General features: G+C 37.3%; 4 protein-coding genes across 31 annotated transcripts; 1 reads left to right on the top strand and 3 right to left on the bottom strand.

Moving 5' to 3' along the window:
* Nucleotides 1-44,298: 44,298 nt before the first annotated feature.
* Nucleotides 44,299-50,592, bottom strand: asb3 (ankyrin repeat and SOCS box containing 3). Its single transcript, XM_043253135.1, has 9 exons — nt 49,976-50,592; nt 49,123-49,281; nt 48,918-49,030; nt 48,429-48,561; nt 46,832-47,009; nt 46,242-46,448; nt 45,882-46,151; nt 45,589-45,722; nt 44,299-44,555 (listed from the first exon to the last, which is right to left on the bottom strand). Exons 1-9 carry the CDS (start codon nt 50,172-50,174, stop codon nt 44,398-44,400), a joined length of 1,551 nt encoding a protein of 516 aa, XP_043109070.1. The 5' UTR covers nt 50,175-50,592; the 3' UTR covers nt 44,299-44,397.
* A 690-nt stretch (nt 50,593-51,282) lies between these two features.
* Nucleotides 51,283-54,137, top strand: chac2 (ChaC, cation transport regulator homolog 2 (E. coli)). Its single transcript, XM_043253136.1, has 3 exons — nt 51,283-51,798; nt 51,921-51,956; nt 52,796-54,137. The coding sequence occupies exons 1-3, from the start codon at nt 51,541-51,543 to the stop codon at nt 53,171-53,173; spliced, it is 672 nt and encodes a 223-aa protein (XP_043109071.1). The 5' UTR covers nt 51,283-51,540; the 3' UTR covers nt 53,174-54,137.
* Nucleotides 54,138-55,634: 1,497 nt separating this feature from the next.
* Nucleotides 55,635-79,703, bottom strand: psme4b (proteasome activator subunit 4b). 2 transcript variants are annotated; one of them, XM_043253132.1, is made up of 46 exons: nt 79,192-79,703; nt 75,652-75,792; nt 75,251-75,367; nt 74,632-74,685; nt 71,963-72,007; nt 71,476-71,625; nt 71,286-71,349; nt 71,114-71,188; nt 70,535-70,657; nt 70,354-70,446; nt 68,882-69,147; nt 68,296-68,482; nt 68,075-68,164; nt 67,915-67,979; nt 67,683-67,833; nt 66,970-67,068; nt 66,813-66,882; nt 66,666-66,733; nt 65,984-66,199; nt 65,716-65,873; nt 65,515-65,610; nt 65,287-65,342; nt 65,091-65,147; nt 64,934-64,989; nt 64,714-64,812; nt 64,569-64,631; nt 64,139-64,234; nt 63,919-64,050; nt 63,622-63,831; nt 62,870-63,006; nt 62,662-62,715; nt 62,433-62,562; nt 61,735-61,816; nt 61,437-61,590; nt 61,278-61,344; nt 61,072-61,197; nt 59,674-59,826; nt 59,472-59,576; nt 58,617-58,708; nt 58,381-58,512; nt 57,986-58,280; nt 57,736-57,864; nt 56,718-56,873; nt 56,461-56,617; nt 56,068-56,201; nt 55,635-55,949 (listed from the first exon to the last, which is right to left on the bottom strand). In XM_043253132.1, exons 1-46 carry the CDS (start codon nt 79,386-79,388, stop codon nt 55,815-55,817), a joined length of 5,532 nt encoding a protein of 1,843 aa, XP_043109067.1. In that variant the 5' UTR covers nt 79,389-79,703; the 3' UTR covers nt 55,635-55,814. The 2 variants fall into 2 exon arrangements, with proteins under 2 accessions (XP_043109067.1, XP_043109068.1); XM_043253133.1 differs by lacking the exon at nt 74,632-74,685 and having other exon boundaries at nt 79,192-79,702.
* A 2,536-nt stretch (nt 79,704-82,239) lies between these two features.
* On the bottom strand, nt 82,240-141,642 carry svila (supervillin a). Of its 27 annotated transcripts, none has more exons than XM_043253442.1 (44): nt 141,483-141,642; nt 118,771-118,831; nt 118,173-118,258; nt 115,344-115,404; nt 114,613-114,761; nt 113,735-114,398; nt 112,954-113,037; nt 108,917-109,696; nt 108,264-108,431; nt 107,692-107,726; nt 106,771-106,835; nt 106,236-106,372; nt 105,191-105,286; nt 103,931-104,216; nt 103,065-103,160; nt 101,315-101,699; nt 99,299-99,524; nt 98,056-98,188; nt 96,673-96,720; nt 95,898-95,966; nt 94,992-95,042; nt 94,391-94,559; nt 94,197-94,292; nt 93,958-94,044; nt 93,699-93,876; nt 93,388-93,560; nt 92,389-92,544; nt 91,571-91,707; nt 89,993-90,140; nt 89,697-89,842; nt 89,286-89,461; nt 88,787-88,934; nt 88,515-88,708; nt 88,349-88,431; nt 87,856-88,004; nt 87,105-87,210; nt 86,794-87,001; nt 86,586-86,719; nt 85,824-85,979; nt 85,451-85,595; nt 85,015-85,135; nt 84,776-84,931; nt 84,112-84,132; nt 82,240-83,109 (listed from the first exon to the last, which is right to left on the bottom strand). In XM_043253442.1, exons 4-44 carry the CDS (start codon nt 115,349-115,351, stop codon nt 83,023-83,025), a joined length of 6,654 nt encoding a protein of 2,217 aa, XP_043109377.1. In that variant the 5' UTR covers nt 115,352-115,404; nt 118,173-118,258; nt 118,771-118,831; nt 141,483-141,642; the 3' UTR covers nt 82,240-83,022. The 27 variants fall into 27 exon arrangements, 25 of the variants coding, with proteins under 25 accessions (XP_043109377.1, XP_043109362.1, XP_043109378.1 ...); XM_043253427.1 differs by lacking the exon at nt 141,483-141,642 and adding an exon at nt 131,040-131,064; XM_043253443.1 differs by lacking the exon at nt 141,483-141,642 and adding an exon at nt 128,301-128,445.
* Nucleotides 141,643-144,179: the final 2,537 nt, after the last annotated feature.

The raw sequence follows: 144,179 nt of genomic DNA, 5'->3' as shown, positions 1-144,179 counted from the left end.
CTATTAGCTGTTTTTATTCATTCTGTAACAATTAGATTTTTTCTCTTAAAGTAGGAAAAGTGTTGCAGAGAATAAATAAATAAATAAATAAATAAACACGGCATCTGTCATTTAAAATTATATCCTAGGCTAAGCAAAATATAAACAAAACCGAGCTAAACGTCCTTCACTCACATCCTTTGCTCCATCGTTATTCTGCTCTGTCACTCATCGATAACATGTTCTGTCTGAAGGCCGTATATTTACCACTGGTATATCCTGCTCTGAGCATCGGTATGCAGGACACAGACCCCGCAAATAAAACTTTTAACCCAGAAAGGCTGTACCGGTGGTCAATGAGAATAAAGTGCAGATGTGCTGTTCTGAAAGGACATCGGGAACAGGATATTGTTAGATATGTGAGATCAAAAAAATGTTTTATCTCTGATGGTTTCAGACATTGGAACCCTTCAGAATAGTTGGGCTGAAATACAGTTAGAACTTAATGCTAAAGGCATTACTTTCAGTATTTCTAATTGTCAAAATCCTGACAGGTTTTCTGCTTCTAATCTGTCACATTAACTCTAAGGCATTATTTTCCTACAACTCATATGATATTGATGTTTCTGTTCGCATCTTATTCAGAGCTTGGAATCATTCCACATGAACCTGATGCTGTTACTCGTCTGTTTGTAGTAATGACAGGAATAGTCTGAATCTTGACATATGTGTCTACCTATCAACAGGCAAGGACGGTTTCTACACTTCACAGTCTCGACTACACAGTGAGTTTCATGATGGATTGAACTCAGCCTTCCAGCTGATTTCTCTCTGGATGTGACAAGACAAATAAAACAACTCCATGTGTTTTCTGAGAATCAGACACAACAAATGACAAAAAAGGATTCCAAAACAAAGCTCACTAACCAAAATTAAGTACTGTGCTGTGCCTTTAACAAAAAAAACATAACGGTGAAAAAGTCAAAGGAGCTCAATAGACTCAGCGAGGAATATGGAGAATTAACATTCAAAGCTAGTCTCTGACATTCAGTGAGCACTTTGGGAGCGAGTCTGGCTTTTTTTCTTTTTCCACGTGTGCAGGACGCAAAGTCTGAGCAAACAGGGCTATAAATAATATGTTGGGAAACTGCCACCCTACTTACCGGCTCCTACGGGCGCAGCTATGGCAGCTTTTAGCTCTTGCAGAAGTGGAATTTGATTCAGAAGGCCGAATCCTTTAAGCAGAAGAAGTAGTAAAGCTAAATCAAATCTTTTATTTATCAGGCCATTGAATGCAGCAGGACAGGAAGTCAAGAGGTCACAATATACAGTGTTTATTTGCAGCCATGTGTCAATTGGAGCCTGCGCTTCTTAGTGTAGAAGAAATATACGAGCCCGGGCACAAGCCGTGTACCGTAAAGCAATCGCAGGAAAGAGCCGCTCGACATTTTGAAAGGTGCTTTGCTGTGTGCGTGTGTGTGGTTGTGTCTGGTAAACGGGACCGACTGAAGCAAGCTGTGTCTTTATTTTTGCTATCCTTTACGAAGATGTGATTCATGCTGTCTGGAAACGAAAACCAACGTCGGGCTGCAGACCCTCATACCTAGAATCCAGATCCTTCCATTAGTACATCCATGTGCCTGTGTGTGTGTGTGCATGCTGAAAAGGGCAGATATGGTGGGTGACAGGACCTGTCTGGTTGGGAGGTACACCTGCCTTAGTGTGTGAGAGAGATCAAAGTTTCCTCCATCGCTCCTCATAAATCCCACTCACACGTGTCATCCTCTCATGCAGCAGATTTCAACATACAATGAAACCCTCATGAGCTCCATTGGAATATATTATCAGTGTAACAAGTTGAAGACAAAACTCTGATTTAGTAATTCTCCTAATTCCTTTTTAATGTAATTTGATCCCACTTTGTCTCTAACACCTGTGTACTTGCATAGTAACAAGATGGGTATGTAGTATGCAACCACAGTATAAATGAAAAACACTGATGCATTGTATCTACAGCTCTAATATTTGTCTAATTACACATACGTAATAACCCACTGAATGGTATGTGAAGAACAAATGTGTAACAGGACATTTGCATCAACATGTTTTGGTAATGGAAGTATAAAAGTGTAACAGGACAACACTTTTTGGTAAAGAAAGTCTTACAGTTATTTTGAAAATAGACTCATTTCCCAACTCCCCTAGAGTTAAACTGTTGAGTTTTACCCTTTTGGAATCCATTCAGCCGATCTCCGGGTCTGGCAGTAGTATTTTTAGCTTTAGCTTTGCAAAGATCATTGAATCTAGTGCTTTGATGCAACCTGTGTTGTTAAAAGCGCTATATAAATAAAAATGATTGATTGATTGATTGATTGATTGATTGATTGATTGATTGAATCTGATTAGGCCATTAGCATCACACTCAAAAATGTCCAAAGAGTTTCAATATTTTTCCTCTCTTCTGTAGTTACATTGTGTACTAAAACAGACGAAAAATGAAAGGTTGCGATTTTCTTGGCCAATATGGCTACGAACTATACACTCATTCCGGCGTAATAATCAAGGAACTTTGCTGCCATATCATGGGTACAGCAGGCGCAATGATATTATTCAGCACCTGAAAATACTCCCAAACAATAACATGCAACTGTTTTCAAAATTTGTGTGTTCCTTTAAGTAAACAATTCCAATAGATTTACCATATAATTACTCTGATGTTAGACAGCAGCGGCCAGTAATTTAGGCTTCACATAAATTGTGGTTGGTGTCCAGAATGTTACACTTTGTATTAAGTGTACAGTTCCTAGTGTACAGCATTGGTATTACAGTGGTGCATCGATTCAACTCCATCAATTCAGGATTCAACTCCTCCAACATATATCCCTAAACCTACCCATCTCCACCCCCTGGATAAAATGATTCCAAATAAGGACTTAAATAAAAATGGTGTTACCAATGTCCTGTTTCATATTTGTACTTACACATACCATTCTGAGGATTATTAGATGTGTGTAGCTGCAGAAAGATTAGAGCTGTATGTGCCAATTTTTACTTGCACTGTGGTTATACCACATACACATTTGGTTACTATGCATTAGGGCCACATAATAGAAAGTGGGACATATCAGATTACATATCATCTGAGAATATTTTTAAGACCATGTCATTTGACTGTACTTAGAAGAGACACTAAATGTCAACCCACAACTTCTAAATATCCCTTCAGGCTGTTCCTTATATTTTAAACTGTTACAATAATGTTTTTCTATTTTTCTGCTGTTGAAAAGTAATCATTTAAATCACTGAAAATAATAAAGAATCTGGTAAACATAATATCCAAAATAGTAGGTGCTACGTTTGAAAAGACTTTTCTACTTTATACTCTCATGTCCAAATGAATACACAAAAACACCTACTGAAACACAAAATAAGAAATATTGTATAATAATAATAATAATAGTTGCTGTTTTCTAAGTAATTACAGTTAATATGGCCACAAAAAGTACAATAAAAGAATCATAAGAAGTCAAAAGGACTTTCACCGTATTGCGTGAGGAACAGACTAAAATTTAGGTTCGCTGAACATTTTTTACTTCATCAAGCCATGAAATCAGTCCATGCTGAACCGGATCATTGCATTTGAATTTATGGGTTGAATTTAAGGACAAGATCAACCCAACTCAGAATTAATCACTCAGATAATCATTAACTTTTGTGAACTGAATCAACAAATTATGCCCCAAAAGAATAATTCAACACTGATTTTAACACTTCTTATAAACTACTTTTATGATACTTTCTTTTATGAGATTTTTCATTCACTGTCATCATACTGAAAATGAGAAAAAAAGTCATACAGATTTGGAAATTGCATGAAGTGAAATACAAGCACTAGCCTTCTTAATTCATATCACAGACAGCCCGACACTGTGGCAGGAGTGAATTAATAAAATATGAAAAATCCTTCAAGCAGTAGTGTTGTGGATCACACACAGGTCTGGGCCAGATGCCACACCCCCTGCCCCGCCCCATCGGAGCATGACCTCATTCCACCAGCAAGGCTGCCACCCTCTTATCGGGTCAGCGAAAGCCCGCCGACACGTTTTCACCTCATTCTGCTTCAGTAAATTGAATTTTAAAATACAATCTTCCCTCCGTTCGATATTGATGTGGTGTGATTTTTCCCTCCCCCTACTGGAGGAAGGGTTGAGTGTATTTCATATGGGATGGGAGGCTAGAAGAGAGGAGTGCATGGGGGGTTATGACACTGTGCATCTTACCTTCACACACATACACAACACATGGTATATGGCCTCACAGCGGATTCTACTTAACCTTTACTGTTCCTGAGGTCAGGCTTTAAATTCACCTTTAAAAGAGCACAATGGCAGCTCCGACAGGGCTCATGGGATTTCTGTCTACAGGGCAGGCCTGCGTTTATTTCATCCAGTGCAGGATGTCACCTCCTGCAGGCATTTTTTCCTGCAGAAATGCTGCTGGCCAGAGTTATTTGCGGCCGTGTGATTGACTCATGAATCTGTTAGATGGGAACAGGCCGAACAGGCTGCTCCACCTTGCACTCCATCAATCAGAGACAGTGCAGGATCCCTAAGCCGTGTGCGTTCGGTGGGCTTTCAGTCAAACTCAGACATTCGCACAGAGGAAATTCCCAACCACGCGGAGGGTTGGGAAATTAGATCTGGTTCCATTTGTTAAAAGCAAATACCGAATGAATGAATTTCTTTTAACGGTTCCTGAACATCCACTGATGTGAACAGATCACTGCGCTAAATACCCTGAAAATGCTTCATACCCTGCTGTGCTATTGTATCTACAGCACTACGACTGAGGATGGCTTAGCTAGAGATCCATAGGTCAACTGTCAATTGTAACATTTAGATAAAATAGAAATACAAAAACAATAAATGAAAAAAAAAAATCACAAAAAAAGGTAAATAAGAATGGATATCCATTTTAAGATTTACAAAAAAATTATGTACATATACTATTATAATCAGTATTACACGCTACTATTGAAATGTTTGGAATCTGGTCACACTTTATTTTAAGGTCCAATTTGTACTATAGCAAATCATTAACTGCAACATTTACCTCAATAAACTACTAATTTTGTTGCTTATTAATAATTAGTGAGGAAGTTATTAGAGATGTAGATTAAAAGAAGAAGAATATGTGTTTTGAAAGAAAGGTGGAAGGCAGTACATCTTTTTATTTTTATGGTGCCAAACAACAAACAAAGCGGCATTATTGTGATCAATTATTCTGTAAGTACAAGTTAATCAAAAACCAGAACCGAACCAGAATCTTTCGATTCCTTTCTACTCCCATCCCTAGACATCATCACATGACAACACTGAAAATACTTTCCTTGGGTTCTGCTCGCCCGGCCTAAGCTCATAAATATCAGCCTTATTTTGACAGCTTCATTACCATATAATTAGTTCACGGATGGCCCATAGCGGTATTAAGTAACACCACGCTGTGGAAAAGAAAGGCTGTGTTGTTCTGGTCCATGTCACTTTGCTGAGTCGCTACCTTTCCAGAAAGCCTGCCGTCTAGTCTTTGCGTCATGCCAGCTCCTTAAGTAGGGAATAAGTGCCCTGGTTATAGCTCTGCTTTACAGCAAGGCCTGTCTGTTGGGGAATAAATCATTTATTGTGATTGGATGAAAACAGCACTATAGACGTCTGCTTCAAGGGGCTTAACGGTCAGACCGCCTCACTCCGTAATCAGGCCAGAGTACCATTTCACCACTTACCGACATGGAGCGGGGCACTTGTCTGCAAGAGCCTTGGCTGCATGTCCAGTGCCAAATAAAGCCAGCAGGACATTTACAAACACAGTATTAAAAATAAGGAACAAAATGGCCACCAGAACTAGGAGTGTATCAGAAAAGCGAAAATGTATCACAGAAAGGTCTGAAATCTCTCGCACATAGCTCTGGTCCTAAAGCCGAGCTGTGTTTTTGTAGTTGAGCCACACCTGGACTTGAATGTCAATGTGTGCTGTGTGAGCAAGCCATGCGTCGAATGAGGGGCATACAGATGAGGCTGCTTCTTAACAACCACAGATAATGATGAAGAATGGTCTGCTTCACAGGGTCGTAAAAGCACAAGGAGCTTTAGAAGCGCCGATAGCAACCCCAGGCAACCATTCTTCCTCCTGCTGTCCATTTCGTTCCATACTTAGCATGCAGGAGATAATGAGTCAACACTTCTTTCTGAAAACAAAGAAACAACTGTGAGTATGATAACCAAGATCATCAGACTCTCAGAGGAGCGCGGCATCGCGGCTAGACGCGCAGTTTGTGCGAAATTATCCAAATGGCTTGTGTCAGAGAACAGATGATGACGGATGAGAGATGGATAACGCAGACAGAAATGTTGCGAAAATTATCTCTGTTTCGGATCTGACATGTTAAATGCGATCTCGAAGCAGGAGGATTGGCACGCATGCATTTCTCTATTCAGTCTGCATTCCTTTCTGCTGTGAAGTCCATTTAATGCATTCATTCGAAAAGCGTTTTCACCTGAAGAATGCAAGGCCAGAATATTTCTCACATGTATTTTATTCCTACACTCACCACAGCCCTGCTTTATGCCCGTTAGGCATTGTCACCAAGCTCACCGCTGAGCTCCACATCTTTGAATAAGGAGGCTAAACTAGGAGAAGACATACATAGCAACAGCAAGGTCACCATGGTTGAATCCTTCCTACATTATTAATATGAACAGCAAAAAAAAAAGGGAAAAGTGTAGAATATGCATTAAAATGAAATCATGAATGTCCTTAAGCTTCAAGCAACACAACCTTTACCTAACATTCTACTGGATGGAAAAAAGCCTGCCTTTTTTCTGCTCAGGTCCACTTTTCCGTCTGATGCAATAGCATATTCATCACCGAACTGATCTACCTCGCAGCCTTTTGATTGCATTAATTAAATACTCGCCACCAAGAGCCTTGATTTCTTTATTTATTTTTTATTTTTTGCAACAGGGTCATTTTTGTTCTTTTTCACAATGTCATCTCATTACTGGAAATTCTTGTGATGATTTGCATATAAATTATTACATCTGTAACTACCCCGCTTCCCTTGGTCAACTTCACACACTCACAGACGCATGCACAAAAGAGCTTCATTTTTCACTGATGAAGTGAATCTATTTAATTACATTTTAACCACACGAGTGGTGTTTAGTTATTTGGTTAGTTATTCTGTAAGTCAGTCACTCTGTTGAGGAGGAACACGTTAATCTGGCACAAAACTAAAATGTAACAGAGAAATCTCATTTGGTAACATTAGATAGGGAGCGATTCTTACTAACTAAATTATTAACACATTTATTAGTATTTACAACACACATGTTCTGCATATTCATGTTCTGCATCCCTAATCCTAATCAACACCTAAACTTAATGACTATGTGTTAATAAGCAGCAAATTAGGAGTTTACTGAGGCAAACACTGTAATTAATAGTTTGTTACTCCACCCAAAAATTTAATTTTTGACATTAATCACTTACCCCCATGTTGATCAAAACCCGTAAGAAGCTTAGTTTGTATTGATTTTTATTTTTTTTTAGATGAAAACTAAGGTTTTTGACTGTCCCATTGATTGGCAAGTAAATTACACTATCAAGGTCCAGAAATATATGAAAAACATAATCAGAATATATCAGAATAATGCAAACAAAATAAAAATAATGACTGTATTCAATGTCTCCACGTCACCGTAGCGGCATTTTGGAGAATATCGACAGGACTCAAACTACGTACGCTCTTCTGCCAGCCGCAATATGTTTTCTATGTGTATTTAAGCTTTGATTTGAACAAAAACATCCTTGTGGCACAGCTGACAGAGAAGTGTGTACTCTCCAAAAGAGGAGACAAATTATTGAATAAAGTTGTCAATATTAGGTTAGTTTCAAGTAAAAGCTCAAAATGCATTATTTGGGTAACACTTTACAACAGGGGTGTCAAACTCAATTCCCGGAGAGGGCCGGAGCCCTGCAGAGTTTAGATTCAACCCTGCTAAAACACATATACTATGTATGTCTGAAGTACTTGATTAGCTGGATCAGGTGTGTTTAATTAAGGTTGCATCTAAACTCTGCAGGGCTCCGGCCCTCCAGGAATTGAGTTTGACACCCCTGTGTCACCCCTTTACAATATTAGTAATATTAATATTACAATATTATCTATATAGTATAGTAGCTAGCTATTCCATACATAGCTGCCTTTCAAGCATGAAAAACACATTTTATTTAAATTCTGAAAATATTATTGTTTATTATTATGATATACATTATTTATTTACATTTTAAATACTTAAAAATTAAGAAGCAAAACTTGATAAAGATTAAATTTTTTACCCCATTGATAACTTTTTTCTGGTATTAAGTATAAATGTAGATACATTTAGTGAAGCTTATGCTTAAAACAAGAAAAATATACAAGCGAAAAATTTGCTTAACTCAATGTATATTCTGTTTAACACAATTTTAATTCAAGTACATCTTAGTTTTATTGATGTCTAGATATTTCAGAAAACCAGTTATGTCCAATGTCTCAGTTGCAGCTGCAACCCAAGCTACAAAAATATCAAAGACACGTGCAAAAAAAAAAATCTCCTGATGTTCACTGTCTTTGATATCTAGGAGGGAGGTAAGACCACAGAAGAGGAGAGGTCATACACAGGAGGGAAGCCTCCCACTTTTGATGTGTATATCAGTTCATTTGTATATCAGAGTGGGAAAGAGCCGAAAAGAGATGTTCTGTTGAAAAGAACCAAATGGACTTGAATGGGTCTTAATCCACATGCCCCAATACTTACGCACTGGGCTCTCACTGATCTCACTCTCACAAGTCTGTAGGTCAAAACACTAAGCACCCTAAATTGTTACTGTAACATAAAGTCTGTTCTGCGCAGCAGCTTGTTCTGGCCAAAAACCACCCACTTAAGGCAGCGGCAGGTGCTTCCACAATAATAGACTGGCACATTAAAAAAAACACATATACACACAGGAGAAATTAAAAATTAGCGCATAATGGCTAAGCAAATTATAACTATTTCTATTTGCCCAGAAGAACAAAAAGCAATGTGAAATTTAGTTATACAATAGTTCATTTTAAGCGCAGTTCATTCTTCCTTAAGCGTTCATAATATCAACCTGGTACCTATGAACAAGGATTTTGTTTCCCAAAAGACTGATAAAAACCTCATCGTTCCAAATCGGAAAAGTTAATATCACTGCAAGATGTGTCATTTTTAATAGAAAAGTTTGATGATCAAACTTTTAATCTTGGAATGACAAAGCATTTTCTGAAAATACAAACAAACAGATAGATAGATAGATAGATAGATAGATAGATAGATAGATAGATAGATAGATAGATAGATAGATAGATAGATAGATAGACAGACAGATCAATAAAAAGCATGAAAATATGTAATGATTAAAAATCGCAATTAAAATACAGTGGTTGCCTCTAATTTAATCATTAATTAATGAAAATAGCACAGACAAAGCATGTTTATGTGAAAACACTTCTCTTTTTTCATGTTATTTATGTTTTATTTGGGGTTTGTTTTCAAAAACTTTGTTAAGACACATTTTCATTTAGAATTTGTCTTACATCTCATTTTGTTCGAAAAAGCATCAAAATTACATCATCAAAGGTGTCATAAATCATATTGCATTGTGAGTTAAGTGAATCATTACATCCATAAAGATATCTATCTAGCTAAGTTGAGCCCAACATTTCCTGACCAATGAAATTGTTATTTTGATAGACACAGACTCCTGTGGGTAGGGCTACACAATTAATTGATTTTATAATCAACAATTAGGATTTTTGTCATAATCGTGCAGCCCTACCTGGGGGTAAACATAAGTGTAAATATTAATAGATCGACACTGAAAGCATGTGTTCTGCAGTACTGTCTTTTCTCCATCTCCAATGAAATATGTCTATGTCTAATGGGTTACAATTTAGAATAGGGCACTTATTAACTATTAACTATTAACTACGACTTCTCCCTCAATAAATTCTTGATTTGCTGCTTGTTAATAGTTAGTAAAGTTGTTGTTAAGTTTAGATATTGGGTAGGATTAGGATGTAGAAAAAGACTTAAAATGTGCTTTATAATTACTAACACATGGCTAATATTCTAGTAATATGCATGCCAATAAGCAGCTAGTTAAGGGACAGTAAAATAAATTGTAACCACTTCATGTTATAATTAAATATGTATTTACTAGTGCTCAATACATAAAAATGAATAATATATTCTACACAAAATAATATGTAGCCTTTCCGCTACTTTACATTTATGTTTCTAATTGAAGATATGCACATGAAACAGCTTCTGCTGGAGAAGATAAGAACTAGGACTAATTAAAGTGATATTTTGAAGAAGAAAAGCAGGAAGCAACGGCATATAGAGCAAAGGGTTCACAAAACGTCAGGCTGTGAGAGCTGCTGGCGGACGGACCGTGCCGCAGTGTTTCTGCGTCTGAGAGCGCAGGGCAGTGCGGTGACACAAGCCATCTTGTATATTCACAGGACGGTCCATAGGGAAAGACAGAAGAGACAGGAGACAGGGATTTGGTTCACTGGCAAAGTGGAATTCCAGAGCTTAATGGGCCCGTGTTAAAAAAAAAAAAAAAAAAAAAAAACAGGCTGCCATTCAACGGACAAGTGGAGCGTTGGAGAAAGGGAAGGGGGGAGGGATTTAGCAAAGGGATGAGGGAAGGGATGGGAGGGGCGGAAAAAACCTAGTACATAGTGCACCCCATGAGCAGAATACAAATTGAAGAAAGTGGGAGGAGAAGCATTAAATGGTCATTAATGTAGGAAACAACTCTAGCCGAACTTTTTATGGCACGGTTTATGTAGTCTACAGTCATAACCATTTATAAAGCTCGACATCAATTGCTAATGATTGTTCTCTGCAGATTAGGGACGATGCATGAAAACCACAGAGTGAAACTAACGGTGTCCCTGAACGCACGGCTAGACACCTGAAGTCACATGTCTTCTCTTGAAAGTAGCTGTTTTGTCAGGGATACGGTCAGGAAAGAGAGCGAGGCGGGGAAAGGTAATGTTCTTTACCTGTTCCCTCATGGATTGACACAAACCAACCCGGGAGACAAAGAGCATCGAGAGCTGACATTCTCCCTCTCTCTGTGTCCGAAGAAACGTATCTCCCTGCTCCACAGAATGCAAAAGGGGTTTGTCAAACGAGTAGGATATCCAAACACTCTGCATTCAAGACACAGTAGATGAACAATACCCGGATGATGAGCTGCATCTGCTGAGATTCTGGAGTGGGCGACCAGCAGACGCTTTGCTATCCCATAATGCCTCGGGAGCTGTTAACAGAATGGCTGTTTTCAAGTGCTATATGGCAAAAAAGCTGTTCCCCTCGGTCAAATTGTACTTGTTCATTGTTTCGTGGTTGTTGACAGCCCACATCTGTAGTCTGACTCACTGTGCGTTTCAAAGTGAAGTGCGGCTATGTATTCATTTACACGCGTGCGACGCACAATTTTGTTTTCAGCGTTTCATATGATCTTGGGTCTTTCATGAGGTGCATTTGACACAATATGCTCCAACAATCTTGACAAATTTGTTGTGTCAATCGGTTATAAATCAGTTTGCAAGAAACAAGCAGCAAAATATCTCCTGAAATGCCTCAAAAACTGAAAGCAAAAAAGATAATAATAAATAGCCATAAGCATATCTATAGCATTTTTACTATAAAAACGTATTCCTTCATCTTACTACTATTATTATTAAACACTGTTTTGATTTTACATTACAATAGTATTATTACTATAGTAGAATTCTTGGCTAATATAATTGTTACAACATAATAATAGTAGTAATAATAATATTATATATATATTTGACAAAAATATCAATAAAAAGAGGAATAGAGCAATAAACAAAAGAGCAATAAAATGCAAGTGATATGACAAGTCATTTAGCACTGCACAGTACACCTAGCAAGGTTTTTTTTCAGAATCTTCTTAAAATAACATGGTATTTTAGTTTCATGCAATTAATTATTTATGTATTTGTATTTATGTTCACAAAGTAAAAGAGTTCATTATGTAGCCTGTCATATTAACAACATTTTAAATGTAGTTTATTAAGCTTTAAAAACTTTTTTTTCCCAGTATGTTTCTAAACTCTGTTGTTTTGTTTTTGCATGTTTGTGACACATTAACATTACTGTCTCAAAAAATACCTGATAGATTAAATATTTCACTATTTCTAGGTGTAGATATGGACCCAAGGACCCTTGAAAATGGAACCAAGGACATTGTGGAGAATGTATATAATGTACACATAGTAATGAATTTTGTTGAACGTTTTTATAAGTAAATTATGAAAATCATAAATGAATGCTATCTTTAAAATTCCAAGTGCTGACATGCTAAAAATGTTATGAAACTTGGTGCATAATTGTCTCTTTCCCTGCCATTTAACAGTATCTGATTACTCATCATACAATAAAACAATATGGTGTCTGTAGAAACACTGTAACGGTAATTTAACACCACTAGTAAATGCTCTGACATTGCCAACCTTTCGGTCAGCAGTCTTTATAGAACAGCCATAACTTTATTAGTTCTTAGATGGAGGACACTAGATTTTCGGATAGGAAGTATGGCAGCAAATACAATCATAAGCTGAAGAAGAAGAGACAGAGGAGGAAACCCTGAGGGAACTGATAATGTCTCTGTTGTATGTCCATCTAATGATGTCATGCTTTCTACTTATTGGCACAGATTTATTAACCAAGGCCAAATTATATATGTCAACCATAAAAAAAAGAGAAACTGTTGAAGTTTTTACATATCCTACAAGGCAGACAATAAGGACAAAGATAATCCAACAGATATATTTATTCCAATAAGACAAAGAAACAGGACGACCACAATAACAACATTCAATATAAGACAAGGCAGAACTTAACCAAAGGTGCTTGGTCCTTGCATGGTGAAGGCAAAGGGAGAGACGGAGGGCGACTTAGGAGGAGGATAAAGGAGTGAATGTGGAATGCTGACAGGGGACAGCAAAGAGCTGGTAGATAACACAGGGGAAGGTTCAGACAGAGGACAGACTCCCAAAAGGAGGATGACTGAGTCCAGCCTGGAGAAGATAGAGGAAGAAGTCTTGGAGGAAACAGGAAGGACTTGGAGCAAGCGGAGGAGGAGCCAGGTGAGACCCAGGCCACAGCCATTATGGCAACCCACGGTGCAAAATATGGACAGAGGGGCTATAGTGGGCTCCAAGGGACCGACCAACAGTGGTGGAGCAGGTGGAAGAGAAGCCCGAGGTGGAGATGGAGAGCCAATGAGCCAAGGCGACACTGAGGATCCAGAGGGACTAATAGGCCAAGCGGAGAGGTGGGAGCTAGGAGCCGTAGTGGAGCTGACAAGTCGAAGGGCCGAGATAGAGACCAGGACTCAAAGGGCTGGAGGCAGAGATGAGGGACTTTCCAGTCACCACGCTGATTGAGAGTGGCAGACCCACAGCGAATCCAGCACACAGATGATGGGCTGAGGGAGAGCTGAGGGAGAGCTGAGGGGCTGACAAGAGCCAACGGTGAAGGAAGCAGGAACTGAGGTGATCCTCAGCTCTGTCACTCTTACTGGCAATGGTTCACTGGACAGATCGTGCTCTGGTTCTCTGTCAGTGGTGGGCTCTGGCTTTGGCCAGTCAGCACAGAGTAGCAGGATACCAGCAGCCACTCCATGAAGGTGGCTAGGCTCTCTCTGGGTCAACTGTACTCGGGTGGGGTGTTCAGTCCAGCCTGATAAAACAAACAGAGGCTGGGTAGTGTTTCAGGTTAGAGAGGAACTCAAAATGGGTGGCAGGATTGCTCTAATTTAAACTAAAAAAATAAATTAAAAAATACAGGGAAATGTGTCGCTTATTGTTTAGGCCTGGTATAATGTCAAAAAACAGATATGGGAAAACAGGAACTAAACTAAGGTAGGACAGAAATTGAATATAACACAACAGAAGAGTTCTGGGGCGTGACAGAATTAATTAATCAATTAATTTGTAGATTTCTATTATTTATTTTATCTCATTTTAAAATGAAGTGCAAATTGTTTTGATGCTCTTAACGTTTAACAAAAGAAAAAAAAAACAATAAAGTTTATGCCATAACTTCACAAAAATTGCTCAGGGAATTAGATGGCTGCCGGATGGTTTATGTGTATTACACAGTGAGAACCGGCTGTTCTTTCAGAATGCTTGACAAAGAAAAGCTTTTAAAAACATACTTTCTTGCCTGACAGACTCCCATTTTGGGCCATTTTCCATGATCACAAGTAGTTTGGATACATCTAAAGGGCTTTTGCCATTCTCTGATATTACAGGGATGCATTCACCCCTTTATCAATCCTATGCCAGCTACCAGTATCATAATTGCTGTAATGTGAACACTCAGAACTTTCTCTTTATGTTTTTTTTTTGTGGTGGGGGGGGTTTACAATAAATGCTATTGAAGTCCACTCAACACAGATTTGTGTTACATTTCACACATTTGTGAAGAGAGGATAATTAAATTTCTTTAGAATACCTGTAGCAATCACTGATATCCATGTCCTGCGCTATTTATAATAATCAAAGTATAATGCTAAATTATTCCCCCAATTTCATGACCTCAAGAGACATAAACCAAAATAAAACACTCAGATGTACATGTAATAAGTATCTATGGAATATTTTCATTTGACTATTATTATTTCTTTTAAATCTATTTTGTATTCCACCACTGGCTCTGATTAACATTTGTTTTTATAAAGACTATTATTGCTACAACAAAGAAAAAGGAAATCCAGAAAATACCCAAGCCATACCCATAATTAGGCCTCCCACATGCAACACATTGGAGCACATTCATTACCCACCAGGCCATTTCTCCAACAATGTTACAGTTTATGTTCTAATCTATGACCTTTTTAAATGGTAAAGCTCAAAATAAATTGCACACCTTGTGTGAATTTACTTCTGTGACATGTTTATCCAGCAGGTAACAAAGGAGCAAAACAAAAGATCAACACAGTGGCAAAGGGACAGGTCCCAAAACTCATACGTTTAACAAGAGAAACAGGATTTATCAGCTTTCCCAGCTGTGAGAGAAATAGTGTTAATCAGACTCTGCCAGTGAGAAAATCCCAACTTTAATTTTAGACAGCTGTTTTTAGCATATTTAAGAAGCACAGTCTTGCCGAGAGCAAGCCAAACAGACTTCACGTGAAAAGGGCTTGCTATTTTAGTCTTGTACTGTTCGGCAGTTATGGCTGTGCTTCTAAACCTCATTAGAGTTATTAAAGGAATTCTTAGTCTTAATCCATTCCTCTCCTTCTTAATTAAGTTTAATATTACCATGCATGTATGTACCATACGTTTAATTGTTTGAAGCTGGAGGAACATAGAGGGACTTAATTATCAATATATGATCACATTTTAAACTGAATGTAATTTAGCTTATTTATTATGGAGTAACTACATAAATTATATAACAGTTCTTGTTCGTTTCGACGGGAGCAGATGGAAATAAAAATTCTCAACAGGCATGCAACACCAAAATACCCATATAGTTAGCTTTACCAGCACGTACTACAATTTATGTACATGTCTTTAGAGGGACATTCAGCATACTATCAAACAGATATTGCAATCCGAAATCTTGTAATTTTCACCCAGGCACTCAACAGTGTCATATTTAAAATGTGTCTCAGGAAGAGCTTTAAGCAAGTGCCACTCAGGTATAAATGAACTTAGACTACTCTGCTCTTCTCAGATGACACGGTTTTTCAGGGAGCTTTTCCTCTTTGAAAGCTGGGTGACAAAAATACTGAGAGAAAGAGAGAGAGAGAGAGAGAGAGAGAGAGAGAGAGAGAGAGAGAGAGAGAGAGAGAGAGAGAGAGAGAGAGAGAGAGAGAGAAAATAGGCTCAGAAGAGAGTAGAAAACAAATCCAAGGTCATCAATTAACATCTCTTAAACTATCAATTGAGTGTTCGAGATTAACATGCTTTATAAATACTAATGAATAATCCGTATGCTACTGATTTTTCACATGTTCTACTAGTGAGTATTGTTACAGAGTATTCATATGAATTAGAAGTCGACCAATAATTGGCCCAGCCAAATATCGGTGGTGAAATTAAGCATTTTTATGGATATTGGTATCTCTCATTTTCAAAACTGATTTGTTGATAAAATAACTTACAGATTAAAAAAAATTAAGATATTTTTTTTTTTTTCGAGCCCTTGGTTGTGACATTAATTTTCATTTTTGAATCAAACATATATTGGCTTCAAATATCGGTTTATCCGTCTGCTTCATCTGTAATATTCTGCATTTGTATCAGCACTGAAAAACATCTATTATGTATACATACCATTCAACAAGATTTAGGGGTCAGTAAGTCTTTTATGCTCACAAGGCTAAAGGCTATTTGATTAAAAAATACAATAAATATATTTAGAATTTAAAATAACTTAATACTGGTTGCTTAATGTACTGTATACTTGACACTATTACATGAAAATATAACTTATTCATATAATGTATCATTATACACTTTCACTAATGTTAGCTTGCTGTATACTGTATATATTTACATAACAAATGGATCTTTTTATTTGCATCTTTCAGTTTCTAATGGAAGATTCCCTTAAACACTTGTACAGTTAATGGCTCCATCATCTCACACTCAGTTGTGGACACAAACAAACGAGTAAAATGATTTATAACGTTTAAATACGCCTGCAATGTAAAACAACTACACAATTTCTTTTTTTAAATTACTGCGAACTTTTCTTTCTTTTCTGTTTTAAGCAGAAACATTTTAAATAAATCAAGTGATTCTAAACTACTTTCTTGTATTTAGTAAAAGTTCACCCAAAAATGAAAATTCTGCCATAAATTATGACTGATGGCGCATGGACCTTGAACCTTTTTGGACCTTGAACATGGTAGCCGCAATGCTGTCTATACAAGGTCAGAAAGCTTTTGATAAAAATATCAAAATTTGTGTACCGAAGATGAACGAAGGTCTTATGGTTTCGGAAAGAAACGAGGGTGAGTAATTATTGAAAGATTTTTTTTTTATTTTTGGGTGAACTATCCCTTTAAGGACAACACATATTGTGCTGCTTTCAACTCAACCAGCTTGTTAACACATTCGGGTTAAAAGTAACACAAAATGCGTCATCCTTATTTAGATGCACATATGCTTTGAAAAAAAAAGTGTAGTGTTTTTAATGTGTTTAAAGAGTGGGTTTTGGTCAAATATGTTGGCAAATACTGCAGTTTAACATAGTGTGGAAAACATATTTAAAAAAATCACAGAACAAAAAAAATACTGAGATATGGACTGTCATCAAAACACGAATAAATCTGACATTTATTTTGAGGAAATTTTGCAAATCAGCCACAATCCACCGGTGAAGCGCATACACACATTAGTACCATTTATCTGGGATCTTAGCAAATCACGGCCATAAACACACAGAAGAACAATCAGACTATCCAGATTGAAAAGTAAAAGGGAAGAGGACGATGAAGAGGAGAGAGAATGATATGTGGAGCATTATAAGTAAAGGTTTGCGTTCTGTGTGATCAGTGATGCATTAGACAGAAGCAGGCAGGAGTGTTGAACAGATGTGTGACTTGGCCAGGCGTAACTGATTTTTTGCTGTAATTAATGAGCCCTAACACAACACTGTTCAAGAGACTTCTCTCTTCTCCTCAGATCTAAACCACAAGCATTAGATGTTACCATGGTGATAAAAGTAGACTCCGTTCAATGTCCATTCAAACGATCATTGCTGGCCACCACTGAATAACTGATTCAAGAAAGTGAACAAAAGACTGGCTTAGAATTGTTATACTGTTCCTTTCTCTATTTCAATGTAGCCTCTTCAAAAAAAAAAAAAAACCCAAAAAAAGTAGAGTTTTGTATTCATATTTTCTACCTCTCTTCACTGCACAAAATCTTTTAGGAGAATTTCATGCTCCCACGCCCTTGCTTTATGTAATCTCCTTTATTTAATTTCAGCTCTAATTTGTCGTCCCTGCTTCATTACTGCCTGCTCTGCTGGTCGGCCAGAATTGTTTTCCTTGCTTTGGTCGATGGAAAATGAGAATGACTTTTGGAGGCAGACTGACATTAGCATCATTCAATATTCACCAAAGGTCTCTCTCCACAGGAGGGGAGAGAACTGGCTGAGAACATTACTAACTCATTTCAGACATCAACCCCACAATTCCCCCTCCTCCACCAGTATATTTTTGCTTATGTCGCCCACCCTAAGATACTCATCACAATTTAGCGGATTTATCTCTTCTCTAGCTCATGCATATAATAAATATTCAGGGTTCAATACAAGAGTCAAGCCATTTACTGCAAAAATTATTCTGAAACATCCATTGTCCAAAAATATGATAATAATAATAAAAGGCAAAAATCAAGGTTACAACAAAGCACAGTGGAAGTAAATGGGGCCAATTTGGAAGAACTTGAATGCAGAAATGTGAAGCTTATAATTTTATGAAAGCATTTCCATTCATTTTTCTGTTAAAACGTGTATGTTATTTGAGCTGAAAAGCTGTTTAAACAATTTTAGTCATTTTAGTGTTGATTTGCCTTGTGGTGTCATAGCAACAAAGTTGGCTCTAAAATTGGCTATCACTTCAGACAGTAAAGGTTAGTAAGAGATTTGTTTGACTGCTAAAATACTGTATATATTTGTTATGTTTTGTGGCTGTACGTGTATTGAAAAACATGTTATTTTAACATCTTTAACACTGCGCCGCAAATACTAACCAGAACCTTTAGGAAACTATTACAAGTGGACGTTATAATATGACAATATGAAAATGTATGGTTGTCGTGTTTTAAAAAGCAAGCAAAAAGTAAGTAAATCCCTAAAACAGCCATTGATTCTGGTACAAATTCATACAAATGAGCCATCAACTTGCCACAGTAATATTTGCAAAGCTTTTTTTTGTGTTTCTTCCCTTAAAAACCAAGTCACACTTCTCTTGTCAACTCCAAAGTGTCTTGTAAGCTATTCTGTATTCCTTTAACTCTTTAACTCCCTATTCTTAAGATTGAAAAGATGCCTATCTTATCTGCCTATTCTGCTTAATCCATCTAGGTCTGACTGACATTGTGTGTGTATCATGTGTCCTTGAGAGGGTATATATACATTAAGTCAAAGGTTTACCAGAGCGTACGGCTTCGTGTCAAAAAGGCCTTCGTCCTCTGCTACATCACATGTCATTATCACAACGGAATGAAGGTTTAATGGCCTCGTAAATGATGTCAGTGACTAGCATTGTCATTTTTCCCCGGCTGTCGAGCTGGACAGAGTCCACACTGGCACACATGCTCTCAGCACACATCTGCTGTGTGCAACTGGCCCATTAGCGCAGCCCTCAGCTATAGAGGTCAAGCATCCCATTCTGGCCAAAAAAAGAATACGGCACAGACACATGGCCTATCATTCTGCGTTAAAGCTAATTAACACACTCTCTCTTCCTCTCTCACACTCACACACATACAAGCACAGACAACATGAGCGTGCCCAAAGAGCTCATGTTATAATACACAAATTATACCCTGTCAGTTTTGTTTGTCAGGTACATACATATGTTTATATACCTGCCGCAATTTATTTATCAGTCATGACATGATACCTCTAAATGAGTTATTCAATAGAAATCAGGAGTAACCAAATTTCTCCATCCATTCACCTTTTAATACATATCTTTAATAAATACAAATCTGGCCACCAAGGCTACATTTTAAATTATCAAAGCCATACCATGCCATTATTCCAGTCTTCACAGAATCTTTTCGAAATCATACTAATATGCTGAGTTTGGTGCTCAAAAATATGTTTCTTATTTTTACCAATGTTGAAAACAGTTGCACTGCATAATAAAACATAATAAAAGATATTTTTTAAAAACCTTTGAAAAGTACCATATTCAATAATTTATTTTATATACAATAAAATCATTCAATAACTGTACAAATTTACAGATGCATCTCAGTAAATTAGAATGTTGTGGAAAAGTTCATTTATTGCACACAGACTAAAGTAGTTTTTGGTTCTTTTAAGTGTGATGATTTTGGCTCACATTTAACAAAAACCCACCAATTTACGATCTCAAAAAATTAGAATATGTTGAAATGACAATCAGCTAATCAACTCAAAACAACTGCCAAGGTTTCCTGAGCCTTCAAAATGGTCTCTCAGTTTGGTTCACTAGGCTACACAATCATAGGGAAGACTGCTGACCTGACAGTTGTCCAGAAGACAATCACTGACACCCTTCACAAGAAGGGTAAGCCACAAACATCAAAAGATGCTGGCTGTTCACAAAGTGCTGTATCCAAGTATGTTAACAGTAAGTTGAGTGGAAGGAAAAAGTGTGAAAGAAAAAGATGCACAACCAACAAAGAGAATCGCAGCCTTATGAGGACTGTCAAGCAAAATTAATTCAAGAATTTGAATGAACTTCCAAAGTCTTATTTTCAGATGAGAGCAAGCTTTGTATTTAATTTGGAAATCAAGGTCCTAGAGTCTGAAGGAAGGGTGGGGAAGCTCATAGCCCAAGTTCCTTTAAGTTTGCACAGTTTACAATGATTTTGGGTGCAATGTCCACCAATATCTGCTGGTGTTGGTCCATTGTGTTTTTCAAAACGTCACTGCACCCATTTACCAAGAAATTTTGGAGCACTTCATGCTTCCTTCTGCTGACTAGCTTTTTAAACATGCTGATTTCATTTTCCAGCAGGATTTGGCACCAGCCCACACTGCCAAAAGCATCAAAAGTTGGTTAAATGACCATGGTGTTGGTGTGCTTGACTTGCCAGCAAACCAGACCTGAACCCCTATAGGGTATTGTCAAGAGGAAAATGAGAAGCAAGAGACCAAAAAATGCAGATGAGCTGAGGGCCACTGTCAAAGAAATCTCCTCCACCTCAGCACTGATCACCTCTATGCCACGCTGAATTGATACAGTAATTAAAAGGAGCCCCTACCAAGTATTGAGTACATCTACAGTAAATAAACATACTTTCCAGAAGGCCAAAAATTCACTAAAATGATTTAAATTTGTTAAGATAAATTGGTGGGTTTTTGTTTTAATGTGAGTCAAAATCATCACAATTAAAAGAACCAAAGACTTAAACTACTTCAGTCTGTGTGCACTGAATTTATTTCACAATTTCAGTTCAATTACTGAAATAAATGAACTTTTATTGAGATTCACCTGTAAAGCTTCCTTACCAGTGGAAAAATACTATCTATTGAAAGTAGGCTGACAAAAATGTCCTGTTTTAAATTCCTTGGATTTCTAATGTCAGAAGCCTGAAATATTTAAATGTGACTCTCTCATTTACATTTCAACAGCACCTATTTGGCTTTCAGAAACTTGGATTGCCCAGGTAATAATTTTAGTTCCAACAGAAGAACTAATAATAATACAAAAATGCAAAAAGTCATATATGTTTCTGACAATGTGTAGCACCTGCCACGCTACATATCTCCTAAATGATCACAGAGTTAGCAAAGAGTACCTGCAGCTTATTTCTAAGACGGTCCTTTAAAGGTACAGAAAAAAAGATCAGGATCATTATGCAAAAGGGCAACGAAACAAAATGATGTGATTACAAAAACTTCACCTGATATTATAAATGGATGTAAAAGACACAGGGGTCCAGTATTTGACAAGAAAATTTGATTGCATTGTTTAAAGAATGGTCTTCCTGGAAATACATACCACAAGAGCACATGACACAGCAAACATTGCATCTTAAAACATTAAAGCGTCTTTAAGCAACTCTAATAGATGGAGATCTTTTATAATGCTACAAATTCGGTGACCTATTGATGATTTGACAGTAGGTGTAAGAATTGCACTGATTTCCTGGTAAAGTATGTGACCAGAATTATTATTATCATTGAAGGATTATTGATATGTGGACAAAAGGAACACATCAAATGTAATTAACAAGAGAGAGTTGTAACTCTCTAGAGTATAGTTCAGATTAGAGCAGCTGCGTGTTTTGTAGATTTTGATCTACTGCTTCCTTTTAGTGGTTTTCTTTGAGGTGTGTAAATATACGCAAGTCTGAGAGCAACCTGAAACCGATCAAATCAAATAAGCAAATTTGTGATATCGAGCATCTTGACTTTTGCACAATCAGTTAAATGTCTGCAGTGAAAACCTGTATATTGAAAAGAACGCACATTTTCAATAATGCATTCTCACTGACAGTTTTCTTGCTACTACTGTACATATTCATATAATTCCAGTCCAGTGTTTACCCAAAAGAATATTTTTCTTTTCTTACAGTGTTTTTTAACCTAGTATGGACACTTTCAGAATTAACATAAATTTTCCTCTCAGCTGTACTCCTTCCTGAAGAATAATGTTCATGAAGAGCTTCAGTGAAGAGCTTCAGGATTTAGGTCTTGTCACAGCATGGAGACAGCACTTGTCAGAGTAACTTAATTACATTTGACGATGGATGTATCTCTGTGCTTCTATTACTAGACCTTACTGCTGCATTTGACACTACAGATCATAATATCTTTTTCAAAGGTTTGAGAACTACTGTATGTCAGCATTTGCTTGCCTGGTTTATACCTCACCTGTCAGATTGAAGCAGATGAATTTTCTTTTTTTTACATTAGCTGGCTGTAAAAAGGACATTACAGGCTGGATGACCTGCAATTTTCTTTTGCTCATCTTTAAGGAAACAGAATTAAGAGTCGCTAAATCTATATAATATCTGAATAAAATGTACCAAGTTCACAAGAGCAATTTCTGTATTGATGGTTTCATGTACTACAAGATGTGGTGTCATAGCTGACAGTAATCTAAAGGTGCAGTCAGAATTTTTCCCCTCATTAAAAAAGTTTTACAAAAAGAAAAATCTGGAGATGACAACTCTCAACTGAAGCTGTAATGAAAGCAGTTTTTGTGGATCACAGAACCAGCAGAAAAATATGATCATATAACAAACCAAAATTACTAAGTGCACCCTTAAAAGTTGAAATACAACTTAAACAATCAGCCTTATATATTTACGTATATATAGTTAACATTTATGTCTTAATTGCATATGAAATTTCATTCATTTAGACAATTTAAACTAATAAAGTGATGCACATTTGTCAATCATATATAAGTGAAACACATGAATAAAAAGAGTACTATTCACAAACGTGAACCCAAACACACAGGACTTAAATATACAACGTAATTTGACTAAATTAACAAGACACAGCTGAAGACGATAAAGAATTAACTAAAGTAGGTCACACAGAACACATGGCACACAACAGAAACAACAACAATAGACTCCAAAGACGTGACACAATTAATTTATTACACGTAGGTTGTACACATTTAACTAAATCTTCCTTGCTCCATGACTATATTAAATCCATGTTCATACTTAACTCATTACATTTATTTTTAAATATAAAAAAAGGAATTCGAATAAATACATTTTATTGGGAATTAAGATTTAGATGCAACAGATGCGAATAAATGCAAAGACAAATACTTACCAAAAATAAAAATAAATATATATATATATATATAAATAGTATAACAAAATAGGAATCATGCTACTGGGTTAATGGATTTAATACTGCATCTTCCTTTGGATTATATATGTATCCATAATCAAGTTTTAGCGGGTCTAAAACACAGCAGCCAGTATTCTTGGATCCATAGTTTTAGCACAGCAGGTCAATTTTTCCACTGTGCACTGGCTACCTGTTCAGCTTTTTATTGACTTTAAAATACTGCTATTGACATGTTCAGCTCTAAACAATCTAGCCTCCAGAACCTGAGAGATCTCCAAAGTCTTATAGCTTTTTGCACCCCCTACAGTAACAAAACGCAGGTGTTTTAACACTACCAATAATAAAGAAATACAGAGCAGAAGGAAGAGTCCTCACTTACGTGGCTCCTAAACTTTGGAACACCCTGAGAAGCCATACATCCATCCTTCCCTCATCTCTCAGGTGTGATGATCTGAACCTGAACGATGCTACTCCAGGAACTCAATGCATCCCTGCAGTGGAAGCTGGACTTTTCTGTGGGAGAGTCTAGCTTGTTCTTTATCATCTGGCTAGCATTACAACATAAATGGCTGTTTATGTTGGGTGGAATGCAATAAGAAAGTTTTCTAAGAATAACTATATAAAATAGTGACCCTATTACGGGTTATGAAAGGTTCATATTTTGGTTTTGGGAGTCCCCAACAACAGGCATGCGAGGTCAAAAACACATTGTCTTATAATACGCATTTATTTTTCCCTTATTTGCTCAATGATTTGTTGAACTATGAATTTTTCCAAACCTCTCCTTTGCATGACGCTAATCTGAGCTGATTGGTCACTTTCATTTCATCATGATTTATAAGCAGTGCAGCTTTGTGTACAGTGTTACCGAGGAAACCGCAATTTTTACAGCTCTAAAAGCAACACCTAGTGGCAATGAATGAATTTGCATTTTCAGTTCATTCAAATAAAACCAACAAGTGGGTGGGCAATATGCTAATGTTTCATGGGGAGGTCAACAAGAAACTGCTTGGAATTTGTTTAAACAATTTTAACTCTTTCTTTTGAGAGACATTATTTAAAACTTTGCAATATGTTTTCATTCACTTTGTCAGCCGTGTTACACACTGCATGAAAAATTATTTTCAAGACTTTATAATAGGGGCACTTTAAACTTAAAAAAAGAACATAAAAAAACATTAATTATTTCTCAAACTGGGTTTTAAGAGGAACAAAAGGGGTTCATGCATTGCTAATAAAGAAATATTAATAGGAATCCCTGCATTAAAGTATAATAATAGTGGTCCATATGTCTTGAGCTCTATAATTCTAGTTTTCTAAAGCCATAAGATAGCTTTTGTGACAAAGTGTTCATGTATTTTTCTTACTCTGATGTAAGCTTTTAAAGGATTTATTCTTAAGAAAACTTTTGTAATTTACTCACCCTCATGTGGTTGCAAACTAATACAAAGATATTTTTATATCTGTCTCTCCCCTGAAAGTCCATGTAACCAAAACCTAAAAAAAAATCAGCAAATGATGAAAGAATTTTTTTTTTTTTGGGTGAACTTTACATTTAACTTTTGTGACTGGATTGAATAAAAAAAATGAAGTTGAGAACTGGAGCATTCTGATTCATTCAGTTTTGTATAGTGGATCAACAGCTTATTTGAAAAGCTGGAGCAAATGTCAAGGTTTTAAGTCAAGAACAACTAATAATGTTGTGTGTTCATTTTTCTTCAAAGTGTTGGAAGTTAGCAAAGAGGCTAGAAACACTAACGACACCTTTAAGTGCTAGAGTGAATGTCCTTAAAAAAATAGGGTGTTTAACCAGTCCAGACAATAGAGTTGACATTTTTCAGTATTTGGGCAGGAAGCATTTACACATGACTTTCTGAAAAATACAAACTAGCCAAAAACATCTACCAAGCAACTGCCAAGAGAAACAATAACCCTGTAGAAATACATCACTGGGTTGAATAATTTGAACTGACACCAGTGACAAAATCTACACCACTTCCCAGAATAAAGGATCCTTGTGGTTAAAGCTTGAGATGGTGTCAGAATTTTCAGATACAAGATGGTACAATCTCAAGAGACCCTCATCTGAAGGACGAACATGCACTCGAAGATGCCAGAATCTAGCTAACATAACAACCCCCTTGAGCTTAAGACTCCATGACATGATTCCAAACCCAGTGAGCTGTCTAAGTAGGTAGCATTTTAAGGCATCATAGGACACAAAGGCTGTGCCAAAAGGCAAAGAGCATAATTACACTGCCTTGTCTGGGAGCATCACAAATTTCCTTCACAGAGAAGGCAATCTAACAAGGCAGCTCGCTAGATATTGGAACAGAGCCGACATCTCATCTTTTGGACAGCTTTTAGAGAGGGTCCGCCAACAGCTCGCCAACCAGACCTGCTTTTTAAGGTTTGGTCTGGCCATTTGTGGACCACCACACTTCTGTTCTTCATTCTCAGATATGCGATGAGCCGGTTTGAACATGATAAAAGTAAAAAAAAAAAATATGAACAAGCTTAGAGGACTGGTATAGTCATCTGTGTGTATTCAACCAAAGCTGTCCCACATGGGCAGCCATGGAGTACAACAGTGGGCAGGTGTTCTCCTTGTATCTGTTTTTTCTACAGTATCTCCAGCCTAGTGCAGATGTTCTTTTAGATGATCATCATTTGCACCAGCTTATGGCCACTTCAGGTTATTAAGCCCGTTATAGGAAATGATGGCCAATCAAACGCATTTTAACACTGTAGATGAAGTCTTGTGGTTTTAGCTTTGGAAATAGGTTTTAAGAATATTAATTTGAAATATAATGATTATTTAATTAAAGCATGTGTGATGTTTGAGATTTTTATACACATCTAAAAGTTTTTAAGAATTGTTTTCAATTCTGTTTTTTTTTAATAACCAAGTTTTTGTCAGAAAATTTGTTAAAAAAATACTGTAAAATATTATTAAAATTAAAGTAACTGTTTGCTTTAATATATTTTAAATGTAAATTGTTCCTTCAGCGGCCATTACTTCAGTCTTCAATGTCAAATGATACTTATGAAATCATTTAATAAGCTTATTTGCTGCTCAAGAAATATTTCTTAATTAAATTCAATTGTGGAGAAATGTGATATTTTCTTCAGGATTCTTTAATGAATACAAAGCTTAAAAACAGCATAAGTAACGTTATAAATGCCTTTACTTTTGATTAACTTAATGTGTCCTTGCACAATAAAAATATTAATTCCTTTAAAAATTCCTTTCTGACCTAAACGTTTCATCATTCTGTCCAAAAAAAAAAAAAAAAAAAACTATTAAAATAAATCACAGAATGGAATATGGAATGAAATGAAATATCATACTATCATTCTTGTTGTTATTTTTTTAAATGAAGAAAATCTACTGGTTAGAAAAATCGAAATGTTTAAATTCAGCATAATGCAGCCTTCACACCCTTCTGGCCCAACCTCAGCATCATTATCAACACAAAAGGTAGCGTTATAATGCCCGTACATCATTAAGCGCAACATATTTTCATTTCACAGCTAATTATTGGCAAGTATGGAAAGTTGATTTAATATCCTGGGGAATAAAATTGTAATTGGTAAAGTAGCGTGATTCAGTGTTTGAGGTGATATTTAAATGAGGAGGTTTTAATAAACCTGAAGCTTAAACTGTAGCGAGAGCAGCAGAGAATGTGTGTATATGCAAATCAACGTCTGAAATAAGGTAATTAAAACGAGATGGTGATCTGCTCTCTCTCTCTCTTCACTCTAAATCGGTCAAGGTTGTCCCCTGAGGTCGACATGGCACCTCTAACAGGCAGGAAGCACCGCGAGCGAGTGCGGACACCTCTGCCCTGCCAGAGGGCAGCTTTCTGTTCGCCTCTCGAGAGGTCAAGTGTTGAGTTTCATGTGACCACACAGGCCCGCTTTTCAGAGCGTGTCCGCGACAGGCTGTAAAGCCTAAGGGAAAGACCAACAGATCAGCCTTATACTTCTGTCAGACTGTAGAAATAGTACTTTGTCAAAAAGTACTCTTCCAGACATCCCCTCTCTGTTTGCCAGACTGTCAGATACTTCATATTGAGTGACCAGACAGCAACCCCATGCCTCGTGAGCTGGACTTGTTTTAGGGTGGATTACTTTAGTTATCTCTAAATCAGCGTGTCTCCACCACCCTCTGCTGTGCTGAGCCTCACACTGTGCAGGAGGATCTGGTGGGATTCTGTGAGTCACGGTGTGCGAGAATCTCACCACCTTCTTGGACTACACCGAGTGCAGGACAAAAAAGGCAGAGAAAATGAGGGATACATGAGTGGGAGTTTATGATTTTATTTGCAGAGGCAATTAAGGCTCACTAGTTTATAAATTCAGACGCTTGTTTGTGTATGACTGTTTCCCCCCATGTAGGATGCGTAATCGTGAACTCCTCTGTGGCCATCTTGATGGAGGCTGCTTAATGTTGGCTGGCTAAACACTGCTGCGACTATTTAAAGAAAGAAGTTGAAAAGTTCTGCATAACGTCACTGTGTGTAGAGCAACTTGTGATGACTAGAGAGAACATGCAACAGTGAAATGTAATGGTGTATAAATAAACGCAATTGTTTTTTGGTGAAACTTAAGAAAAGTTCAAACTTGTTCATCATTAACTGCAACTTCCTTTAGTAAATTCTTAATTTGCTGCTTATTAATAGTTAGTGTGGTAGTTGTTTAATCTAGGCATTGGGTGGTGATGTAGAATAATGTCATGTGGAATAAGGCATTAATATGCGCTTAATTAGTACTAATAAACATTCTAGTAATATGAATGCTAATAAGCAACTAATAGGTGTAAGCGTAAAATAAAGTGTTGCAGTTTTTTATTGCCAATTATACTATCAGCATGGCAGAGTGAATTACTTGAGGTTGAACTGAAAACATTTCTGAATATCTTTAGACTGCTTTAATAACAGCTGCACAATTCATATGAATGGTCGAGTAAAAGCTGACAATTGTGTTAAGGTTTAAGAACAACATTGAACTGGTAGAGTATTGCGCTTGCAACACCAAAATTGCATGCTTATCTACTATATCTATATCTAGGTCAAAAACTGTATGTGAAAAAGCAGTAATGCCAGTGCAGAGACGCAACTGATGCTGCTAGGTCACATGAAAATGACAAAATTTCTGGATAAAACATACATGCGATGCAGAACCTATTTTCTTTTTAATGTTGCTAAATAATTATTAAAAAGAATTAGACTAACCTTTATGCAATTTCAGACACAGCCCAAGAAAAAACAGATGTATGGGTGATGATCCACCATCATTTTAACATCATCATCATCATCATAAAATACTTTAGCTGTAAAATGAAAAATAGTATGTTATGATGCTTTATACTGCATAATGGCATTTAATTATTTATCCATCATTAACCCACAAAAAAAGTCTCAGATAATCTCATTCCATGTTACAAAATAAGGTGGACATAGATGCAAGTCCTTCGGCATAAACTGTCTACTAAATGCAAAAAATGTAAACTTACATAATTTGTGTTTATTTTAATTATTTTATATTTATTATAGTATTTCTAAATTTTTCATAAGAAATGATTTTATATTCTATTTTTATTCTATTTTTTATTACATTCAGACTCTCAGACTTTCATCTTCTAGACCCCACTTTAACTAGTACTTTTTACTATATAGCATAATATAAAAATATAACCATCTAAGATAAACAATAACCCACAACCTTGCTCTTGCCAGCACCCTGTTCTTCTGTTTCAGCTGACCAGGATGATGAAAGGGAGGAAAACATACAAGACCTAAATACCATACCAAATTTCAAATAATTGCTAGAATCAGATAACAAAAGACATATGGAGTAGAGCAGCTTAAAGGGATAGTTAACCCAAAAATGAAAATTTGATGTCTATCTGCTTACCCCCAGGGCAGTCAAAATGTAGGTGACTTTGTTTCTTCAGCAGAACAGAAACAAAGAGTTTGAACTCAAACCGTTGCAGTCTGTCGGTCATATATTGGAAGTTACTGGGCGCCACACGTTCCAAAGCTCTGAGAGTCAAAAAAACATACAAATAAACCAAATAAAACCCTACAGATTGTGATGGTACATTGAGGTTTTAAGACGTATACATAATTGTATGTACAATTTTTACCTCCGATACACCACAGTCTCCGACTTTTCTGAGCTCATTCATAACATCTGACGTGTGACGAGTCAACATGCTCTGGCACATAAATATATACACATAGATATATAAGTAGACCTTATGTATCACGGCGCATAGAAACAGTCACTAATGAGGCATCTATGTACAGATACCTATGTGCCAGAGCATGCTGATGGATGTTGCGAATGAGTTCAGGCTGAGATTGATTTGTATAAGAGGTAAAAAAGATTAAGTAAATACTTTTCAGTTTTTTGCACAGATCGATATTTCGTATCTCCAAGAGCTGCAGGGTTTCGTTTGTTTTCATCTGTGTGTTTTCTTTTTTTAATTTTGACAAAGTTTTAGAACATTTGGTGCCCATTGACGTCCATTGAAGTCCATTATATGAGTGACAGACTGCAACAGTTAGAGATAAAAATGTTTTATTTGTGTTCTACTGAAGAAAAAAAGTCACCTACATCTTGGATGCCCTGGAGGAAAGCAAATAAACATCAAATCTTCATTTCTGGGTGAACTATCCCTTTTATCTAAACAAGAAACAGGTCACACATTTCTTCATGTTGGTCTTAAGCCCTGAAGATGAATCATCCATATGCTAAAGCGTTTTTATAGTTTTACTGAGAAACCACGAGGGTTTTCGGCCCACGCTCGCTGGATCGAACAGGGCATTTGACCAAGTCGTTCAGAATAGCCAGTAGGTTGGGACAGGGATCGAAGCAAAGTGAAGCTATGAACAAAAGAAGGGTAATGACTGCAAAAAACACACTGACCCCAAAAATGAACACACAAACACACACGCATTTAAATTTCCTCTCACACGTCATCAACTAAAGCGCTAAATAAACACGCTAATAGATGTTTTAGTCATTGTGGAAGTGGAACTTCAGAGGACCTCCTCAGTAGTGCCTAGATGATGAACTCCATCAAATACACCTCCGGCACATCTATGACAGCAGAAACGGAGGAGAAGAGAGCACCTCTGCCTTCTACTCATATTCCGAGGTGCTGTTACCATGGCAACAGCCTCCTAATATCCTACGGCAAGGTTTCCACGGCAGGCTCTCTCTGCACCCATAATCAAAGGCACATATTTGCTCAGTCAAATCTAGATCTCGTCCAATCCAGCTGTTCTGTAAACATCAGTGATGACACACTCTGACTTGATGGGCCACAGCATTCACTTACACATTAGCATATTTTCAGGGGGGAGCAATGAAGACGTCAAATGTCAGATAAATGTCAAAATGCAATAAAATATTCAGCCTTTAAATCTTTCATTTGATGCAGAATGAGACACGTGCTGGCTTCACTCCTGCAGTGTAACCATATTATCTGTAATGCGTTCGAGATATTTAACAACTGAAGCGCAGGGCAGAATTTAGTGCGCGCAATTCCTGGAGAAACACTTAGATGATAATGGTAATTACAGAGGCGGAGGTTCATATTGTTGTCGCCCTATGTACTGTTCTGCAGGGATTGACGTATGTTCAGAAGTACTGCCTCTGCTAAACATTAAGGAGAGCAAATCAATGCCATTCACAGTGCTTATAAAGGAATGGGTCGATCTGTCGTCAATTTTACGTCAATTTTTACTCAATTTTGAATTTCTTTCAAGGAGATCTTTTGAAGAATGCTGACACTGCTCTTTTCCCCACAAAAAAAGTGAATGAAGACCAGAATTAGGACACCATAAAAGAAGGGCTGCGACGAAAATCATAATCACAGTTCGAACCCTTGCAATTGTAATTGTGATTATTAATTACCATTATCACAATTTACACTGAATGATGATTATACTATTGTTTGAAGCAAATGCATGCCGTATTTTTACAAGAACATAAGCTAAAAACATCTTTATTGTTTTTCTTTAGTATTAAGCCTCAAAAGTTATGTTATACACTGGATTGCTTTATTTTTCAAAATAAAAAAGGAAAACTGTGAATGGCATTAAGGGTTTAATTTGATTTCATTCATTCTCTGATTTTAGTTAGAAAAATTCAAAAGGTCGTTGTGCTATAAAAACATTCTGTAAGTTTTAGATCTCAAATCTTTCTCATTAGTCTAAAAATAAGCATATATTGAAGCCAGTCTGCCAGAACAACAGCTTGTAAAATGTGGCACTCTATTACTTAATAGCGTGACTAAACACTGCTTCTACAGAAGAGGATCAACGCCTGCTTCTACATCACTGCACGTTTAGCCCAGCAATTCAGTTCAATGAAAAAAGCAGCAAATGGGGGACTACGCAGAAACCAAACGTTTGGTTTTGACTGTATTACAACAATATCATGCGGTAGCATCCAAGCACACAAAGGCGACCGCAATCTAAAAAATAAGGAATCTATATATACATATCTATACTTGTTCCTGCACAAATGGTCATGTGACATGTATTATAGGTTGTGTAGTGTAAGAGGCAGTTTCTAGCTGAAATGCCAGTGTAAACGAAGATAGTATTCACTCTAAAACGCCGTTGTACAATTTTTTTGATGTAACAATCTTGATATTATAAGTGGACCCCAGGAAACAGTACAAAATAATAAAAATCGCAGTTCATGAACACTTTAAATCAAAATTAGCATAGCCCTAATTCACTAAATCAACAAAATTAGTAAATTGTGGACTCGATTTAAATAAAACAAGGAGACATTTATTAGTAAAAAGGTGGCCACAAATGAATAAGGTCTAGGAACAAGTTCTTAATTCATGGCCATTTTATAACTCTACTGAGGTCAAGTAAAAGTGTTAAACAAGAAAGACTGAAGTTGAAAAAACTTGTAAAAAATAATTAGGCCTAACTAAAATCTTACAAGGCTCCATGGTTACCATTTACTTTTAATGCATGGGAAAAAAACAACAACTTGGACACCTACATAAATATCTTTTTTCGTGTTTTGGAAGAAAACAGTTGGTTTTTTACGTGGTATGGATGTAAACCTACCAAGTTTGTGCATTTAAAACTATTCAATTGACTACCAATTCACATGACCTTTTTTAAATTATTGAATTAAATCATACAACACAACGATAATGGATAGTTCAAGAGGCCAATGTCCTTTGTTCTTTAAACCAAAATTCACAATAATATTATTCACAATAAAGGCTGGAATCTGTTCTGCTTTGTTACATTGTCATACACATCATACATAAACATATATAAATAACAGTATAACAGCACCACAATATCCTCAAGGCAGCTTGATACACTAGAGTGGAAAAACACACTGACACGCTGTGGTGTGACATGTTTAGCTGTGTTTTAGTCACATTGCCAGGCAGTGCACGTCTAAAAGGCTTGTCGATGTATAGGTTTAATAAGAATCCCCAGCTGATGATAAGGGCTCTCTGCGGTGGTCTTACGTTAACTTACATGTATGCATTTCATCAGCAAACCACATCATGTTGAGTGAAATAAGGCATAGCATTAAAGTGATTTCACACACAGGCACTGCCTGCAGAGTTAAATACCCTTGATAACCTTGAATAACACGAACGTACACATAACGCAGCACTTCAAGCTAGAAACATACCATTAGCTGCTATTACATTAGGTCAAATTCTGCATGGTGCCAGAAAATCATTGTGAAAATTACTCACTCTGTGCCTGTGGGCACCGGAGGACATTTTTACACAAGTGTTTCCTTCAGATTCTTCTTTTTTTTTTTTTTTTTTTTTGCAGTGGAGGTTCACCCGTCCAGTGTAAATACATACATACTGTTCTTGAGGTCATGCACAGCAGCCACTGTGCCAACTCACAGCTACATAGTGAAAGCAGATATAGATAATGCCATAGAAAAAGTAGGACGTAAGGACAGCCGTGCCTCATCAAGACTCATCAGAAACTTCGTAAGATGAGCAAGTACTCCAAGCCAATATTTCCAGCTCTTTTTAAGCTAGACTTTTCAGTACTTGAAGTCTAACCTGAGCCGCCTGTCACCTCGCGCCCACCCCGGTTCGCCATCATTGCAATGCAACCAAATTCAACACATCGCCCAAGAACCTTGTGCTTACTATTCCCTTGACAAAGGCTCTGGAGACTCTGTCATGTGAATTTTTATTTTAAAGTGGCTCTCCTGGGCATTTTCACTCCTTGTGCTCATTTTCATTCCCTGCCACATTATGTAATACAAAAGCTGATTTCTCCAGTGCCTTAAGGACTTTCGGCTCTCTCTTTAGGTATAATTAAAGAGATATACTACAGGTCTCCCGATTTAAAAACGTCATTACTAGTGTTTCCCCCATTTCTGCGGCCGAAAATAGGAATTAAGCTGGTAATTTCTGGCAAATCACTTTTCCTTTGATGTCATTCAAATGCATGTTTAACGCCTTGGAGGTACAGCGCTGAGAAAAAGTGTTCCAGCTAAGGAAAAATGCATTTTTTTTAACAAAGGAAAAAAACACCCGATCCAGCAGATCAGGTACAATGTTAGTTAAGTTTCCCCGTAATTGCATCATTCTCAGATGTGCTCTATTCTGTCCCCCTACGAAGCTCCAGGGAGACTCGCTGCTACAGTAATAACAGTTAGAAGATGTTATTAAAGAAACTTGGCAACACAGCATCCCTTATTAAAGACAAGAAAACAATTTGCAACAGCAAAAGCACATTACTGTGATGCTACATCACAGAAAGAAGAAAAAAAAAACAAGAAAGGGAACGATAAAGCCCTGTTCACATATAGTGGGCGTCGCTTGTGCTGTATCCCCTGACAGTTATGGGCTTCTACCAGTTTAGGTTTTCTAAATTAGCTAATAAAGTAATAAAAATGCAGTGAGTAGATAATTTAAGTAAATACAGAAAAAGATACAGGTCATTACTTACCAGTTCGGACAATGTGAGATAAAGAAGTGCTTCTACGTCACTGACTTTCTATGTTTTATATAAAATAATAACAATAATAATTAACAACATCATACTATATCCCACATAGATCGATCTCCAGATGCTGTTTATATTCTACTAACGTTACAATGTGTTTACATAAACTGCACGCTATTAACACTACTAATTTATCCTAATTTTGATAATTAATCATGGTATAACATGTCCAGTTTCAAAACCTGACTACTAGTTTACCCAATGAAAGGCTATCGAGCAACAAAACACCATTACTTGCGTCAGGAGTACACATCAAACAAGAAGTTGTTGACATTCAAACAAATCAAGGTGCACTTACCTATTAATTCCAGTTGTGTCAGCAACAGACTTCAGTAAATGACGTCCATTTATTGATTCATTTATTTCTAAATGAGATACCCTTTATTTATGTGTTTCTACTAAATTATACGACACGAACATGGCCAAACACTCTCATCAGAAGATTTGCATTCCTCCACATCGCTAGAGGGCGCTCTTTTTATACACAATTTTTGTATACGTAGTATGTGTAGTAAATAGATTTCAAATAATAATAATAATAATAATAATAGATAGAGATTAATGATGTGGGAAGATCGTTTGTCATAACCATATTTTTTGTACTTTTTTTAACATATCTCTTTATCATTAACAAGTGGAGTAATTCTAGTCAGAGGTAGTCGTGAGTGGGGATCATTTTATTCTGGGTAGGTCATTAATGCACTCGTATGCTACTTTGTGAATTTTTACAATGAAAATGGAAACTCACACAGTGCAGAGAAATGTGTTAATAAACTCAACTTTCTTGGAAAGAATGAAGTTATTCATGCTACTTGCTACTCCAGCTGAACTTTTTCCTTTTCGTATTTTGGCATTCGAGTCTTTGATATTTCCCTGTAACATAACATGACATTGACTCCCCCTTTGCCATCTAGAGCGATCGTGAACTGAAAAGGAAAAGCGCTTACGTTACAGAATCCATGATTAGCATCTGTACGTTTATTTCGAAGTAGAAAACGTTGAATTACAGCAGATTAATACTGGATCGCTCGTCAATCCCACTGGAAAATTTTGTATAGGCATTCCGTTGGAATCCTTTTCTATCAATCAGACACTGCATTGAACATCTGAATGTTATCTGTTTTAACACTTCCCAGAGCTATAATCAGTCTATCCATCTGATACACTTGTCATGTCATATCATATCATACCATGAACTGCGTTTTACACTATAGCGAATATATATTTAACACATATGCAGCTCTGCTTTTTTTTGAAACCACCTCAATGTGCTGTAACATAATTACAACTCTGGCCTTCTCACTGACAAGTGAGGACAAAGCTGAGAGTGCAACTGGGCAGAAGCATTAAAATCTGGCACAGAGGAAGGCCATAATTTAATGGATGATGACAACTGATTGTGCAAGGCTTTTCTGAACGACAAGTTGAGGTTGTTTTAATGAGACATGATTACAGGGTTCCGTTTTCCTCCCTCTCCTTCTTTCAAGCATCTCCGTCGGAGAGCCTTGGCCCCCTGGCAAACGCTACACAGTACATTTATCACCTTTGAAAAAGCAGCAGCGAGCGTGGTGGTATTCCAAAAGCTAAATACGGAACACAGGTCAGTTTTTTCTTCTCCCGAATGCCAGTTTTAAGCTTCTCAAGTCCGCAGAGGTGCTTGGAAACACCATGAGCAAAGCCATAAGAAACCACATTTCCCACAGTGCAAAGCATCAAAGGCTGGTAAAATGTGACATAGTTCAAAATGGCCCACTCTTCTTTTGCAGGATGAAAGTAATTGCTTCAAAGGTGTTTGTATGGAGGGGCTGAGCTGACTTCTGGAGGGAATGTCACCATGGCAACAAGCCCAAGACGATGACATTTAGAATCAGTGATAAAACATTAAGCAAGGAATACAGCAAATACAATTACCAAGATAACATTTGTTACACTGGGGGCCAAAGGCAGGATTCGGATCTTTTCCGCAGTTAAAAGCACGGATGCAGGATGCAGAGCTGGCGTTTTTGCTTAACGGCCTTTCAAAGCGTCTCGCTTTCATCAGAGCCCCTCTCCGATTCTGTGAACGGCTTGCTGGGAGCCAAGTTGATTTTCTGCCTTTGACTTTTAGAGGACCTTGAGAAGGCTGCAGTCACACTTTAGCAATGGGTTCCCTCCTGAGGCTAGTCTCAATCAGGCAAAGCTCTGCGCAGTCCCTAGGAACAGCTCTGCGAATTGCTGTTCACCCTGAAGGACCACGGCTGAGGAAATCACAGTAACCGAAGACAAAAGACACGGGCTACTATTTACACGATACACTCGCATGTGACATTCCCAGAGGGTTCTCACCTGTGTGTCTTAGAGTTTATATAAAACCCCCAGTAACATGTATGTTTTTGCGCGTGTTAAAAGATCTGTTGGGTATAAAACACATTTATTAGACCCTGCAATAATTGTAATGCAGCACGACAAAAAAGACAGACGTGGCAGGAATGGAATGAGACTGACATCATGAGGTCTATTATATCTTAATGGCCAATGTTGTCAGCAACAACAATGAAAGATGGATGATTGGACTGTGACATCTAGTGGCAACCGGCTGATTGATGGCCTGTCAGATTGGAGATTTCTCATACACGCTTCATGTATGTCTGCCATCAGTCTTTTACAGGCATTATTGACTAACACACAGCAGACAATTAAAACGATCATTCACCCGCATGTGTAATTAAAGCTGCTGATATTCACATTTTTACATGCAGCACTAGGTTATCGATAATCGCATTGATATATTAATTGCTGCTAACCTGCGTAGCGCTAAAGGCACATCCGCGTGTTTCTAATAGATCAGACTATAATAAGCGTGCATCACGGCAAAAGCTGATCTTCGCGAACCTCACAGGAACTGAACCTGAAAGGTCCCGTGGGAAGGGTGTCTCAAGATAAGCAGCAGAAGATCATTTCTGCTGTGTTCCTCCTATGAGATACATGCGAGTGAAACAGATCTGAAAAAGAGTGAAAAAGTAGGATAAGTACTTGCAGTTAATTGTTTCTCCATTTCTAAATATTCTGACATTGATGAGATATGCACATTTTGTGGTCGTTTGGAAAAAAACCCAGATACACGTTTATTTGTTTGATCGTAATATAACCAATAAATTATGATTCAACTTTTTTATTTTTAGCCCTACAGGATTAAACCACTTGTTTGTTTTCAAAAAACAGCATTATGAAAACCCGGATTAATTAGGCCTATGTTTGATGTGGCCAATTTCATTATATTTCACGCAACATTTTTCATCAATTTCCTTTAAGCTCCCTAATTTAATACTTTAGACTTGTACGTACAATTAATTCACATACAATTTGTCGGTGGCAATAATCCAAAAGCTAAATTTATTGTTTATTGTTTTAAGGTCCACACAGATACCATACTGTAAACCATAGTTTCGAATTTCTTTAATTCAGCTGCCTATTTTAATACTTCAGACCTAAAATGAATGAATTAATAAAGGTTTTTCAGCTACACTATTACGTAACAGAGTGGCACATTCCAAAACGTTTTGGCAGATTTCCTTCAGCATAAGCTGTTTTTAGACTAACAAAAAAGTTTTGAGTTGTGAAACTACTACAATGACATCATATATATCAAAAGATCAGGGTCATTTTGATTTCTCAGGTCACGACCACTTTAAAAGCACCTCATGAAAAGAAGTAAAGGAATTGAAAATGTTTGTAAAATATACGCTAAGCTTGGCATTGACACGATTTTCCCTGATTTGGTTTCTACGTTGTATTTCATGTGCTACTATCATGCGATTAACAAAATACATCACAGTCCCTAACTTCTGGCCTTGACGCTTGTGATTATCTCAAATGGAACTGCTTCATAAATAGATACAATATACAACAGGCAAGGACAAGGAAGCCTGTGGCATAAATAAGTAAAACCTGTGCAGATTGGAAATGTAAGAAATTCATTCTCTGATGGTTTGGAATGGTAAAGCATGTTAATTTCCTCTTGTGAATAGGCTAATGCTTCTTCTTCTTCTTCTTCTTTTTTTTTTTTTTTTAAAAAAAGGAAAACGAAAAGACTTCGCCTCCCAAGGGGACGTTCTTTCTCAAGATGTTATTTTTGTTCAAATCTCAAAGGCTTGCAGTTAAAGTTTATGAGGGATTGAAAATGGATAATTAGCATTTAAATGATCTAACACTAGTCTTTTTTTTCTCCGCCGCGGCTGTCACTGTAACCTTCCGTGATGCGCTTTCATCAGATAGCACTTATGTTCGTCTGGCTGGGGAGCTGCCGGGGTCTGTGACTGAGTTAAGTCTTCTGGTGTGGAGGCTGCCAAGGGGTCATTTCTTACGGACTCGCGAGTTGTTGAGAATAAGCTTGATAAGAAACGACCGACTTTTCAAACACCGAGATCACATATGAGGTTAAAACCGATTCTTTGCCTGGGGAACCGGAGCAGAGGCGTATCAATTCAGCGGGGTCACTGCAGGTGTCGAGTGACTGTGGACATTCCCGGCAAACAAAGCACGCTGAAGTGTGAAAATCCACCGGTTTCCCTGTTTAATTATTCAGGGAACTCATTAAGAAGAGTGGCCTGCTTTTAATATAGGTTAATTAAAATTTTTATTTCCGAGTCTTTGATAAGGCTGATGTAGTCATGCAAAGACAATAACACACGCTCGCACAAAATAGATAAACATGAACGGCTGGATGGAGAGTATAGGACCGTGGAGGATTAGTCTGCGGCCAGAGTCTCTCTCTCTCTCTCTTTACCTACTAAAGTAATCTCCTCCATCTTCTCTTCTGCTGGGCTCTGTACCTCACTGATTAACACAATGTCTAAGTGATTGACTGCAGTCATTATTTAAACGGACGTTACCTCACCGGGGAGGTTCAGATTTCTCTCAATCAGCAACTTCTTCACACAATCAGCGACTGTTTCACACCTGGAACACCCATGTGATGAAAGAACCGATCCACACCAATTATTTCTGCTAATCTGCTCCGGTAAGTGAGGACGACGAGGAACACACAGCAGAGCAGTGTTTTAAAGGTATTGCTCATCTATAAATGAAAACTTCTTTTTATTCACCCGCGGAACATAAAAGGAGACATTTTGCTGAATGTTCAAGGTGCTCTTTTCCATAATGAAAGCCAACAGCGTTCAGATGCTGTCAAGCAATATGAAGGAACGCACGCTGCGCATAGTCCGTAGGACTCTTGTAGTCGGTTTTTTTAACGGTGGGGTCAAATTAATTGTTCAGCTCATTTTCAAGTGAATTTCCCAAAAGTAACAAGACCTCAACAGAATATGAGTTACTGAGCTCCAGTCTGTCCCGCTCAAATTGATACAACACTGTAGCGAGAATATTTAAAGGGATCACCCAAAAATGAAAATTAGCCTGTCTGTCTTCTTTCAGACGAATCCAGTCGGTGTTATGTCAAAGCTTTTCCATGGGACTAAACGGGTGTTTGCTGTATACACGTTGGAAGACAATAAATTGTTTAAGACATGTTTAAAACATGGATATTTATCTTCCAAAAATGCATGTGAGGGATATTTTATTACAGATACGCACACTTTATTTTATGTCTTCTCTACTGTTGACGACAAACACTTCATTTGAAAGTCTCGAAGGGAGCAGGACCATTTTTATTGTAACTCTGATTGGATTAGTCTGAAAGAAGAAAGTCACATACACCTAGGATACTTCCAAGGTGAGTAAAAGACAGGCTAATTAAATTTGTGGGTGAATTAGCCCTTCTCAGCACCTGGGCAATAAAATCATCATATACACATGATTAGAGCTGAGAGAATGCAGCTGTAAAGATACAGCATCAATTTAGTAAACCTTTGTAAACACAACAAGTTCATTTACAGTAGAAGCTTTCAAAGCTCATCAGAGGTATAAAGGATAAAATATGATTATATGTAAACTATATGATTCAGGGATTAAATCCAGCAAATCCTGTATTCAAACACTCATTGCAGACGTCATTAAATGCATCTCCCACCCTGTGGTTCTTGCATGATATTTGCATAAAGATGAGCATTTGCCAGCTTTTTTGATGCTCTCCCCGTTCGCTTGTAAATCCTTAGTCATGGTAGTGCCACATTACATTTTTTGACAGGAATGAAAACGTGGCTGTAAGGGATGAAAGAACAGTGCATTCAATAGACTCAACTATTGTTTAAAAACGTATCAGTTTTTCAGCTGACAAAATATTATTATTACATTTGTTTAGTTATCGTGTTGATGCATCGTTTCAGTTCAGATTTTGCATTTGCAACAAAAATTTCACCGAGCGATTTTGTTGATGAAATACTGCATGTGAATACCAATGGCATTCCACGGAAAGTGTTCACGCGTCCAGTTTGAATATGGGCAAAAGCGAATGAGATTTTCATGAAACAACATTTTAAGCAAACCCATCACGGGGATCCGTAATATCCCACACAAATTGTCTGGACCGCTTTTATGGGGCTTTTTTGGCAGCCTTTGGTAACAAATTATTTTCAGTGTGTGCGGAAAAAAAGAAAAGGAAGAAATAAAATTGCATGGAACTGAAACTCGTGAGTAAACAACGGAATTTCCAATCCTTCGCGAACTATTCCTTCAGCAAAACACTTCCAATCACCGAAAACAGCGAAAGTCTTATATCAACACCGGAGCTCTCTACTTCCATTCCCTGAAACAAATGTCCAAATGAAATGGCCCATTTCCTCTGTCCAGATTACTCCTGACAAAACAAACACACTGACACAAACACAAGCAAACGAATACATAATGACCTGTTTGTGAGGTGGCAAAGAGTAAAATCAATGAGATGAGACATGTAGGACCTGGAAGATAAAACAACAAATTGACTTGGAAAAACACATTAATCTCATGTTCAGTGAAAGCAAACAGAAGCCCATCACCCTTGTTTATTTCCTTGGAGTGTGTTAGCAGTGGGTAACAGACTGCGCAAATGCAATAAGATCCAGTACTCTTCCATCAAAAAGGCAAGAATTATCTAATCATACTGACGAAAATAAATCATCCATACAGCACCAAAGCTGGCCGATTCCCAACAGGTGATGTAATATGCCGAAGCAAAGCAGCCTTAATGCTTTTGTCCTTTACTGATTGAAATCTATACAGTATTAGCACGTATACGCCTCATATGAGATGTTCTAGAAGGTCTAAAGGAAAAACAACTCCCCTGGTAATATTTTAGCAGATATTTCCCATCAGCAGGTCGCCAGGCAACTGTGTCCTCATGATTCAGGTCCATGGTGAGAATAGCACAATGAGGCAATGATCACAGCTCTATGTTTTCAAGCTGGATCTTACACCGAGACAAGCTAAATCCCCACAGATAAAAACACATTGTATCACTGAAAAAAAAAAAAAAAAAAAAGAGTCACGGTCAGCTACGGTTGTGAAATTAACACTATAAGAGAAAGAATTCTTTAACACGTTTCTGAAAAGCCCGAGCACACGAATGTAAGACATACTATGTGATTAAATAAAGAGACAGGCAATGTGTTCGGCTGTGATGATTTTCCCCAGAGCTCAAAGCCTCCAAATCCTGAGCCACTCTGGAATCAACAAAATTCACAGTATGAAGGGTGGTGGCTGTTCAACAATTCAGGCGGGTGGACTGGCTTAGGGCTGCACGTCACACCGGCTTTTTATAGAACGTGCACCACATTTCAGGAGTGATACATTTTAGATTATGTTGCATCAATTATGTACGTGCTCTATTCTAGACATGGTTCCTCCATGCCGCTGTCAAATTTTAATTAGGGGAGACAAATCAAAGGGGTTATTTGAGGCTTGGTTTTAACATTTATGTAAAATTTCAGTGTAAACAACAGATAGTACATGTAAAAAAAACTACAACAACAGTATGTATCTGTATTGGAAATGACTTAAAGAACACACACATTTGTTTCTGTTATATTTTAGGCGATATATCCCTAACCTAAATCAAAAAAAAAAAAATAGTTACACTTTCAGATTAACAATTTACAATTCGTTTTTTTCCCCCTCATGGTGGATGTCAAAAATTTCAGGTTTTACTACACTTGCAGGATAAAAAAACACACCTCTCTAACCAAAAAACAAAGAAATAAAAAATGTATTGCTTTGACCCAGCCTTCTGGCTACTTTCATTTAACTCAGATATTGCCAAAAAATATTTCTAACGTTAACAATAATGAAACATAAATGAACATTTATTAGTTTGTTATTTTAGTTATTAAAAACGAATATTCCTTACATTGAATTAATAATAAAACATAATTTAGCTGATACCTTTAGTAATTGTGTCCGATTTTTTATTTATTACCTATTGTGGGTTCAATTGAAGCCAGTGATACAGTAACTGTGAAACAATGTTTTCATATACATTGACCCCGCCAACACACGCAGACACAAAAATGTAATATTTTTCTCAATGAGTTTTAAACAAGAAATTTGATTCTTTACTCCAATCCGCTTTGAATGCACAAATGGTAAAGAACGAGAGATTTTCTTTTTCAGTGCGATTTGAACAATCCTGAATTCTATTTTTACTCTAATACGTTTTACAAAAATGAGAAATGTGCAAATGTGAGGAAATGACAAAAAGTCACTCAGTCACTCCTTTGGCTGTATTTCAGAAGCCTGATTGCTAATCAAAGGCGAACTGTTGGACCTGAGCTTACCTGCAGCACAAGAAAAGCTTAATGCACATGATTACTGATGCCTTGCCTTTCCAGAGTCTCCCACAGAGAGGTGGCCTGATTGTCTAGAACAAGGCACAGAGTTGCTGAGACACAGCCTCTGGTTTGCTCCGAATCCAAAATATCAGGAAGGGAGCAGAAATGGCTCCCCTCTTTCATGTAGTCAGGCTGCTAGGTACTGTGGGAAGGACTAGTGGGCACGCTGTCAGTTATCCGTGTTCTCCCCCTGCTGTTTGCACACGGTATACGGTATTCCAAAAGAAACGGCTTGGAAATACGGAACACCTTGATATTATATAACACGATTTTTGATATTAACACCATATACTCTGATATAACCGTAATTGATGTTAAATAGGCGTTCAAAACAATTTGCCAGCAGAAAACTAAATGAAACAGTGGAACGTTGAGCCTGCGCGAAACAGAAACAGATTAACTGCCTATTCAGAACGGTATGCCTCTATTCACAAAGCAGCAAGAGGTTGAGAGCATCACGCCGCAGAGATACGGAAGATTTTAAATTACCGGTGAGCTTTTGAAGGCGCGCTATGCGCATTACTAAAAGGTAACATAAAATGTTAAATAAATAGCATGACCAAAGGCAGATAGCAGCATCTCTCAATGAGTGTGGCTGTGTTGGCAATTAACATTCGAAGAGAGTATGCGTCTTTGAGGCAGAGTGACCTTGGAGGCAGACAGAGAGGAGAGCCGCTGAGAGAGAGAAGATAACGAGGCAGACCAAAGACACGGAGCAGAGGTGAATTTCAACACCAACTCAGTATGAAGGCCAGCTGTGTATGAGGGGAACAGAACAGCGAAGATAAATTGGTGGAATTCTCCATTTGTCCTCCCACATTTTCTAAATATCAAGGTAACGAAAAGAGCCAGGGTCCGGCGTCACTGAGCAGTCATTAAAATTTTATTAACATTATATACAAAACACTGCAGTGGAACAAGTTGAGATAACTTAATTAGCCACGCTTGACAGTCGGGCCGCTATGTAAGCAAACCTGAGACGTCGCCGAACTGAAGGTAGTCTTGAAGCAGCGTGGGGACGGGCAGCTGTTTGATGAAGGACGTCTTGGATAGAGCACTGCTGCCCACCGCTGCCCGCACTGCCAGTCTGCACAGGTGGGTGAGGACAGGGACCGATTCTGGAACCAAAGGCAGGAAGTTACTGAGCTGTGGCCAATGGAGTACAGTAGTACAGTGGAGCAGTTTCTTTCAAAAATCAGTTTTGACATGAACATTACTTTTATACAGCAGGGACGCACTGGATTGATCAAGAGTGATGGTGAAGACTTTTAAATTGGTACAAGAAATTCTGACTTCAAAGGCTGTTTTTTTTTTAATGTTCTATTTATAAAGAATCCTAAAAAAATATCATGGTTTTACAGGCAAAAACTGCATTAAAATAGGGCTGGGCAATATATCGCATGTATATAGCATATTTGTGCTGGTTCTTTGATTAGCGGTAACCACCAGTTTCACCAGTGATTCATTTGCAATACTTAACACGATATTGCATAGCTTATCAGTGATCTACAGCTCTGTATATTAACTGCTGCTCCATTTGAAAAAAACAAACAAACAAATATATATAATATATATATATATATATATATATATATATATATATATATATATATATATATATATATATATATATATATATATATATAAACATTTTAATACATACTGAGGTTTTTTTCCATTTTGGGTGGGTTAATGGCTGAGTGGCTAATCCGTGGGTTTCAAATTTCTGTACTGAAACTATTTGATTCCAAAAAATAAACTGACCTTCTCAACTACAACGCAGAGACTCTTAAATAACTTAACTCTTAAGCAACTTAAGGAACATAAAACGTGTAATATAACCATTCATTGCGTTTCCTGAAGGGATAACTCCCCTAAAATTAACATTTTGTCATCATTTACTCACCGTGTTGTTCCAAACCTTTAGGAGCTTCTTATGTAACTCATAAAAGAAGATATCTTTGTGTTTAATTTAGAAAGAAACTTGAGAGCGAGTAAATGATGGCAAAAATTAAATTTTTGGATGAACTATTCCTTTAATTTCGTATCACCAATGAAATAATAATGAAAACATACTATAAATATTTGATATGTGCAACATTCCATGTAATGAAACCCACTCATACACACACCAATAATTACAGGTCATACCGAAATGTTTCCGTGGCGTCCAGGTGGCATCTGCTCGACGGTGAGAGAGAATCTGAAGCATTGAGGAGGGCAGAGTCTTCCAATTAATGAACTCCAGAAAGAAATTAAGCACTCTGTTCTCCGCTTCTTCAAGCCTGCACCCAATTAGAGCATAACAGGCAGAAGTGAAGAGCTTAACACAGTGGTTTTTAACTCTGACGTTAATAAAGCACAATCATTTATTAAAAGGCACGCATGGTGAATCCACTCTTGATTAAAAAATTAAAAAAAAACAACGCCAATGTGTTGCTTACATTTTGTCCTGGAGAAGCAGCATGGGGTCCATTCCTGCTTTGAGCAGCAGGGGGAGCCAGAAAGATGCACTCTGCATCTCACCAATGGCTCTGTGGGCCAGTTCTTGAAGTCGGTCACCCCGAGGAAGGCCAGCATGCTTTAGGATCAAGGGAAGGTGCTCTGGTATGTGGCCTTGTAATGCAAAAGCGTAGATGCCCATGCTCACATGAGCCCCCGCTGCCAAGAGCATCAGAGTGATTTCACGAATCTGGTGACACTCGCTGTTCAAACTGAGAGACAAACAGGAGAAATGCGTCATACCATCCAACTGATTGTGTTTAAAAGAAAAAGCGGGACGCAAGTGTACATCTATGTCATACTTCCAAGAGTTGCACCACAGAGCCATGTCCAAAGGGCAGCTGTAGCCAAACTGCCGACAGCTCTGGGCGTCTGGACTGTAGCCCTTCTTTAGCAAGGCCCGCAGGCTGTCCGCTTGTCCGCTAAGCACTGCCAAATAAACTGGACTGACCTTTTCCTCGCCCCGGTCACATTCTCGCTTCGTCACTGGAATCAGCTTGTCTAAAATACTACACAGAACGACAAGAGATGAGCAGCCAGATTAATGCAGTTTAGCAAAATGTATTTCATAAAGGCCAAATATACGCTCTCAAAATCTTCGTTTAAAGAGTACTAAAGGTTAGCTTTCAAATGCGTTTATCATTACACTATAGGTCCTTGCAGATTGAGTCCGAAATTTTCCAATGCGGATGCAAAAAATGCTGAAAATCAAACCCGGCCAAATATTATTTTTATGACACATAAAGTTTCAGAAACAGCGCGTAAACGTGATTGACGCGACACGAGGTTGTATTTATTTTTTAATGTGTAAAAGTTCTGGACAAGAGTGTGCAAAAACCTTAACTGTCGCATTGTCTTTGTAAGCATTGCATCATTGACCGAGCTGCCATACCTAAGACGACTGAACTGGGCCGCAGCATGGATAGGTAGCTGCCAGCAGTCCTCATTGCAGTACAGGTTGGGGTCAGCTCCATGGGCCAGCAAAAGCTCCACACACCGTACGTGGCCCTCCTGAGCGGCAATGAGGAGCGGAGTGGCCAGATCGTTTGCCTGGCAGTTCACATTCGCCCCTGTGGCAAAGACAACCTGTGCTTAGGCAACCAAAGTCTACTACATGACTGCAGTGTGGCTTCTGCTTTCTTCATCTAATAACCATTTACAAATATAATGCCCATCAAAAAAAATATTTGTAGTCGCTGTGGTTTCCTTTGATTTTTATAAACTTTTATTTGAAACATATATAAGCATACACTTAAAAATGTGGGTTTGGTAAGATATTTTTAAGATTTGTGTTTGAAAAAAGTCTCACGTTCAACAAGGCTGCATTTATTTGATAAAAATACAGCAAAAAGTAGAATTAAAATATTAATACAATTTATAAATATTAAATATTTTAAGATTTTATTTTATATAAAATCTAAATATTAGTACAATTAAACAAATTATAATAATACGTATACTAAATAGTTGTGCAGCTTAATTTTTTTTGTGGTAACTGATACATTTTTAAAGATTCTCTGATTAACAGAAAGTTTGAATTAACAGCATTAATTTGACATATAAATTGCTTTTGATCAAAATCCACGTGAACAGGAAGTTGCTGCCAACTTTATTTATACAATATTGAATTTACTGGCTTTGTATAATATTGTATAGAGGGCGTGCCTTAATTTTTGCACTCTTCCTGTCGGTCTCTCAATCATAACAGTTGGAGGGGTGTGTTTAAGGATATTCTGCCCAAGCCGTCAAACTGCCGTCATCAGAGAAGAAGTGCCATTCCAGAGGTTGGTATTACGAGCATTTCCTCTGTTTGTTTGCCTCTTTAAGATGAACTGGTTTATGTATTCCCCAACTGAAAGTCCCTTTGGATAAAAGCGTCTGAAAAATGACTACATGTAAATGTATTTCGATTACCAAGACAAACTATTTTTTTCAGCAGATCAGCTTGCATGGCTTAATTTTTCACACCAAGACTAGCAATATGCGCCAAAAACATAAAATCAGTAAATAAAGTCATTTTTGACCATGCGGATTGTAACATTCTTGCTGAACAAACGTATTTATAAAGGAACAAAATATACATACACACACACACACACATAGGGGGGTGTCACACAACATGACATTTTACTACCTAACTAATTCTGCTTGTTAATAATAATAATATAAAAAAATATATCTGTTTTTTCAGAAACATAGTGACCTGAAAAAAGTCACAAAAGTCTGCAGGAGTCTTTATAAATATAACTGTTTTCTGTATGTATGAAGCGCATTTATGAATAAAAATGAGCAGCGTGTCTTTGACCCTTATATCAAACTCTTTATCTGCCTCTGAAGAAAGTGTCACTGTAAAACAGCAGTGTGGATACAGTAGCGATAATTCTGATGTTGAAAGAGTGAACATTGACCAAAGCATGTACAAAAGGAGAAAGCATACGATTGGCTAGACGAAGCTGAAACGGGGTTAATCATTAAAGAAATGTTCTCACCGGCATTTGCAAGAATCTCTAAGCATTGGTGATGTCCATATTGTGCAGAAACAAATAATGATGTGATCCCATAGTCATCAACTGCCTCCAGAGAGCACATGCTCACCAGGTACCTCACAATCTCAGTATGGCCCTGGAAATGGTTTCACAGATATTTATTTCATCAGTTTTTTGATGGAAGACATCGATTGCTGCCTTAGATGTAGGACTTAAAAACGTGATTTGATTAGAATAAGCAGAACGGCCTTGGGCTTTCTTTATTTGAAGCTAAGCCTCAATTAAACATTTAGAATTATAACATTTATTAAAAGGAGTATAAATTTATGATTGTTGCTATGTGTTTTTGCCGATAACATCTAGCTGATAAGCATTTACACTTAAAAGTGAGTAAGAGGAACTTTTTTAGGGCACGTGAATGTAGTATTTGTACAAATGCAGATGTTTCCAAAGCATCAGTTTTAAATTAGAGTTGTAGATGAAGGCTATAACCTTGTAAACAGCTTGATGGAGACAAGACCAGCCGGACACAGAGTAAGTCCCATTGACGTCTGCCCCATTTTCCACCAGCAGCTCCACCGCATCTTTGTGCCCACCATCTACAGCTAGGAACAAAAAATAAGACGAGGCTTGAGGAGGAAAAATACACACCGTTGATATGATAGGAGATTGTGATCCTAAGTACTTTCAAATGTACCTGCAAAGAGGGGACAGGAGAGTTCATTGGTTGTCCTGTTAATGTCTGCGCCACCCTTGATAAGCCACTTCACTGCACGGAGATGTCCATTCCTCGCGGCAAAGTAAAGAGGAGTCTCCGAGTTATGGGTCAAAGTGTTGACGTAGTCTTCGCAGTTGACTGAAACGAACAGGGTCATACAACTAATGAATTGCACATTAGAAAAAAAAAAAAAAAAAAAGTATCTTAAACAGATTCATGATTATTAAACATATCAGGGTGTGAAAAGAGCTCTGATTATTAGTCTTACAGGGGATCTTTAATAGTTCACCCAAAACTGATATTTACTCATCTCATATATATATATATATATATATATATATATATATATATATATATATATATATATATATATATAATCATATATATATATATATAAAAAATAATCATTAAAAAAATAGGGGAAATCACTTTCACTTAAAGTTTTCAAGACTTTACTTAGCCTATCCCAAATTATGATGTGTGTGTATATATATATATATATATATATATATATATATATATATATATATATATATATATATATATATATATATGGTAAAGATAAACATTCTTGCACAATTATGTCTTTTGTTGAGATTAATGGCCTCATTCATTTAAAATGTAACTAACGTTGGACAAAAGCAGCATGAACGTTTTGCCAAATATGTCTTTAGTGCTTTACTTAAAGTCGCATATGTTTGGAACGACATGAGGTTGAGTAAACGCCAGAATTTGCATTTCTATGTGACCCATCCGTTCCTCGTCTAAACAGGTCACTCTATGTGATGTTCCAGGCGCACAAAGCAGCTAAACACTCTTCGGAAGTTGTTACCGGCTGCGGGGAGGAGAAGCCGCACACACTCCGCTGATCCGGCCGCCGCAGCCTCGTGCAGGGCGTTCCAGCCCCGGTTATCTTTCACGTCCACCGCGAAGCCTCTCTGGATGAGCTTCTGCACCCGTCGACCCTTCCCCTCCCGGGCTGCCAGCGCGACGGCTGAACAGGTGTCTCCATAGCACTCCGTGAAGTCCATTTGATTATTCTCCGTTTAAAAGCACACACCACTAACATTACCGCTCAAACATTACTGAAAGAGTTCGTGTTCTCTCATTTACTCAGAGCGACAGCTCCAGGTCGTAAATTGCACTCGACTTATACAGCGCCACAGGTTAAACCTCTATAACGCACAACCAGGTCAAGTTCACAACTAGGTTATACCAATAATTATGATAAGCTGGACAGATAACGGTGCTTTGAGTTAACAGCTGTACTGTGCTGTGCCACTTTTAATATACGAGTCTAGTGATCTAGTTCGACTTTCCCACTTTTAATCTTTAATATATCCAAAAGACAACAACAAGAAAAACATATCGCGGTCCTAAAACATCTGTATACACATTATAAAGTGACGACAGAATTCAGATTGCATTCGTTTTAGTACAAGATGAATTTAAGGTACATTTCCGGCGATGCTGTTTTCTGATTGGCTGTTTCAGAGCTCCGGCTAGAACACATATGTGTAATGTTTCGTTCCGTCCATAAAAAAATAAGAGGAAATAAAAATAACACCACAATAAAAACAAGTCCATTATTTAATTTGACATATTTTTCAGTTGATTCGCCTGCTAAACGGAAACCATGTCATCATAAGGAGATATTATTTAATAACTAACACTAACGTAGTCGTAACTTTTATGTTCAGAATTCTTCATCAAGATCTTTAGTTAGACATAAATACATAATGTACGACAGTAATATATACGTGACAACAAACGTATACGTAACGTGATTGTCTATTAAACAATAGGGTTCCCACGTTTAGAAATATAATTATAATATGTGTGATCTACATGAAAATTCAAATAAATAAATACATTAATTAAATATTTTAATCAGAATGTCTTCGCCATTACAGTTATAACAGCAAATATCTTGTAAATTACTAAAGTAATGTAATAAGTGATAATATATTAGTTGATAGGCTGGTTATCATAGTAGATTTATTTATTTATTAATATTATTATTTCAAATACAATCGTGGATAGCCTGGTTATCGTGGTAGATGTATTTATTTATTTTATTATTTTGTAAGGGTTTATTTTTAGAGCCTGTGACCTGGCTTTTATTTTGAAAAATAACCTCTCCTAGTAACAAAGACTAGCACTCTGTTCATAGATTCGACTAAATTAACGCAGCACGGTTTTTAACATAGATATGTATATAATTTTTTAGCGAAATCATATATAAACAGTACTGCGCTGTGTGTACGGCGGCTTGTAAATTAAAAGGCCACGGATGTGAGACATATTTTCGGCCAGATCTGTGTCTGACCTCGGCAAGTAACGTCCTGACTTTCTTTTGTACTCTTTAGCATATTAATTACCGCATTGTCCACACTTATGCCAACGGTGTCGACATACCTAACCACACTCGTGAGCGCCGCACGAGCCCTAAAAAATCCCGTCCATCGACATACGTGTGGAGTATGTGTTCAGACACACCGTGAGCTGTCAGCAGGAAGCATGTGGGTTTTTGGTTACGGCTCTTTGATTTGGAAAGTTGACTTTCCGTACGAGGAGAAACGAGTGGGTTTCGTCAAAGGTTTCAGTCGCAGGTTCTGGCAGGGAAGCACGGATCATCGCGGGGTGCCCGGGAAGGTATGAACCCAGTTATTTCCTATCAAAGCCATAGGAGTTTATGAACAGCAGGTGCCCAGTCGTAGTGACCTTTCAAGATGACAGAGCAGTGCGATTAACACTTCTTATTGATTCTGTTTCAGCCTGGGCGAGTGGTGACATTAATAGAGGACCCCGAGGTAATGACTGTCAACCTATTAAACACTGATCGATTTATAAGATTCATACCAATACAAAGCCGATATATGGCACTTTTGGTTTTTTTAATATATATATATATATATATATATATATATATATATATATATATATATATATATATATATATAGATGAACTGTTATTTAATATAAACTACTACATTTATAATTACTTATAACATACCTATTATATATAAATTACAATGATAAAATATAAGTATTCTTTAGTATTAAATGGTAATATTTAAAATAACCTTAAATAACAGACCGTTGATTGAAATGTAGCTAGTGTTAAACATCACATTTCTGTCCCATATTTAAAATTGTGTAGTATTTATATATACATGTATATTTTCTTTATAATTATAATTTTAAATAAATTATTCAATATCTAACAATTAACCTTGCACGGATATTAAATATTTATGACTTTTGAAATGTCTGCATCCAGCTTTATAATGGTGATGCAGTATATAGTGTGTCAGTTTATGTTCATGTCATAATTAACTTCTAAATAAACTATTATTATCAAACATAATTAGCCTAGCTTGACATTTAGCTAGTTTAAAACGAATCAAATGTCCGTATATCCCACTTTAAACGAACACAATTTTTTATGATTATTTTTAATTCACTTCAATACTTCAGTATCATATTAACTTAATGCACTTTAATATTTCGTTTAATGTTTTTAAGTCTTTCAGACCGTTTTGAACCATATTAACAGAAAATTGTTTTGTAATAGTATAGAGGTTTACATATTAAAACTTTTTATTTTTAAATTCTTATCCAACCAATTTACTTTTCTGTTTGCTGTTAGGGCTGCGTATGGGGCGTTGCTTATAAATTGCCGTCAGGCCGAGAAAATGAAGTGAAAGAGTATCTGGACTACAGAGAGAAAGGCGGCTATGGGGTGATCACCGTTACCTTTTATCCCAAAGATGAAGAACATCAACCAATGCGGGACACATTGCTCTACATTGGCTCCTGTGACAACCCGAATTACCTTGGCCCGGCACCTTTGGAGACAATTGCTCAGCAGATTGTGAAGTCCGTCGGCCCCAGTGGCAAGAATACAGATTACCTGTTTGAGCTGGCCGAGGCCCTCAGGCAGCTAATACCTGAAGACTTAGACGATCACCTGTTCTCTTTAGAGCGCCTTGTGAAGGAGCTGCAGAAGCAGGAGGAGATGGAGTGATCTGCTACAGTCCGCTTTGTCCTTAATCTTCTGAAAAACTCAGGAATTTAGTCCATTTTTTTGGTCCTCATATACAGATTATGATATCCGATGCATGCTAAAAGGGATTACCTGATAAAGCGTGAGATAAGCAGTACTTAAACCACTGTTATGTTTTTAAATAGGATTATTTAATATGTGGTAGTCTCTACTGAATCTGCACTTGATTTACGATGTGACGTTTCACATCATTTGTCTCGCTTTAAAACTTCAGATACGAACCAAGAACTTAAAAGGATTTCGGTATATTGCACATAACGTTGTTACGTCCATGAAAATGTAAACGAAAGGACAGTTTATTTTTCAGAGGCTGGTTCATTTAACTCAGGATACTTGAATATGTTACAAAGCCATTTCCTATTTATTTTTGAAGTTCCATGCCATCCTGATCTTCAATTAAGCCATAAGGTGAATCTCATTAACAAACATGCTTAAGTCACCGTATTACCCCCAAATGTACAAAATAATTAGAATAAACCAAATTAAACGTTATTGAACCCTAGTTATCTTTCGTTGTGTGACGTTTTAATTACATGAAACCGTTTCATTTCCAACCAAATTCAAACTAACACTAACGGTGTACTTAAAATATTAGATTGTTTTACTTTAATGTGTTTTTTTATTATAATTCTAGTTATAAATTATCTATCCATCCATCCATCATTTGTGAAATTCACCCAAGCAAAGCTTTAATTTATCTCTTTTTATGCATAATTTATCAGTTATTGTTTAAAAAAAAAAGTCAGAATCATTGCACCTCCACTGTAGCACAAGTCTATTGTATTAACGATGTTCTGCGGACAGGATCTTCGACTTCACCACTGTAACTAGCTCATAATGATGACTTAATGACGGTTGCATATTTCTTGTGAGACCCAGATAAGAATAATTTTAAAATAAAGCATTGTGGGAGCATAAAAAAAAAGAGGCCTTGTGTTTTAATTTTTTAAAAACAATACATTTATTGGCCTTGAGAGTAAAACAAAGCATACATCTAAAAAAATAGAGAAAAATCACTGCAGTTTTGGCACTAAGCTAAATAATGTTTCTGTTATGTACACTTCCAAATGTAAAACAGAGCTAACCATAGTAGAACCCGAAGCCCTTCCTGGCGCCGTGTGTGATTCAGTCGACAATCTAAAGTGTTTCTGTACTGAGGCCGGAGAAAAGAGTGACAGGAAAAAAAGAAAAAGAATAACTCGATCCTGGATTCTGTCACATGCCGGAAAGAAATGGCTCAAAACACGATCAAACTACAAACATGCACACTCAAACAAACATGCACATGTACATCCCTTCACCTTCCCCAAACTCCCATACTGAATCCGGCCCGGCTGTTCTCGCTAGAAGACGCGTCACTCGTTTATGCATAGATAAATGCATACATACACATATAAATACACATAGGACACAAAAAAAAAACCCTGTTATGATGGCATGTGAGCAGAGCGCTAAAGGACGATGACACACATACCACAATAACGTCACAGTACTCAGACCTGCGTCCTCATGTGATGATAAATAACGAGGGCTCAGCCCGAATATATTCTTCATCGAGATCTCGATGCGTCGAGCAACCGTCGCCAACGCAAAGACGCGCCTGTCGCATCGGATAACTGTGGAGTTTCAGGTTGAAAAGATGCTGGCGCGCCAAAAACCTTACTTAACCAAGAATCGCATGCTGCTAGCTGTGAAATGCTTACTCAAAATACTAAAAGATGAAAATCTTCCAGTTAAGTGGTTTCGAATTCTAATCGTAATGATTCAGTGGTTGAACTTCTTCGCACGCTCAGAGATCACGAGAACCTCGCCAGAGAGCATCGTGGGGGGCTTTGGAGTTGGATTTATGGGGCGATCCATAGGCATTCTGTCCTTCGTCACACACTTCATCTCAACACACAGGATTATAGAGGAAAAAAAAAAAATCTATCTGTACAATAATATTACAGACTGCAGGCCGTACATTCCTGCACTGGTAAACCTTAAATATTAAGTATAGTTGAAATGCAAAAATATGGGCTAGATATATATACATACGAACAGTACGTACAGAGTGTATGTCTAGGTTGTTAAATCACTCATCTCGTGTCTCCTTCGTGCCTATATGTGCCTCCTGCCCTCCTCACATCATGTGCTCATGGTTTAGTGGGATTCTTGGTCTAGGTTCTGCAGCAGATGCTGATATCCTGAGCATCTGTGACCTCTATTCCCACCTTCATGAATGCATAAGATACATATTATATATATATATATATATATATATATATATATATATATATATATATATATATATATACACATATACACATATATATATATATATATATATATATATATATATATATATATATATATATATATATATATATATATATATATAAAACTAAACTAAAACCTGCAGCAACATTGTCACAACCTGAAAAGAAAGAGATAAAGGTCAAAATCATGCAATTAAGGAGCGTTACCAGACTAAACAGGTTGTATCATCACAAAAAGACTTTTTTTCTGACGGCACCCATTCACTGCAAGTAATGCAATGATAACTTAAAGTTTCTTTTTTGGATGAGCTGTTCCTTTAAACATGTCTTTGTAACATACCCGTCTATGCATAGTAGCAGGGTGAAACAAGAAGGTCTGTGAGCACCACGAGCTGGTCGTCTGTGAACTGCTGCTTGTGCTCCAGCCAGTTGTCGTGATGAGTACGGCGGAAATTAGACAGAGTCTTTTTCACGGTCATCTAAATCAGACGGAGAGTGGCTTGTATTGATTTTTGTTAGATTTAATGGGCTCTAAGTGCGAAGAGCACATGAGGGAGACTGAAAGCAATTGTGTTTGTTGCGATGCGACCTGTGTACCTCAATAGGCTGCGTGTCGTTGAGGTGCGCGCTGAGGTCCATGAGGAGCTGAGGCATCCAGGTTGGGACATCATATGGGCTGGATAAGATGCAAGCACTGAGTCCCAGCACTCCGGCGTGACGGCGTACCAGATCTGAGGATAGACCAACGTGAGTTAAGTACAAATAAAAAAAAAATGTAAGAAAAATTCTATTGAAATAAATAATAATTCAAATTTATTATTTACACACATTTAATGCCTTTTCATGGCAAAACAATTAGACAGATGGAAAGACCAAACTTGCACTTAAATGACTTTGGTTCTTAAATTTTGCAGGCGTTAAATGTTAGCACTGTGCCATGGCTCTGAAACAAACAGCACAGCACTGCATGTGATTAAAGCGTGATCATACCGACTGAAGGAATGGTGTCCACCACAGAGCCTCTCTTCCTCTTTTTGGGTAATCTGGTTTTGCACAGAGCCTCAAAGTGAGTCTGCATGGAGGCATCCATTGCCAAGAAGTTACACTGCAGGAAGCCGCTGAGAGTGGTGGCAGCCATCTCTCTCACCTAAGGCACAGAGATGCAAAGAGATGAAGGTTTAATGAACGAGGCTGCATAAAAGTGAATAAATGATGATGCCAGGATGCCAGTGGGGCCCAAAAGCTACCTCCAGCTGCTCATCCTCCAGTAGTCTGATGACCAGTGCTCTCACGTCCTGAACGGCCTGTTCATTGCTCAGTATGGTGAACAGGTTATAGAACACCATTATCTGAAGGTATGTTAGCACTGAGAATCGTGCGTGCCAAGAGCTGCTGCCAGCAATCTGAAAAAATAAGTATAGTACTCACTAGGAATGGACAATAATGGTAAATAAAATAGTCTATATATGTATATATTGTCAAGCATGTGGGATATTACTGTAATACTAAACTTACATATTTGGACGAATATTTGAGTCCAATAATGCCTGATTTCTCTCACCGGTAGATTAGATTTAAATATGTATTTTACTGAATATGTACTCTTTGAATATTTCTCTGATGATACATATTACAAAACTATAACAAAATATGCTTATATAATTCAATGATCGTGAAATAGTAATGTGCAGAATTTGTCACTTAATACTGATTCAGTGACAATGTGTAAGCTATTGCACCTATAACCATTCAGAAAAGCAGCATTATGAATTATGTAATTTCTATGCTGGTATCATTACTGACAAATCAAACCAGAACCACAATTTGAGTTATTATTTACAATAATTAAGTATTTACAGCTATTTTCTCTTCACTAATCACTGTCACTACATAATGATTATTGGTGGGTTATCAGGAAAAAAAACTGCAATTTGATTATTACTATTTTAATGTTATTTAAATTAGCTTTTATTTAATTTAATTTTTTTAATTTTAGTAATATAGTTAGGTACTTTTTACATTTTATTAGTTAAGTAATTTTCAAGTATTTTTAAGTAATTTTAGTACTTCAACTGCAGCTACATTACAGTTAGTTAATAATATTAATATAAATAAAATTTCTCATGTTTCAATTAATGGCAACCATTTTTAAGCTTCACTTAACAATAATGCTCTTAAGTAAAAAAGACGTAGTCATAGTCAAGTTCAGCTTTCAAACTGTTGTCCTGATGTGTGGGATCGTGCCTAGCGTGTCTGAGGCCTCACCTCATGTAACACTTTCAGTACCAGAGGGATCTGCTCGGGATAGAGGAGACCCTGAGACATAAGAGACAGGCAAGTTTTTGCATCCCTCTTCAGCTCATCATAGCTGTCATCATTTTCTACTGGAGCGATCTACAGATGGAGAAAAACAGGCACTGAGTGGAAGTCAGCAGTCCACTTAAGAGCACTCCACACAAATGTATAAAGAATGAGACACAAAGAGCACAGAGCATGCACTGAGAGAGAGAGAGACCTTAAAGAGCAGGGGCAGCAGCTGTAGTTGCTGAGGTACTGGAGTAGAGAAGGAGCGCCCCGCACTGGCCATCAGCCACTTCAAAACAGTTTTGAGGAGTTTGATGGCCTGGGTCCTCTCGTCCTGCTCCCCAACTCCGTTCTCCTCCACCACATGGTTCTGGATCTCCTCGTCTCCCTCAATCAGGGGCTTCAGCTGAGACAAGATCCTTTCTGTAAACTCAGCGATGTGTGGTGACTTAGTAGGCTGAGTGTATGGCAGGGTAACGTCAATCATGAAAATGTACGTCAGCACACTGCAAGAGAAGACACGACAAGACAGAAAACATGACAAGAGAGAACAGCCGGTGTATTTTTAGACTACAGTGACCGCTTTGCCCCCGACTGCACACATACCTGCCGATGCGCTCTCTCACATTCTTATAAACCTGAGTCAGTTTGGGCTCCAGGTAACTCAGCAATCTGTGTAGCAGCTCTGGGACTCTCCACTCCTGTTGTGCCAGACCACCTTGCAGCACATACAGGTGGCTACAAGGATAGAAAGAAAATATTAATCTCTCAAATATAAAATACGCATCTAAGTCGGAATGGTTTCTGAACTTTCTATGAAGTAAAACACAAAATGCACTCACCAGGCATCCACAAATGATCCACCTTCCCCACTGAGAGGACACTCCATCAGCATCTCAAGAAGCCAGTGGAGCTTTCGTGGATCTCGGCTCTCCTGCAAATATCACACATCAACAGTTAGTTGTTCTCGTAGTTTCAAATACTGCCCAAAGGTTTGAAATAAATTACAGTTTCTAACATTTTTGATAGACGTTTCTTATGCTCAACACAGAAAACAAAAACAGTAATAGTGAAATATTATAGCAAATAAAAAAATAACTGTAATTTTCTTTTTTTATATACGTTTAAAATTTTATTTATTCCTGCGATGGCAAAGCTAAATTTCCAACAACCATTCGGCCACGTGTCCACCAAAGAATTTTTTTTTCCAGCTCTGCTGCTTGAGAGAGCAAATAAACACTCTGAGACAAGCAATATTAACTTCTCCATTCTTGTTCAGCCATAGTACATTCAGTAGTGCCACCCTTCCTCCACCGTGATTGGTTGGCTGACTAGACATTATAAAAATAAAAATAAAAAATACGGTAGCTGCTGGGAAAAAATGCTTTGCTGGACATGCTGCCTCACTCCGGTTTTCAGTGACATGATCCTTCAGAAATCATTCCAACTTGATTAAAATAAATGTTTAAACAAATGTGGTTGAGCTGCTTAATGTTTTTCTGAGTGATTATTTACAGAATTTTCATTTATATCCCATCAGATATAAATTTGGATATTTTAAATATCAAATCTTATTGATCTTAATATTTGTTTAAAGTACATTTCTAATGTCTAATGTACCTTTGGTTTCAAGCAGACATTTAGGTGGTTGATTACATGACATAGAATTTAAAAAAGAAAGGATCTATAACACATACACAGGCAGTCGCCACACAGGTACCCCAGTCAGCATAGGTCTCCACTGTAATATTGGACAGTGCTGTGCGCATCAAAGGAATCAGGAATTTCCATAATGCCTCCACCTGCGTTAAAGAAAGGGCGTTCAAGACATCGATGTGGTTAAACATCTCAGCGGCTTCCCAATTTTGAGTTATCCCTCATGTCTGCAGCGGTGCTCACCTTGCTGAAGCTCCAGTGTTTGCTGCCTCTAACGAGTCCTGCAATGATCTCAGCCACACAGCGCTGGGTGCTCTCGTGAGAGTCATTTGCCAGCCGCTCCATATGAGGCTTTAGAACAGGCAGGAAGGCATCACTGTAGTTCCGGAAGAGTCCCTGTGGGCGTTGAATGAGAAAGCAAGCCATCTGTATTTTGCAATAAATTCCTATGGCAGGTGAGCAAGGCAGGTTTATGAGCTGGTTAAAATGCAGAGATTTGCAGAGGAAGATGTGGCTGGGAGCACAATTGTATTTACTGCTCTCCACAAATCATTTATTGAATACATCCTCACAATCTGTGCAATCTCTCGGGTTGGGAATTACAGCTGGGGAAACTGCAACAAAACTGCTGGAATAAGTGAATATAAACAGTATGATAATGATCCAATAAATGCAACTTTTTAAAGGTTGTCTCACTGAAGTCCCAAAAATAGAAGTCTTGGGAATTATATGTACATTGAACATATCTTAATGTCCTTTTTGCATCTGAGAGTTTTGTATGCAGCCTGGAGCAGAGGACACTGTAAGCAAATGTCCAGGACAAACAAGATGCGCAGGAACATCTAAAAATATTTCTACAGATTACATTAAGGCTTTCAATGATAGCCAGGTATGATTAACATGAGTCACAATCTAATACACTGCAATGCATTACAATACAACTTGACTGCAAATTAAATGGCATCAAATGTGAGAGAGTGAATCTTAGCTTATTAAATCTCCATCCTGTTCGCTTTACTCTGTCCAAAATGTTTGCCATTTATATTGGCCCAGCATTAGTTGTAATCACTTATACTCTACTGTTCAAAAGTTTATGTTCAGTAAGATTTTATATATATATATATATATATATATATATATATATATATATATATATATATATATATATATATATATATAATACATTTATTTTAAACCCAGTTTGTAATTATGTAGATATAATAGGCTGCTACTGTTACATTATAATTACAGAACATTACACAGGCATAGGCTACTTAAAATAAAGCATATCAAGATTGCGCTTAAGTGTACTTCACATGTATCTATTTCTGTTACATCTACATAACTTACAAACTGTAATTACAGGCTGTCTAATAACTTGGTTAAATGATAAGTACAGTTTATTTCACGTAAGTTCAATGGCTATTACTAAGTACCTAATTAGGTAATTACACTGTATTATGACACCCTAAAATAAAAATCTTACTAACCCCAAAACTTTTCAATGATAATAGTATTTAGCCGACAATATTGTCATATTTAATAGTCAATTATATCTCACTTCATTGATTTCATTTCCAATCGACTGGCAAACTGTACTTATCTCCTCTACCGTGATTACTGTCTTAGAAATGCTAGTACCTTGAAAAGACAGAAGCGACGAGGATTGAACTTGTCTTTGCCCTTTCGGTCCTCAAGAGACAGGAACTCAATAAGCTGTTTGATGAACATAGGGTCTGTGAAATGGTCACAGATGATGCGCTCTCTCTGTAAGAAAATCATGTTTAGTACACATACGGTAAAGTTCGGCAGTACTACAAAGTCTAGAGCAGTCAGTCCTTGTGTACCTCATTCATGTTCTCAGCGGAAAGATCTTTGGGCTGCTCTGCTGCTGGGGCATATACCATCAACTCCCTATAAACAGAGAAATGGAGAGAGTGAGGAAAATAGCTAGAAGCAGAAATTTGGAGTGAATCACGCAGTGATCAGAGGCTGAGAGTGTTTACTTTGGCCAGCAGTAGTAGCCCCAGTGTGTCTTCTCTATAAAGCAGAAACTATCCCAGTCCTGCTGGGTGCTCGGCAGGCTGTCACCGTGGTACTGCAGCCAGTCATTCCCCGGTCTGTCTCCTGCCACCAGCCCCTCCGGCTCAGTTACCCCACCTGCAAGGCACCACATGTGTAATTATCTCCTTCCACAGATACTGAGATCTTACAGATGGACCAACAGATGGATGTGAAGAGTAATTTAATCATCTCCTCATTTAATTGTACTATTTATTTGCTTGTACGCTGTTGTTTACTCACTTATATCACAGGGACTAACAGGTATTTTCTTGCGCTGTCTCTTCAGCTGTTTCAGTATGCCTGCCATTGCAGCGATCGCCATCTATATCAGCAATTATTGGAAGCAAAACAATAATATATACGTTTTTTTAAACATGTAGCAGACTAAGTGCATATACGCTACTATTTAAAACTTGAGTCAGCAAGAAAAGTATTCAATTAATTAAAAGTGACAGTATAGACAATGTTTCTATTATGAATAAATGCTGTTATTTTAAACATCAAAGCAATAAAGAAATGAGAACCAAGTTAACACATTCTACATTTCTAAAGATTAATGGAAGTCTGAAGACTAGACAATTGTATATGGAAAATGTAGGTTTGCCATTAGAAAAAAAAATAATACAATTTTAATTGTAATAAAATACTTTATAATAATACTGTTTATCTATGTTTTGATCGCATGAATGCTGCTTTTGGAAGTACAATCTCTTTTAATAAACACTTAAAGTTAAAAAAAAAAAATCTTGCTGACCACATATTTAAAAATCTATTTTTACAAATTTAACCCCCCATTTATTTTTTACAAATTTCAGGAAACACTAAGATTTTCATTAGTAACAGATACTTCTAGCTAAGTATATGTTGCAGGCTGGTGATAAACCCCAGAAACCCTGATACAGATTTATGCAAAGCTAACAAAAACAGCATTCTCAAACCTTGCGAACAACAAGTGCATCATGGTTGAGGCTCTGTACAAAGAAGAGCACGGCTGGGGCTGGGAGGGGATAGTCATCTCTTAGCAGTAAAGACAGGAAGCCAATAGCAATGTGCTCAAACTTCCAAGGCCTGACAAAATACAAGAACATATTCGCGTTAAATGATGCTTTTATCTGTCCAGTTTTGTAGAAACAACATAGGACTTTTACACATCTGTTTAATACTTACAGGTCCCTGTCATCTAGACATTCCAACAGGTCTTTCACAAGATTTTCATATTTCCTGAAAGAGAAACAGTGATGTCTTGACATGCATATTATGTTTCTTGTATGTTTGTTGTTTACTACGTATAACTAAGTATGTTTATGTTTATTACACCACGTTATTAAATGTGAAAGTATTAAATGTTGAGACTGTGTATATGTACAGCACTTACTGCACTGCCTCCTGGTTTTTGTCTTGTTGAAGCGTCAGCCCCTGCTCCAGCTCCTGTTCTGTCGGAGAGCCGATGTGTGGATTGGGCTGCTTTGAATTGGTGATGCACTGGCCCAGCAAAACTGCACTCTCGGGTACCTGCAGATTCATCCAGGAAATTCTCTTTCACACAGATCCATGATAACGATAATAAACGCTTTATTGCAGGCTACTAGTTATTGATGCCACTTTGTAAAGAAACATAATATGCATGTCAAGACATCTCTGTAATTTAAACAAAGATGGTGACATAACGTTTTAAAAAATTCACCCTTTGAAACCCATTTTCAAACCTTGCATTTTCAGGAAACCAAATGCAGCTGTCATGTAAATGAATGGTCAAAACATAAAAACTTTTCCATTTTTATTTTAAAATGGTGTCATGTTAATGGCCATTAAAGGTGCAGACTCGTTAGTGACGTTTCTGCAAAATGTTGCTGTCAGAAAAAAAATCAATTAACTATTATCATCAATTTGCTTTGTATGAATTACAACTAAAAATTGCTTTAAATCAAGCACCTTTCTGTTGGATAAAGCAGCAAATCCATTTAAACATTTTTCAACATCAAATCTGTTGGGAATATCTGGAGTCCTATTAAAATTATAGATTTCTCTTGTGAACAAAGAAAAAATTAAAACAGTCTGAAATTTGGCATAAGCCACATTATGCCAAACTTTATATACAAAATATAGAAAACAGGCAATGCTGCTCACTGTAAAATCGATGCCGATGGTCTCGTACTGCCGGTGGACCTTGTCTGCGAGGTCATCAAAGAGTCTGACAATAGAGGGCTTCTCTAGAGACATAGCTGAACTGAGGCCTGAGCGCACGATGGCTGGCCATGTCTGAGCGATACAATCCCAGTCATGTAGGTTAGCAAGGCACACTCCACAGTGGTTCCCAAGCAAGCAGTAGAGCGCCCCCTAAAACAAAGTGTGATAAAAACAATGGTATTAAAACATTAAATTAAAGACAAATAAAATAGAAAGTGAAACAATTAGACTATAGACCTTGAACTGTTGCTGGGTGACGTCAGTCCGTGTTGGTTCCAGTAGCTCCAGGACACGTGGAGTAATGTCTCGGCAGCAGAAGTTATAGGTCCCCAAGGCTGTGAACAACACATTTTGGGCCTTGCTGCGGACCTGAGAGAAAAAAAAGCGCATTCAGGAGAACATATAAAATAAAAGGGATTATATATATTTTTGAAATTTGACAAATGTGGAATCAGACCTGGCTGTAGGTGCTGGTGGAAAGACGCAAAAGGTCCCTCAACAGGTCCTGATGAACAGTTTTATATTCACAGCCCTCGACCAACAACTTTCGCATCTAAACATAATGTAGAAAAAATTATGTAAGCTCCTACTTGGGGGTGTTTAAATATACTGGCATTATTGACAATAATCAAATATGTTAAAACTATACATATTATAATATTTAACAGTATACAATCCAGCACCAGTAACTATTTGGTTTACATTCCAAAATAATAAGAAGGAACTATTACATTAAGTAAAGAGAAATTAAAATAGCATTGTTTATTTTTTCAAAAGCTCTACAGATATCACAACAACATTTGGCCAAGAAATGTGATATTTTGTGAGCGCTACAATTTCTATTATGTGCTAAATCCCTATGCCAGGTTATTAGCATTGGCTCCTACCTCATGCTGAAGAAGAACTCTGTCAATCAGAAGAGCTCTGATGTGCTGTTTCTTCCCATGAAGCTGGAGAGAATAAGAAGATTCATAAGGCAATTACACATTTCAAATGAATGACACAGGAGATTTCTCAGGCCCGGCTACACACCCTGTTCTCCATGGACTTCTTCACCAAAGTGAAACTCTTCCAGCGAGAGTCAAACTCATGTTTGTGGGAACCTCTGAAGTGCATCAAGTCACTGATGATCTGAGGGACACAAATAACTGCTAAATCACAAAACCTTAATGGCAAGTAATTGCTTTATGATCCAATACTCAATGAACAATGATCAATTCATTTTGCACAGATATCTACTGTGCACACTTACCTTGATAATGGCGAAAAGTGATTTGGTGTCATCCTCTGAGTGTTCTAGAATGTAATCTAAAGAGGAGAATTAAAGGATGCTTGTCTTAAGAACTGAGTGTAATGTAGATTAAGTACATTCTGTGTGCTGGAAGGTGTTCTAAATGAGTATCACTTACGAAGCAACTGTCTCATCACTTTACAGATGGCCTCACGGTAGTTCTCTCTGGACTCATCTGGAAAGATCAGCAATGTCGTACTGAGAAGCTGATATGCTATTCTATCATCATGATGTACAACAATTTATTCTGGACATTCATCACAACAGGTTTCATGTGCAGAATTTCACTATGAACTTCCCCAGTTCTGGCTTACCATAGTCGACACCAATGTACAGTTTAGTTTCTTCCAAACTAACCAAGCTGGGTACACTGGACATAAGAGAGTGAACAACAACAAAAAAGATTTTTTTAAATAAATGCTGCCCTGAAATAAATCTAATATAAAAATGAAATACAATTTAATAAGAGCTGTGGGTCCCTTTACACATCTGCTGCTTAAAAGCAAATTTTACGCTATATGGCAGTGAGTTTTAGGACTTACAGGCCGGTAACTGTGGGTCCATCAAGAGGGGGAAGCATGCTGCCAGCCCCCAGCAGACAGTGCTGGACTATACACAGACTCTGAAGAACATCATCTCTGTGTAAAGTTCAGAAATGTGCCAGCATTAGCAAAAGCAATTTAAGAAAACAATGATTTTCTTTTTGTCTTTACCATTAATACATAGTGCACTTGACACCTGACCTGCTCATTTCCTGTTCTCCCTGTGCGTATTTCTGCAGACGCTGGAGCTCTGGATGCAGCAGAAGATCCAGAACATAGAAAACAAATGCTGTCTCCTCTGTGCTGGGCACGTGCCACTGGATCTCCAGGTTCCAAAGGTCGCCCGGACGACCCCAATCCTGTTTAAACAACAACAAGGGAGGTAGTGAGAACTTACATGATCAACAATGATCTAATACACTGCTCTGTTCTCTCCACTGGTCAAATGTACGAGACGCATTCACGGTACCTTAATGGGTAAGTACTCCTGCAGGGGTTTGTTGAAGCCACCGGGCACACTGCAGTAGTCTGTGGGGTAGGTGAGCGCTGTGGAACGCAGGATGTGGTGCAGCAGGTTGCAGGCCAGAGTGTAGCCCTGCTTACAGCGCAAACGCAAGGTCAGCTGGAGAGTCTGCACCAGCTGTGTGCGGTATGGGAGGAGCTTTTCTCCATCCACACGAGTCACCTGAAGCAAGAATGGGTGGTAATGTGAGATTCACAACAATTGTCGTCTAACATCTAAACAAATGTAAGATGTAAAAACCTTCAGAATCAACAAATTGATTACTGTTCCAAATGGAAAGTGCATTAACTTTATGATTAAACTTAGTTAAAAGGAAAGACCAAAACTCATGTTGCTCCACAGTTGTTTGACTTCTGTAGAACATCAATTTTGAATGTTTGCAACCAAACAATTTTGATTCTCAGTGACTTTCTTTACACAGAAAAAACAAAACATGGAAATCAATGGGACCTGAAATTGCCTAACAGCATATCATCTTATGTTCTTCAGAAAAACTAAAGTCGAACTGATTTTGGAACAACATGAGGAGACAAATAAACTTTTAGGTAGCTATCGTGATTCTGTTCTACATGTTAAGCTCTTCATCACAAAATCTTTCATGTGCAGATTGATATAGTGTTATTTTGACCTCGGATAGCAGCTGAAGGTTCCAAAGCAGTTCTTTGTCCAGTTCTTCTTCATTGGAAACGTCTTCATCTGAAACACACCAAAACACACGTGAGGATGCTGACGCAGACTTGAGATAACGCAATGTCATTTATGTGCTTGTACGTACTGGCAGTTAGATGAGTAATGGCGTTACAGCAGTGTGGTACAAACAGCCTGAGAGACTCAGCCGGGTGACACTGAAACAAAGCAGAGGACAGTTGAATCAATGTGGCCTCACAGCTTGTGTGTGTGTCAGCACAAGATAGGCAAAGGAGAAGTATTACCTTAGCAGCTGCTCTGCACATGTCTGCCACCATCCTGCCTGCGACACGAGTCTCGAAGATGTTGGTGGTAGCAAAGTTAAAGACTTTCTCAAGAGCAACCTATAGACAGATCACAACAAATAATATTTAGGGGTATATGAGAGAATACACTGTTCAAGTTTGAAAAGACATTTTTGCTTTGTCAGATCAAAGTCTGCATATATTGATCAAAAGAAAGAAAAAAAACACTAATACTGAGAATTATTATTCCAATTTAAATTGTGTTTTATTTTATATATTGTAAAATACAATTTATTCCTATGATGCCAAAAATATAGCCATTACTACCTTTTCACACTTTACACAAATGCAACCACACAGCATAATGTGCCGTCACTAATCAGTCAAAACAACTGGTGAATCAGTATTTACAGAGTCACTGGTCTGACTCATTCAGTCAAACAACTCAAATCTTTATCAGCTCAGATTACTCATTGAGCCACAGATTAACAAACCAAGAATTTAAAAAAACACAGCAGCAGAACACAGACTGCCGTTGTAATAAATGCAATTCAATTATTTACAAAATGTATTTATGTATATTAGTATTATTATTATAATATTAGTATTAAATTAATTAGTAAGAGAAAGAAAACAGAGAGTTTCATTGTTTTCATTAAAGAAAATGTTACAAATAGTTTAATAGTTTCAATCCTATAAAATGTAATAAAAACCTTGAATATCTCCATGGAGCACTGTGTCAGAATGGTGCTGAAGGTGGATGAAAGGCCCAGCTCCACCAGACTCTCTAAATGAGTCATTTTCTCTGTCTCCGTCTCCTCACGCGTCTGCTCCAGAGTGCTACTGTCAATCAACGCGAAACACCTACAGACAAACAAAATAGGGCATAAGCCACAACAGTGTTGTATTACACGTCTTCCAGGCACATCTCACTAAATGACTCACCTGTCCATAAACTGCAGAACAAAGTCTTCAAACTCCGCAGACGCCGAGCACAGCTCCCTCTCCATCTACAACAAATAAAAGATTTTCAGACAGAATACGGAAAGAATAATTATGTAAAATCCCTGCAGTGAGTCTTTTGCATAAGATTTCAGATCCCTACCTCTGTCAAATCATTCTTCTCATGGAGGGCCGATGAGCAGTCCACCAAAGGCACTAGAGTAGTAAAAGTAGCAATGAACTGGAACGTGATCTAAAAACAAAACATGTGAACATTATTTAAAGTCAGTCAGAAACAAAATCATGATCATACTCAAGAGATCAACAACAAGGAATCTTTTCATTTAATTTCACATCTGTTACTTTATTTCACAGTTTACCCACCATGCATTTGCTGAAGTCATTAGGATCAACACCAGGCAGTGCTCTCATTAGCAGGGGCAGGACGTGCGCAGGACCTTCGGGATAATGTCGGCCACCGCTGAGAAGACTGCGGGCCATGCCAATCATGCAGCTGAGAGTGGCAGTAAGCTGGTGGGGCTCCGTCAGAGTCTCCATAGCAGGATATGTCCTGCAGGGGGCAGCACAATCACACATTTGCTTTTAGTCGGTTCCTCCTTTGGGAAAGAATCCAACTCCTGCTTTACACTGGGTTCTAAGATGACTGCTTTAAAAGCCCATTTACAAAGATTGGATTTGTAAATCCTCAAAGTGAATAAAGTAAGACCACTATATGGACTATGATAAACCTTCATAATTTAAGATAAATAAACAAATGTAATATTTATCTTCAGTAGTTTAAATCCTACAAAGGCAAGCACATTTAATCAATTACATCATCATATACTAACACATTTATCAGAATAGATTCAAAAAAGACTGAATTCACTTTGCTGGATTAGCTTTGAAGTCATCGTACATTTTTTCGGTCGGTGCTATTTGTAAGATAGTAGCAGTTCCACACACTCACTTCTCCAGTACAGGTGGGATGACCAGCTCTGGTCTCATCAGGGCCAGGTTCTGCAAGGCCTGAGCCGCATCCATGCTACCCGTCTTGCTGAACATGGCCATCAGCACCGGCTGCTTCATGCTTTCCACAAAGTCCGTAACATCCTGGTCCGTGAGTCTGTAACTGGCAGGAACAGGGGTGATCCAGCAGGGTTTCTTATAACGCTCCCGATGTAGCCGCCGAACCACACTGGCAGGCAGACGCTGTAGAAGCTTCATCAGCTTCATCTGGAGAAGAAAATAAGAGACAGAAGGCAGAGATATTAAGATATGATTGACGCAGATGGCCAAAACAAATGAATTTTGAAGTTTCGAAACGCATTAATCCTGTAAGAAATTCTGCTGAAGTTCCATCCTGTTTTCTGTAGCACCTCACACAGCAGTGAAAAGCCTTTAAAAATAACTTATCTAAAACGCCAGCACTCTTATATTGACTTTTTCCAAATAAAACCATCATTTGGCATGTTTTTTTTTTTTCAATTAAGCTTTTGGATTCTCAAACTATACAGAATGTTCCCTTTTCTAAGTCCTGGCTAGATAAAGTTTGCATCTTCTTCCTAGATAGCAGCACCACACATGGAGCAGCCTTCGGGATAATAAACTATAAGGTTTCTAGAGAAATTTAACTATTTCTAGCAATTTAAAAAACAAAATTGGACGTTGTGAAGTAAATGCATCTTTTTTTGTTTAAATTTTTTTGGGGAAAAAGCCATGAAACACAGTAATGGGCTTTTGTTACATTTTTCAAATACCATAAATCATTTCTAAAGTTTGTGGTACCAGATTTACATTTTAGAATGATCTAAATGGGAATTAGCATAATTATTTAGTTATTTCAAAGAATAATAATATTATAATGAAAATTGTAATAATTTACATTAATTACTATTTCATGCACACAATATGGGTAGTCCACTACGGGTAAACAAGTGTGAATGTATTCATTGTGACCAAAAAGGATGCTAAAGAAGTGATATGCAAATTATGTTTGAGATATTGAGATAACGCAAGGTCACTTGTGGTAAAAAAAAAAAAAATCGTTTTGGTGCTATATTTGAACAGTAATGTAGCAAAATGGTTTATCAATACTTTTTGACATGACCACTCTTTAAAAAACTTTTAGTTTGAAATAAGTTAAATGATTAAAGTATCCTTATGATACTGTATGGTCATGAGTGCAAAGAATGTGTGTGTAGCATGATAGGTGGTCAGTAATTGGAAAGTTGTTAGTGGTGTTTCAGTAGATGGAATGTGAAGTGACCTCGCTCTGTCAAAAGACCATCTGTCACTGCATATTTCCCTCTTGCACGCAACCATAAATCTCAGTTGACAACACACAAACCACAGACAGTTCTAAAATGGATTTGAGGAGAGGACTGGATTTTAACCGGGAAAAATTGATTAAAATGTTTTTCCTAATAGGGAACTTCTTACCAGCCAGCGCCCATTGTTTGAAGGGTGGTAGAAAGATGCAATACTACTAAAGAGCCCATTAAGCTGTTTCTGGGCCTGGTTCTGAGGGCCGCCCTGAGAAAAAAAAAAAAAAAAAAAAGGAAATAAATGCACCATTTACAAGCTGACCTATAATAGCAGGAATGTCATTTATGCAACTTACAAGCATGGAGGAAATCCAGAGGACCACATGACCGATATCATAGGAGTTGGTTAAGTATCTGGGAACGACCATTTGGCTGGTGCCTACAGGAAGATTGAAGCTACGTAGGATCCTGGTGAAGATCTGAAGCAAGACAACATATGACATATAAAATGTTTGACAACACACTCTGTCCCTAGATCATCATGTGCACTGTGGTTCTGTTTTTGGAAATAATTTGGTACTTTTATTAAAAAAGGATTTCAAATAAATCCTACTCTTGAACTTACTATTGATCAAAAAAATCGTAACAAAATTATGCGTCGCAGTTTCCACAAAAACATCAAGCAGGACAACTGTTTTTAACCAATGATAATACATGTTTCATAAGCGCCAAATCAGCAAATTAAAATGATTTCTGAAGGATCGTGTGGAACTGAACACTAGAGAATAAATTATTTCGCAGTATATTAAAATAAAACAGCCATTTAAAAAAAAAAATTATATTATACAATGATACTGGTGTACTGTATTTTTCAACAAACGCAGCCTTGTTAAGAGACTTCAGAATAACAGTAGCATACATGAGCAGAACAGTACCTTGGGAATGTACGGCTCCCAGTTCACATAGCCAATGTTGTCATTAGCCAGACGTGCAAAAAGATTCACTAAATTCTATAAGAGAAGACAATAGTTAACACAGGATAGAAAGCCGGTGGTGACATAATATTTAGCACTTTAACAAATGAATTCATGAGTGAAAAGTGCTTACACCCTCCCATGCAGGCAGGTTTTGCACTGAAACCCAGAGATCCATCAGTTCATCAAACCATAACCTAAAACATGCACAAATCCTCCTATTACATTGGGTCAGACTTATTGGCTGCACTTTATGAATATTGCGTCATTTATTTTAGATTGCAACCCTCTTATTTTATTACTAAATTGCATAAGAGTCTTACTTGAAGCTTTTGTCGTGCTGCTCTGGGGGCATGATGGTGGGCAAAAAGAGCTCAAAGTAGCCAATGGCCTTCTGCATAGTGACATCAAATGGACACAGTAATGGCCGCCACTCATCAAGCATCTCCTGTGTGGCTGATTCGGGGAAATAACTACGCATACACACACACAGACACAAACACACACACTCTTTGAGAACCAAATCACGTGTCATTTTCTCAGATGCATGGTTGTTTATTTGTTACGTGAGCTGTTGCAAATTGATGAAAAGTGGTTGTTATATGAATGAAACGGTCAACGGTATAATGTGTTAAGAGAGCTGTAATCGGCTCAGTGTGAAAGCTGTGGGCTTGTCTAACAACGGCCTGATTACATGATTCTTTCAACGGCACAACGGAAAGCTGATTAACACAATGTGCAATTCTTTTGTGAAAGGGGTCGATCATTTATAGGCACATTAGTGAATGACGAAGGTTTGAAAGCACTTACAGTCTGCAGCTCTTGACTAGTGTCTTCAACACGTTCTCCACTGAGCTGGAGAGAGGAAAAAGGGAGAGACAGAGAAAGGAAATGCATTAATATAGTATGAAAGTCTAGGCTCATTTGAGATTGAAGCAATAGATGCGATTAGACCACGTGCAAAGCAAAAAACCCAACTACAGTGCGTTTTGTGAAAGTGTAAATGAGAGATTCCCAACACCAGAGCCTGGGCACATGAGTGCGACATGCCAGGTTATCAGGTTCTCCTCAGGTCCTTTTTATAACTGAGCTCGGGAAATGCTGAATACATTCACACTGCATCAACAGCCAATTCAAATCAGGAAGCTGCTCCTAAGTATATATATATATATATATATATATATATATATATATATATATATATATATATATATATTTTTTTATTTTTTTTTTTTACCTTGTCAAAGTTGGCCAAGATGTGCAAAACGCAGGCTGTGGATTATGAATCATAAGAATACAACTATACTACTAAATGTTGTAAACGGACATTATGAACTATTTGATAAGGACATTGGCCTTAAAGAGATAGCTCTCCCAAAAAGTCAAATTTTGTCATCAATTACTCACCCTGATATCGTTCCAAACCTGTAAGATCTTTGTTAATCTTTTTAACACAGATCAAGATATTTTTGCAGAAATTTTTGTTGCAAATTACAAAATCAAGGTCCAAAAAAATGTAGCAAGGACATTGTTAAAATAGTCAGTGTGACCTGTAATTTGTAGTAAAAAGATTACTTTTTGTTTGCAAAGAAACCAAAAATAAAATAAGGCCTCATGGCATTATCACATGGATTATTTTAACAAGTCCTTACTGCCTTTCTGGGCCTTGAACATGGTAGTTGCGTTGCTGTCTATGTAAGGTAAGAAACCTCTCAGATTTCATCAAATGTATATTAATTTGTGATTCAAAGATTAATGTAGGTCTTCCAGTTTTAGAATGTGAGAGAAAAAAAATTGGGTAAACGTTCCCTTTAAGAATTTTAGCTATTGTGCTTACAGCATTATTGTGAGGACTATGATAATGATTTACTATGAAATGTATATTCAGCTAAACCATATATTAGATTTCTATCAAAATAATTTCTATATAATAATATTATAATTTATTCTATGCCATTTTAACTCTTCTGCAATATAAAAAGTTGCAAGTTCTTCAAAATATTTTCCTTTGTGTTGTGCAGAAGTCAGTCATACAGGTTTGCAAAGATGACATGGTGAGATATAATTTTTTTTTTGGGGGGGGTATCTCTTTAAGACAGACAGGTCTGTCAACTAGTTGTTCAGATAACCCCCTGACTGGTTAATAATTAAAATATGTTGTCTTGTACATCCCCAATTCTAAAAATACACTCCAGCGAAACCTAGCAAGACATGGCAGCTGTTAAAGTGTAAACAAACACTTTACACATTCAGCACTCTCTCGGTTCGGCAAGATTAATTTAGAACACAATGATACCAGAACCCAAGGGGAAAATTGGCAAAAGTTGGGTGACCTTGCCCTCTAAAACAGCGAGCCAAAGTGATCCGACCCACATATACAGTCTGACCTAAAAGAAACAGGACTGACAACAGACTACACTGTGTTTCCCAAAAGTGCTGAAAGCTTAAAGGGACAGTCCACTCCTAAAATGAAAATTCAATCATCATTTATAACTATATAGTGCAACAGTGCGTTTTAATTTTTTCAGTATAGTTAATTTTTTTTTTAGTTTGTCCAATTTTTTTCTCATAGAAATAAACAAAAATTTGTTAAAGAATTATTATTAATTTTAAGTTGTTTGTTATGTCTAGAAAATATATTTATTTTCTAAGCATATTTATATACATATATATTGTGCGTGCATATATATTTATAGCATGTATATCCGGACTATTTTAGACCTGTCGGGACCACATACAGTGCGGAATAGCCTAGTACCTGCGTGACTCTTCATATCCGTAAACAGAGAGAAGTAGCTCCAGGCTACATTGCTTTTCCGCAAGATGCATGCGAATTTGTTTAGTTACAGTTATGCAGTTTAAAATCAGCTGAAATAATGCAAACATACAGCTAAAAAGCCAATGCACCCACAATTAACAACACTTGGAAACTAATAAATAACTTTAATTATTTCAGAACACAATTACTGCACTCTATAGGCTTTTGGGAAACACAGCTTTGATTAGTAACTTCTTTCAATATAAACCCTTCGCCCACCTGTAAGAACAATCAAAGGATTCTTAGATAAAGAGAATGAATAGCGATGAGTCTGTCCCATTCCTGGAGGAGGTGTGCTACAATTACAACAATAGTTTTGTCACTGCGCTGCTGTAGTTTGTCAGTAGAGTTCTCAGCCTAAATATAAGAGCTGACTGACACCTCCGAGCATCCAGGAATTGTGTTTGACAGACAAAGATGAAACATTAGAAACTTTAAAAGGAGCACCATTTCCTGATCTGTTCATGAAGCGTGTTATTAAGTGGATACGACTAGGCTACTACAGAAACAAAGATTATAAATACAAATGCAGGTGTAAGCCGTGGTGGGATCTTCATTTTGATTGTTGATTTGCTTTTCATTTTGGACGCATGCAAAATAAATATAAGCGGCTGCCCTCGGAAAGGTATAGTGCAACATGTAAAACGTGGGCTGTGCTTACCGCTTGCGCACAATACTAAGCATTTTTTGTTTAGTTGAGGCTTCTGCTCGATAACTGAATGTGAGAAAAGGAGAAATGCATAAGCCAATGCTAGACATACCAATAACATCAATCAATTCAAAGAGCTTCTTCTTAGAATACTGGATGTGTTAAACGGGAATGGTTGTGTTACAAGTGTCTGTAGTGCTCAGTAAAAGGCCTGAAATGTGGCAAAACATATATAAAAGAATATAAAGCAACACGTCAGGGTCATTCTTTTCCTTGGCACTCTTTTTTTACTCCCTTAAAACTCACCTTGCCCTGTGCAATGAATCATATGTCATATGCAAGTCCGTCATACAGAAACATGTCACGAACAGGCTCACAAAGAAACTGAAGACTTCATTTCACATTTTCTGTGCTGATTTTGCTGTTGGATGGGTTTGAATATTGTATATGCAGTAGCTGAAAGCACAATCAAATTAACTAGAGCTTTAAATCAGTGTGTAAAACTTAAGCAGAAGTCAGCACTGTCCGTGTGGGCCTGGTCATCATTTTGTTTGGTCATTTCCGTAGTTCAAAACAAATTGGAATAGTATAGCAGATATAGGTAGAAATATGAAAAGAGCAAGAGGCCTACTTTGGGAACCAGTTAAGACCGAGATGCTCAGTTTTTGAGTACAGGATACTCTCATAGAGATCGTACAAAGGCCTCCAAGGCAATTCCAAGTCATCCCGGGACAGCAGTTCTTTCTTCCTGTACATAAAAAAAAAAGACATCTCAGAAACATTAGGAATTCACTAAATTATAACTATAATTAAAATGTAACTATATTACAATTCAAAATTAGTAGCAATAATACTGCGTTAATCCGAGCTATGGGCTTTTGTGTTCGATTATACGGAAATAACAACATATTTTCATTTATCCACAATAAACTTTTTGAATAATTAATCATGAATTAATGTAAATATCCATTTTTCAATCAACAAACAACAAGTCTACTTCGTCAGTTGTTTGAGGGGGACACTTCTGCATACTTCAGTAAGTTGATGAGGAGCCGTGCAAAGCTTTGCATCATACTGATGTCCAGCTTGGGGATGGTGACCAGCTCGTACAGAAGTTTGATGAAGAGAACATGGTCCTCCTTGCTGAACTTTCTCCCGTACAACCGAAGGTACCTAAAAAAAGAGCAGAGATTGTGTCAGAGTGGTATACATTCAGCTGATATACCGAAGCGATGAGGAGCTTTGTCTTCGTTTTCTTTTCTTTATGGGTTTAGGAAGGTACAGTGTAAAATGTCTGTTAATTCTTTCCCCGCCATTGCCAAGGTATCTCATCAATTAGGTTACAACCGCAAAAGCTTTTACGGCAATCCCTGTTCTAGCTGCATTACGGTAAGCACAGCCCTACCGCATGTCCTACCTGGCTTGAAAAAAACACAGATCATCATAAAGCGAAAGATCTGAGACAACGTAGAATGTTGATATGTGATCACGTGATATGAATGTGAGTGTGTGTGTGTATATATATAGGTGCATATATATGTATGTACCCTAAATGTGTGTATGTGTATGTTTGATCTATTTACTGAATGCAATTTCAATTATTCATATAATTATTTACAGGTGAAATAATAGGATATCTGAATGTATTTTGTACTACTTTGATTAAAAAAAAAAAAATTCTCCAAAAAGTATTTCTGATAGGGGTGTGATGAGACACTTATCTCACGAGACGAGAGAAGACAGTAAGTTTTTTTTACATGCAGTAATAAACAACAGAACACTGCTCATTTTTTTGCCACAAACTGACAGGCAAGTAATTACACAACAAATTACAAATTATATAAATAAATAAAAATAAATAGCACAAATTTCCCTTTAAAGGCAGGGAAAGTGATTTTTAGAAGCTTTAGAAAACAGGGTCGGGCCGAATACCAAAACATACTTGCTGCCAATCAGCAGTAAGAGGCGGTGTCAACTAATGATGTGTGGTGGAGAAAGCATTCAGTGAACAGCCATTGACTTAAGTTGACTCTGGTGTGTTAAGTCAACCAGTTTTTACTGCAACCGTGCATGTTGGTTGGTGATTTCCGTAGCTAGGTCGGCCATCTGAACCCTGTGTAAAGCGAATCGTCTCATCACGAGGACCGTCTCATCACCATTCGCCACCTTAGACAAACACTAAAAACCAAGAACTGTTCCAATATTTTCCTTTTATATTTGCTATGCGTTTAGACCTTTGTATGTTCAGCAGCAGAGATACCGATGTAAACGTGCAAGTTAAGTGTAACGTTGTCGATCTTACTAAATCGTTGACGTGTTTGTACGTCCGTCATTGATTTTTCTGAACAGTACTACTTTTTGGGCAGTGCATCTCACAGCTTGTGTTGTCCTGCGTGTGTTTGTGTGCAATCTGTGGCATTAGGTGCCAAACGAAGCGCTCGGTCAGGCCGTCCTTCATTCTTTACTCGCGGTCAGGCTTATTTTACGCATTTCTAGTAGTTTGTATTTAAGTTAAAGAGGAAAATGTCTGCGGAACGATAAGGCAAGAGGTATGAATGTAAATGTCATATCAACGTTCGAGTGCTGGACAGAACTCAAGAAGGCCTGCAATCGGACGCAGAGGTTTCTTCTGGATAGGTGAGTAACACGGTGTCTACACCAGACGCTGAGTCACAGCGGCGGAAGTCTGCCTACACTGGACACAATAAAGCGACCGCTGAAAATCTTTTGCAGTTTTCTGTCTGAGATTTGTTGCGCCGCTTACGTCCGGAGTAGACAGAATTAATGATTACAATGATTTCTATAGTTTCTTTTGTAGCACAGGCCTGGTTCTTTATTTTGATATATAATAATGTTTACATATGCACAGCAGAAAATATTCTGAAAGGTGTCGAAAATTTAAGTAAAATAAATGCTGGCAGTGTCTGGCAACTTGAAAAAAAATGCTGGCGGGGAAAGAGTTAATGAATACCCAGGATTACCAGTTAACCCCAGGTATAGTATGTGCAGTGTAAAATGTGATTACAGACAACTCAAAATTTCATTTATCCACAGTTTATGACGACCCAGTGAAACAAACTATCACTAAACAAAAAACAGTAAAAACAGTGGTGGATCAGTCGAGTAACAACAGTATTACTGAGTCAAGCGTGTGCAAATTTTAAATGGGGTTATTATTATTTTTTAGAAATTCAACTAAAAGTTTCTTTTTTGGACTACATGTAAACCACTTTAATGTGACATATCTTATTCGGGTCAGTACTAAATTCTACAAAAAAAAAAAAACACGAATTTTGTATGATTCTGCTTGACCTCTAATGTATATAGTTTGGGAGGGAAGCACATATGGCCATCAGTTATATGCAGGCGCACTTTTGACCTTATCACTAAATATGTAAGTGCGAAGGCCACCGTGTGATCATGAGACAAACAGAGAGAGCTGTGACTCTTGACTGAGTCAGGCTAGCATGGCATAAATAGTGAAATGGGTCCTCAAAATAGATTACATAAGAGAGTCTTTATAAACACTCAACTAAATGTTAAAAGCTTAGACTAATTCCTATCGGGAGTCTTTTTTTTTTTTCCCAAACGTCGGCAGGGTTTCCTCTGCAACTATTAAAAAACTATTTGAAAGCAGTATAGGAAATCGGAGCATATACTGTAAATGAACACAAACATATGTAATCACACACACCTTTAAATACAATAACACAGTTATTACATTATCACAGTTTAAAAAATTCATTTTTTTTCACTGAATTGTCTCATTAGCCCACTATGAACACAAAACCCTTGAATTGAATCTGATGAGATTATAACCAAATAAATTAAAAAATTTAGTTTGTAAACACACTGCCCACTTGAGCAGAGACACTGTCAGGTATTTTAGTGTAACGCAAACTTAGTTACGCATCATGAACTTATGTAAGTGCCATTAAAGAATGCATAATAAACCTTAAGCATTTGAATAGAACAATAAACTCTTTATCTTAGCTTGAAAGGGCCTTGTGACTACTCATAAATAAGGTCTAACATAACATGTACAAGCGCCTGTTAGAACATAATAATAAATCACTTTAAAGTGCCAATAGGAAACATACTAAACAGATCAAAATAAATAAAGCAAACCATAAATGCTTGAAAAACTGCTGCATTACAGTCTTCTTCAAGTAAAATGTCTTTTTAAGGACACCATGTCTAAACCACTAGTTGCAGTGATGCATGTGGCAGCTGCTTATCCAGCACTAATGTTAGCCTCCGTTAGCTGATTAGCTTAGAAATGAGCTTACAGTCCTGCATTTCCTACATTTTACCGACAGACCCAAACTGACAAACCCAAGCGAAGTACAATTGTCCTCGATATTACGAAAGGTCACCGTGCAGCTGCGGCAGATAGATATGTGGTGTTTACATACGAGCAAGGACAGCTGAGTGACTCAGGTAGCGCTTAGCATTTAGCTCGCGAGCTAACGGCTACAAGCTACCTGAGTCATTCAGCTCTCCCTGCCGTTTATTAATGAAACGGACTCAATTCCCACAGCAAAACTGTTTTGGAGTCTCCGGTGTACTTACGTGGAGAGTTTCCGAGTCCAAAGTAAAACTCCGGGCCATAACTCACGGAGCTGGACAGCTCGACCCAAGTTCCCTTTAATCTGGGCCAAAATGTCATTGGATTCGCGGTCTAGTTTGTCTGCGTACGGGAGAAGTTTGTTGTAGACGATCTCTTTCTGAGGGACAAAACCTAGTATCTCGGCCTGCTCCTTTTTCATATTACGATTTCCAAAAAGAAATATCCTCTTCTGACGTGTCCGGTTTATTTCCTTCCCCTCTTGACAGAAGTTCCCTTGACAAATCTTTGTTTTATTCACAAAATCCGCTACTTTCGCATACGTGCCGGTGTTGTGGAGCGCCTTTCAGATCAAAACTTGTTACTTCGACAAATCTCTGTCTTTCTGACCTCTGGTGTTAAACACATCAGCTCCAGTCACCTACATAGATAAGTCTCCCCTCACTCTCTTGACACATATTACGAGTCACACGGACAGACACACACTCACATACACACGCTCAGACTCACACGCACGCACACACACACACATACACACACCGACGGGTACAACAATGAGCCGTGAGCGGCGCGCCCCCTACCGGTCTTCACCTGCACATTCAGCAATAACAGCGAGGCCCGTTAGAAATTCTATGCATTCTGTTCTGTTATAAATAATATATTCTCATATATATATATATATATATATATATATATATATATATATATATATATATATATATATATATATATATATATATATATATATATACAGTAAAATAGTAAATAAAACTAAAATTATAAAAATAAAAATAAGTGTTAATTTATTTTAATTATTTTTGTTTCATTTCATCATTTTTTCATTTTCAATAGCATAAAATAATGAATTACATAAATGAATCAAATATTTTATTAGTATGATTTACAAATAAAATAACACTAAATAAATGTGTCCATATATATATATATATATATATATATATATATATATATATATATATATAATATATATATAGTAGAAAACATGAAAGCCGATTATTTCAATTGTGTTTATAATATCTTAGTAATATAATTTTATAATTACGCTTTTTAATTGTATATTTTTACTCACAAAATATTAATGTTTTCATTTATATATATATATATATATATATATATATATATATATATATATATATATTTTTTTTTTTTTTTTTTTTTTTTTACATTAAAAATACATATCAGTGAAAGAGCATCCCAAAAGGGATCATAATCGTTAAGAGTTTTGGTACTGGAAAGTGCATTAGCTCACAGCATATACCACACATACAAGCATGAATCATTTCAAATGCACTACCGTTTTTGAGTGTGTCACTGTAGTTAGAACATGATGCAAGCTTTGTTTGTAGGGCCCTTCACTTTGTTTAAACGGTTTATCTGAGGCAATGATACTAACGAGATAACTTAAATCCGCTTTGGTTCCTTCCTTGTGTACTGACCGAGTGCGCTACAATTCACTTGACCTACTGTCGTGGCAGAAGACGGGCAGAGTGTTCTTTGCAGTCACCCTTCAGCGGCTCTCATTCTCATTATTTGAATGAGTTCCGTATGCTTTTCTGTAGCTCAATGGGTCTTTAGTTTAACAGTTTAATTCAATTTTCACGTTGTGTTCAGCTCTAAAGTGATTTCCAGTTTCTCACAGGTAATTAATCTTGACAGAGACCTCCAGATCAACGCAAAATGAACAGATTCATAGCAGAGAAAATAAAAGCACACCACATTCCCACAGCTCCTCGCTCGATAGGTTCGTCAAGGTCATTTATCACCCACCAACCACACACCCTACGGCTTTTTCAACCAATAGGAAATTCAGAAAAGAAATTCCGGCTAATCAGATGAAGTGACCTTTTACCATTCAGCCAATCAGATTCTTTGACTGGAGGTTTATTGCATTCCAGGTAAAGCAGATTTGTCTGCCCTGATCATGGGTATTGTTAATGAGATCCTGGATTAACCAGGCCCTGTTGCCAGTCTCTAAAATATAGTGCTATGTCAGGTAACAGAGAATACAGAACCTGAAATGACTATTTTTTAGGCCCTTCTGAGTTACTATTTGAAGTCACTTACATCTTGCCAATATCCATGTTAATATTACGATCAAATGTATTCATAGGAATTGCAACAATGGCTATCGTACACTAGGTTGCACATTTGCATCAGAGTTGTTGTCTAAAATGTAGGTATGTCCTCAATCCTCGGACAGACAGGAAGCGGCTCCTTGGCCGTACAACATTTTTAGCCCTGACTTTGATTGGATCATGTGACTTATAAATCCCACTTGACCTAACAAGTTCAAAGCCTCCACTCCTGGTGTCCTAATTGCGCTTTTGTGGACTTATGGCAGTGCTCATTTGTTATTGTTTTTTTATGTTTTTGTCATTTATCAGGGGCATTACTAAAATAATTGTGTTAGCAAGATTAACAAATACAAAAGCTATGAAGATATATAAGGCAATTTGTGTATGATTTTTTTGTAAATTATGGATCTATACAGAAATATGGTAGGTTGAAAAAAAGAGGGAGATAAGATAATGCAAAGGTATATTCAGATATTTTACAGTTTTCATTATGAGAAGACGTTCTGGGATGATGCAATACTTCTCACTTTCACTTGTGGAACAACAGCGCCCTCTGCTGCTTTCTTCTTCTGGATTTTTTTATATCTTAAAAATAGTTTATATAATTTGATACAAGCCTACTGCTTGACTAGATAACTGATACATTGAGAACATCAACTTGAAGCTGAAAATCAAGATTACCACAATAATGTATGTTGCTATAGATTTCAACAAACAGGAATTTTATTATTAAAACCTTGTAAATGGTTGCCAAATTATATTTGTAGTACATGTTAGGCAACCCACTCTAATGACAAATCTAATTTAAAACTAAAAGTTTCCCAAATGGCACACTGCATGTGAAACGAAACATTGCCCAAATCGAAATCATACATGCATAGTGCTAAAACCTCAACAATGCTGAGAATAAACATGCTTTTGATTTCAAAATGTATAATCAAAACAAGACAAGATTTCTATTATCTACATTATTCAGTGTTTATTTGCACCACTTATTTATTGATATCACAAATGTGTCTTCAAAATACAGACTAGCATCTGTCTTTATATAAACTGTACATAAAGGCAAGGCACTATACAATGCAGAATAGAAAGACATTTTCTCTTATTCCACGGTTTCGTTCGATCCTATTTGAACAGGAATTCAGACACGCACACACACACAGAGAGTATGGTTTCACAGACACTCTCCCATGCACGCATACACACACACACACACACACACACACACACACATATAGGGTTCTCAAGTTCAAGCATCTATCTGGAAGGTTTAAACACATCTTGAGGCCATTTATAAGAGCAGGTATGAACGTACTTACATAAAGTGCTCTTTTGAGCTTTCTTACAATTAGATAATAACTACAAGGCATTTCATTTATTAGGTCTTTATATAAAGCTGGGCAGTGCATGAGGGCTGCCTTGTGCATGTTGGACGGTGACTGGCTTTATGTGGACACAGCAACGCAAGAACGATGGGAAGAAAAGATGCTGGGAGCAATCAAAACATTCAACAATTCACTGATAAAAAAAAAACAAACAAAAAAGGAGAAAATGAGAGAAATGTGCTACAAGAGGCTGCTAAACCCCTGCCCATTGGCGTCTTTTCTCCTTCATCCTGCTCCTTTTCACCGGCCTGTGTGGTTTGACACAGGTAGATCTTCACTTGCATTTGTCCTTCTTGATTAAAAGGAATGAGAAAGTCTCCAACTTCAGATTCAATCCCAATCAGCAGTTCCTTTAAAACAGTCCTTTGGCTTTCTTCACATTCACTTGCTTCCACCCTGGTAGTGCCTCGTATTCACTTCTTGTCATTTCCAATGCTTTCTGTAGAGAACATACAACACGTACAACTTTAGGTATAAGGGTTTGCAGGTGACACAGAAGTGTTAATCATGTACTCAAGGCACTGAACAAAATGGATGAATGGACCACACACACACAAACACAAAAGCTGAAGGATACTGGTCACTGCCATTCACCAATCCAAAAATGCAAACAACATTAGAATACAAAGTATTCAGTCAATGTTGAATATTTTTAGGTGCTATCAAATGATTAAGTCGCATTTAAAATAAAAGTTGTGTATAATAATGTGTGTGTGTGTAGTGTGAACATTTATAATGTACATATAAATACTTTTTTTTTATTATTTATATTTTATATTCTCCTTTTGAACATTTAAATCACTCAAAGTTAATAAAAAAAAAAAAAAAATTTTTTTACTGTATTTCATGTTGTTCTGCTGCTCAAATTCACATGAAGCATTTATTTATTTATTTATTTATGTATTTAAAAGTGGTTATTGGCCACAACAAGAAAACAATTACAGTATTATCAGTTTTATTATTAGCACATGCCTAAACGTAAAAAAAAAGAAAAGAAACAAGACTACCATTCAAAAGTTTGGGGTTAGTATAATTTATTTAGTTTTTTTCTCCAACCAAGGCTAGTAATAGTAAAAGTAATATTTTGAAGTGTTGTTACAACATTAACTTTTTTAAATGGAAATCTCTGCAATGTATTTACGGTCACGTTAGATCCATTTTTATACATTTTTGCTGGAAAAAACTATACAATTATAAAAAAAAAAAAAATGAATGACCCCAAACTTTTGAACCAGTGTATGTCCAAGAAAAATTCAACCCCATGTGTGAGACCTAGAGCATCAGTGAGATAAGAGTGGTGAACAGTGGCCCACCCGATGCTAGATACTAGGCGGTTTGTGCCATGGCATGTGACACACAAGCGCATGGTGATGCAGTTCACACAGTGAGAATGTGGCATTAGTGGGGAAAACACCAGTGTTCCTCAGGAAACAAGACTCACCTTCCCAGAAGCCCCTACACCCTGGCATGTGAAGGGAAAAATTAACCTCATCAGACGCAAGACTACACCAAAAAAAGGGGAGAAGCAGAAAGATGCAGGGGGAGAGAGGTTAAGAGAGGCTGCTTTAAGATGACATAGTGGAAGCAGAAGGAGAAACATGAAATAGATGAAGGGTAAACATGGCAAAATAAAAGTAGATAGTACTTGAAAGACAGAAAATATGAGCACACACAGGCAGACAGATGTTACGGTACAGATACACTTCAGTAATATCCCTTGTCCAATGTCTCAAAATCATACAATTATTTAAATCGTCCACAACTATAAAGTTAGGCTTCAATAACCTTTTATTCCTCTAATTAATTAATATCTCTCCCAAAAATCACCAAAAAGTTTGTAACCAGGCTGTTTTGGGTCACCACTGACTTCCATAGTAGGAAAAAAATACTATGAAAGTCAATGGTTACCCAAAACAGCCTGGTTACAAACTTTTTTCTAATTATCTTCTTTTGTTTTCGGCAGAACAAAGAAATTCATACAGGTTTGGAACTTTCATTTCAAGAATTTTCATTTTTGGGTGAACTATTCCTTTAAAACGGCACTGAAAAATATCTATCAAGTATGTAATCCTTTGAAACCTCACCGTTAATGCGGTTTTTCTCACCTCAAAGTCCTCATCTGAAAGGTAGATCTCTAGATGCAGAGGGTCAACTCCTTCTGGTAGCGGACGAGCTTGAAGATCAGCAAGTGGGTAAGTGGTCTTGCAGAGTCTAGTCAAGACGTCTTCAACCAGAATGATCTGATTACATACTTCAGCCTCCTATAAATCAAAGAAACCAACAAAATCTTTACACTACGTTTTTAAACACAAACTTGGTATGAGAGTTAATGTTCCTCTCTCACGTTCTCTGTGATCTCAGCGATGTCCTCTCTGTGTTCCCAGCTGGGAAACATGTTAGTGAAAGTTAGAGGCTCAAGTCCTGCGTGGATTAGATATGATTTTGGAGTGTTCTTCTCATTTTTTCTATATAAAAAAAAAAAAAAGCAAAGCAATGTTATTGCATGATTTTTTTTAGATATTGTCATGACATTTTTTATACGGCAGATTTATATGATGTTCGATTAAGAGATTGGTTGGTTTTGTTGCAAGGGAGAGTAAGCAATTCGAAGCAATTCGAAAGTTGTAAAGACAGCTTAAACATGCATTTTTCTCTCATTCAAAATCTTTCTTTCTATTGTCATTTAGCCCACATCTAAGTAATTTAAACCAGTTTTGAAGTTTAAGCAATATCAGTTTCTTTCCCAGCACCATCAAAAACTGCTGTGTCTTTTTATGTCACCTTTGCTATATTGGAGTACTGTTTCCATGGCACACTTCCTGTCAGAGTCCCATCGTATGCGAGCTGATCCAGTGCTCTCACTGTCCTGAGGCCACCAGCCCTGCCATAGGTACACTTCATGGTGATTATCCACCAAAAACAGGGCTAAAAGAAACGATCAGAGACATCATGACACTGCCACAGACATTATCATTATTATTCAATGAGTGCGAAGAATCGAATTTCCTTACATACATTATGCATGTAATAAGTGTAGAAAAGCCTAATTAAAGTGTAACTGACTCCCATCCAGAATACCTAACAGTGCAAGTTAACAAGTTACATCAGACAGCACTCTTAACAGTGTTTAGTGAACATGAATATGTCAAGCACCTGGCTGAGTAGCTGTATACAAATCCTCCTGTAGGAAAGGCATTGAGTTGACCAAATTTGGTTCCCTGGATGGATACACAAACTCCACGGCCACAAACTCTCCTGAAGCGCTGCTTAACTGGAACAGCCGGGGAGTGAAGTTGAACTTTCCCGGATCTGAGCAAAATGTCAAATCACGAATCAAAAGTATGTTTTTAAGACACGTAAAAAAAAAAAAAATACTGTGTGTTCACTTGGATTTGCGCTAAATAATCTCAAAATAAATCACATAATGTAAAGAGGCACATATTCAAACACAAAACATTTTATTTAATATATAAAGTACATTTGAATTAGAGGCTGATCAGTGCTGGATTTAGCTAAGAACGTTTAAAGAAAAAAATGGAATGTGCTGATTAACAAAAAAAAAAAATTTTATACTGAATGTGACTTATCTTCCTGTCAAAGGATGGCCTGGAAAGAAGAGTATTAGTTTATACTGAACTAAATATACAGCTTATTGTGTAACCAATATACCAATAATTTCCAGCAAAAAAAAGGATGCATAAGGAGCCATTCACATGAAAACAGTTTCTTAAAACTCCTGTTGTACTATTGTATATTGTACTTTGTTGTACTTAATACATGTAAGACTTTAAATAGACATCAAGACTTTATTAAATTGGTCATACTGCATTTAAAACTTCTTAAGGACCTTCAGGAATGCTGTAAATCACCTTTAGTTCATCATGCAAACACACAGATGCACGCTTTTCTGCTCACCCTGCAGCATGCAGTCATACGCCTTTCGATCTCTTCTTCCCAAGGCCTCCCAGAAGCCCTGTGGTTCAGCTCCTTCATCACACTCCTGGATGGACACCTTGCTGCTGCTGTGAAGCCCCGCCTCCAGAGGACACCTGGAGACCAGAAGGTCTACGTCAGGGGTCTGCAACCTTTTAAAGTGAAGTGCTGTTGAGTGAAGTTAACTTACTGCTCTTTAATTTTGTTGGCAGCGGTACGACCCACATCTCGTGTGTGCATCTGTGCTTTGCAGCCATGCCACAGGTACATGCTGGCTTTCGGGATGTTCAGGAGGATCATAGAGGTGCGAGACCGTAAGCTGCTGCAGTGGCACACAACCTCTAGCAGATGGCCCTCTATGGGCTTCTCTCCTCTCACACAGTATAAACGCCAGTCATCTGTGGGGAAAAAAAGAGAAACAGTCAAGTCCATCAGAACTAATTTGTTCAAAATATTATTTTCAAGATAACAGCGTGTGGTAAAGCTATCAAAAATAATTACTTTGTGCATTTTCTTCCTCCTCTTCTCTCTTTCCAGCATGAACAATCATTCCTCCATTGAAGCACTGTAAGAAACAAGGAGGCTCCTTTCCCTGCTGTACCTGGACCTGCATGACAAGCATAGTCTTAAAAAGACTGTTTTTTTTACAAAAGATTTGAAAGAAATGTGGTTATATTGAAAAACATTCAAAAATATTAAGCATCAAAACTCTTTCTAACATTTATAATAATAAAAAAAAAAAAGTTCCTTCAGCATCAAGCCAGTACATTAGAATAATTTTTAAAGGATCATGTCAATGTTCATGATTTTTTTCTTACATTCTAAACTGAAATATATTTACAATATTACCATTTCACTGTATTTTTTTTGTTAAATTTAATGCAGCCTTGGTGCGCATAAAAGTCTTAAAAAAACCAAAAAAACTAAACAAAACACCATTTTAGAGTCTCTTAACTAATTGCTTATTGGTATGCATATTACTATAATATTAGCCATTTATTAGTAGTAATTAAGAACATATTAGTGCGTTATTCTACATCCTTAAATTTCTAAATCCTACGCATTACCCAAACTTAACTACCTTACTAACTATTAATAAGCAGCAAATTAGGAATTTATTGTGGGAAATGTCATAGTTAATAGTGAATAAATGTTCCCTATTTTAAAGGTGTTACCAAAAAACATCTTACAAACCCCAAGGTTTAAGAACATCCTAAAAATGTAAAAGTACAAGATGATCTATGTTAAATACCTGAGCACCCCTCTCCTCATCCAGCTCTACAGTCATAAGTGCTGAGGTTCCCTTTTCATTCACAGTGGAGTTGCGACCCTGCCAGAAGAAATAACAGCATTTCTCCTTCCCTGGACCGATGATCCGTTCTGAATGCAGTCTCTTGCCAACTGTACAAAAAAAGCAGAGAGTTTTGGATCATGATCAAACAACATTTTTAGAAACACAGTATCTTGTGGTTACGCAAAATGAACATATAAGAGCAGTTGATTATAGAGGCATGGTGGTGGGAACACAGTGGGAATAACACCAGGCAGTGGAGAGTAGGTTTAACTTAAATTAAATTAGGCGCAGGTTAAAAATACAGCGCAATTTTTTTTTTCATTTAGTTTAATTTAGTCATTTAATGTAATTTCCCATCTTTAATTTATCTTTTAAGTTACTGAATATTTTATTTTCATGTTTTAGTTGACAAAAACAACAACGCAATGCACGCTTCCAACATACAACTCACCTGCTGTACTGATCATGTACTTCCATTTGACCACATATGTGTCTCCTTCATGGAACTGACCGATGCTCTGTTTGGGTAGACGACTAGAACAAGCGAGAGAGAGAGCTTGTTTGCATATGAAACCCTGTTCATTTAATAGCCTTAACAAATACACAATCCATCCTACCTGTAGTCAAACTCTAGAATGTGCCAGACATCAACAGATAATGTGCTGATCTCAAAGTTACGCCCCTCGTCACCTTCCACCAATCCATAACCTCGTCCAACATCGACCCCATCCAGAACGGTCTTGACCGGCATTCGTACCATCGTCAACATCAGTGATGCATCATAAGGCCGACATTCCCCACCACGATGCTCCTAAAGAAATTAACCAACCTATTTTAATTTACAGTTTTAGAACGTTTCTCATTTAGCAACTTATTTCGGTGAGTCTACCTTGTTTTCAACAACATGCGAGTCGCCATTCTTCTTAGTGGATTTCTTGGAGTCACTCCAGTCCAAAAACTTCTCTTTGAAAAGAATAGTCTCATTGTGCTGAGTTAACCTGCCAAACACAGCCCAGTCTGGTCGTCCCTGGCCTTTCCTATGAATAACAAATTCAGAAAAATATTTGTTTTAATTTCAGAAAGATTTTATAGCTGTATATAAATTCTCTATATAACTTCATAAGAACAGAGCAAAACAAAAGCATCAGATGAGAACACAGCACTTATTTATTTTAGGAGAAATTAATCAGGTCTCAATTTCTGCTGGCAGTTTATAAACACTAAAATACTAAGCTACTGTTTTGACAAGTGTAGTACGTTAAGCAACAGCAGCACAATTTTGACCTGAAAGGCCTGTGTGAATGAGCTTTAAAAGGTCAGAAGTGCCAAAACTTGATGTATGAGGGAACAGCGCGCATCAGCACAGCCAAACATACTCCATTTTGTACCTGGGTATAAGTGCATTGCACTCTCCAGGGTCCAGAGGATTAATATCACAGTTGGTGTAGTCAAAGGTGCCATTCCACAAGTGCTTTGCCAGCTGAAATGCCACTTTTCTCTGCGTCAGCGTCACCTCCTTACCATGCCATACATAGACCTCGCTACCAAAATCAAACACCAGCACCTAGATGTCAAACAAGAATAAAAAGTTGGTTTAAAATATATTATATAATATAGAGTGTTTACAGATTTAGAGACAATGTCAGAGTACCATAAACACCAAAGTAAGTAATCCATTTTTTCAACTTGTAGACTGTAGCTTATAACATAAACAATATATTACTAGTTTAAAGATTAAATAACAAATTTTATTTTAATCAAACCATCCCTAATGTTAAATATGTAATATTTTCAAGTACTTCTTTAGGGTTAAGCATGGAGCAGCGAGGAACCCGTCCCCAGTAGTCGTCTTCAGGAACAAGTTTATCCTCCATGAGTCTGTAGATACAGTTGGTTTCTACAACAGCACTCTCATAAAACTCATCTTCTTCTGGAGTTCCAGCGGCTGTAGGGTAGAAAAGGCTATATTAACAGGGGCTGTGACAAATAAAATAAGAAAAGTAAACTGTTCTAACGTCAGCATATTATGCTTGTGCACAAAAAACAGATGTTAAAACGCTTTTCCTTCAGCAGAAGGAATTACAGATTGGCTTACTTTGATAACTGGCTTGGCCGCCAAGAATCTTCCAAAACTCTTTGGCAGCATGAGTGTGAGTGTTGGCACCTTCCTCAATGGTCTGCACATACGAGGCTCTGCATCCCAGGTCATGCTTGGTCTGAACGAACGTTGCTAACTCTGCAGCCTGCATAATATAATGTAATGTAATGTAATGTCATACAGAGTTCATGTACAGAAACACAAACATGGTAACTTAATTATTCTAAATAGATATATATTTATAGCTGCAAGAAGCAATTATCTGGGTGCAAAGAAATAGTTCACCCAAAAATGAAAATTACCCCATATTTTACTTACTGCGAAGGTGTATATGACTTTCTACTTTCAGATAAACACAGTCAAGGTTTTTAAAAAAATGTATCCTGGCTCTTCCAAGCTTGTTAATGCTGGTGGATAGTGGACATTTTTTTAAGCTACGTAAATTGAATTTATCAGCAAGTACTGCAACGTAAAACTAATCTATACACCATTGGGGGGTTATCACATGTCTTCTGATGCAGATCAATTGGTTTTTGAAACAAATATATGTCTAGATTCCAGATTAAGAAAATGAAAGCTCAGAAGGCAAAGCAGGACACCCAGAGCTGTCGCCATTTCTCGTCACTGGGGGACCATATGCAGGCTAGGGGAACTCATGTTAATGTTAAAAAGCCTCATAAAGTGAAATGTTCATGCCATGAAACCTTTAAAATGCATTTTGCTTAAATATCTTAATTTAACCAAGGCCTAGTCCTGGCTAAAACTAAGCACCGTTTGTGAACCCAGGACATAGTGTACTATTTAACAAGCCTGTAGTTTACCATAGAATGTGTATTAACATTTACAATAACAGTTATAATAGGATTTCAAATCTATGCTATTGAACTCCTTAACAAAACCTTTCCATCAGTTTAGGACAATGACCATTTCATCACTGGTGAGATGTAGGTCATACTCAAGAGTTCAATGACCTGCAGTCTGGATGGAACAATAATAGAAAGTTGTAAGAGACACATAAGAGCTTTTACAATTCACCTCCTGCTTCCTGTACAACAATATGACATTTCCTTTGTGGTTAATTCTGTTTACTTCCTGCACGTGGGGGACTTACCAACATATGAATAGAATCAAAAACAGAGTACTGAGCTGACTACAGGATATGACAGATTTACCTTTAACAAAATCCTTAGAACCAAAAGAACATTTTAAATATGGTTGACATATATTGACATCTTGCACTAAACAGCCAGTGTTAAGTATAATTTTTATACTATTACAGGGTTTTATTAAAATTCAGAATTATATTTAATTGTAAATGTAAATTTTAATTGGTTTGTCATTTTATTAATTAAAAAATGTAACTGTTACATTAACAACTTGACTAACTGAAATAAATTAAGTTTAAGAATTTTAATTTAATATACATATACAGTATATATTTGTTTTTATTTTATGCTGCAATTTTATTATTAGGTTTTAATTAACAATAACAACACTGCTATTAGATAAATATTTAAACAATGCTAAAGCACGACAGCGTGATGTGCATTTGTTGGTACACTGAAAAACACTCACTTTGGCCTTCTCAATAACATTTGCAAACTCTCCAATCCAGATGAAGCAATAATGAGGTGTGATCAAAAGGAAGCAGTCACCACTGTTCAAAGAGGAAGCTCTGGGCTCAACCAGTCTGGTCTGGACATGGCGTCGTCCTGTTTAAAATGCACAGAAAAATTGGGACACTATCAATGCGAGTGACATGCTCAAGCGCCTTGTGTCAGGTACAAACACATTTGTTTTGACTGTATCTTGGTTTAATTATGAACTCAAAAGATGACTATGATCTAATAAAATACATTACAACGAAATGTTATATTTTACATTTATAAATAAACACAAACAGCTAAAATCAGCTTAAACCTTAGTGGAATTGCTAGTGTTGCTCTCTTCATTAAGCCTATCTGGTTTCTTTCTCTGTTATTATTAACGATAGAATGTTGTTTTGGGAACATGCTCGTAAGTTTAGGTTGAGAGGGATGCCTTATGAGGAATTGGTATACAAATCCCTTCTACATCCTACAACAGCCGTCCCAATAACAAAAGCAATAGAGCTCATGCAAGACGGCTTCTCCCTTCTACATTTAAGTAAACAGCATCCTTCATGGCTGTCTCACTGCCAAATAAGTGCGGTCTCTACAGAAACACACAGATACAGCATACTCTATATGGCTAGCTGCTAATCAGAGACCATTAATCTTTATATGAAACACTATTGTGAAGAAAGCTGTGCCCAAACAAGGTCAGAACGGATGATGTTGATCAGCAGAGCCCTCTACCCTGGCACTGAGCTGAAATTTTGCGCATCGCAAACAGCCGTTGTTATTGTCACTCACCTTTGACCTGAATGAGCATGAGTTTTTTATAGGGCATGGCACTGTTGTTGGAACTCTGCTCAGATGCATTCACACTTCGCAGACTCACACTGCTGAAGTTTTCCTTACTTGCCAATCCGGCAAGAGCAACCTCAGAGAAACCGCTGTTCTTATTCACTAAGAGAGAGGGGAAAAGAACAGAGACAGACAGCACAGGCATGAACTCACTTTTTTAAAAAGCGATTAACTCGAAGCATTTCGAAGTATTGATCTACACTATCCTCACACATTTGGAACGGTTTGTGTATGTTTGGTGGCAAGAGATTCAACTGAATCACCTAAACCCTTGTGCAGATCTTTTAGTGTTAGTGATGGCGGCAAGAGATCACACTGTTCCGCATTTAGATGGCGACAAGAGACTTTTAAATTGAAAAATACAAAAAGTTTTGCACAGTTTTGAACAAAAAAGTTGTTTTCTTCTTGCAAAAAGCTTGTATGCAGCCAATAAATGAACCAAGCTGCACTTAAGAAATCACCCTGATTGAAAAGAACAGTATGTGATGAAAGAACGGTACAAGCATACATGCTAACTGTAAATATCTATAAAGCTCTACTATACACAAAGAACCACTTTTATTACAGTAATACAATAAGCTTTTAATGAATCAACTCAACGTTCTTTCGTTTCTAGTTCTAAAGCGATGTTTTGGAAATAGTATCAGAGGCTTGAACTTTACATTTGAATCTGTAGATCTGCACAAAAAGGGATTTTAAAAAGACACTCCAATGTATTTACACACTCATGCCATCAAACAGTTATGCAATAATCACACTCATAGACGTGAGATGTGGCTGTATATCACCACACTGTAATTACCCACAGCCAAATCACAGCCGTGCCAATATACAGCCATAGCTTACATCTACTTGTGTGATATTGCTTATATAAATGTACATATTTAAAACAAACTGGTTCATAAACTGAGCAGTCCAATTCTACACCCTTCTTCAATCACTCACTCTTTTCCTGTTTCATCCTCTTGCTCTCCAGAAGGCCGATATTCAGTCTCTGTTCTGTGTACTCGTGTCTAATGTCCTCCCGAACAGCCAGCATTTTCAGGGGGTTTTTGGATGACTGAACATTTCTGGTTGGCCGTACTGCACGTTTGTGCTGCACCATGTCTGAGGTCAACCTAAAAAAATAAATAAAAAATTTGTCCAGCTGTAAATAAATAACTATTCTAAAACAAAATATAGCAGTTTTTACCAGTGACTACATCGACATCCACTCAAAGCATCACAATTGCTAGCAATATTTCTTTTGGCTTTACCTGGGCAACTGCACTCCAAAAATAGCATCAAAATCATCATTGATTTCCACCCTGCTACTGATCTTGGCCATATCCTCTGTGTGTCTATAAAACTTATTGAATATCTCATCATCCACAGTCATGACCTCTTTAACAGACTTCTCTGTGACTGCAATCGTGGACTCCTGAAGTCCTGAAACTAAGAAATGTATAAAAAGATTAAGAATAAACTGGCTAAAGTTGATATAGGAGAAAATGTAACTTTTCATATCACACTTACCCTTACTATTGAGCCGACCCAAAAATGACTCCAACTTTTCCAGCTTCTTGTCTGACTCCACCCTCATGTCCTGTTTGACTTCTATCTCTGCTTAAGAAAATACAGCAGTAATTTGTATATATTTTTATATATATCAGACATAGTAAAAAGAGAACAGAAAATAAAATTGGAAAAAATGATAGAGGGACCAGGAAATGATACAAGCTGGACATGCATATGACCAGAGTATGGTTTCTCACCTTCATGTGGCTTTGAGATGGTATGGGAGGAATTCTTGTTTTTAGAGGACAGGGGGGACAGCACTGGATTTGTGAGAACAGAGGGGGCTGCCAGACCTGGGAGAGAGAAGACAGAGGAGAAAGTTTCACACTGATACAAAGCAAAACTATATGTCCACCTTGTACACAAATTTGTGTCACTGCTTTTCACTGACCTTTTTTAACCATACGTCCAGCCACTGTAAACTGAGTGGAGTCATTGGATGCTCTGTAACCTTTGACCTTCCAGGCATCCTCTTGTGCGTTGATGAGCTGCTTGCGTTCCTGAATAGACATCTCGATTCTCTCAATCTGCTGACTCTCCACCGCCTCATTTCCCATCTTCTGAGACAACAAACGAGAAAAAAAAAATTAAGTATTTTCATCAATGTCAGGCTGAAACACGTTCCCACATTTTAATCTAAATATATTTTTAGTCATTTTAATCTAAAAGTGATGCTTTGCTGATAAACATTATGATGGCAAAAGTAGTGAGAGAAACACCACATCTCAAAAAAAGACTTCAAAAAACCTCAAAATTGTGCAAACAACTTTCACTATACACGCTAAGCCGCCATTTTCCTAATCCAAATCGAAAGCATCTAAAATATATACATATATATTTATATGGTGTAGTCAAACTAGCTAGTTGTCGGCTCGAAAAAAGGACACCAAATACAACACCACAAACACATACATACGTTTACATACATTACAACAAGTCTTATTGTTGTGTTATGGAGGAATAGTGGATGTGTGTTTGGGGGTGAGAGGCACCTTCCGTCTCCAGGGGTGACGCTCATCCACCTGCACGGGCAGGGGGGTAGCCTTCACACCGAGGGAAGAGCAGGAAGACAGATGGGAAGAAAGAGGGATGGAAAAAAGAATGGAAAGTAAGGATAAAAGGTGAGAGGATGCATGCTAGACTAAAGAGGGTCCTATTAATAGACATAGGAAGGTGATTCTTCACTTCACCGCTGATCTGTCATCCTATCAGTTGGTCAAGATAATGAAGATGGTAGAAAGGTTTTAATATACAGGCCTTAAGGTTTAAGCATGCTGGGAAGTATATAAATTGTATATTTAAAAATACACAGTTATTTAAAGATCAAGAGTTTAAGAGTTGCTTAGAAGACAAGAAACATACAAGAATACAAGAATAGAGTGATCGATTTTATCCAAAAAAAAATACAAGAATGTAATTGATTAGACGTTGAGACATGCTTGTACATAATGTTGTGCATTGTTACACTGTACAGAATGAAAAATATTTAGTGAAATTTAGTTACACTTGTTTACTGTAAGAACAAAAAATAGTATGTGCACTCTTTTAAATCAAATTATGGAAAAGGATATTCCTAAAAGCAGGATGTTGCTTATTTAATAATTACATTTCTTCTTTTAGTTTTGTTACCGTGTATGCGCACAATTTTTACAGGTAAGTATAACACAGGTAAAATATACAGGCAATGAAATGCCATCCCTGAAACACTGTCCCTCTGTTTTGTATGGTGGACTTCTCATCATGGTGTATTTTTCACCAAAAATGTAAAAGGATTTAGTATGGAAGTAGAAAGTAAAAATGGAGTAAAAAAAAAAAGATAAATATTAGTGGTCAAGAGAGGGCGGTCGTCAGTATCATAGGGTTGAATGAGGAGGGTAGTTTACTTTGGTTTTGCTCACCTTGGGGAGGATTGCTATTTGATCCAGTGGTTCAGAGGCACACGAAAAGGAGGAGGAAAAGACAGGATCCTACAGACAGGACAGAGAGGGGAAGCAAGACAAAAGATGGAGAGATATATGACAAAACAAGAGGGAACGAAAAGGAAGTCCAGGGACAGACAGCAGGCAGGTGACACTGGTCTTACACAAAATGTCACGTCTAAATAGCCTCATGAACTCTAAACAAGACTAAGTAATTTGCTACGATGCTAGAAAAGGCACACACAATCACCATCCTTGTACAACCACCCTCAATCTAATGTTGCTATTAGAGTTTCAATAGAAAGTGCTGGAATGCAAATGAAATAATGGCAGATACAGTCCTGTGATTAAATCAGAAAAATCACAGGTCCATTAATTGATTATTAGTATTATATAGGCAAATTTATGACTCTTATCTATAAGAGTGGTTGAACAAGGCAACTCATACCACCACACTGTAACAGTGAATTGGGTAAAATGACAAAGCCACCACAATGGCTGTTAAAATATAGGCTAAGAGAAAAATTTATTTTGACAGTTGCAGAACTCATACCGTCAGCATGGGAGCAATGCGAGAGGAGCAAGCAAATAAAATCACCACCACAAGCAACTGGGTAATCCTGAGATGACTACAAGATCCGAGACACCACGACAGCACACTGACGTCACCGTGATTACAAACACAAAAACAAAACCACAACCCTTGTACACTTGGCAATACCCGTGCTAAGCCTATAACGGCTAACAGCCTTACCCAAAGTTGATCAGACACGGCAAAGTCATCTATCATCATCCCATCATCCTAGAAAAAGGCGTAAAATGAACAGGGGAGCAATGATCCCCTACTAAATGCTTGGATACTGAACTTAACTTATAATCTGGTTACTCTGAAGAATATGTTCATTTTGCAACCTGAAGATGCTACCTGCATTAATTCTAAAAATAGAGTAATTGTGATTCTCATTAAAATGCTACTCATATTAGAAGTTAAGTTAGTTCAGCATGAAACACTGTGTAAACATATACTGGTCTACAAGTACAACTACATTGTTGCCCCTTATTTACATGTGCATTTGAGTGAAACTAAATTAAAAAGGAAAAAAATATATATTTCATGCTGATGAAAGAAGATAGGTAAATAAATTGTGATTGTTAAATCTGATCTGCCACATCTTCAGCAGGACTATTGGCTCTAATGATAGCTAATTTCCTACGCCGAATGTGATAAATGATGTTATAAGCAAATCACATTATACATTTTATACAACCTGCAGACATTAAAACCCTGCAGTGAATCAACTGAAAGAGCCTACAGAATAAATCCAAACAGAGAAAGGGATGTGAAAGCTCACCACATCCTTCACAGTTGTAGAGAATTAGTATCAAGCATGCAAAGTTTTGGAATACGTTTTATTATAATAATAAAAAAAAAAAGAAACATGCAGTAAAGTAGTGGACTAGCAGAAAGACAGATTATGCAGGTTATGAACACATGCTATCAAAAATACAAATAATCCAGAAGCCTTTATTTTAAAAATGATTCACATTCATGATGACCATGTGATCTCTACCAGCCCTAATAAAATTTCAGTCACAATAAATTAAGAGTGCATTAGTAAAACCTCTAATTTAATTTCTAAACATCATTAACAATCAGACAACACTAATTAAAAGAAAATTAATAGCTATTTCAGTCTGCTATGCAGATTAGAGTTTCTCTATTGAGAAGTAAATAAAATAACATTTTAAAAACAAATTGAAAAATGACCCATGCGCACCACAAAGCCATGCAAACAGAAAGGGCAGAATAAACGAAAAAGATACAGGAAAACAAAACAACAAACAGCACAAACCCTTCTCTGTTTAGAGTTTCTAAAAAGGCCAAAGTTCAAAACTTATAATGCTGGACTATGCAACAAATGCAAACTAAATTACTAAAAAGAAAGCCCACGAAATTAACGAGTTGCATGTTATTTGCTCTGCATCAAGCACAGCTGATAATACAAGATGTTACAATATATATTCATCGATCTAACGCAACAGCTGTTGAATACATACCGTATATGAAATTACACCACACACACCATGACCTATGACCTTTACGGTAAGCTAAAACAGTTCAAGGTTCAGAGGTTACCTTCTTCTTGAAGCTTTGCTCCACTTCCCATAGCTGGGCGTGTCTTTCAGACACAGCAACCTTCACCACATCCTGTTTTTTATTTATCCTGTTCCTCCAGTCTTCCTCCCCACTCTTCTTCAACAGAGCCAGCCTGCGAGAGACACATCGGATCACGGTGTCATCAAAATCTTTGAACGATTTAATGATCTAAAATTCTAATTTACGATTTCAAAATGCTAGAAATTAATTCTGTAGATGCATTTACAAATTCATAAGTGTAGGCTTTTATTGACAAAAACGTTTAATAGATGACAAGCACCAGCTAGTGAAGCAGCTAACAAAAGCCATGACCAAACAGAAAGATTCCTCGAGCAGAGCCAAATCCATGTCAAAGGAGCTACATTATCAGATTAAGTTTAGAATTTTTGACAACGTCCAAATGTCTATTTATGTAAGCATGACAAACAGAACTTCATCTCCGTGGAAAAAAACAAAACTTGCTATTTTCCATGCTCTTCGACATGCACTGAACTCTTTTCAAGTGCATGTATATATGCAGATGAGCGGGTTTTAATTATGTCATTAATCAATTTGACCAGTTTGCGTCAGCTTGCTATCTATGGCAACAGACAGATGCCCATCAGTTACACAATACTTTGATCTCAAACAGGACACAGCAGTACAGCTCTAACAAAACTAAACAATCCAATCTATACACAATGAGAGTAATACGCGATGTAGTTTTTCACGGAACTGAAATGCGCTAGACTCAGGAAGTTTTTTTTTTTGTTGTCGTTTTCCTAATATCTGTCCACATCTGAGTGCTTGCAGTCAGACCACAACACAGAGGTGGTCAGATGGCACGACAACGTTAACCACAGCATCATTACTATAGACAATGACCTAGTTTATAGTTAAAAATGTTGTATAAGGACTTGGGAGCATCTGATGTTTTTCCATTTTTCTCTCAGCTCTCATTCTAAATAGAATTATCGAACTGACATATATTCAAAAGACACGGTGCAAGTGCAACCCACTTTCCCCAAATAGTCAAAGTGGAACACACACAGAGAAATGTCTGAGGCAGAAGTGTCCTGCTTTACGCAGATATCGGTTTTCAATATGCATCTATAAGTATACATCACCCATGCAAAACAAAAAAACAAAAAAACACTAACATACAACATCCTGCTGACTTCCTTTCATATCTCCACATATAAACCTCATCGACATTGGTTATTTTACGCTTTCAGACACTCACCTGTCTTTGATGGACATCTGTCTGGCAGACATGATGTTTGAGAGCTTGTCTCCGTCCTCCGTTTTAAAGTCAGTCTCCTGCTCGTCTTCTCTCCTGCTGTCCTCCGAGAGGTGTCCGGCGGACTCCGCGTGCGCGTGCAGTGCGAGCGAGCCGCTCCGTAAAGAGGATGAGCCCTGCGATACAGCTGCTGCTGCTGCACGTACTGCGGCTGTGTGCACAGGAAGGTCTGTTAGAGACAGACACAGGAAAGGGTTAGAGCAGCCCCAGTGATACAATCAATAACAGCTCACTGACAGGCGGAGCCAGCACAGACACATACAAACACGGCCAAACTCTCTCAAACCCTCAGTCCTGTAAAGAGTTGATGCTCGCTTGAGCGTGTGAACAGACATAGTAAAAACCGATGAATATGTAACACAGGAAATGAGTGTCAGTTTCTAAGCATAAAAGGAAGCTTTGTTGCTCAAGCTGCAACCATGTGGCTTAGACAGACATCTTTCTGTCTTTTTAAATTGGGAAGATTTAAACCCAGCAGCCTGAATGACAGAAACCAAACAGGAAACATCTACAGAACAGACGCACATCATATCCTAACCGTCTATCTTTTTGTAAAGTCACACTGATATCAGCGCAGAACACATGGGCAGCAGACACTGCAGGAAACCATCATAACAAGCCATGCTTGATAAAAACAAGGCAGTACATGACTGTGTGAACTGTAGAGCAAGACTGTAAGGCGCACGTTGTGGGCACTGTATTTGAGTTAGGTTTAAGATGGAAATTCTTTTTTCATTTTAAAATGGAACAAATCAAATTAGAACCTTGGGGTAAGATGCAAAAAATGAAACCGGGGAATTAATTGGAATTGGCATTCATAGGGTTGCCACTCTTTTTCAGTGACCGTTTTTCTGAACTTTTTATTTTAATTATGGTTAAATGAAAGACAATGAGAATGATTTAAAGTAATATATTCCTCTTTAAAAAAAAAAAAACATACAGTTTATGGCCATTACTTAACTAAAAAAATAAGCCCTTTAATACGAGCTCTTATATACACACACACACACACACACACACACACTACAAATGGTTTTCAGAACCAATTTTAACACCAAAAAACTAAATATGTTGGAAGTATTAAATGATATTATTTACCTATCTGAAAATAAAAATTTATTATTTCATTATTTATGCTGACAATAATATTAAAGAAAAAATAAATATTGCCATATATCCTTCAATTTATTTGAATAAAGTGGTGCTTTAAAAGGGTGGCTTCTGACTAACTTAAACATCTCTGACTGGCCATTGCATATCGCTGTTAAGAGCAAGTGAGAAATACTAACGGAAGTGATTGAAAGCAGCTGCCTTCGTTTTATCTGATAAAGTTTTGTGTACAGCAGTTAGCGCAGAAACTGATGCTTCTGCCTGCTCCAAAAGTGCCTCCTACTGGCAGAGAATGAATGAATGAATGAATGAATGAATGAATGATTTGGTTATTATGGAACAGCAGAGATACAGCGTTTTCCTGGTTACCACTGTAAACAAATCAGCACTGCACCTAGAAATACAAAGTTTTCATATTTTCCCTCAAAGATAAATTCATATAAACAATTATTAATCATTTTATAGATTGTTTTTTTAATAAGATTTTCCAGTATAAAACCCTGGGAATCCTGATTTAGTAATTCCATATAACTCATATGTGGCAGTTATGTGACCTTAATTAAATTATTTATTATTTATAAATGATAACAGATATATTTTGCATATTTATTAAATAAACATTGGCCTGACCTGACCTTAGCCAAACAGTGAGGCAAAATTTAATTATAACTAAATAAACAACTATGTTTATCAATTTCCATTAATAATGAAAAGTATACGTGACCAACTTGTACATGTTTCACTGTATGAGTCTAATTAGACATCAGTAAAAATGTTCACTGTTCTTACATACAGCATCTTGTATATAGATAGATAGATAGATTTGCCACATCACCTATATTTACATACCTGATATGGCTGCCTTTAACTTGTGCTCTCCATCTGTTTCTGAAGGGTCTTTAGGGGTCACCAGAGCCTCGTTGTGCCCTTTATACTCCTCCCAGTCTCTGGCCGGTTGAGCGTGTGGTGTCTGTTTCATGCTCTCTGGAGAGGGAAGCTTCCTCTTCCCCATGTTCAGTAACTGCTTTTCTCCTTGGGCCACTGGGAACACATCCGAGCTCTGATGAACAGTTTGAGGTTGGTAAGGTGGAGAGAGGGTCTGCTCATAGTAAGCAGGGCCAGATACATTGGACATGGTCAGGTGGATGTCACCAGCATGTTCAGTGGAAACGGTCGAGGATCTCAGGGCCGAGGTGGAAGTGGAGGCGAAACGAGCTCCACCTGCAGGCTGTAGCTACAAGAGGGCCATAAAAGAGAAGGATGAGGAGTTGAAAATGAAAGGATAGAAGGTTTGAGAGTGAACAGTACGAGAGAGAGAAAGATTAGAGCAAAGAGTGAGGGATGGGATGAGAACAAAAAGTGAGTCAGCATTGGCAGGAAACGGCACATTCATCAACCGATCAGCACACGCACGTCAATCATGCTGACTAATCAGCGGCTGACTTAGTGCATTTCCTGTATCTGAAAGGCAAGCATCAAATCAGCCAATAACAAAACCCATTCTCAAAGCCATGCCCTTTATATACTGAACCCGACTGTTCCCATCATGCCCTCAGAAACAGATACATTGAGTCACAGACACGATCAATTAAATTCTAACACTACTGTGTCAGCAGGGCTTTAGGCAGAGTTGCGGTGTACATTCAGAATAAGATCACTGATTTCCAAACAAAGTAAGCATTCAGCAATGACACATTTCTCAAGAAAAAGACAAAACCTCCCACTCGTCCATTAGGGAGTCTTCACGGGCAACAACACAGAACATCTTCAATTACAACATCTGAACCACAACTGACGTTCTTTCGAGGACAGTTTGATCACAATACATTAAGTGAGACTATTTAAATATTAAAAATAGTACGTACAGAAATGAACAATAATGAACAGAAAAGGGCAGTATGTGGGAAATGTTACTTAAAAGGTAGAAGCTAAAATGTCTATCTTTTTAAATAACATTTCATGTTATGATAAAGTTTGGTTTGTTGGGTCATATTGCTTTTTAAAAGCAAGAAACCTCCTCAACTGGGCCAAGACTCACTTACTCGACTCAGGTAATGCTAAAATGATTATTTATAAAAGCAGCAAGTTATACGTGTTCATATACTGTATGTCTAAATGAACCAAACTAAATTATAAATCATGTGTGAGAAAGCCCATAGTGATTAGAAATGGTTGTATCTTGATTCAAGACACATTGCAGTGGGTATTTTCCACAACTTTTCCACGGCTACACTACAGAAAATTTCTTTGCAGAGTAACCCAGAATTAACGACGTTTATACATAAAACACAACAGACACAGACGAAACATTGTGTGAGTTAACATTTCCCAGCTCCATTTCTCCAAAAGCAAATAAAGACTGCGAAGCCTGTGCTTGATCTACCAGCAATCTGGAACTACATTCACAATCAGAGGCATATCACTCCTCCTTTGAGCTTGTACAATCATCTAAACAAGATGCTTAAAAGAAATGCCTGAATTCAGCCTACTGGCACGTAAGCAGATATATGCTGAAGCATTAGGAAAACTGCTTCTAAGACAAGGGTCAACGGTTTTACTGCAGGCTGAGTAAAACCTTGGTTTCTATGAGATATCATACGGTTCTAGAGGACTCGGGTATCCTCACATGTTCCAGATCGCTCAGAAGCTCTGAGAACTCCGATTCCTCGTCAAACAGCTCAGAATCAGAGTCATCCTGCATCAGAGACAAACCCCTTTAAATGTTCAATCGTATGCGTCTTTGTGAATACAGCTAAGATTGATTACATGTCTGTGGATGTAATACTTTAACATACGCACATCAAACTTAAATCAATGTATCAATGTGTGGCAAATATGAGCAGAAATAAGAGAATGCAATACAATAATATTAATGTATAGTTATAATAGACTCCAGAGCATTGTGTGTCTGGGTGTTGACTGTTAACATCAAATTAGCTTTTGAAAGTTTGCCGAATGATTGTAGGGATGTGCCCACAGACTAGTTTTCACTTTTTATACAGCAAAATGTTACATAAAATAGGTGGAAAACAAAACATGAATGGTCATGAAGCAATGCAACTTTTGCTGTAGGTCATCGCAATGATAATATTACAAATACAATGCATCCGATTTCATTCACGCTACACACATTAATACTATAGTGAGCATCATTTTTAAAGGCTGCAAAGTATGTATTAAAAACAAAAAAATACCTACTCAGAGTATGACATTTCAGGATCAGCTTGCGGCTTTTTAACTGCGATTTCTGACTTGTTTTATAGCTTCACTGTTTTAGCCTTTTCTCTTCTCCTCCAGTATTTAACTGATATATACGCTACATGGCCAAAAGCATGTGCACACCCAAAGATCACACCCATAAGTGCTTCATTTAATGACCAGCCATGATTCATGTATTAAATTACATGATGAGCAATGCGCTAAACTGATACGTCAATAAGTTCGTTAAAGAAAGATATTACATACTTGTTCAACCTCTCCTAGTGTGATTGGTTGAGTCTGGTAGCGGGCATTACTTCTACGTGACCGAGTTTCTCCCCTTGCCCGAGGACCGTGGCTGGACGGCTGTGCCAGGCGGTTGAAGAGTGCCATCTTCTCTGCCAGAGTGAGCGTGGAAAGGTCTGGCTCCTCTTGACCATCCTCCCCCGGAGATGCATGGCGGGTTCGATCCGTCTCCACTGCCTCCTGAGCCAGCCGAACCTCTCTGGCCTGCTCCCTCACCATGCAGCTCTGCTGAGATGATGCCTGCAAACTGTAGGACACATCCAACACCAGGCTGTTCAGCAACGCTCAGTGCGTTTCATATTAATTCCATTATATCACCTGTAAGGCTGGGCTGCATTAATGCGTTTATCATACATAATTATGATAATACAAAAGAAAAGAATCACAACATTCTGTGTAAATAACTACTTGCATAAAACTGGATTAAACACACGTGCATGCATACTGTAGAATATACAAGCAATCGTGATTCATGTTACAGTATGAATACAGCATTCTAAAAGAAACATTTTGGATGTGTTGTTCATTTAGCAGGCCATTTATCCACACAAATGAATAAATGTCTGTGTTAAACATGTTCAAGGACAAATAAAACATTTAGTAATAGTGACATAATAGCATGTGCTGATAAACATGTCATGCGGTTTATATGCTCAACATGTCGCTAATGAAGCAAAAAAAAATTATATGACTCAAGTGATATGAAGCAATGTGTCATACTTTTACAAGTAACTGTAACCATTTCATGACCTCACAGAACATTAATAACATGTGTATATATGACAAGTCAGTAATTATGAGGATAAGCTTACATGTATTCATAAAATTGTGGGTGTGCTTTTGAAATGCTCACTCCTAATTTTAGTAAGGTAAACTAAATACTAACTCTATTTGCTAGAAAATACCACAAGAGGGTGCTATTTCGTAATTTGACTTTTCAAAGCTGTAAATAAAACCAAATGTGCATATGAAAATTATTTCTGAAGAATCACGTGACAAAGACTGTATTTTAAAATATACATGAAAATAGTAAGCAATTATTTAAAAATGATATTTCACAATACAACTGCTGAGCGCTTTTCTCGTGATCCAAATAAATAAAGACAGACAAATCTGAACATGCAAGCTCTCGGTGACAAACATTAGTGTTGATAAGAGTGACCATGCCTGAATTACACGCACGCACGCTCGTGGGAGTGTCTGTATGAGAGTCCTGAGTACCTGGATTTGGTCACAGAGCTGCTGACTAGAGTGGGACTAGGAACACGCGCTACAGAGGTTTGTACAGTCACGGACTGTGACAAATGGCCAGGAACACTTTAAACCACACAGAGCAGAAGGAAAGAAACAGACACAGGAAAAAAAAAACTGAAGGAAACTGAAGAAAACAGATCATAGCTACATACACCACATGAAAGAAAAGGAAAGGATGGAATTTAAAGGAGAAAACAGTGTACATGCTGTATACTGCATTACATAAAGCACACCTTTACATACAATTTTAGCCTATTTTTGTTTACTTGTATAGACACATATGCACAAATTTGTGTATTTTATTCACATATTTTTACTTTTGTTATCCGTGTTGTTTTTGTCTCTGTGTACCGTAAGCTTCTGTCTCTAAAACAACTTCTTTATATATACAAACACATTTGGCAATAAAGCTCTTTCTGAATGATTCCTTTGTTGACTGATAATTGTACAGTATGTGTGTTTAAGCTACAGTTTGGAGTTTGGAGTACATTTTTTTCTTCAGAGATATATCATTTTATACAAATATTATTTTAAATTAACCAAAAGTGACCGTAAAAGCTTTTATATTATTCCAAAAGTTTATAATTAATTTCAAATTTTCTATTCATCAAAGAATAATACAGAAAGAAAGTTTCACGATTTCCAGAGATATATTAAAAAAGCACAACTGTTTTAATTTACACTTTTGAGCATGAAATCAGCATATTGGAATGATTTCTGAAGGATAGCGTGACACTGTTGGTTTAGAACATGGAATAATAACTAATATTTTACAGTTTTTAACAGTATTTGTAATCAAATAATTAGTTAATATAAATTCTAGTTAATAATAAAATAGTTAATAAAAAAAATTTAAAAAAAAGTTACAGACCCACCACTAAACTATATTTTATCTTGCCTAATCTTATAAGTGTGTTGATGTACATGTGGAAGCTAACAATTGTAAACATCTGGGTTTTTTGTGCCTAATACGGGTTGTATTAATGAACACGTCACATACTATAAAACTTACGTAGCAGCGATGACCACTTCCTCTGAGGTGACAGGCTGAGTCCGAGAGCGATCCTGACCTCTCCTCAGCCTGCGCTCAACAGCAGCGTTACGGCTCCATGCCTTCAAAACTGAACCATCTGAAGTCTTTTCGAGCTCCTAAGAAACAGGAAGGCTTATGAAAGCGTCGCATAGTAACTTCTAACAACATAAATAGATCAAATAAAAATAAAAACACCAAAATGCTGCATTTGACTTTGAGGGTCTTTACCAGTTTCTTCAAGATAGATTTTTTTTTTTTTTTTTTTTTTTTAATTGTTACAGTTTTTTTAATGTATTTACTGGAGTTTTAAATGTGAGAGTTGAGGTGTAATGGACTGAGGTGTGTCCTTCTTGCACGATTCTTAGAATGTCAAATTGATAAGCACGTACAACCACAGACAGACAGTTCTGTTCCCAAAACAAGAAAACCAAAAGCTTAAACCACATTGTTACCCATCACTGTCATGTTTCCATCAACAGGTAGAAAAAGACAGAGACACTCAAGCAGCACTTACCCTGAAAAGAGAGCGCTTTGCGGCAACACTCAGCTTTGCTCTCTCATCCAACTTCTCTTCATCCCCTGGAAAAATGCAGGAAGAGAAGAAGAAAAGAGTCAGAAGCCTTTTCATGAGAACTATTTCATGAAATCCCATGACTTTCAGAGGACAAACACAATGCTAAACACATGGTAGAAAGATTACACAAGCAAATTTCTGCTTCTCTACTCTGACTTTACAAAGGTTAACCTTAAATATGAAACAGCAGGGAAAGGAAAAATAAATACATCTACCAAATCTAACGTATTATATCAACATCTGTTCCAATATGAAGTGTGACATAATTTATTCAAACTTAAAGGGACACCCAAAAATGAAAATCTGTAACTGTTTACTCACCTTCATGTTTGCTTTTAAACCAATAAAGTTTTTTATTAATCTTCAAAAGACAAATGTGGTTATTTATAATGAAACTACAGATTCCCCTTCGTTAATTTGCTTTCCAAAAATGTAATTTAATGTCCAAGTATATTTAATTTCACATCTTACTTAAGGAAGAACTATAGCTGTTGAAAATGTTAGGGTCAGCATTAATTCAGTACTTTTTACTCAGCAAGGATGCATTAGCCTTATTTATTTTCCCAAATAAATACTGCTCTTTGTAGAAGAGTAATAATACTAAAATGTATTATGGTTTAAAACAAAAATATTAAGCGGCGTATTTGTTTCAATAATTGTATGAACCAGCATATCAGTTTGTATTACTGAGCTGCACGCATATGAAACTAATGCTAATGTTTTTTGTGTCATCCTACCCCAGCACAGTTTGTATACACAAGGCGTGTAGAGTGACTTTCTCTTTTAAAAATGGCACAATAGAAAGAAAGGCTTTATTAAAGCTTAAGTAATAATACAAATAATGATAAAAAAAAGACTTACCTTCAGGGCTCAGTGGCTCAGGGCTTAGATGAGACCTAAAGAGAACAAAAGTTAAAGTCTTAAAAAAGGGTTACAATTAAATATGAAATCATTATTTTAAAACGATTAAGTCAACCAGCTCACTTGCAAGAGTGTAAGCAGACAAAAGCAGCAGCATATTTAGGAAAAAGAGAATAAGGAAAATACACAAAGCAGCTAGTGGGAAAGTGCAAACAACATAATCAGCCCTGCTTAATCCACAGCGTTTGACAGAATTATAAATTTCGCAACATGCCACAGAAATAGACGAGAAATAGCAACAAAGAGCCTTTCATAAAAACCTCTGACCAAATCTTTGGATTAGAATCCACTACACATAAAAACATGATACATTGTGTTAAAGGAGTAAAGTTATTTAGTGAGCCAAAAGCTAACTTCAAGTAATTTGTGAATCAATACAGTGCAGTTAAAGAAGGTGAATGAAAAAATACACTTCGAACCAGTTTGGGTTTAGTTTGATCAAGTGTAATTTTAAAATTTGCACTCCAGGACAACTCTACAATATCGTGCATAAAACTACTCAAAATGCCTACCGGTCCGACTGTTCACGCTCAGTTGATGTGATAGGCTGCGTTCTAAACCTCTCAGATGTCTTTCTATTCTCAGTGGGACATATATACCGCAAAGGGCGACGAGATGAGCGATCTTTGACTCTCTCACTTCTCCAGGGTGCATGTGTATCTGGAGGCACTTCTTCTGCCCTATTACGTCACAAAGCACGACTAAACCAGGCAGCATTGAAGAATGGCATGTGCACAGGCAAAATGCGAATGCTTGATAAATATTTAATCTAAGCATCCTCATAGTGGGTTAAACTAATGAAAACCCTACAAACGTAAAAAGTGGCTATTTTGTCAGCACAACTAGCATAATCGCACACAAAATGGTCTCTAGAATTACAAAGCTGCCAAGCCAAGGTAAGAAGAAAGACAGACAGAAATGGTTAATTATTATTGACAAAGTGTGCACTAGACAAGCCGAGCAGAATCATGGCTGAAAGAACAAAGCATCAAAATCTGCTGGTCAACTTCGAATGAGCGATTCTTCTGTAAGAGCACAATGTCTTTTATAACAATTCATTCTCCAAGCAGTTACATTAGATGAGATTCTGATTAACTGCGTGTTAATCATCAATGTTAGATAATGTTAGTAAGTCGACACGTAATGATAATGTACCACCACCTACAGTTCGGCTTTCCGGGGACTCGCAACACTTTCCAGGTAGGTGTGGCGGAGTTGAGCAACTGAAACCCTTGCATCGTGGGATAGGTGATCCCCATTAGGCACTTTCTCCTGAGGGGCAGGCTCTCTGATTGGGTTCTGGATGGCATTCTGTTGGACATTTCCAGTATCTAGAGGTTTTGGCATACATCTCCCACTGGAGGTCTGGACTGGGGCGTAGCAGCCAACATTAGCCCTTCTATGGGCCTCTCGAGCTCTTGCTTGCATAGACTCTGAGGCCTGAAGTCGGGACACATGCTGTGTGTAAACTTCCCGTCTTGACTGACCTCCACGGCGCACTCTGGGGTCATCTGCAATATCCTCCCTCGAGTGCCGACTGATGGCAGGGTTTACCTCTACATTGTCGGTACTTCCTTGGCACGGGTCTTCAGTGCTCCGTTCTTTCCGACGAATTTCAGAAGGTAAAACTGCCTTCCTGCTACGCAAGAGCCCCACTGTCCTCACATCCTTTTTTCCCTCTGTTTCAAGCACTTCTTGAATCTCTTGTTTATGCCTTGAACCGGATTCGCTGCCCATGGAGAAGTAGCTCTGGCACCCCAGGTCATGGCGTTCCTCTAGTCCAGGGTGGGTCAGCCGCTGTTTGGCTGGAGCCGAATCAGGGACATTCCGACTGTGAGGGTGATATCGAGGGTATGATTGGGGAATCTGGTTGAATGCAGGTCCTTCTGCTGTTTGACCCCTGTGAAACGGCTCGTCACGGGCCAGTCTCTCTCTAACTCGGATTCTTCAGAAGAAGAGAAAAGGGTTGGTTACTCAAGACTTAAGTGAGATATTGTCTGACTCTGCAAAAGAAGAAAAACATAGAACCATTTCATGGCCCTGGAAGTGAGTGGAAGCAAGAAATTCTGATCCAACCAAAACAACCCAAGCCACAGAACCAGCAGAAGTAACTCAGTTTGGTTTGTGCTTATTAGAATATGGTTAAACAGCAACTTTGACAGGGTTTGGAATAAAATATAAAACACTGAGGCACTAATAGCGTGCATCAAAGTTGATGTTTTCAGTGGTTGGAATAATGAGAACCATGTGAAAAATGTTGCGCTTACTGTAACAAAAATCGAGCAGCAAAACTGTGATATTTGAAACAACCGAAACATACTGAAACGATTTCAAAATAGTGATTATAGTCAAAACATCATGAATAAAAGGTCAGTCCACCAAACCACAGGGGTTTTCTAACTAAGATAACACAGATCCTGAAATCTCAAATTGATTTATAGTTGTTTACAGGCAACTATATTTTCACATATGAGCCATTTATACTAATTAAATGATTAGGTTTTATACAATTTTATGTTATCCGTACTAAGCCAATTTATGAAAGCATTAAAGGATAAGTTAACCCAAAAATGTTGTCATCACTCAAGTCGTAGCAAACCTGCATGACTTTCTTTCTTATGCAGAACACAAAAGAAGACATTTGAAAGAATTTATTCTTATTTTCATAAGAAAGAAACTCATTAAGGTTTGGAACATGAGGTCAACATGTTTTTTGGGTGAACTATCCTTTTTAAACTACTTGCAAATGGGAGGACGTATGCAGTGTAGCATATAAATTAAAGCTTGAATCAAATTCCAGATGACAAATCACTGAAAAACCAAGAGATTTTGCATTGAGAACTCTGAATAAGCTTATTTGAACTGCAGCATAAGCTCAAATCATTTTAATACATAAAAGGCGGTTTCTCTTATATATCATGTTATAAATTTATAGCTATGGACATCTAAACAGCCAGCTAATTTCACACTACACAGCATTTTATCACACGCTGGGCGAGAAAGGTTTGCTGATAAACTAGCTTATTTTGTGATGACTGGTTCTTTACGTTAGGTCAGCAGAATCAAAGCTCTCAGCAGGGGGAGGCAAAAGACTCTCATCCAAAAGCTTTAACAGTCAGTGCACTACCAGTGAAAACTTCCTATAACCCTTTTAAATATTTCTCTTTCCTACAGTGACACACTCTTTGTGGGTCTTTCTCTTCATCTCCACCTGTTCACCTACAATAACGCTTGATTTTCCATCAGCTCAGAGCCATAATGCTGTTAAAAACAGAAGCAAACAATTCAACTATCCTCTACACATCACCCTTTTATGAGTTCTATCCCACACTCCTCTAGCTGATAAAAGCGGTTTCTTCTGACCCGAGCTTGACGGCTGCCATCTATACACTCACACTTGAGTTTCACATATGGTACCATGCACTCCGTTGAGCTCCTCTGGACCCCTGTTTAAGTGAAACCATGCAGTGCACTCTGTAATTGTTGAGTCATGTGAACTGTTTTTAACCTCCCTTGAGCAGACTGTATTTTCAAGGCTAAATTAGAAAAATCTCTCTTACAAAATGTAACCAACACATATGGTTCACGAAAGGAATAAAAAAAGAAAAGAAAAGGCAAATATAGGCTAAACGCAGAGGTTTATTAGATCATGTATTTAAATAATCAAATAAATGTAATTTCGACTTTAAATGCAAATCCATGGCAGTTGAATAAAAATGATCTACATCTCAGACTTGATCATTATAAACAAAAGAAAATATTTTGAAGGCTGTGATTATTGTCTTTCTCCATTTCTCTTTACACATATTTTCTATCTAAAATGGGTTTGTTAAAGTCAGTAAACACTAAGTAACAAGGATTGGCAAAGGAGAAATAAGTCCACAGAACCTAAAAAATTAAAAAAGTGAGGATGAAAGAACATGGGGGGGAAAAAAAAAAATGGGAACACAATTTGCGTGTGAAATGATTCCCAGCAAACTTGGCTCTGGAGTTTTGCATGACTAATCAAGTTATCACACTCTCCATTTGGCATATTGAACTAATGCAGGCCAAATTATCTGCATTTACATTCTTGTCGGGTTTGGTGACTCACAGCTCAACAATTTTCTCTTCCACCACAATACCACAGACTTACACGTCACATTCAATTCAGCCAGGTACTGAAATACAATACCATGGCAATAACACACACACACACACTTGACTGTGCCTGAAGTATATTAGCAAGAGTTAAGGGTAAACTGCAATGAGAGGTCTGAATGCTGAATGACCAAATTCAAACCCACGGCAACCATTAACAGCGTGGATGGGATGGGTGGTAGAAATGTGTGCGAAGATGGCCACTTTGTTACTGAAATGATAGGCCCAACTCAAAACCACACCCTGAGCCCCCTGCCTTGCTGGATGCAAAGAGACAGATACAAAAAAAAACAAAAAACAAAAAAAAACAGGATGCTACAATGATTGCTGAAGTAAGAAACAAATCACAGCTTTGTGTTCCAGTAACCCAGGCTAAGAGTGGTCCCTAGTAGGGGTGTTCTAAATTTATCATCTGCAGTAATATTGCAAATGTTGTTTTAACGATATGCGAGCTGACATATTCAATATGTCATTAAGTTTGCAAAAAAGAAATAGATACACGTCCAAAATCATTGACCGCATGAGGAAGCCCATCAGAATGCAGTTGGAACGCCCTAGCAATTCAAGTTAAGATAATATCCCTGTATGGTGTTTTTGTTTATTATATTTACTTGGGTACAACTCTGTGGTGTTTTATTCCTGAATAAATCTGTTTTTGAACAAATCATCAGTCAATGATACATTCATGTCACTTGCTTTGTTTCTAAATCAATCAGCTATATTGAACAAAATATTAAAATGAATGAATCAGTGAAAAACGCATTAAGACAGGGATTTTCTGCCACCTACTGGTAGCTTTAGTGTCATTTATTTATGACAGGTACTATGTTACTACGTACCAATGTGTACTTACACTGTGTACAACCAGACTACAGTCTGTGAACAACCAGACTACAGTCCACTAGAAAACACTCCTGTCAGTCATTCTTACCTCACATACCAGCAAGGACATTTATAAGACAGGACTAGAGATGGTTTGAGATAGAGCCATGAGGTTAGGTGGGACCACTGTTAAGTGAAGGGTGTCAAACACACCCATAAATCCCCCAAAATGTATGGTACCTGGAGGGCCAGTTGATTGGAGAGAGGGTGTCTCCTTCTGAGTCAGTCTGAAGTGACCACTGGTTTGTTGACTGGCTACAGGAGCTAAATTAGTTAAGAAACGGCCAAGAAAGTGAACCACTCAACAGTTTAGGGTTTATGCTTAGAGAGAGGGGAAAAACAACCCCCTTTCTTAAGTGTAGGAAAACTTAAGAAAAAAAAATACGCTCCTAAGAAGAAAGTAGTAGAAAGAAAAATGAGCTCGGCCTGCTGAGAACAGGGTTTTAAAGGCCAAGTCCTCATTTGTTCATATTAACTAACCAATCAAACTTTATACTGACATTATAAATGTGCTCTGGGTATTTCCTGAATATCATTCTTTATCATAATCATTTGTAATTTTTTTTGGCTTGGCTTGATGTTGGGAATTTTAATTCTGCTGGAATCTTTTGTTGCTTAATTTGGCACGCACTTTAATTCCAATGCGTCACACGGAGCACTGACCCATGCCATAAAGAAATGAATGCCAAAGGACAGTAAAGGTCAATGCTAATGGATAATGTGTCATACCGAACAGAGCCCACCCATCTTTAGGGAGCTGTTAAAACACTCCTAACATTATGCAAGCCAAATCCTGCAAATTGTCGGCTTGCTTTTGGGGGAAAATACCTGTGAAAGACAGATTCAGGGGAATACCAGCCAACATTCTTTCCGAGAAAGGAAAATAAGTCACTGATATATAAAGATACTACTAGATGACTGTAAGATAAAAAAAGAAACATATCGTGCTGAAAAGACTCACCCGTGTCTTTGGAGGATGTTGTGAGCCTGCTGCTCAATAAACAGATCACCAGGAGATGCTCCCTGTTTTGGAGATGGCATCATGGTCCTTTGACCTGCATTAGGTGAGCTGGGAACCCCCATCGCCCCAGGTTCCTTCCCCGGGACCCTGGCAGACCCAGACACATCCATATATGCAGATGGGTCAGGGGCAACCCCTCCACCTCCATGTAATCTATCCCGCTCATGTGCCCTCCTCTGGTTCTCGAGATTCATCAACCTCTCACGCTCTGAGATGTACTCTGGATCGCTGTGAATGTGTGAGCTGGACCTGTCTGCATGATAGCTGGGGGTGTAAGCACTATGCTCCACTCCATCTCCACCTTCTGCCTTTGACCTATGTTGTCGGTCCGAGCCGTCGGGCTCTCTGGTTGTTTTGGGGTAGCGAGCCGCATAGTCGGTCTCGGTCTCCTGATCCAGAGAGATGCCGTAGCGCTCTGCTAGCTGACGGCGCCGTTCTGCCTTGTAGCGTGCAATCCTCTCAGCCTTAGAGTCCAGCTCTCCCATATGAGTGGAGCCAGTGCTGTAGACAGTCTCCGGTTGGACCGTGTGGGTTCTAGACTGAACCTCTGTACTGTGCGGATTTGGGAAGTTTGGGTCATTTTTGCCATAGTGCTGAAGAGAAACTACAACGGGAGAAATAAAGATGGATAAATCATAGTCCATACTGAATCTAATCAACAAAAAAATTAAAAAAATAATAATAAATAAATCATTGCTGTACTGATACACAATATAATAGACAACCATATAATTTAATGCACATTAGCCTATTTTGTCATTCGTGTAATAGGTGAGTGGATGATTCAAGGTATAAAAATATTAAAGCACATTTCTTACCTGTACAGGGATCACAGGTGTCTGCTGCACGAGTATATCTCGGAGTGTCCTCCTCTAGCAGTCGATTGGTAACTAGACCGCCACAGCCTGGGAGATTTTGGAGAACGTCACTATCGATTCCCTCCAGGCGTCTTGCACTTCGCTCTTTCCTATAAACAGGAGTGGTATAAGGGCATATTAAAAGTACAATTATTAAACACTTTAGTGTAGGGACTAATTCTCACTAATTGTAATTAGTACAAAGTAATTGCTTATTGGCATGCCTGTTATTAACATATTGGCTATTTATTAGAACTTATAAAGCATTTAATCTACATGACCATCCAAACATGCCTAATCATTTGTGGCAAAAGTACTTAATGGTTTGTTAATAGCGAGAATTTGACCTGAAAATAAAACTATAACAAAAAAATTGATGATAAAAAAAAAGTGTATTATTTAGTATTCCATATATTTTATATTATTGCTATACTTATACAAGACCCTTTAAAAAGATTGTTAGATTTTTTTTTATAAATACTGAGTGCATGCATTTATTACACATTATTCAGTTGTTGTGGTATTTTTGGAGGGAGACATATGCTACTTTAATTCTGGGGAAGAGCTTGAAAACATGTGGTGAAAGGGAAATTAAAGTCTGCTGACAATTTTGTGACTTTGTTATTGTTGCCGAACACCTGCATTAACTGAACTCTGGCTGTGCATGCTTTGAGAATGATTTAAGTTCTCACCTGTTCATGTCCCAACTCTGGCTTGAGCTTATGCTCTCAAAACGTTTCCTTAATTCTGAGACTACAAAAAAAAAAAAAAAAGAAAGAAAAAAAAAGAAAAGCAAAGTGAGAATGGACCTTAAAAGATAAGTAAACATAAGTCAATCTATCAAAATGTTGTTATAGAGTTAAAAGGTTAATTCACCCCAAAATGAAAATAATGTCATTATTTACTCACTGTCATGTCATTCCAAACCCTTAAGACCTTTGTTCATTTTCGGAACACAAATCTTTATAAAGTGCACAAATATTTATAACAAATATTTATGATGAAATCTGAGAGCTATCTGACCAGATCCAGAAATGTAGTAAATACACTGGAAAAAAGGATGTGACAGTAGTGTCTACAAGAATACTTTTTTTTAGCAGAAAGAAAACAAAAATAACAGTTTAGTAGTTCCACTTTGCCATTCTTCTCCCCTGAGTTATGTCTTCCGCCATTTTGGAGGGTATCACTTTATTTCATTTAATGTATGTTAGAGTAATCAGCCTCGTTCACGTTCGGGAGGAAAGCATGTGCATGAACGTAATTTTTGGTTACTTTTGTGTTCTTTAAGCAAAAAAACTAAAAAGTTGTAGTGCCGCAAAACTGAAGTCACATGAGCTGTTTGAACGTTTCTGGACCTGGATCATTTTAGTTGTGTTGCTGTCTATTGCTGTCTAAGGATCAGATGGCTCTCTGATTTCATCAAAAATATCTTAATTTATAAAGATAAACAAAGATCTTACCCGTTTGGAACGACATGGGGGTGAGTAAATAATGACATAACTTTCATTTTGGGGTGAACTAACACTTTAAACAACTAAGCAGAGAAACACAAGTAGTGCTTACTATATACTGCATGATAAACAACAGTTTAGATTCGATGCATTACACTAACCCCCACAGGCATGTAAAATTATTACATTCTGAGAGCTCTTTAACAAACATTAACATTTTCCTACAGTAAGATCCAAGAATAAGTGGTAAGCATAAAAAACCCAACCCCATCCCTTAGATTTGTTTTTCAAATAAAAGAAATGATCCTAATATAGTACTGCATCCAGTGTCACTAAGTATACTGCCATGCCGCTACAGTGACACATTTCCAATAATAGTCCAGGAGACAAAAGTCCAGTGTGTTATCTAAAACAAAAGCTGCTTACAGTCGTCTGACATTAGCTAGAAGCATGGCTGACTGGCTTTCCACAAAAGTTAGCCAATCATAGGTGCATCCTCTGTGAATGTTGTTTCAGCTGTAGCCATGGAAATATGACACTAGACTGTGTCCAGTCACCAGGAGACTGAGAAGTGATTGAGAGGAGACTAATGTGTACACACGGCACACTTGTTTCTAACAATGCTTCCTCAGCCTGGTCTCTCTGGGATTCAAAGCAAAGATCCGAGCGATGCAATGAAGACACAGGCCAGGTTCATTCCCACAGGGCAGGATTTCTCTTTCTGTTGCATGTAGTCAAGTAACAGACTTTTTAAGGCCTTTTTAAGAACAAGTAAAGAAAATGAAGGGAATAAATTGAGCAGAACGCAATAAAATACTTTAAGTAGTATGTCAGTAGCGCGAGAAGTTTCTAGCGTCTGCATAGAAACACAAAGATTAAACTTAGCATTCACACACATTAAAAAAAAACAAACTTATATTTTTATGATTTTTGATTAAATCAATTTTGAATGAGGAAAATTTGTACCATTAAAGAAGAAACCGCAATTTCCACATTTCAATTCTGGATATAAAAAGACAATTGAAAGGACGCAAAAGTACACAGACTGAATCTGACATTAGACAGACCTGATTCTAACAAGCCAGCATTAGACAACTATAAGAGCTTCATGCCAGCAAAATGTAGGGGGGACATAAAATAACTAAAACATACGTTTTTAGCCAAGAAAACTGGCTCACTGACATTTGTTTTGTTTTTTGAAAGGAGAACACCTACTGTGACCTGCAAATTTGCAAAACACACACATACACACACACACACAAAAAAGAAAAGGAAAACAATGCTGATTTGATCCATCGGGAATTAACTGTAGGTGAAAAGTGGGTGTTATGACCTAGAATGGAGCCAAACCAAATGCGAGTTTACTAAAACAAAATTTCTAAACTGCTCTATGGCTATAAAATAAATAACGAATAGCCTGTGTGACGTCAATGGACAACTGCAAGCACAATAAATTGTTCACAGTAAGACCAGGAACATGCATTTACAAATCAATTTAGATTTTTTAAGTTTAATTCAAAATACGCTTTGAGTCACACTCTTTGTTAAAAGAAGTATAACTGGCAGCATTTGTAAAACCTAAAAGACACAATACGATTTAAAAAGCAAGAATGTCTTTTGGAGCTTACCAGAAGCAGGCTGCTCCTGCAAGAGCTCCACAAAATCATGTTCACCCATTTTCTGGACTGGCTTACGGCACAAACACTTTTGCAAAGTATCCTAGCACTCTCTTCGCACAACTGTTACATTTTTCAGGGCCAGTAAGCCAGAGAACTTGCCCAATAACAGGTGGCCCCCAGCAGACCAAATATAGGTCATCGGAGTCCCATCCCCCAAACCCCAGGACCTCCATGTGTCCACAAGCCATCAAGATAATGCTAATTGAAAGAGCATACAGTCTAATAAACTAGCACTGGCATTTATAGTTTGTTACTTGCCATTTTAGCAGACTGTTGTTGTCTAATGCGAGTACATAATGTGTTATGCGACTATAGCAGGAAGAACATAATAGCCATGATAAAAAAATAAATAAAACGCAGCTGAAGTGTTCAAGGTGTATATTGTACTTACCCTTGGGTGTGCTTCCAAGCGGACTGACATGTAATTCTTTGTTAGTTCCCTCGTCTTTCTCTTCAAACAAGAACTCTTTCTGGAAGCTGGACAGAAAGAGAAACCGGCTTGAAATTTCAATATATTTTGCATATAATGTTTATAACAGAAACAAGAGGCCTCAGAATTGCCTGCTTTTGTTGAAGCAGCACCTGAAAAGGGATATGAAGCTTGGCAGAAATCACACTGTTCCATCCAAAAAATGTGAAATACAATATCTTCACATAAAAATATGTTATTTTCCACAACTGGAAAAAGTGTTTTTATTAGTAACAAGGGTAATAAGGTTAAGAAATATCTTCCCAACAGCAAATAACGGCATAGCACCATGCAGAACAAAAATAATTAGTTGGGAGACTAAATATAATGCATTCCATTAAAAACAAACACATCCCAAAGCATGACTGCATCTGGAGGTACACGATGCGGTCCTATTAAACTTGTTCAAGCCTTATACAAGACAATTTAAAAAGACTGAATTTCTGTTGGTGTGGATCTTTTCCACTGAGCTCATGAAAGAAATCAAAACCCAAGTTATATAAAAAAATAAGGATCTTACCTAAGAGCTCGCCGTTGTAGTTTGGTATTGCCAACTTTAGGAGACGTTTCTCCTGTGAAGCCTGTGCACACAAAAGAGAGCATAGCCTTCAGACTACAAATACTCCTGCTGGTGACAGGAGTGATCAGTGAAAGATGTTTTAAAGGCCCCATGCGAAGGGCAGGAACAAAAACAATAGTATCCATTTCATGGATGTCAACATGGTGCTGTGTCCACAGTTGAATAGAATTATTTCTGCATACACTCATAGGTACATTTGTATGCAAAGAGTAAACTGCCTATAGGCCCTTGTGCAAGATGCTTTCTCGACAGTTTCGTTAGTCAAAGTGACCACATAACACGAATACATGTTTCTTTTATAAAACATATCTCCTGAGTGCACCATTTCAGCAAGACATAAACAGCAAAGCAGTGATAATGAATGCACAAAACTAAATAGTTGATTTTATATCATTTATATTGTTGGCGCAAATAAACGGACAAAACTATAAATGCAATAAAAATATATTTTAATACTGTTATTACTAATTATTAATACTATTGTTGCTTAATAATAAATAACTTAATAAATAAATACAAAATGTTTATATGGTTGCTCCTACTAGGTTAAACGTTCACAGTAATTTGCCTGGAAATGTTTGAAAATGAGGAGAAATATAAATAAAAATGCAATCATCAATACTGGGTGACAACCAACGACAAAAATTACATTCTGACAGGATTCATTTAACAGTTTTTTTGTTGACATTCACTAATTAAATGACTAGTGTTGTTATCCAGGCTTGGCATCAATTCTATGAATAAGCGCATGAAGATCTGACATCTGAGACTCACCAAGGGATTGGAAGAGAAGAACATGTGTTTCCACTTTCCCCACAGATCAATAGCCTGACCACACATTCACCCACACAGACCAAACCCCCTTTTTGACATTAAAATATTTAAATATGACATTTTTGAATCTGCAACAAGGACTGTGGTTAGATGTCATTACCTCCTTCCTTCTCTGTAAATCTATAAAAACCGTTTGAGAAGAGAAAGTCGATGAGATAGCCAACTGATGGCCTGTGTTTTGGTACGGAGTGAGTTTTCACAGCTGGGATGAGTATCTGCGAAAAACATTCCTCACTGCCTAAAAATCTCCTCTCACTTCAGAGTCACAGGTCCAACGGACAAGGCAACATCAACTGAAGGAGGGGGGGTGGAGAAAGTTTTGGAAAGAAAGAGAAATAATACGCTTAGAAACTGGGTGGAGGCAAAATAAAGGGGATTTGTGCTGCTGTGCCTGATACAAGATGTTTTTTTAGCTTCAAAGAATAGAGAATTGAAAGCAAAATGACAGAAGCTCCTCTGTTCTGGTACCCTGTGCTGAGGACATCTTCCTGTGCCATATGCTGCGATGGGTTATTGTTGCATTCTGGGATAATTCAACTACAAAGCCATCGCCGTTCAAGCAAACCGAGTGATTAATGATGGCAGTGTTAAAAACAAAGCATTGACTCATTTTCCGATGTCCTCACTAAATTAACACTACAGGGTAAATTAAAAGTTAATGACAATGTTTCCCAGAAGCAGGAACGACAACACAAACCCATCATGCAAACTGACAGTTCGTAATGCAGATAAACTGGACTGATCGCTAAAATAATCCTAAGCACTAATTATGCGCACTGCACGTCTCGTTGAGAGCACCCGCTGCTAACAGACACGCTTGGAAATCCACAACACCTTGGCTCTGCGCCCGCTTAAGTACAGATGCTAATCAGACACAGTCAAGTGCGACTTTTACAGCACTTTAAATGGCACGCATGTTATTCCACAAGCTTGTGACACACCGGAACGCTTCCCCGATCTACAAGCGGCATCATATAGAAGCTGATTGCACGGCTCTGAAACTTGTTGAGGTTAATTTTATGTTCCAGCATATCACACACCTGTTTTCCAACGCAGTCAGTACCAAATAATCCGGTGACTGATAAAAGTTGCATGACTGTAGGGTTCGGTCACTGATATCTGGCATTAGTCGGAGGAGATACAGCTGAAGCAAGTCACAGCCTGTTTGGTCATATGACAAGATCATAAAGCCAATGCTCTGAGGCGCTGTTTAAAATAACTGAAAATTAAATGAAGAATTATTGTAGAAAGGTTTAAAATCGATCACATTTCAACAAGTAAACATTTTAAAGTCAATTTTTTAATGTTTGCGAAATATAGCACTTGTGCTCACCAAGACTGGGCTTGTTTGATCAAAGAAACTATTAAAATAAAATTATATTACAATTAAAATAACATTTGAAAATTAGATTTTTGATGGCAAAGCTGAATTTTCAGTACCCATTACTTTAGTCTTCAGTGTCAAATATTCCTTCAAAAATCACTCTAATATGCTGATTTGGTGCTGATTTTTTTATTTTATTTATTTTCTTTAAAGTACTTGTGAAAATAGATTCTTTAATGAACAAAGTATTAAACAAAAATATGTACAGTAAACAGCAAAAACAAGATTTTAATTTCAAACAAATGCCTTTGATCAGTTGAGTTCATCCATACTGAAAAGTACACTTTCAAAACTTACTAAACCCATAACTGTAATTAACTAATAAATATCTAATAAATAATAAATCTGAACATTTCATTATAACATTCAGTACAGTTAAAAAAAGCAAGTACTGACAAATGTACAACTATTTATTTAAAGTGATAAAACTATGCAAGTCATGCATAGAACATGCCAGCCATTAAACAAAAAAAAAACTGCTTAACTGGAAAGCACAAGGCCAAAACGTGGTAGTCAGGTGCTATTGTAGGACTTGTCGCATCTAATAAAGGATTAGTCTTCAAGAGGGATAGGATTAGTCAAGTGTGCCCCAGGAAGTGTGCCATCACACATAGGTAGGGCGACACTTACGCTATATCATGATGTTTAAAGCTATGTTTTAATACTAGTTCAACTCCAAACATTGAATGCCTTCAAACGAGTGTAAAACTGTCATTTACAGATTCACAGACAGAGAGGTAGATCTTAAGAGTCTTAAATGAGACAGCTGGTGTCTGCACTCCAGGAAAGGGCGAATTAGGTGACGGGAATCTCTAAAACCCATTCAAACATTTACTCCCCGTATTAACCCATTTACATTTAAAGCAGACTAAACACTGATTATTACAGAATACTTCCACTATGATTGAAAACAAAAACATCGGAATGAGATTTATAAATTATATTCATCTGGATGTACAAAACGTCTAAAAGACATAAACACCTGCTATGAACGTGCAAATGCACCACTTAACTAAAAACACACAGGATAAATGGAAAAGCATGTGCTGTTGCGCAAATGCACGGACCAAAACAAAACCATTAAAAGGCAACAGTTGAACTTTCTTAAACTGACTAACAGACACATCTGCAGAATTTAAACTATTTAAAGCATGTGCATCTAAACCACGAAATGCAAAGAACACTTATTCTGCTTCACAATGCCTCAGTTCTCTTCATTTTGAGTCAGCGAGTTTCCTTGTCCTGAATACTCCGGTCCTTGGAGGCTCTGGTACCATTTAAACCCAAGTAGCATTTGATGGGCCTGTCTTGTCCCATCCCACCGTAACTGCCATTTACTCACCTTGGCACAACTTGACATGGTTGATGTAGTTGGAGATCCAAGGGTTCCGGTACATATTGGTAAAAAATTAAATAAGGAGTGGACGACAGATAAGAAAAGAAAGTGATTAGAAAAAAGGGAGGGGGTTGTGAAGGACCAAAGAGAGGAGGAAAATAGGAGAGAGTGAGAGAGGACTGCAGAAAGGCAGCAGTGTCTGAACTGCAAGGTGATGCAGAGTTAGCTGCAGCAGTCCTGGGACAGCCAGAGAAGGGAGGTGGAGAGAGAGAGAGAGAGAGAGCGAGAGACAGAGAGTGAGAGAGGTGGAGAGAGACAGAGAGAGAGAGAGCGAGAGAGCGCTGTATCTCTCAAACACTATGCTGACGGAGAGCCTTTTGCTATCTGCATGGCTACTGCTCAATGCTAGCAAGGTAACTAGGTGCTAATGCTAGTCAATGCTAATCAGATTAACAAAAGTGAGGCTGGGGGATGAAGGGAGAGAGAGAGAGAAATGTATGCATGTATAGAAAGGAGTGAAAGAGAGAGAGAGAAGACAACAATGGCACTAGCAGCTGCATACAGTGTATGTGTATTTTGCTTTTAGGACAGCTGAAAGGGTGAGAAAGTAAGAGAAGATAAGCGTCTCAAAGGAACTAGAAATTCCACTCATCTCTGAGCAATGACATATGTGTGGTACTGAGAGAAAGAAAGAGTGGAAAAGCAAGATCTCTGCCACGGGGAGCGTAACTGCCAAGTCATATTGTTGTGTTAAGTGCACAAAGGAGGGACAAAATAATTGACGAAGTGTGTAGTAAAAAATTATTAGATTTATAGACTCATCAGGTCTTTCCTAATCCGTCTTTCCAATATCAATAGAGGATGCTGTGTGTTAAATAGGTTTAGGTTTTTCATTTTTACTATCCTGCTCCCTGTGGTGTAGGAAAAAACAAACTTCCTTGCTTGAGTTCCTTCTCAGGAATAACGATGAGTTTCAAAAGAACGGCTCTCTGAGCAAGCGCACCTGTTAGCTCCGGGGTTCAGATGGGATAAAGTATCCAAACGAGCGGCCAAACTCAGAAATTCTCGTGTAATAAAGTCACCCATCTGTGAGGAAGACACTGACTGCTGAGGAATGGAGGAAAAGATGAAAAGTGTAAAGAGAAAAAAAGAGATCAAAACAACACTATTTATTTGAAACTATTTATATAAAATTTGGCACAATGTCCTTACACCCTACCTACAGTTATTGTAAGGGGTGGGGTTAAGCATGGACCTTCATGCTTTTCTAACATTTCCTGTTATATCAGTTTACACAAGCGAACTAAATCTTAGTATAAAAATAAAAAAATAATGATATAATGATATATAATAATAATATAATGATAATAGCAAACAATCCAAGACGTCAACATCCCTAACACATGAAAGACTTACAATTCATCTAATGTTAACTTTATGGAAATAGCCATATTTAGCCCTCTAAACCAGGACGGAGAACCACATTCTGATGCTGTGAGAATGTATAATAAATACGGGCCTAATAAATAACATCATAAAGGAAAAAGGTAAAAAAAAAAAAAAAAACGGTCTCTGGGATACAAAAAAAAAAAAAAAAAAAAAAAAAAAAGACTGAGGGAGGCAGCATGAAGCTAACAAGACACTGGACAATAAGAATCAGGTCAGTAAGTAATATAGAAAGAGTAGACCGCAGTAGAAAGAACTTAACCTCAGTGTGCATCCAAGCAGGCGGGCCATTAAAGCATTCGTGTACATGCAGAATGGCATTTGCCCTCCACTATTTCTGGCCCATTATCCTGACTGCAATGTTTCCACTGCAATACTTATCATACTCATACAAAAAAAAAAAAAAAAAAAAAAAAACGCCTTTAAGGATGGCCAGGGACTGAGACCCATCAAAAATCAAGAATGTGTTAATGAGTGTCTCGAGTGGACTGAGAAACCAGCTGTTGTTCTTGACACAATCACAGAGATCGGCCTTCATCACACACCATGATTAGAATAAATCAAAGACATTCCAGAGACTGGACTAATATCTAAAATAATCAGCACTTGAGTCTCCACCAGAGTCTAACTAAAGGCTGAAAAGGGATGACATCACCCCGTGACATGTGCGCTGCCTTGTCATTACAAATAATGCAATCTACTCGTTCCTCTGAGACTGGTTCGCTTTCTCAGATGACGGATAGCACAAATATGACATCATCCCTTGATCCAAAACACACCATCTAATGACACGGTGTTATGCACATGTGCTCAGTATTTACAGCTCAAACTGTTGGGCTTGGATTAGCACCATCTGCACGCCACAGTAGTAAATAAAGATTAGAGTTGTAAATGGTGACAATAATTTCAAGCAAACAGAAATAAAGAGAAATTATGAGACAAATTAAGCCAAAAGGCCATGCAGTGGGTCTAAGTGTAAATGCAGAGTTAAAAAAAAAAATAAAATCACATTAGCATAAGAATTGTTTCCTGTGTACCAATAAAATCCATAAATCTAAGCAAAGAGACTTGGCAGCACTTTGGTTTGTTGAATTTTAGCATCTATCAAACAGTACAGTCAAACGGCAAAAAGCAAATGAACAGATTATAACAATGAAAACAGAAATAAAAAATAAAACAAAATGTAATTCATTATATCTGGATAGATCAAATATGATTAGAAGAAATCTATCTGCGTTTCTGGGCTGTTTTAAAGTTAATATACTATAACTCATGTTCAGCATGTCCTCAAAATGGTCCTGATTTTCCCACATATCAACTTTCAGAAGGTCCCATGCCAGAACAGCACTACCTGGCAAGCAGTTTAAGCTATTCTGACTTCTGGTTACAGCTAAATAAAACCAACCAAGTCTGAAATATTCTCTATTATCATATACATAGATGCTGCATATTCTACAGATCCAGTGTAGCTAATTTTGCAGATGCTATTTCAGGTTACTGTAATACCCCTCAAAAAGAAATGATGCTAAACTAAATGAACATCTAGAAAAATAAATGTAAACTGATTAAAGGCTGGAAACTTTGCCACTTTTAAGATTCCTGCAAATGGAATCAGGCTGCATCAGTGAATCGATGCTTCACCCTTTACCCTTAACTGACGTAGCAGAAGGAAACCTGACTGTAGCAGAAGAATGAACTGATGACCATAGCTGCATTCTTCTCCATTTAACCTGCATATGATTACAGTGCTTGATAAATGATCAGATTCAAGACATTGACAGGTGACTGGTAAACAAACATGGAATGTTTTCAATTACTCATTGGTCACCTGATTTGGGCAAGTAGTATGCAGCAGGACAAGGTCAGAAAACTGTCCACTCATTCCACATCACATTTACCTAAAATTACCACACACACCTACCTCTGTCCTAAAAAGGGAATGTGTTTTCTGAGTGGCTGACTCTAGGTCACCGCTTTTTTTCTTTCCCTTGTCTGAATGGCTTGGCTGTGTCAATGATGTGACTGTACCTTTATGTTGAAAGCAATAGGACTTTGTGTGTGTGCGTGTGTGTGTGTGTGTGTGTGTCTGTGTGTCCAGTGCATAACCCCCACTGAGTATCTAGGGCACCAATGACACCTTCTAAAGAAAGCTAACAGATTCAGCCATGGTTTTCAAAGCCATCTTACAGAGCATATAAACAAGTGCCAGTATGTGCATACTGTATCACGAAGAGTAGTTTTGATTGTTGCTATAAGGGCACTGCTGTTCAAAAGTTTGAACACTAAGATTATTTATATCAATACTTTTGTTCAGCAAAGACATATTAAATTGACCAAAAGTGACAATGAAGAAGTGAATTGTTCAAATAAAAGCCATTCTGACCTGTTTTTTAAGAAACCCTAAAAAAAAAAAAAAAAAAAAAAAAAGCATTATGATTTTTCCACAAATGTCATAGCACAACCGTTTTGAACAAGAAAATCAATAAATCATCGTATCAATAAATCTGCATATAATTTCTGAAGGATCACGTGACTGCATTTTAATGCATTCAGCATTTTAAAATATTCAAATAAAAAACATTTACTTCAAATTGTAGTATTTTCACTATATTAAACGCGTTTTCTTTATTTTGACCAAATAAATGCAGAGTAAAAAAAAAAAAAAAAAAAAAGTCTTCTGTCTTTAAGAAGCTGTGTCAACTTAAAAACAGTTAAACTTTTTCAAAAGCGTCTTAAGAGTCCTGTGTTGTGTTCCATTCAACGCGTTCAATCTCTTTTGAATACAAAAAAGTGTTCAGATGTTTTTAGTCTTTGATATCACTAGGCTTGACAAATTTCAGAAACGCTCTGAGCTAAACACCCCGTCGTGACGCATATGAATTTTATTATGCAGTGACAGAAAGCACAGAAAATCATCCTTAAGCCAGATAATAAGTCATTGTTAGCCAGTTAAGCTTAGCTAAAGCTGGAGCGAGTATATTTAGCATTGGGCTAGTTAATTTACAGCAAACACGTAAGCCTGTCATACTATTAAGGACTACAGACACAAATACTCATCCAATGGAAAATGATATTGCGGTGTGGAAATGGAGTTAAAATATTTACATAGCTTAAAAGCTTATCCAGCGGTACAGAACGTGTTTTCGCGTCCTAATCACATCTGACTGCATATGGATACAGTCATTAAAGCCTAATTTCCTCTTCTGACCTCATGTTGTATAGAAAATATTGTTTGTAATGCGTCTCTGCCATTTGTGGGGGTCTATTTTGGTCAAAGTGATGGAGAGAGAGCAGGTGGGGTCAGCTGTTGAGCATGAGGCTTCGTTATTTAGGCTTACTGCCCACACACACCATTAAAGGATGAACAACTCGGCAACAGAAAGTGCTCGGAAAACACTATAGCCGTGTATAAAACCTAAGATCAATGACTTTAATGATGTTGTTTTAGTTTGGTTTTTTATACACAAAAAGCATCTTAATGAAAAGGGCTTTTAAGGCACGTCTAATGATCTAGAAAACATTCAAGTCAGCTTTTACAGAATACTTCGTAACACACTTTTCTGTTAAAAATGTATAGAGCTCTGCACATTTGCATTTAAATATTTAATCGGTTAGATGTAATTATTAATTATTGCATTTAAATAATTAAATAATAAATGAATAGACGCGGCAAGCTAATTTTAAACTTGTGGCTACAATAAATATTTTTTTGTTTGCATGTCATGTTTGGGGCTCCATACAAATGTCATTAGTTAACAAAAACGAAAAAAGGGACATTTATAAATGCATGCATTCCTTTAGCCACTCCTTCAGACACTATTTTTATTCTTTCTACCAACGATCCGAACTGAACAGCAATATCACAGGTAGCAAAGGGCAAATCCTAGATATCTAAACAGGCTGGTTTGCAAACAATTTATTATGCTATAATCAGATGAGATGAGATCGTCTAGGCTACACGCAGTGGAACAAGCAAAAGAAAGTACGACAAATACTTATTAACACATAAAATGTTAAAAAGCATTCACGGAGACTCCAAGCAGATCATTTAAAATGCATGATTTGCCTAAAACGAGGGAGTTTGAGAAATGGGATGTAACAAACGTCCTTTAGGACTCAATACCACTTAGTTCAGCAGTCTATATAAGCACTTTCTGTCACGGTCTTTCCATGTCTGTCTCATATCAAAGATCACTCAGTCTTAATGGAAACTGCACAGTCTCTCTGACCTCTCAGTCATTGATACTGACCCACTTTACTTACAGTAAGAAACCAGATATACTGGGATTCTGGGTTCATTTAACAAACGCAGACTAAAATCACAGACTACAGAGGACACACAACTTATTAAAATTATGTTTTCATAATTCTCATACTTCAAAAAATAAATAAAAATACTTTTTAAAAAGTAAATAACGGAATGAGAGCGAAAAAAAAAAAAAAAAGACAAAATGTGTCCAAATAACTTACTGTAGCAGTAATGCTCGTATCAGATGTGCCTCACTGGGGAAAGTGGACTACGTTCACTGCATTTCAAATCATGTAAGGGTTAAATAAAGTAATACAGATGCATTCGCTGCTCATCCAAAGAGATCGGCTCTGGAGAAAGTCAGAGAGCGAACAAGCAACAGGAAGAGGGGAGCACAGCAGAAGGCTGTGTGTTACTGGCACACACACACACACACACACACACACACACACACACACACACACACACACACGCTCTCCTTTACTGTCAATCAAACCCTTCCACAGGAGTACTGTGCAGCAGCTAAAGCTTCATGTGAAGACAGACATCATAGGTTTTCAAATATAGCACGGTGCTTTCCCACCACAGTCATGCCATAGCAGGCCTTACAGACTGGCTGGGAAGAGAGTAGTGGATATGTGATCCCGCGACATGAAAGCACAAGGACAAAGTGAAGTTTGACACACTGATGTGATGTGTTTGTGAGCTAAAGCGTGAATGTAGATCACAGAAATAAAAACGGGATGAAACATTGCAGGGGTACAAGGTTTTATAAGGAGTCTAGATGAAAATAACGCCAGAGATCACTTATATTCAATTATATGAAGTTGTACTATCAATATAAAAATTGTAATTGAAGTGAATAGAAATTTCAGCATACGTGTAGTTAAGAAAAAAAAAAAAAAAAAAAAAAAAAAAAATTGCAAATGTGTCTATTTTGTTTGTGATGGCAATATTTGAATGTTTTTTTAATGCGTTTTTATGCTTACCACGTCAGTATTTGTTTTATTACAAATATCATTTAAAATAGCCGTTTGATATAAAAATGAAATTTATTAAGGTGGTGGCAAAGCAAAATTTTCAGCAGCACTTACCAGTGTTGGGGATGTTCCTTAAAAAAGTAACTAGTTAACAATAAAAAAGTAATTTAATAGTTATTATAGGTACTTCCCACAAATGGTAACTGAGTTAGTACCTGAATTACATCTTTATAAAAGTCTCACAGAAAGTAACTAATCAAATGTGTCAAATAACTTGGATGTCCCAAATATAAGAAAAAGACACTAAATAGAATAAATTATTATTATGACACATTGTACACCAATCTACACTATTTTAATGTTTCTGTGGGACAATGTGAAAGATACCTAGCAAATTCCATATATTATTGTAAAAATAATAAACTCTATGGACACCTTAGGAATAAAAAAAAAAAAAAAAAAAAAAAAAAAAAAAAAAAAAAAAAAAAGTCAACTTATCCTAACCCTAAACCTACCAGTCTACGAATACTCCACTAATACTCTAATGAGAGTTAGCAGATATGTAGGAGCAAATGTTACAATGTTAAAGTCAACAAAATATGTTAAAGGGAAATCTAAAAGTGAAAGCAATTTCACAGAGGCAAAATATTGGCTGACTAATTGCATTACTGCTGCTGCTGAAAAAAAACCTCTCTAAACCCAATGTGTTACGTCCACTAAACCAAGAGGGGGATCTCTGGAGATAACACGATGACAGTGTGCAGGACAGAGTCTAGGTGTCAGGGTGACATAAAACAGATCACGGCTGTTGAAGATTACTGCATTCCGTGAGAGTGAGCGTTTGACAGATAGACGCGTCACACGACACAAAGAGAAACAGTGAAACAAGCTAAGATCCTCACCTGTGCTGAGCTCCTGAAAGAGATCAGAGCTCCACCTAGTGCCCCTTCTCAAACCCTCACGCACACAAATGTCTTCCTTTCCATTTCCCTATCGTGCTCATGATGCACTTACGCAATTATGTCAAATAAACAGTTCGTCGGTAACCTTTGAGGAAAGTTAACTTTGGGCTGAATTAGTCAACAGCCTGGGAATTTATCCAGCATTTTATAAGTCGGATTGTCTGTGGGCAGAACTTTCTTTTGGGGACACCCTCAATAAGGGCCATCTAAATAAAGTTTTTAGAAAGCACATTAAACTATATAAAAGCACACAGAATGTCTTCATTAGATAAGTAAATACATATTTGCATTTATGTGTGTGGAATCAAACAGTAGTTAAATCGATGATGTCTATTCAACTGGAAAAAAAACCCCCAAAAAACATCAGTGGAGTCCAGTTTTTCATAATCATTTGAGTAAATAACAAAATGAGCAAAAACTACTGCAATGCAACAAACACCAACACTAAACCACTGCGTAATTGACACCTTGTAAGTTTGTGTGTCAGTCATCAGCGCTATAAAATATTATTCTGCTTTGCTTTTATGGCTCAAGAGTGACAAACAACGCAAAATACTAATGTATTGTTGCAACAACCTTGAGCCCTGAATCAAGTTTCTCTGTGTTACTGAGAAAAAAAAAAAAATAGAACTATAATATTAGGCAAAGCAAGTTTGGCAGAGGATGCATATTTATAGGAGAGAGGGAACAATTCCCCAACCTTCTTTACACACATACACGCTTTATCTGAGAGAAAAATTAGAACAAACATGCTTGTATATGCCTCATTAAAATGGGCAAAACCAGATGAGGCTCTTTAATATATTTCTTGATCCTCACTGACATGCTTAACAAAGAAACCATACTAAAAAGGCAGAGAGTGCGAATATCCATGAACATATTGTGAGAGCTAAAATATAGACCAAAGAAACAACAATAAACAGCCCAAGATAGGGATTTCAGGAGGAGCTTCATCTGCATAACAACATATCTGCATGAGACAAACAAAGATATTATACATTGAGCCAAAGCACTTTACCTCTCAACATGCTCTTTCCCTTTAGCATTCCTTTTTTTTGCACCTGGACAGCAGACGTGAAATCTAGGACCCTTTAGACCATGTACAACTGACAGAAAGACAATCCATCCTGCAAAGACTTAGAAGAAGTCACTGTAGAGACAGGCATGCCAAATGGGACGGTCTGAGAAGGACGGGACAGCCCAGTGAACTGAGAAGCATGTGACTCGTACCCAAAACCATGATGTGGTTTCACACCGGAGAAGCTTTGCTACCACAGCGTGTTTTTGTTAGAGGTTAACACTTAATTACCGGTAAGGTGCAAAGAGGGTAAATCTGGAAGAGGGTTTTAGGCCAGCAGGAAGAAAAACAAGCACAGTACCCACATACAGACAGTGAGACCTTGCCAAAGTTACAACGGTCCAAACCGTTGGGCACAAAAGGATGACGAAAAGCTGGCCAACTCATCAAGAACTCAAATGAATGGAGATAACGGTTCATTAGAGTGCCGCAGTGTTGATAGAATCATAAATAACGACGGAAAACTTTTAATGAGGGTACCAAGTGGGTCACGGTAGGAAAACATTTCGTATAAATAACATGGACAAACGCCAGTTGGTCCATCTGGCCAGACACACGATGAGTGTAGCCTCTTTATTCATTAGGACGTCTGTATCTTCCTGTGTCAGCAGCAAACTGAAAATCAGTTCTTGCCAAAAACATGAACAAAAAAAGATCAGCGTTTACAAATAAACAAACGTGCGAGGTTTAACGGTTTAATTTAAAATGATATAATAATCGTAATTGAAAAGGTGAATGTCTATAATTATACTCTAGACATACTATACAGAGAGAAAAAAAAAAACATTGTAACACAGCTGTTAATTTGTTGTATTTGGGTAAAGCTGACTTGAGTTAGCCCTGATGACGAGCCAGTCAAACAAATTGTAATTTGTGCTTAAATATAAAATGTACACACACACACACACACTATTAGTGCACATTAACGTTTTGTGCTTAAATGTTAACAACTGATTCTTCTACTAGCATGAGACAGGCAAAATACTGCTTGACATTACTTTAGACAGTGGGGGGCAGAATCAGACTAGCATAGCTGAACGCAGCATCCCTGGGTATCTGTGTGAATGCTTTTTTTTTTAAAGGCTAAGAGAATGTGAGAAAAAGACATTTGTATCCTCCGATTCCCTTTCTATTCCTCTCCTCGAGCATTTTTTCTATCTCTACCACCGCATCCATCAAATAAACCACGGAGACTTATCTCTCCATTACTGCATTATGTCTGACAGATATATTGCTCACAGATAATGCCTAATCTTTTGATAAGCACTACTGGAAGAAAAGAAAGTGGTCTCAAATAAAACTGTAGCAAAAAGTGCCCCACTTCCCAGGCACACATTTCGAAAAGTGCCCTATTTTCTATATACTTCTGAGCTACTCTAGTGTGACACTGGTAAACTGAAGTCAACATATTGCATTTGACCAAATTATAGCATTCTGGCAGGGTCAACAAGTCTGAGACCATACGGAATACATTTGAATGATTTAATAAAAAAAGTATTAGACTGTAAGAGAATGCATTTTCACCAGTAGTCTCATACTTCTGGATGACAAAGTAAACTAAGAAAAGAGGGCATTGCGTACAAATATAAATATAAATGACTACATAATTTACTTTTTTTTGTATGCAGATTGCTACCTTTATGCAACAATTTATGCACGAGCACCCGGAGCGTCAAGAAGCAAGATTTTGAGATATGAATACATCTAATTCGACTTCCTATTTCTTGTATTCCTTTGTCATAATGATGTAATTTGTTTGGAATTAATTACTTCAGCCCAAGACCAAGCAGAATCTATTTTCACTGGTTCCTCCTGCAATGTGGCGGAAGTAGTTGAGCAAACCATTTTTTTATTTGCATTTTTTTGCCAAAATACGAACAGAAAACGCAAAGATTAGCATGCAGTCTCAGAAAAACATGTCAAAATAGAAAAATATCAGACAAACAATTATCATACGTCAAGTACCAACACTGATGGCTCACCTGCTGAGAAAAAAAAAATAACAGATGTGCCAGCATGAGACACACAGAGAGAAAAAAAAACGACAGTGACACAAAGGATCTTCCTTCCATGTCAATCAATGAACACCCAAGTAAAAGTGAAGAATGGCATTTTAACACTTATTGGATTCAAGAGTTTGCACAGCTTAGGTATGATCATCACAAACAAAACAAGCTGTGACATTTGTGCTAAAGAGGGCAGATACATATGGGTTTCCGAAAAAATTTAAAACTAATTCATTTACAGTAATAGACTGAAAACTATGTAATGGAAAAGAACAGAAGCAGATATAAATTCAGTATAGTTTTTAAGTTTAAAAAGACAATCAGTTAAACCACTTAAAGTGAGCTTTAGTTCCCAGATCACAAGATGGACAGAAATGCTGATGCTCCGTAACGTAGGCAGACGTACAGGATGACAGAGTGACTGAAAGCAAGTTTTCATTCTTAAGTAGGAAAATATTTGGCCAGTGCCAATTCTGCTGCCAATGTGTGCATTTGACACGCACTTGCACAGTCTGGTTTTTTAGTGAAAACACAGTAAATCATCCAGTCCAGTATTCATTGTAGACCTAATATATAACTACAAATCACTCACTAGCACCTAGGGCTGAGAAATGTTTCAGATGTTATCGGTTCATTTTGTATTCAATGTTTAGCAACTTTTTTTCTTTTTTTTTTCCCTCAAATGAGGAATCGCATTTTTGGATATAAATATTACCAAATGTCAGAATTAGGCACTTTGACAATATGCTGGAGTTAACAGTAAAGAAAAAAAACAACGATCTGACCACATGACATGCTCATATTGCGAGGCGCCATTCACACAGAATGTGCTTTTGTGTTGATAAAGATGCAAAGCGAGCAGAGGAATAAAAAAAAAACATGCAAGATGAGCGGAGTTGAACTTCTCTTAACTTGAGCGCCATGGGGTTTTTTCTTTTAATGTATATGCTGCAACAGTCAAATGCTCCTGTATCTAAAGAGAAAAAACTATGGGAAAGCAGCGCAATCAAATAAAAGAACCTGTTAGAAACCACAGCTGTATGTCTGATGTTTAATATTTGCATCATTGTGGCAGACTAAAAGCTGCTGTTCACCGTTTTCACAGAACGTTTATTATTAATAATCCACTGGTTTTATACCATCAGAAGTCAGAAAGGGCTTTATTACAAAGTATGTTCACATAAACAAGGAATTTGACTTGATGACAGGAGCTTCCAGTGCAGAGGAAAGTGCTAAACATGCAGCAAACCTAGAAATGACACTGCATTGAGTAAAAATATAGAGAAATGTACCCGTTTAAGATTGTGCAGATATATATACACAAGTGTGCAGTTTACAAATGTACAATATTTGGATCACGTATAAAATAATCATTTGAATTACATTGAATACTGAGAATTTGTAATGTACTTTTAGTTCAGGCGTCTTTTCTGCAAAGCCATTTATCAAGTTATTTGTTTAACATTTAAATGACGCTGAAAGCTCCAAGTATGGTACACTTGGAATAGAATTTTCTTTAAGAAAAATGACATTTGAATCATTTTTTTTAATTGACTAGTTAAAAAAAAATTATATAAAAAAGCAAACAGTCAAATGTTTTGAAAAAAAAAATCTAGATGGCTTTTTTTGCAAAAATCGCCTAGCCCTACTTCTCCACCATAATCCAAGATTCATTGCGTGCATGTTATGAGGTTACAAGTTCTACAGACAAAACACCACTCAACATGAGCTGTGAATTCTTTAACATGGGCTTGACACTATTGACTATCTACTACACACTACATCTAACAAATTAATGTTGAAGAGTAAGATTTTAAACACGAGGGTGGGTTCTCCATTACTCTATATAAAAGTAAGAGAGAGTGTGTGTGTGTGTGTGTGTGTGTGTGTGTGTGTGTGTGTGTGTGTGCGCGATTTAACATGCACAGCTTGGGTGGAGGTTTGATCTCCCTCCAGATCTGGCTTTTTGCACTCTTACGAAGAAAATTCTGAGGGAAGGCTTAATTGAAAAATCATGTTCGCTCTCTTTCTCTCGCTCAACCACAGGCTGAACCCATCACCTCTGCAAAAACAGCCTCTTGCCTTTTTTCCTCTGCAACATCGACTGTGCTAAGGAACTTTAGTGCTGTTTGCACAGGCAATAGTTTGCAGTTGACAAGGCTGTATAAATCATATCATCAACTCCTGACCCACCTGACAAATAGATATGAAAAACAGAGCTGCATTTCGGAAAGACAAATCCATCTACAACACAGCATTTAAGCCAACCAGAGACAAGACTGTGTGTGTAAAGTGGCATTTGTGTGTCCTCGTGATGTCCAGGGATTACTAGCCTCAGGTGAACTCAATAAAAAGCTTGGATCTAAACAATAGCAATAATTTTGTAATTTCTCATTTTGTATTTCTTGGCTAACTGATTTCATTGGCATCATTTACTTCAAGCTACAATAAATAACAGAAACAAAAATCTTCCATGTAAAAGTTCCGCTAATAAAATTACTGCTGACTACCTGCCAAATTTGAATGATTTTGCTGAGAGCAAAAAAAACCTACACTACCCAGCCAGGAAAAAACTGACACAACTGTGCCTGCATATTCCATGTTAAGAGACTAAACCGAATGCAATTTGCAAACCACACATAGTTTAACAACTGTCTGGAGTTGTTAACTTCCATCATGTGTGCAACAATGTTTTAAACTAACGCAATTACATAAATTTAAACCCCCTCAAAGCAAACTGCTGATGGTGCACATAAAGAATCAACCTAAAAGCACGGTTCTCTTTGAGTCACAACTGCAGCAAAGGAGACGATGGAATGAAAAACAAAGATTTGACCCTTTCTCATCTCGAAACGGATGTGCTTTCCTGTGACACGTATACATTTAAACAATCAAGCGCATGTAACACAAACACGGTAACAATTGTGGCCTCTATTAGCAGACAATGTCTTCATTAGGCCTTAGAAACGGACTGTTTTTCCCAGCGTCCTCCAGGATTGTGTGGCCAACTGCCAGAGAACATTGCGAGCGATCAACACATCTGGGATCCTCATGTGAGCACTAAATATACATTTTAACTACGTCCGTCTGGGCAGAAGGTATGTCGGTGTGTAAGTACGGTGGTTAGGAGGAGCTCGTGTGTATCTGCCAGTTTATACTTCTCAGCGAGTCAGATATGTTCTCAACTCATAATTGTGACACATCCGTTCTCTCTAAACCAAGAAAACATGCCCTCTGAGCTTAAGCTTTAAAGGGGTCGTATCACGAGGAATCGAATTTTCCTTGAACTTTCCAGTTCAGTGTAAGAAGAGTTCAGTGTATTGTGAAAACATACTCGAGCGTCAGAACTTCCTCCCCAGTGTAAAAAAGAAACTATACTGCTCATGCCTTGTACTTTTGTCAAAACGTAAGACGAATGAACACATTTACACATCGGCGGCTTCTGTTTAGTATTCAGAAATAAGGAGAAATATTATATTCCATTATAAAAGAAGGTTAAGCTTTGTATTGTTGCTGCCTGTGTAGCACCTACCTCCTCAATATGTGGATATTTTACTCGTAGATTAATTTGTGAACACGTCACGGCAGCTCAAGCTGTAAACCTGACAGCAAATCCAGAAGTTAAAAAGTATTTTTCCATGCAAATATGATGTTCACACAGATGTAAAAGGCTACAAATGGCCCATTTACAATGCAGAACAGTAAAAATCATTACATTATAAAGACAAATATAACTTTTGCAATATTTATGTTTGGTGTTTATGCCTTTATTACGATAGGACAGGAAGATAAGCGGCAAAGAGAAAGGGGGTTGGGGGTCGGGAAAAGGTTACTCATTTTTGCACTTTATTTAGGTTATGAATGACCATTCTTTGCTTAAACATCATTTATTATATTTAGTGTAGTTACATATCTTAATTCTGTGATTATTAAACCACATATGCACACTGGCATTGTGAACATTTCTCTGCCGTTTAAAATCTTCTGCGCAAGTTTATATACAGGCAAAATCTTTCAGTGGAGAAGCAAAGGCAAAAGGCAGGTGCTACAGTAAATACAGAGGAGCCGTTTCACAATCTTTTCTCATCAGCGAAGGCCACGCCTCAGGAGCCCCAGCTGCTCCTCATCCCAGTGCAGGTTCACGCTGCCTTCAAACCCCAGTGCTGGGTCTCTAACAATGATGTCAGCCCCTGCGCTTATGCAACAGGGTCAGCCATGACTCAGAGAGAAAGCGGGAAGGTCTACAGGGAACTTCTGCTCTCGGACAACACTGGGACTGTGTGAGAGAAAGCTCAGGGGCTCTGGAAAGGGAACATCGAGGGCTTTTTCTTATTAAAATGTTCTCAAAAGCCGTGTTTAGTAGACAATTGTTGAAAAAACGAATTTCTGTAACTTTGTACGTGCTTGTTATGTTTTTATTTGTTAAATCTGGAGGCACACCTAAAGGAAATATTTATTTGTACTCGTGCAGGTTTTATTCCGCATAGACTCTCATGGACTAGAACAGAAGGGTTAGTTCATTGGTAATGTTTAAAAAGGAGAACAGAATACGTAGAGACTCTGCGTGCTGTATGTACCGTCTTCCCGTCATATGAATAAAACAATGACAGACTTTGTGAAGGAAATTACAATATTAATCAAGGGTAACACGAGAAGTATTGTTGGTGACAAGAAAACAATCCAGTCTCGTTGCAATGTCATGGCCTCTTCCTGCTTAGGCCAAAGCAAGAATACAGCTGCTATTATCTTGTTCAGAGAGTTGATCCTTATTCTGATTAATGAGCAGTTGCTTCAGAAGGCCCTGAGGGTTATGTCCTGCTGAATGATGGGTACGGGTGTTACTGTGCCAAGCTCGACACATGGTCATTCCCCCATTATGCAGGCCTATACTCAATGAGAAGTGTGTAATATATATATATATATATATATATATATATATATATATTCACACGTTTTTTGTTAAACATTTTCAAATAAAACTGATAAAACGTTTTTTTAAAAATAGGATTAAAAAATTCTAAATAATAAAAAAACAACAACAGAATGGAAGGAATAAAATTATAAAAACAAAAAAAATCATAACAAAAACACATATTTAATTTTGCATGCATGTATTTAAATGTGTATAATTCTCCTATTTTTGCTTTTAATAATCTTTGATATAATCTACGCTCATATTAATTAAATTAACTAGCTTGTTAAATGTAATATTTACAAAATATTTAAATACCTATATTGCACTATATGCCTACATTTATTTTAACAACTACTGACTTTACTGTTATACTGTCGCAGTTTGGTTCTCTACTTCACAGCCCATTAAAAAAAAAAAAAAGTGAACCAATTAATACAAATTACAGTTTTAAAATGATTTGAAGCAGACAAGGAATGAGCTTTGACGAAGTATACATTACAACAGTCATCTGACTGAAGGACCACAGACGGAAAATGAGGTTAACCATAAACTTACTAGACTAGACATCCTGTTCTGTAATCCACATCATGCTGCTTCCACTGCCTGATGTTGCGCAATATAACAGCCTATGGAAAGACGGCTTTGTTATGAAACATAAGAGCTATGATCAGTCATGAGGCGAAGCTCCCCTGATCACTGTGATAAAACTGATATAAATGGACATCATGAGTCTTCAACTCTAGTTTGGAGAACGAAAACTTAAATTTACCTGTTCCAGAGAAAACATTTGCACCCAAAAATTTAAATTAGTCAAATCTGAAGATGCGCTTACCCTCAGGCCACTTAAGTGTAAATGTTTTGAGGGTTTTTTGTCTTTGGAACAGACTCGATGAAATTCTGCATTGCATCATTTGTTCACTAATTGATCTTCTGCAGTGAATAGGTGTCATCAAAATGAGCAAACAGCTGATAAAAAAAACACCAAAAAGCAATCAAGCAGACTCCGGTCTGTCAATTAACATCTTGTAAAGCGCAAAGCTGCATGTTCGTAAAAGACAAATCCATTATGAAGACACTGTTTAACTTCAAATCACTGATTCTGGCTAAAATAATGAGTCTTCTATCCATGATTTGCTTTGTCCAGTGAAAAAATGTCCACTTTTGGAATCAGAGGAGAATATGCACAGACCGAGTGAAAACAGCCCAAAAACCTTCGAAATAAGTTTGTTGTGAGAACAACAGGCAAATGACTTCTTCAGTTTCTTATGATTGATCATGGACTTTGGCCAGAAGCTAAAGGTTAAAGTTAAAATGCAGATTTGTTTCTTGAAAACATGAAACTTTTTTCACTTTTTAGTGAAATTGATGGACTGCACTCATGCAAACCGATTGTGGACTGCTGTGATGTTTTACGGTACCCATTCACCGCAGAGCATGCGTTTGTGAACAAATTATATAATGCAAATTTGTACCAAATGCATTTAGATGAAGATATAAACTCATTTACATCTCAGATAGCCTGAAGGGGAGTACATTTTAATTTTGGTGTGAACTACTCTTTACATTCCTATTAAAAAAATTAAATAAACTTTTTTTTTAATTATCAGCAATAAAAAAAATAATTATGTATGCATGAGCAATTAAATATTTAATCTGTACCCCGTTTACTTCCTAACGGAGAGATGGACGAGCAAAAAGCATGCTGTGTGAAACAGACCTGCATCACTAGGCCAGTTGTCTCCGTTTCAGTCTATGCCGGTCTCTAAGCCCTTCATTTTCTCACTCTCTCTCTGGTTGAAGATCTATGCTAATAGCTGCCAGCATTACAGAACCCATTAAACTCAGATTTAAAGGCCAAGCAGGAAATCATTAAAGCTCAGGAGGGTTTCCAAATGTAACCCGGGCACACCCCGAATACAAGTTAAAAGACCTCATAGCAAAAACGCTCCTGTTATTGCTTTGCCATTTTACTGTATGCTTCTATCATACAAATATTAGCCATTTCTCAATCAAATGGACTTGACAGCCTGTTTCATGCTGTAAATGCAAAACATGGGTTTCGTAATTCAAATGTAATGGTAAAAGGTTACACTTGTATTCACTACTGTATGCTTTACAGTAAGGGCTCTTCGACACAAATGCTTGTTGACAGCCATATGTTATATAGGCAAAATCTATATGCGTTAAAAAGATCATGAACTTGGATTTAAACCACTTAGTATTTTTTTTATCCATATAAGATTTAAGTTTAAAGCATATTTGAAGGTATAAGGTAAAGTCCATCTTAGGCACTGTAACTAGGTCACTTTTAATATACATACAGTCTCTCAAAAGGTTGTCATAAAACTGACTGCCTAATTATAGAAATTAACTTACCAAATTTGGTTTAAAATTATTTATGTGACTCGGAACAACTTCCCATGACCAATTCAGACCAACTACACCACGTGTAAAAATAATAAGTTGTTTCTAGCAGAACTAAATTCAAAAAGGAACCACAAAGCCATAAAGCTGCATCAGCGATGGTGTTATATTAAATCAATGCAAATGAGACTGGATCGTAAAATAACCCAAAGGCCGCTTTTGTTTCTTTTACTTTGTGCGCTAAGTGTACAGTATGTGCACAGAGCTGCTGTTTCTAACCCATGAAGTAGTTTAAACCAACCCTAACACGAACTTTTAGCTAACTTTTACATTAGTTAAAATAAAGTAACGTTAATGATTCAGAATGTTTAAAATTGTCTGTAACATCACATAAGCATTAGCCATCAGGTATCGCATCCACTTATAAGCTTATGGGAGATGCATCTCCCCAGGAGCGCGCTTCATGACCGCGCACCCCAGCTGGGAAACACGCAGCGTATCAAGTAACGGGAGTGACCCTTCCTTTAGCCACAGCGAAGGATAAACAGACCACTGGATGTGTTTTCAATGGTGCTTCGAAACCTCGCCCTGTTCTTACCTTACCGATACACTTCAATAAAGTTAAACGCTTCGGTTCACGGTCTATTTTGCACACTTTCACGTGTGAGCACAACCATCATTCAATTGCTGGCGCACGGGAACGCGCATCCTGTTTGCTCTTTAACTCAAGAAACCTTGATGTAAACTAAACAGCATTACAAAACGACAGTCGTGCTATCGAAGTGCAACACTTCAAATAAAACTAAAGAAATAAGTACATTAAAACCGCTAAAAATACTTTCGGAAATCGCTAAACTAAACGACAAAAACAAACCACCAACAGGTTTGAGGAGAAGCAGCTTTAGCTCATTAACACTATTTATTAATGCATCAAGGGTATCCAAACACAAAATTATTGTTTATTGCCTTTGTTAATTACTGAAAACAAGACTTTTTGGGGAAACTTACTTGGGGAGTTACGCGCAAGCGAAATGATGTTTGAGAGGCGTAACACCCAACGAACTGCGCGCAAGCAAGTTAATTAATTTCACAACTTACCGAGAGGTACTTGTCACTGATGTTTACGAGTTATTTCCAAACTGTTTTTCGTGAACACAAAAGCGGCATCAAAGAATATCTCAACAAGCGTATCTTGACGAATGAGTGCAGGGGAACCGCGCGCGCGTCCGTCTGTCATTCACGCTCACTAGCGCGCGCCTCGAACTTGCATTTGTCCTCAGCAGCAGCTTCCGGGCGACGTGAGTGTAATCTTAAAGGCGTAGTTGATCCACCCAGAAAATAAAACTATAATAATTAGCTCACCATCGTGACGTTTCAAACGTGTACTGCTTTGTTTCTTCCGTGGAAGACTGAGGTGATTTTAGCGACCGAGTAACAGAGACAGTCGCCGTTCACTTACTTGAAAATCCATTAAATTGAATGGTGACTGAGGTAGTTTTTACAAAAAACTACGTTTTGATTATTTTGGGCAGAAGCAATATGAGAGTGAATGAAATATAGTCAACAATCCCTACATTGAAATTGCACATGAAACCATAATAGACCTAACAATTGTTCCTTTATCATCAGCTGTTCCATTATTCATTATTTTGAATGAATATACAAACTGTCAGATACATCATTGTGGTTTGCAACCAAATTCCCTGCGATACAAATTCAGCTATGGCAATAAAGACATCTTTGTATTCAGAGAATGAAGTTTGAAAAGACAATGATTGTTAGTTGGCGAACAACATGAATTGAAACAGCATGCCAGCGTAACAAATTTAAAACAGGGAAAACATGTGGTTACCATGTATGAATCAATGGACCCATAAGAGCTAAGACACTGGAACCCGAGTCATTCCAACATACGTTTCTCGTCATTCACCAGACCTGGAAACCTTTACAGTGTGTGGACTCCAAGAAAAGCCGCTCTGAAGAAGCCAGAGGTTATGAATTGGTTGGTATTTAATCTGTCCATCCTGTTTATGAGTTAAACACCTCGGATCCGACACACTCAAATAAACTGATCCTTTGTATGCATCAGGTTTTGTTAAACACCAGTCACTTATATTCCCTGTGAGTAATTAAGAGGAAATCTTAATTTAATTGTAAGGTTTACATAAAAGACATTTGATTTCATTAATCTATGACCCACTTCAATCCTCATTGCGAAGACAAGCAAAATTCAGATGTTGAATGCTGTAAATACTGTTCCATGAACCGTCATTTCACATGCAGCACAAGGGAAATTTGATTGCAAATCCATTTGGTATTTTGATACATAGGAAACAGATGTGGCCTTCCTCAGCATCTTGATCTGTATGTCTTGATATTCAAGTCTCATGCAAAACTTGTAGGACTTCATCTGATAATAATGTGTGTGTGTGTGTATATATATAGCACACATACAACATATATTTTTGTATTTGCATGTATTTATGTATACATAATATTATGTAAACAAAAACTTTGTGTGTGATTAATGTATATATATATATATATATATATATATATATATATATATATATATATATATATATATATATAAATATTAAAATAAAATATTTAAAAAAATTATAAAAAAAGGTAAATGAATATTAGGGACAAAATTACAAATCACATACAATTACTGAAACTTAAATTACAATGAAAATGTGAAATATAAATAATAAATAATATACAAATTAACATATTAAATAATTATTATAGTATTCTTTTGAGGCTAAGAAGATTGAATGAGATCAAACAAAACTCATTGAAACTACAGCCTTTTGAAATGAAGAAATAAAAAGGGATACGTAAGGTCAGTTCTTGTTTTTTAGCCATGACTGGCCAAACAATGCTCTTTTGACTCAGGCTGTTGTAATGCTAACAGTGTAGCGAGGTGGTCAAAGAGGTTCTGTTCCTTGGTCCCAGCAGTGTCTCATATCCTCAGTTTCCAATAAAATAAATTTGCTGACTAAAACAACATGAGCACATAATTGTTACACTTTTCATTCAAAACAGGGAAAATGCATTATGTATGATCACAACACACGCACAAAATACAAGTTCACTAAATCAGTTTTACCTGTATGCGAAACAAAAATAACAAATGAATTATTCAATAATTTTGTGCACTGCGATAATCAAAGCGATGGCCACTTCAACACAACACCCTGTAAAGCCCAAGCTCCGGAGGCCTTTTTCTTGCGAGGCTGTGAGGCAGAGAATGAAGAATGGATGGTTCATAAGGGACAAAGAGGAACATATCTAAACCGAAAGGAATGAAGAAACACACATGGAGAGTGAAATGAGGTTGACAACAACAGAACTTATTACACGGATCGTGTTGATGAGTCTCTGGGTTAGAAAAGAGAGCAAGAGCCATATTGAGCGTGAGCGCTATGAGGTCTATTTTGCCTACAACAATGAATCTCCAAGCAGTACAGATTTATGGGAGCTAGATGCTATTAGATCAGACATAACTTGGAAGTGTGAAGAAAAAAAGCCTAATAAAAAACCCAATGGAGCCGCGTTTCACCATACTACAGTATCCAGATAATAGGGAAAATGTGTCTTTTGAGAGTGAAAACCATGAATCATGGGTTCAAGTTGACCGGAGAATTACAAAGCTTGATGGAGTATATCTTGCTGACCGGTTGTCCTTGGCAGTTTGCATGCACACTCATCTCCAACTTTATGATCCATTAATCTCACATGGCGCGAAGGCTTTGATTGTTTTGTAGAGAAAATAAGATAAGAACCCTA

This window comes from Puntigrus tetrazona, chromosome 12, assembly GCF_018831695.1.
Source record: "Puntigrus tetrazona isolate hp1 chromosome 12, ASM1883169v1, whole genome shotgun sequence".
NCBI classification, from domain to species: domain Eukaryota; kingdom Metazoa; phylum Chordata; class Actinopteri; order Cypriniformes; family Cyprinidae; genus Puntigrus; species Puntigrus tetrazona.
This window is presented reverse-complemented; position numbering and strand designations above follow the sequence as displayed.

Excerpts from the sequence above, each read along its gene's own strand:
- psme4b (XM_043253132.1), bottom strand. The coding sequence starts at position 79,388 with ATGAAAAAGGAGCAGGCCGAGATACTAGGTTTTGTCCCTCAGAAAGAG. Across the intron at positions 64,813-64,933 it reads CACTTTTCGCCATTATCAAG|ATCATCAGTGACTTGATGCA; the intron begins GTAAGTGTGCAC and ends TGTGTCCCTCAG. Across the intron at positions 58,513-58,616 it reads GGATCATTTGTGGATGCCTG|CCACCTGTATGTGCTGCAAG; the intron begins GTGAGTGCATTT and ends CTATCCTTGTAG.
- chac2 (XM_043253136.1), top strand. The coding sequence starts at position 51,541 with ATGCCAACGGTGTCGACATACCTAACCACACTCGTGAGCGCCGCACGA. Across the intron at positions 51,799-51,920 it reads ATCGCGGGGTGCCCGGGAAG|CCTGGGCGAGTGGTGACATT; the intron begins GTATGAACCCAG and ends ATTCTGTTTCAG. Across the intron at positions 51,957-52,795 it reads CATTAATAGAGGACCCCGAG|GGCTGCGTATGGGGCGTTGC; the intron begins GTAATGACTGTC and ends GTTTGCTGTTAG.
- svila (XM_043253422.1), bottom strand. The coding sequence starts at position 122,445 with ATGTACCGGAACCCTTGGATCTCCAACTACATCAACCATGTCAAGTTG. Across the intron at positions 114,762-115,343 it reads CAGAGTTGGGACATGAACAG|GAAAGAGCGAAGTGCAAGAC; the intron begins GTGAGAACTTAA and ends TCCTGTTTATAG. Across the intron at positions 83,110-84,111 it reads GTGTAGGGGCTTCTGGGAAG|AAAGCATTGGAAATGACAAG; the intron begins GTGAGTCTTGTT and ends TGTTCTCTACAG.
- asb3 (XM_043253135.1), bottom strand. The coding sequence starts at position 50,174 with ATGGACTTCACGGAGTGCTATGGAGACACCTGTTCAGCCGTCGCGCTG. Across the intron at positions 46,449-46,831 it reads GCCCAGTTCAGTCGTCTTAG|TATTTTAGACAAGCTGATTC; the intron begins GTATGGCAGCTC and ends CGTTCTGTGTAG. Across the intron at positions 44,556-45,588 it reads GACGCCACGGAAACATTTCG|AATCGGTCCCTGTCCTCACC; the intron begins GTATGACCTGTA and ends CTTTGGTTCCAG.